We start from the raw sequence: 144,179 nt of genomic DNA, 5'->3' as shown, positions 1-144,179 counted from the left end.
AGAACATGTGATTATTTTCTCTATTTCTGCCTTAGTCCTTTCTTTCCTCCTTGTCTCCTACCCTCACCCTCCACCTTTTCTCCCAGCAATCTAGAACACCCCACACACATAAACAAAAAAAAAGTATATAATTCTTCCAAAGCTGCTCATAAAATGAAAATCAATATTCTTTGTATATCATCCTGTTTTGGTTCATTTTCTCAGGTATCTTTAATACTTGAAAATGTACCAGAATCTTTCTCACCCCAGTTTTTTCACAAACTATTCCTGAATCCTGAAATGTCCATAGATCTTTTCAACCTCTTCTTCCCCTCATCAAGTCACAACATCTATTTCTATATTTATTTGTTGGTATAGGTTTTATCTAAACAAAACACACACTCAGTTGAAGCTGAGGGATGGCTATATGACAGGTTGTTACACTATTCTTTCTATTTGAGGGCATATTTGAAACTTTTCATGGTAAACAGTTTTTAAAATTTCTGTCAGAATTATAGCAATATTGCCTATCCTAAGATAAGATATTCAAATTTTGCATTTAAAACATTTTTTCCACAATGAATTTTTGTTGTTGTTGTTGTTGTTGCTTTGGGGTCACACCCGGTGAAGCACAGGGGTTACTCCTGGCTCTGCACTCAGGAATTACTCCTGGCGGTGCTCGGGGGACCATATGGGATGCTGGGATTTGAACCCAGGTCGGCCACGTGCAAGGCAAATGCCCTACCCGCTGTGCTATCGTTCCAGCCCTGCCACAATGAATTTTTGCAATTAGTCACAAGTGATATTTTAAAGTTTCAAATATTAAATAAGTAAGAAAGTGACTCAAAATGAATATCAGGTAGCTTAAAACAAAGTGTGAAATTCAATTTCTCTGTCACTGTTTTTACCACTAAAGTAATTTATTTGAAATTTTTATTATCCATTAATTATTGACCTTTTATAAAGGACCCTACACTAGGGATATACAACTTCAATTATCGTTTTGTAATTTTGATTTAATAGTTTATTTTATTTATGTATTGTTCATTTTATTATGTTCATAGCCCATTTGCAAAGAATGCTCGTATGAGCAGTAGGGACCTAAGACATGGCCAAGGGGTGCTCATGAATGTCAGAGCTACACTTGGCATTTCTGAGGGTAGGGGGCCTACAGCACCAAGTATTAAACCCAGGGTCTTGCACATGCTAGACATGTGTTCCACCACGTAAACTACTTCCACTGTCCCTGAGTGAATTATTTAACCTGGTTTCTTTTTAGTAAGTACTACAATAAAGAAATTAAAAACAATTTTTGTTTCAGATGTAAAATTGTTTCCATGGTTTGAAAGACTTTTAAAAGGTAACTGTAAACAATATCAATTTTATTAATGATGCAACCACTCAAAAGTACATTCCATTTTATTCCTTCATCAGGTCACATATTATCATTGCCTTGCAAAGTTTGTGAATCTACACAGTATCCTCTGCTTCATCAGCTCTCTCAGGACTGGGGTCATAATTCCCATCTCTCTCACTAATGTATTTGTGCAGCAAACTGTAGTACTGGCCATCCTTATTAAAAGTGTAAAGTGATGAAATTTGCTTCCAGGCTTCAGGACTTGGGATTTGGACATGTTCAGACCTTGAACCCCCAAAGAAACGATTAACATTCTCCTTTGCCAATTTATTTGCATGCTCTGTAGTTTCCTTTGCAAGCATCTTCTGCTCCTCTTCCAAATATGTTTTCTGAAATGTTAGCTGCATAAAACTAACTGGAGATCTGCATCGGGAATAACATGTGCCAGCCAGAAGACAGAGGACAATCACTGCTATGAGCATCCAGCCTCCCACCTTAGGAAAACACAAAAAAGGTGGCAATTCAGTCACATTTTCTGTCAGGCATTTCCTAAATCCTCAGGTCAAATCTAAAGTACCCTCCTTACTATGAGTTAGCAATAGTTTGGAATCTGAATCCCTTCAAAGGAGGAGTGGCCCTGAGCTCTGGAGCTCTGGACAACTGCTGGCCAGACCCAGACCCATATTCTAAGTCCACTCGAAGATCCAGGAAGGAACCTCTATATTCTTCCCCAGAACTCAGACGTGGAGTTTTCACACATGCAAGTAAATCATTCATTTTCAAAGTCCTTTCTAAGCCCAATGGCTGTAGGGCTGGGACCTCAGAGCCTCACAGATTCACTGTTAAGGGCTTTCTTCTGGCTGCACACATCAGAGGGAGCATCTTTCCTCCTTTTCACTGGTTTGATTTCAACAGTGCCCTATAGTGTCCCTATAAAATAGGCAAGTGGCTATTTCAGTTTGTTTTCTGGGGCCAGGGTGATAGTACAGTGGGTAGAACACTTGCCTTGCAGGCTGCCGCCAGGGATTCCATCTCTGGCATCCCTGAGGAATGATTCCTGCGTGCAGTAAAACCCTGAACACAGCCTGGTGTGCCCCCACCCTGCCAACCCAAGAAAAGGAAAAGGCTCGAATTTTGCCTCCCTGCTGCCTCCTGAGCCAGCGCTGACCTGAGAGTGCGCCCGAAGTTCCTGCAGGAGGTCCAGCAGGCCTGGCTCTTTGTCCTGCAGGCAGGGCATCTTGGGCAACAGAGTCATGCAGTCGTCTTGGCGGCCGCTGCACAAAAATCTCACCATCGGGGCTGTGCCGCTGGCCCCGCACTGGTAGAAGGTTCCCCCGAGCAGCGCCACGGCCACCCAGGTTAAAGGCGCCACTAAGGCGGTTGCGGTGATCTCCAGGCACATCTTGCAACTTTGCTTTCCTGTCTTCCCCATCTCGGCGCTGGTCTTGGCATCCGTCTCGGCGCTGGTCGTGGCATCGGGCATGCAGCAGCCGGTCAGCCAGAGCCACGTGCGGATTCGCAGCAGAAAAGCCAGGATGAAGAGCAGCAGCGCTGGCACGAACAGGAAGACCAGCCCATATGGCAGGTTCCAGCTGGCGCTGCAGGGGCACTGGAACACCACAGAGGAGAAGATGCGCTCCCCGCCCGCGGTCAGCAGGCTCACCAGCCCGTAGCCCAGGGCGTTACGGTGCTTGAGCAGCAGGTCCAGCACCGTCTGGAACTTCTCCATGGGTTTCTCAAGCAAGGTCGCCATGGCCAGACCTCGAGATGCTTCTGTCCGTGGCCCCGCATGTTCTGGGGTTTGATTGCAGCTGAGGCCAGGGACTTCCCATTGTTTGATAAGCAGTAGACTTGGAAAAGGGAAGAGGGTTCCTGTGCTTTCCTGAGATGTCTTTCGCTTTCTTTTGTCGACCAAATCAGCTCTGGGTCACAGAGAGTCTAAGTGAACACATCCTCCTCCCAGCCTCCCACCCCCCCCCAACCCCGCTAGGGGAAAACAGGGTGGTGATTCTTCTTCCCTTTTCAGAAACTCTCACTGAAGACCATCTATCTTTTGTTTCCTTCAAGAATTATTTTTCTCTAAGACACATACTTTAAATTTTAGAGCTATATGGACTGAAATAGAATGAAAGAAAGTGGTTATATGACCATTTTTTATTTACTGTAATACTTAAATTGAAGCCATCTTAAAGGAACCTTAAAAGAAATGCTCATTCTGGAGTGGGGCGGCGCCAGCCCAAAACTCTGAGTGGTCCCGGCCGCCGGAAGTCACGGCCTCAACCCACCCTCGGCGCCATCTTGATGCCACAATCCACAGAGAAGCGGCAGGCATTCTGGTGAGCAACGCGACCCGGACAATGCTCCGGACCCGAATCGGGGCCAGCAACACTGGGGGGCCGGAGGGAGGTGGTGCCGTCAGCACACCTTCTCCAGATGGAACCCTGGCGACACTGAGCAGCAACTAACACGGCTCCAGGATTCGGGACTGGGACACATCCGAGCCGCGCGGCCGCTAACGCGGCCACGCGACCTTTTCTAAAACCTGAAAACATACAATCTTTGAATGGAAAACTAATTATCAAATGCCTCCTTATTAGGGTTATCTTGTTTGGGGATATAACTCCCACAACAATAGTGAGTTTTGTGTTGAAATATGGAACGTAATCAAGGTGAAGAGAAAATAAAGTGAGGTTCGTCAGTTATACAGTTGGGGTGGGGGGGCGGGGGGTATACCGGGGATTTGGGTGGTGGAATATGGGCACTGGTGAAGGGATGGTGTTTGAATACGGTATAACTGAGACATAAACCTGAGAACTCTGTAACTTTCCACATGGTGATAAAATTTTTAAAAAAATAAAAATTAAAAAAAAAGAAATGCTCATTATATAAATTCATGGTGAATATCATCCTCTTCCCTAAATATCACTTGCATTTATTTCCTGTTTTTTTTACACACTGCCATTGAACCTTAGTTCTTAATTTTCTCACTGGAGCAATGCTTTTTTCTTCTTGCTTTCTTCAAACCAGTTATCATTTTATTATGGTAAGTGTGATAATGTAATGTAGGTTTTAGGGTCTTATCCTTTTTTAGAGATATATTGAACAATTAAAATTTTTACTTAACTACCACAAAAGTACAAAGTTATTCATGATTGGGTTTCAGGCATACAATGTTTCAACACCATTCCCTTCACCATTTTCCATTTCTTCACCATAACCCCTGTCTGCTTTCAGGAGAGATGCTTTTCTCTTTATCTTTTTTAAAATAAGTTTTTGCACTATGATTTGTCTCTGTGTATTTGTTATTACACCATTATCTTTCTTTATATCCCCCACATGAGAGAAATAATTCTGGGCCAATTTCTCTCCCTCTAATGATTTAGTATCATACTCTCCAGGTCCCTCTATGTAGCAGCAAATTGCATACCTTTTTCTTTTCTTAATAGCCAAGTAATATTCCATTGTGCGTAGAAACCATAGTTTCTGTGTGCAGTATTCTATTCTCGGATACTTGGATTGTTTCCAGATTTGTGGACAGTGCTGCAAGGAACATTGTGGTGCAAATGTCTTTTCTCCATTTTGTTTTTGGGCTCTTGGGACGTATTTCAAGAAGTGGAGTTGCTGGGTTAAATGGAAGCTCAAGTCCTAGATTTTTTTTAGATATATCCATATTGTTTTCCAGCAAGGATAGATTAGTCAATATTCCCACTAGCAGTGAGTAAGAGAACCTTTCTCTCTATATCCACCACAGTCTCTCTGGCATGAGATCATATATCACTACTGTTTTTATTTATATTTCCCTGCTAATTAGTGATGTCAAGCATTTTTATGTGCATTTTGGCTATTTTTATTTCTTATTTGAGAAATTTTCTGTTCATCTCCTCTCCCCATTTTTGATGGGGTTGGATTTCCTTTCTTTTCACAGTGATAAACTTATATTCATGAAATATCTACCCTGTTTACTTTGACTATTTACTTAGTTTCTTATTGATATTGAATTGCAAATAAGCAATTTGCTTGAGAATTATTTCGCTTCCCTGGCGCTAGTAATGCTTTTGAAAGGGCACCTTTGTAAAAGTGGAAATAATACTAATTAGTGGTTACCAGTTACATTGCACTTTTGCAAGTGTGTTTCAGAAATGAAATGTTTCTTTTTTGAAACTTGTTACAAAGTTTCAAAACTTTGTAGTTTAATGGCAAGTTACAGAGAGCATCACGCCTGCATGGCAGAGACTGGCAAGTTACCCGTGGCATAGCATATTTGATACGCCAAAACAGCAGCAACAAGTCTCAAAATGGATATGGTGCCTGCTCGTGCAAATCGATGAGCAACAGAATGACAGTGACAGTGATAGTGACAGTAAAGTTCCACCAATGCCTTAAATATTTTTATATTAACCCCTTATTAAATGAGTTTTGAGTAAATAACTTCTCCAATTTCATGGGCTGTCTTTGTATTCTGAGTTTTCTACATATTTCATATTTCCTTATAGCTTACATTCAGATTTCTCAAAATAATAGACCGATAATAATAGAGCTATGCTGGGAATATCATGTCTCACTCAAGTGAGAGAAGGAATCCGGAGTTCTGACCTCCGTCGATGGTCAAAAATCAGGGATGCTGTCTCATTTGCCAAGGCATCAAAAATCAGATGGGCCGGTCATGTAATACGATTCAGAGACGACCGTTGGACTAGAGCTGTTACAGACTGAATTCCATGGGACATCAGAAGACCTCGTGGCCACCCTCCAACTAGATGGTCAGATTTCTTTGTCAAATCTCTGAATGAACGATTTGAGGCTCTTTCTGTTCCTGGAGCGAGCAGGTATCATTGGGCTACACTAGCTCTCGACAGGGACAAATGGAGATGTTACTGGCGCCCTCTCGAGCAAATGGAAGATTAACGGGACTACAAGTGATACAAGTGATATCTGCTTTCCAACTTGCAAAGAACTTACTGCCTTTATTTTCTTCTCCAGTTTTCAACATGTTTTGTAAATTAAAAAATTATTTTTGCTTTATCATGGTTGAGTGTGTAGTTTCAAACCAATTTTAACCAGAGTTTCCTCTTTCAGTTGTCTTTCACCACCAAAAAATAAGTACTTACCAAACACTATTTTCCAGAAAGCATAAGTGGTTGATCTCAATTTGAAGGAGAAATATGGAGAATCTGAAATAAAACTTTATCTATGGAGAAAATGAAATGTTGTTTTCAGAGAGAGAATTTCACCATTCATCTGAAGGGGAATAGGTCAGCTGCTAGCTTAGATAATTATGTTTATGAGAATAGCCATGTGTAGGATAACATAGCCTCAGGTAGTTTAGGTTTATTGGGTTATTCCCGTTACAGTGCTCCTATTCCTCTTTGTTTATTTGTAGCTTCTTTCTTAGTGTTCTGTTGACTTGTAATAATGTTTTTCTCTTCTCCTTGAGTCCTTTGCATAGTTTATTCAGAGCAAGTCCTTTTTGTATGGACACAGGAAGACTTAACAAATGTTATGCTTTTGTAACCTGGGAGTCATTTGACTCTACATGATATTTTCCTCCAGGTCATCTGTTCTCTTGACCTAAGCCTCAGCTGCCCTTACTTCCTAGCATCCCCAAAGAAGGGTCCCGACGAGGGATGAGACAGACCCAGGGCAAGCGGTGAGTTGTGTGCTACCCTGGCATCGAGATGGGCCTGGCCAAAGTGCCTAATGCTTAACTATAAGTTAAGAGCTTGATCATGGACAAATGTTGTCATGATCCAAACAGTGATAACTAGATTTGGACCTTGCTAGGGTGAGGAATGATTAATCTGGCCTGAGTGCTGTAGTCTGAGTCTGTGGCAAGATGTTGCCAGGAGAGCTGCCGTAGCAAAACATAGCATAGCATTTGCATAGCATAAGCTTTAGCTAAAGCAATTCTTGGGAAAAAGAAAATGGGAGGAATCACCTTCCCCAACCTCAGTCTCTACTACAAAGCTGTACTAATTAAAACAGCATGGTATGGGACCAATGGAACAGGGTGGAATATCCTGACAACACCCTCAAATATATGATCATCTAATCTTTGATAAGGGAGCAAGAAATGTGAAGTGGAGCAAGGAAAGCCTCTTCAACTAATGGTGCTGGCAAAACTGGACAGTTACATGCAAAAAAAATGGGCTCAGATCTCTACCTAACACCATGTACAAAAGTCAGGTCAAAGTGGATTAGAGACAGCAATAACCCTTCATGACATTGAAGCTAAAGGTATCTTCAAAGATGACACACCCCTATCCAAGCAAGTGAAAATTGAGATAAACAAATCGGACTATTGTAAACTAAGAAACTTATGCACCTCAAAAGAAGCTGTGATGAAAATACAAAGACAGTCTACAATGGGAAAGGATATTCAACCAATACCCATCTGATAAGGGTTTGATATCAAGGATATACAAGGCACCGGTTGAACTCTACAGAAGAAAACATCCAACCCATCAGAAAATGGGGGGATGAAATGAAGAGAAATTTTCTCAAAGAAGAAATTCGAATGGATAAAAGGCACATGAGAAAATGCTATACATCACTAATCATCAGGGAGGTGCAGATCAAAACAACAATGAGATATCATTTCACACCACAAAGACTGGCCCACATCCAAAACAACAAAAGCAATCGGTGTTGCTTCGGATATGGGGAGAAAGGGACTCTCCTTCACTGCTGGTGAGAATGCCGACTCATTCAGCCCTTTTGGAAAATAATATGGACGCTTCTAAAAAAATTAGAAATTGAGCTCCCATTTGACCCAGCAATACCACTCCTGGGAAAATATTCCGGAGAGGCAAAAAGGTATAGAGAAATGACACCTGCATTTGTATGTTCATAGCAGCACTGTTTACAATAGCCAAAATCTGAAAAAAAAACTGGAGTGCCCAAAAACAGATGACTGGTTAAAGAAACTTTGGTACATCTACACAATGGAATACACATCTACACAATAGAAGCTGTTAGAAAAGATGAAGTCATGAAATTTGCATATAAGTGGATCAACATGGAAAGTATCATGTTAAGTGAAATGAGTCAGAAAGAGAGAGATAGACATAGAAAGATTGCACTCATCTGTGGAATATAAACAGAATGGGAGATTAATACCCAAGAGTAGTAGAGATAAGGACCAGGAGGTCTGCTTTAGGGCTTGGAAACCGGCCTCACATGCTGGGGGCAAAAGCAACTCAGATATAGAAGGGAATACCAAATAGAGGATGTTGGGAGGACCCACTCAGGTTGAAAGATGTGTGCTGAAAGTAGACTATAGACTGAACACAATGGCCACTCAAAACCTCTATTGCAAACTACAACACCTAAGAGGAGTGTTGAGAATGCCCTGCCCTAGAAGCCTGTTGGGTGGTGGGGAATGGGATGGGGGTGGTGGGAGGGATATTGGGAACATTGGTGGAGGAGAATGGGCACTGGTGGAGGGATGGGTAAACGATCATTGTATGACTAAAATGCAAACACGAACGTTTGTAAGTTTATAACTACTGTATCTAATGGTGATTCTCTAATAAAAAAATTTTTTTTAATTTTGTCCAAAAATGCCTTTAATTTAATGACGAGTCCTTAATTAATGTATTTTAAGATGAAAATGAAAAATAGAAAACTAATTTGTTAAAATGGTAAAAAAAAACTATCTGGTTTTTATTTAATGTACTTTCTACCTTCAAACTGCTTTATACTCTTTAAAACATCTAAATACATTATTTATGATGTAAATTATGTTTTGATGTATACTCCATAAATCATCAACTTTCTTCACCATTAAAATAAGTTATCACACAATTTGACCAGGTTTCAGATGAGTTGATACAATTTAGTTGAGGGAGAGTTTATGATGTGATAACTAATCCTAACAACAGTTGATTTTCCATCATCTTTGATTATCTGAGGTGCCATTGTCAAGCTCTATTATAAATCTAAAGTTGTTGGTAGATAGTTCAATTGCACTGTAGCACTGTCGACCAGTTCCTCATAGATTTGCACCAGTAATGTCTCCACTGTGAGACTTGTTGTTACTTTTTTGGCATATCGAATATACCATGGGTAGCTTGCCAGGCTCTGCAGTGCAAGCAGGACACTCTGGGTAGTTTGCCAGGCTCTCTGAGAGGACAGGGAATCAAACCCTAGTCAGCCACTTGCAAGGCAAACATCCTACCCACTTTCCCATCGCTCTTGCCCAGATATTTCATTAAAAAAAATTAGGGGCTGGAGCGGTAGCACAGTGGGTAGGGCGCTTGCCTTGCATGCAGTCAACACAGGTTCGATTCCCAGCATCCCGTATCGTCCCCCAAGCACCACCAGGAGTAATTCCTGAGTGCATGAGCCAGGAATAACCCCTGTGCAATGCTGGGAGTGACCCAAAAAGCAAAATAAATAAATAAATAAAAATTAAAAATTAAAAATAAAATTATTTTTATCTTAAATCTTAAATTTTTACTTTAAGTAAGAAAAGTCAGATATACATTAAACTTTTTTTGTTTGTTTTTCAGGGGATACCAAGGTTAGAGCCAGTGATGCTTGAGAGTCAGCAAAGTAAAAGGGATCAAACTCAGGGCCTGTGCATGCTAAATCTGCACTCCAACTCTTTGATTACTCTATTCCTATTACACATATTTTGATAATTGTTATTCTTACATTATAATTGCACACTGGAAGTTGAATGCTGCGCCGGGGAGATAGCAGAGTGGTAAGTGGCACACACCTTCAGTACAGGGACCTGCATTTGATCTCCAAACCATGTGGCTTTGAAGGATCATCAAGGTTAGACTTGGTGACCACTGAGCGCCACCACTGTGATTCTGGTGGCCTCCAATTCCACTGACCAAAGCAACCCTGCATTGCTGTACCCAAATAATGAACCATACTGTGTGGTTGACAAAGTATTTCCAGAAGCACTGCAGAGAAGAGCTCTCCGCCTTCCAAAAGTATGGAGTGTATATGCAAGAGATCTTTAAAAAAATGTAAGAAATCACCTGATTTTTTGAGTGCTTGATGTTTTTCTTTCTCTCTTTTTTCTTTTTTTTTTTGCTTTTTGGGTCACACCCAGCGATGCTCAGGAATTACTCCTGGCGGTGCTTGGGGGACCATATGGGATACCGGGGATCGAACCCAGGTCGGCCGCATGCAAGGCAAATGCCCTACCCGCTGTGCTATCGCTCCGGCCCCCTCTCTTTTTTCTTTTTATCTCTCTCTTTTTTTCCCTCTATCTCCTTCTTCCTTCCTTCCTTCCTTCCTTCCTTTCTCTTTCTTTCTTTCTTTCTTTCTTTCTTTCTTTCTTTCTTTCTTTCTTTCTTTCTTTCTTTCTTTCTTTCTTTCTTTCTTTCTTTCTTTCTTTCTTTCTTTCTTTCTTTCTATTGAATCATTGCGAGATACATTTACAAAGCTTGCATGATTATGTTTCAGTCATACAATGATGGATTAGCCATCCCTCCACCAGTTGTACATTTCCCAGCACCAATGTCATCACTATCCTTCCCACCACCTCCACCTCATCCCACTCCCTGCCTCTATGGCTGACACATTCCTTTTTACACTTTCTCTACTTTGGGGCATTACACATGATTCTTAAGTCTAGAAATGATAACACATCTAACAAATATATCCCTTAGCTTCTACTTTATTATCTAAATTTATGAACCTAGCATGTTAAATTTTAAAGAAATATTTGTGATATTTAAAGTTTCTCTTTCATTTTTCTTTTTGTTGTTCTTTTGATTGTTGTTCTTGGGTCACACCTAGCAGTGCTAGGGGATACTCCTGGCTCTACACTCAGGAATCACTCCTGGTGGTGTCCGGGAAATCACATAGGATTCTAGGGGTTGAACCAGAGTCAGCTAGGAACAAAGGAAGCACCCTACACACTGTACTACTTCTCTGCCCCCCCTAAATTTTTTCTTTTTAATGAAATAAATACATCTAATTTTCTCACTTGCTTAAATTAAATAGATTCTAAAACTGAAGCCATTTTTATTTTTTTAAGTTTGACACATTTTGAATAAAACATCATGCTGAAAAATACAAGTCAGGAAGTCAGAACAACAGTAGAGCGGGTAGGCACTCCCCTTTACATGTAGTCAACAGAGATAAAATCCCCAGCATTTCAGATGGTCCCCTGAATACCACTAGGAGTGACTCCTAGTGCAGAGTCAAAAGTGACTCCTGAACATCTCTGAATGTGGCTCGAAAGAATAAAAAAAAAGAAATAAAAAAGAAAAATGCAAATCATGCTCCAGAAGGGAATAAACGTTCCAGTGTATTACAGTGAGAATACCTTAAAATAACACTGCTGGGGAAATCCTTTAAGATATGATGCTGAAGCAACATTATTCAGCAGGAATATAGTAAATGCAATGTAATTTGTCCAGAGAGTCTAAATAGCCTTTTATTCTATTTACTTCAAATTATTATTTTTAATTAAAATTATTGATTTACAATGCTGTCGTCCCATTGTTCATCCATTTGGTCACTTGAGCACCAGTAACGTCTTTATTGTGAGGCTTGTTGTTACTGTTTTTGGCATAACCAGTATGCCATGGGTAGCCTGCCAGGCTCTGCCGTGCAGGTAGGATACTCTCAGTAGCTTGCCTGCTCTCCAAAAGGGATGGAGGAATCGAACCTGGGTCGGCCGTGTGAAAGGCAAATGCCCTACCCGCTGTGCTGTCGCTCCAGCCCTATTTTATCTATTGTAAAGTAGATTTACAATAGATAGATTTACTATTAATAATAGCTTCTCATGTACATAATTTTAATATCGCACCCATCACCAAAATACTTAGTAGCCTGTGTTTCTTTCTCTTATTTTTCTTACACTTAGCTGTGTTTAGGGCGTACTCCTGGCCCTGTGCTCATGGATTACTCCTAGTGGGGGTTTGGGGAATCATATAGCATGTAAGAGATCGATCTAGGTTGGTTCCATGCCTACTATATTATCTTTCTTGACCAGTAGCTTGTTTTTATTTTCTTTTTAAAACTTAATTTAATTGTAATTTAGGTACTAATGTTAAAGCAAATGGCATTGATGTACAAAGTTATGGCCACCAACTCCTGCTTGGTAATCGATGTGCAATCCCAAACAGGGAATTGTTACTGTTTGATATTTTCTATTCTCTTCTTTTATCTCTTTCTACTCCACAAATGTGTACAATCATCTAGTATTTATTTGTCTCTCTGACATTTCACTTATGTTATATCTATCCCTTTTCATCCAACCTGCAGCAAAGCACATGCAGAAAAGTTCATCTGTTTTGACAGCTGCTTAGCTTTCCATTATGTACATGTACCACAACCTCTTGGTCCATTCATCGGTCATTACCATTTGGGTAGCATCCATAAACAGGCTATTGTACTAAGTGCTGCAGTACACATAGGTGTGCATACATCATTTTGAATTAATGTTTTTGTGTTTGGGGAGTAGATGCGAAGAAAGAGAATCTCTGGATACAGGCATTCTATTCTTACTTTTTAAAAAGTCTCCCTACCACTTTTCATTGAGGATTAATTAGATGACATTCTAGCAACAGCAAATGGGAATCTTTTTTCACCACAACCTTGCCAACACTGGTTTTTCTGTGTTTCAGATATGTGCCATTCTTACTAGTGTGAAGTGATACTTCATCATTGTTTCAATTTACATTTCCCTGAGAGTAGGTGGGGTTTTTTTGGGGTTTTTTTGGGGGGGGTCACATCTGGAGATGCACAGGGGTTACTCCTGGCTCTGCACTCAGGAATCACCCTGACGGTGCTCAGGGGACCATATGGGATTCTGGGAATCAAACCCGGATGGGCTGCAAATGCCTTACCTGCTATGCTATCGCTCCAGCCCCAGGGTGTTTTTTAATAAATTCAATTGGCTTGACTTTTCTGTCCCTCTTTAATAAGTAGAATCAAGTCACTCTCAAGCCTTAGATAAACTATTTCTTTTTTGATGAATCTTTCTCTGAATAATGCTATGCTGAATTTATTTTTATCATTCTCAGAACATTATGATTATACATATATTAAGTGTGCTTTTTTCTTATTCATTTGATGATTTTACCTGTTGCACCTACATACTGTTATTCCTTGAAAGTGGAGTTGAATTGTACAACTGAAACATAATTATGAAAGTTGGTAAGTACATAATTGTGTATATCTCATGGTATTTCATTTTAAAAAATGAAAAAAAAAGTGGAGTTGACACCAGAGAACTCATATGCACTTTTTTTTCTTTTCTTTGTTTTTTTTTTTGCAATTCTTATACCATAGCACAGCGGGTAGGGCATTTGCCTTGCATTCGGTCGACCTGGATTCAATTTTTCAGCCCCTTTCGGAGAGCCCGAAAAGCTACCGAGAGTATCTCGCCCAAGTGGCAGAGCCTGGCAAGCTACCCATGGAGTATTTGATATGCCAAAAACAGTAACAAGACTCACGATGGAGATGTTACTGGTACCTGCTCAAGCAAATTGAAGAAGAAATCGATGAACAACGGGATGGCAGTGACAATCACGGTTATATTCAAAAGGTAGTTCACAATAGTTCATTACAGTAATATTCAAACACCCACCCCACCAGCAAGCAACTTCCCAGCACAATAAAATGGAAATGTATGAAGGGTGTTGTATTTCTTGCTGGAGCAAATTAAGCCTGTATATAAGAGAATACAAACAAGTATGTTAAAACCAAACAAATGTGTGTACTTTAGTTACATCATTGGGCTAGAGTATAAGGTGTCCAGGAAATACTGCATCGCTCTTTTCTGGGTGTTTTATTTTATAGTCTCTAGATGTTGGCCGTTGATGACATTACACAGCACCGGGGGCAATTTCTGGGTGTGAATGCCAAGCTACTGGAAAACAGGGGATATGGTTGGCAGAGGACTGCCCAGTCCCGATCTGAACAGGCTTGGAGATCTCAGCCACGGGTCCCACATACCTGGGTTCCTCTGCCAGTTCCTTCATGCTGAGGCTTGTTGGAGCTTGTTCACACACCCTTTTTATTACATGAGGGATGGCTCCTCAGCAGACACCAAATTTTTTGCTGCTTTGTTCAAGGACACCCAAATACCAGAATTGTGAGGAATAAATGCCTGTTGTTCATTAGCCACCTAGTCAGTAGTAATTTGTGTCTAGTTTCAGAGCTCTTAATATAGATTCCCACACAAGCAGGTATTTATTGGAATAGTTCTCAAATGATTGAAGATGTTAAAATGTTAATGTTTAGTTAATGTAAATTAATAAATTAATGTTTGAAATATTTTTCCCAATTGTTTTATAAATTAGTTTATACTGTCTTCCCCTCTAATCAACGTTAAGTCATTTTTAACATGAAAAGTGATAACATTTGATTAAATTTTCAAGGAAGTATTATCTCTAAAGTTAAAAAGTTACACATCTGCAAAGAAAAGTGGTTTTGTTATCCCTGTAAGCACCTTATCTCAGATTGCCTCTCAGCCCTTCCAGCCCTGTCAGCAGGGGTCTGCCTCCACCAGGTTCTTCCTGCTGAGATTTTACATTAGGAGAAAAGAGGTCTGCCTATGTCTCTGAAAGCTCAATAAACTTTTGCAGCACTTTAAAAAAAAAGTTAATGTTGACCAGAAAGGTATTATTTTAATGGAAACTTGACAAGAGAACACTTGAAAAGTTACCCGCTATTTTGGGTTTGGGGGTTTAGTGAAGGGACCAACACCTGGCAGTGCTGGGTTTATTCAAGTCTCTATGCTTGGGGATTAAATTGAGATTTGTCCATATGTAAGGCAAATACCTTAACCTCCAAACTAACTCTCCATCACCACTCATTTACAGTTTTATAAGATGTCTGAGCCCTATGTGCAATTTCCAGCAGTACCAAAAAAAGTTCTAAGACCAAAATAAATAACCAAATGCGCAACAATAGAATTTCAATGAATCTCTGATAAAAATTCATTGAGCATTATTCTATTAATATAAAATTCAAAAACAAAAAAAACATTAATAAGTTAGGAATAGACCCCTAGGTGGTAAAATTATAGACATAAGTAAGGATATCATCAGTCCTCAGGTATAGGTGGACAAAATTGGTATTGTGAAGAGTTACACTGGGAGGGTGCTTTTGAAGTGTTGGAAATATGGTATTTCTCTTCGATCTACATTGCTACATAGGGCTTGGCTTAGGCTTGTAATTTTTTGATTATTCTTAAAACTGCACTTGAATATTTCTCTTATACTCCTAGGTTTAATACCTCACAAAATTTTAACTGTGAAATTACCTGGTATTGTTGGGGTATTTTCTTTTGTTTGGAAATTTGACTTTGTTTTGTTTTGTTTTGTTTTTGGGTTACACCAGAAAGTGCTTAAGACTTACTCTGGGCTCTGCACTCAGGGATCACTCCTAGTGAGTGGGGGACCATCGGGGGCACCATATGTCATGGATTTAACCTGGGTCAGCCACATGCAGGTAAATACCCTAACTGCTGAATTATGGGGAAACCCCTTGCTTGGAAGTTCTCAATGTTCTGTTGTGTTGGAAGAAAGAATTTGACATGGAACCTCTCTTTTAAAGAAACAGGTATGTTTCTTTAGATAAGTATATACTATTGTCCTTAGAATGCACAGTAATTCGCAGTCTTTACAATGCAATTCACAAGAGTGATCTTTTAATTAGATTTTTTTTATAGTGAGAATAATTTCAATGGAAGACTCAGCTTTCACACAGTAGATCTTGGATCAGAGAGATAGTACGGTGAGTAGGGCACTTGCCTTGAAAAGGCTGTCCTGGCTTCAATCCTGTGCAGATTGAATGTTCCCAGAACCCACCAGAAGTGATTCCTGAGTGCAGAGCCAGGAGTAATCTCCCAGCACCACCATATCCATATATCACCTCCAAACAAAACAAAACAAAACAAAAAAAATAGCCTGGTACTTGAAACAGGACAGGTGTTCAGTGGGAGTTTACTGTTGACTAAAGAGACATTAAGTGCTGCTGCTGAAGTTCATTCAAACAGGAAGGAACACCCCATCTTTCATTCAAGGAAGAATCATTTATTACTATATTCCCCCTATGAACCAAAAGCTATTTTGAAATGTAAAACTTTCAACATGCTTTTTCCATCAGATAAATTTTTTGTGATTTTTGGGTCACCCCCAGCAGTGTTCAGGGCTTACTCCTGACTCTATGCTCAGGGATCAATACTGGCAGTGCTTGGGGACCATGTGTGGGGCTGGGGATGAAACCCTGGTGAATTGCATACAAGTCAAATGCTCTACCCGCTAAACTATCTCTCTCCCACCAGACAATGTTTCCTCCAGAAAGTTTTCACCAGAGAACTTGTCTATCTAATTAGTCCTGGCTGGCAGTGCTTCAAGTAGAATTATCCTTTTAATCAATTTGACACAGTGTGGATTTGTACTGATCTATGTGTGTTTCCTAGGAAAAGTATTTGTGAGGACCACAAAAGAAAAAGCAAGCTCAGGATTTTAGAAAGTGAAAGTACACAGCACCATCTGGAAGGAAAATGGGTTTCCAATAGAAAAATCCATGGTGGTCTGTGCATGTGTTTGTGTGTGTGTTTGTGTGTGTGTGTGTGTGTGTTTTAGGGGATGAACTTCAGATAGGGAGTATGTGTGCCCTTGTGCAAAGCAAGTAACTTTACCTCTGTACTATCTCTCCACCTTGCCCCTCTTTATATTCTTTAGGTTGGTCATGTTTGGAAGTCATACCTGAAAATTTTCAGGTGTTACTCCTGGCTCTGACTCAGTATTCACTCCTGGCAGTGCTTGTGGATTATATAGGGTGCTGGGGATAGAATCTGTCTCACTGCTTGCAAGGCAAGTGCTTTACCCGCTGTACTATTTCTCTCAATCACTGTTCTTTATAGTCCCTCCATCACTGCTCTCTGCGTTAATTTATCTTGGAAAAAGGGGTTGTTCCCTTAGAGTGAACTGTTGGCCTGACTTCTCTAGGGGCTGCCAAAGGAGAACTGTGAAACCCAGGCAGAATGAGCTCCTGCTTTTGGTTGAGATGTGATTATGCATCTGGTCTTTTCCTAGACATCTGTGAAGAGTCTCTGTCTACGAGTCCCAGTGTGGAAGCTCTTAGCTCTTTCCCCTGCCAGCCTTTTGGTATTTATGAAAAGTCCCCTCTTCTCTCCCTTCATGTCATCCCAAGGATAACAAGATCAAGGAGTTCCTTGAGATGATGACAAGAAGGGAGTCCTACCCTGAGTTCTAACAATATCTTTTTTCTCTTCTTCTCCTACAATCCCTGCCGATATCTATCTATTCCACCTAGTGCATTCATAGATAACACAGTTCAGGTTCACAACCATCTAGTTCCATCAGATTTGATAATTTTGTACATGACATAGGGCAAGTTTCCTGATTAATTATGTTCTGTATAAATTGTTCTGTATTCCCATTACTCAAAATAATGGAGGCTTATCTCCAATGTGCTTTTTTCATTAAATAGCTTCAGCTGATGTATTATCTAATTTTTTTAATTAATCCTTTAGGGGATCATTAAGCTTTCATGATTGCAAAAAAATAATCAGGATGGAGTAAGCACTGTCATCACTGTCATCCCATTGTTCATCGATTTACTCGAGCGGGCACCAGTAAGGTCTCTATTACACTCAGTTCTGATATTTTAGCAACCTCTCTTTATTCATCTTTCCCAACAATGGAGGCTCTTTCAGGGTCAGAGGAATGAGACTATCGTTACTGTTTTGGGCATATTGAATATGCCACGGGTAGCTGCCAGTCTCTGCTGTGCAGGCAGGATACTCTTGGTAGTTTACCGGGCTCTCCGAGAGGTACGTATATATCTGTTACTGTATTTGGAATATGAATACGCCCGGGAAGCTTGCCAGGCACTCCCAGGCAGGCAATAGACTCTTGGTCGATGTCATATTCTCCAAGAGGGAAAACTGGTCTATTAGATGTCACGCGACCGCTTCTGGGATTTTTTTCATACAAGAGAACTTTTTTGAGCATTTCAAATTAATGAGGAACCCATGGGTGCCTATAATGAGTGCCCTGCTATTCCCGGACATGGTGACTAAAGAAAAGATGATATATAAGATCAGTGAGCATAGCCTGTGAGATGAGTTAGAGTGATCCTAGAGCATCCCCAGAGATGACTTGAGAACACCGATAGCTATTTCTAGCATCTTTGAACATGCTGACAAGGAAAAAAGTAAGAGTTAGAGAGTAAAAGGAAATTGTGCAATAGAGAAAGCCAATAAATTAGCCCATAAGACTTTGAGATGCTGCTGGGATTCCTATTTTATAACAGAAGGCAAGACTTAGGGAAGCCACAAGGAGAGGAGAAGCTCAGGTCCATACCTGCTCATCCCCGAACCTCAGGAAAACAAAGAAAATGAGAGTGAGTTCATGCTGGTGGGGCAGGGAGGGGGCTGCTCAGTGAGGCAAAAGTCCTACCAGTTCCACAATGCGGTCATCAAGCCACACCTATGTCCACTTGATCTGCTTCCACCTTATCTGCTAAGTCTAGGAATAAACCCTTGCTGCCTTTATGTCAGGGTGCCATGTAACTTAGGTCAAGGCAAGAAATAACGTTGGAGAATCCAGAATATGATGTGCAAATAGGCTACATCCAATAGATTCAGGTTCTTTGACATTCTGAAGGAAAGAAAATAGTTAGAAAACTAAATTATAATCCAAGTTTGCTATAATGCCAAAAGAATTACAATCAAATCACAAGCACCATAGGTTTCAGGGGTGTGTATACTTATATATTTAAATATAAGTAGTGAATCAGTTAAAAAAGAATCACAAAGGAAGAACGTACAAGAAGAAATTGAAAATGAAATTTAGCAAGTAAAAATGAAGACAAGCATGTTATTATTTTCAATATTGTTAATTGGGGAACAGAAACAAACTGATCATGCAACTTCTGCTATCACAAACATACACAGAAAAAAAGTATATAATTCTTCCAAAGCTGCTCATAAAATGAAAATCAATATTCTTTGTATAACAACCTTTTTTGGTTCATTTTCTCGGGCATCTTTAATGCTTGAAAATGTACCAGAATCTTTCTCACCCCAGTTTTTTCACAAACTATTCCTGAATCCTGAAATGTCCATAGATCTTTCCAACCTCTTCCTCCCCTCATCAAGTCACAACATCTATTTCTATATTTATTTGTTGGTATAGGTTTTATCTAAACAAAACACACACTCAGTTGAAGCTGAGGGATGGCTATATGACAGCCTGTTACACTATTCTTTCTATTTGAGGGCATATTTGAAACTTTTCATGGTAAACAGATTTTAAAAATTCTGTCAAAATTTTATCAATATTGCCTATCCTAAGATAAGATTTTCAAATTTTGCGTTTAAAATATTTTTCCACAATGAATTTTTGCATTTATCTTTAGTAACCAAATTAATCATAAGTGATATTTTAAAGTTTCAAATATGAAATATTCAAGAAAGTGACTCAAAATGAATACCAGAAAACTGAAAACAAAGTGTGAAATTCAATTTCCCTGTCACTGTTTTTTTCACTAAAGTGATTGATTTGAAATTGTTATTATCACCCATCAATTATGGACCATTTTTTTAAAGACCCTACACTAAGTATATAAAACTTCTATTTTTATTTTGTAACTTTGAGTGAATTGTTCATTTTACTTATGTATTGTTCATTTTATTTATTTTTTTATAAATTTATTTATTTTTAATTAGTGAATCACCGTGAGGGTACAGTTACAGATTTATACACTTTTGTGCTCATGCTTCCCTCATACAAAGTTCGGGAACCCATCCCTTCACCAGTGCCCATTCTCCACCACCAGTAAACCCAGCATCCCTCCCACCCTCCCGGATCCCATCTCCCCCCACCCCACCTTGCAACTGTGGCAGGGCATTTCCTTCTGTTCTCTCTCTCTAATTAGCTGTTGTGGTTTGCAATAAAGGTGTTGAGAGGCCTCTGTGCTCAGTCTCTGGCCCTCATTCAGCCCACAACACCCTTCCCCAGCATGGCCTTCGACTACATTATAGTTGGTGATTTCCTTCTCTGAGTTGCCCTTTCCCCAGAATGTGAGGCCAGCCTCCAAACCATGGAGTCAACCTCCTGGTACTTATTTCTACAATTGTTGGGTGTTAGTCTCCCACTCTGTTATTCTATATACCACAAATGAGTGCAATCTTTCTATGTCTGTCTCTCTCTTTCTGATTCATTTCACTCAGCATGAAACTTTCCATGCCGATCCACTTATATGTAAAATTAATGATCTCCTTTTTTCTAACAGCTGCATAGTATTCCATTGTATAGATGTACCAAAGTTTCCTCAACCAGTCATCCGTTCTAGGGCATTCGGGTTTTTTCCAGATTCTGGCTATTGTAAACAGTGCTGCGATGAACATATAAGTGCAGATATCGTTTCGACTATACTTTTTTGCCTCTCTGGGATATATTCCCAGTAGTGGTATTGCTGGGTCAAATGGGAGCTCAATATCTAATTTTTTGAGAATCGTCCATATTGTTTTCCAAAAGGGCTGAACCAGTCGGCATTCCCACCAGCAGTGAAGAAGGGTCCCTTTCTCCCCACATCCTCTCCAACAGCGGTTGCTTTTGTTCTTTTGGATGTGTGCTACTCTCTGTGGTGTGAAGTGGTATCTCGTGGTTGTTTTGATCTGCATCTCTCTGATGATTAGTGATGCAGAGCACTTTTTCATGTGCCTTTTGGCCATTCATATTTCTTCCTTGGTAAAGTTTCTGTTCATTTCTTCGCCCCATTTTTTGATGGGGTTGGATGTTTTCTTCTTGTAGAGTTCAACCAGTGTTTTATATACCATTGATATCAACCCCTTATCTGATGGGTATTGTGTAAATATCCTTTCCCATTCTGTGGATAGTCTTTGGATTCTGGTCACTGTATCTTTTGCAGTGCAGAAACTTTTTAGTTTAATGTAGTCCCATTTGTTGATCTCTGTTTTTACTAGATTGCTTAGTTCCGTGTCACCTTTGAAGATACCTTTATCTTCAATATCGTGGAGGATTTTGCCGACCTTGTCTTATATGTATCTTATGGTGTGTGGTCTCATGTTGAGGTCTTTAATCCATTTTGATCTGACTTTTGTGCATGGTGTCAGGTCGAGTTCTAAGCCCATTTTTTTGCATGTGGTTGTCCATTTGTTAAAGAGGCTTTCCTTGCTCCACTTCATATCTCTTGCTCCCTTATCAAAGATTAGATGATCATACATTTGGGGCTGTGTGTAGGGATATTCCACCCTGTTCCATTGGTCTGCGGCTCTGCCTTTGTTCCAGTACCATGCTGTTTTAATTGTTACTGCTTTGTAGTAAAGTTTGAGGTTGGGGAGGGTGATGCCTCCCATCGTCTTTTTCCCAAGAATTGTTTTAGCTATCCATGGATGTTTGTTGTTCCATATGAATTTTAGGATTGCTTGATCCGTTTCTTTGAAGAATGTCAGGGGTATCCTTATAGGGATCGCGTTGAATCTGCATAATGCTTTGGGGAGTATTGCCATTTTGACAACATTGATTCTCCCTATCCACGAGCAGGGTATATGTTTCCATTTCCTCATGTCCTCTTTGATTTCATGGAGTAGCGTTTTATAGTTTTCTTTGTAGAGGTCTTTAACTTCCTTGGTTAAGCTGATTCCGAGGTACTTGATTTTCTGGGGCACGATTGTGAATGGGATTGCTTTTTTCATGTCCCTTTCCTCTGCCTCATTGTTTGCATATAGGAAGGCCATGGATTTTTGGGTATTGATTTTGTAGCCTGCAACTTTACTGTATAAGTCTATTGTTTCTAAGAGTTGCTTAGTAGAGGCTTTAGGCTTCTCTAGATATAGTATCATACCGTCTGCAAATAGTGAGAGTTTGATTTCTTCCTTTCCTATCTGGATGCCCTTAATCTCTTTTTCTTGTCTAATAGCTATCACAAGTACTTCCAGTAATATATTGAAGAGGAGTGGTGAGAGTGGGCATCCTTGTCTTGTGCCTGATCTTAGAGGAAAGGCCCTTAGTTTTTCCCTGTTGGGGATAACGCTTGCCGTAGGCTTGTGGTAGATGGCTTCGACTATCTTGAGGAAAGTTCCTCCAAACCCCATTTTGGTGAGGGTTTTCATCATGAAAGGATGTTGGATCTTGTCAAATGCTTTCTCTGCATCTATTGATATGATCATATGGTTTTTGTCTTTACTTTTGTTGATATGATGGATTATGTTGATTGATTTCCAAATGTTAAACCATCCCCCAGGGCTCTGATTCATTCTGTAGCCATTTTGAGGTCTTTGGCCATTATTTGTTGTTGTCTATAAGCTTTCTGTAGCTCATCTTCTAGGTCGCTGATTCTGTCTTCGGCTGTAGTCTACTGTTAAGGGCATCTACTGAGATTTTTAATTCATCTGCCGATTCCTTTATTTGTGTGACTTCCGTTCGTAGGTTTGAAATTTCTGCTCTCATTCCTTCCTGCATTTTCTTGGTAGACCATTCCAGTGCTTCATTCATCTCCTCCCTTAACTGTCTGTTCCATGGTTGCTTGGAGTAGGTCGACTCTCCTCCAGATTTCCTCTCTGAATTGTTTATCTGAGAGGTCGTAGATGTGAGTAGCCCCTGATGATGTTTCTGGAATCTTTTCTTCTCCCTCTCTTCGTGGAGGGGATTTTCGCTGCTTCTTCATATTGTTACGAAAGTGTAGAGTTGGAACTTTGTAGTTATTTATTCCTGTTCCCTCTTGTGGGAAAGAGGGGCTCTGGTTGTGCTAAACTTCCCTTATTCACTGACAGCTTTTATAGTGTTAAACTAAGCTAATGGATATTTTGCATAAGGGGTTGAGATGGCTAAAGTGATTTTCAAAGAAATAGACAATACCTATTGTGCTTCATCTTGTTATGGATGTGTAGAATCTGAGCTTTGTAGTTCTTTATTCCTGTTCCCTCATGTTGTGGGAAGGAGGGGCTCTGGTTGTGCTAAGCTTCCCTTATTCATTGATAGGTTTTATAAAGTTAGACTAAGCTAATGGGTATTTTGCATAAGTGGTTGAGATGATTAAAGTGATTTTCAAAGAAATAGACAATACCTATTGTGCTAAGGTCAAAGATAATATCGGAGAGGCCACGCCCACTTTGAGACCACGCCCACTGAGATACAGGCCACGCCCCAAGTATCTTCCTGGCAGGGTCGCAGTTTCTCGCAGGGCCACGCAGTGCAGGGAAGCATTTCTCAGTCGTTACCTGGTCAAAACGAGTGAGATGGGGCAGCGCTGGGCTTGATTGGCAGCCGTGGCAAAGTTGTGGGGGAATTAAGAAGAGCCCAAGCTGGCAGAAAGTCGACTTGGGGTTGTATTGTTCATTTTATTATGTTTATTTGCAGAGGCACTTTTGCAAAAAACGCTTGGATGAGCAGTAGGGGCCTAAGTAAGGTACATGGCCAAGGGGTGCTCATGAATGTCAGGGCTCCACTTGGCATTTCTGAGGGTAGGGGGCCTACAGCACCAAGTATTAAATCTTCTACTACCCCTCAGTGAAATATTTAACCTGGTTTTATTTTAGTAAGTACTATGATAAAGAAATGAAAGCAGTTTTTGTTCAGATGTAAAATTGTTTCCATGGTTTGTAAGACTTTTACTTTTTTTTTTTTTTTGCTTTTTGAGTCACACCCAGCAATGCTAAGGGGTTACTCCTAGCTCTGCACTCAGGAATTACTCCTAGCAGTGCTTGGGGGCCATATGGGATGCCGGGGATCGAACCCGGGTCAGCCGCATGCAAGGCAAACACCCTACCCACTGTGCTATCGCTCCGGCCCCTGTAAGACTTTTAAAAGGCAACTGAAACAATATCAATTTTATTAATGATGCAACCACTCAAAAGTACATTCCAGCTCTCGGCCACGCCCTCCCTTTCCCCCACTTCCCGCTGCCGTCTGCGTCTCCCGAGTTTCTGAAGTCACTCCCTGCTCGCCCTGCGCACCCCGTCTCCCGAACCGGCTTGTAACTGCGCACGTCCATCAGGTACGAGGACCATCCCTCGGCCACGCCCTCCCATCCCCCCCATCAACAGGAAGACACTGGGGGCGTGGCCTGTGTCTTAGTGGGCGTGGTCTAAAAGTGGGCGTGGCCTCCTCTCAGAGCGGCCAACGCTAACGCGGCCGCAGTTATTCTTTGCTACCTCAGCTCAATCGGTACTGTGTATTCCTTTGAAAACTCAATTTTGCGATCTCAAACATTTACGCAAAATAGCCATTAGCTTTGGCTGACAGTATAAAAGCTATCAGTGAATAAGGGAAGTTTAGCACAATCGGAGTCCCTTCTTCCCACAAAAAGGAAGAGGAATAAATAACTACAAGGTTCCAACTCTACACTTCCGTGACAATATGAAGAAGCAGCGAAAATCCCCTCCACGAAGAGAGGGAGAAGAAAAGATACTAGAAACCTCAAAAGAGTCTCCCAACATCTACGACCTCTCAGATAAACAATTCAGAGAGGAAATCTGGAGGAGAGTCGACCTACTCCAAGCAAATATGGAACAGACATCCAATAAATTAAGGGAGGAGATGAATGAAGCGCTGGAACGGTCTACCAAGAAAATACAGGAAGAAATGAGAGCAGAAATGAGAGCAGAAATTTCAAACCTTCGAACGGAAGTCTCACAAATAAAGGAATCGGTAGATGAAATAAAAATCTCACTAGATGCCCTCAACAGCAGAATGACTACAGCCGAAGACAGAATCAGCGACCTGGAAGATGAGCTGCAGAAAGCTTACAGACAGCAACAAATAATGGCGAAAGACCTCAAAATGGCTATAGAGCGAATCAGAGCCCTGGGGGATGACTTCAAGAGGAACAACATAAGAATCATTGGAGTACCAGAACCACAGGGAAGTAACCCCAATGAAAAAAACATAGTCAAAGACATCATTACTAAGAAATTCCCAGAGCTGGAGAAGGCAGGCATCCAGATACAAGGAGTCCGAAGAGTGCCAGCAAAAAGAGACCCAAATAAAAAGACTCCAAGGCATATCATAGTCAGAATGGCAGATGCTGTAGATAGAGACACAATTCTACAAGTAGCAAGGTCAAAGAGGGAAATCACATACAAAGGAGCACCCCTCAGATTTACGGCCGATCTGTCAGAAGAAACCCTCCGAGCCCGAAGACAATGGTGGGACATAGTGAAAAAACTCAACGAAATGAATGCCTCACCAAGAATACTTTATCCAGCTAAACTCTCACTCAAACTCGAAGGAACCATACACTATTTCTCGGATAAACAACACCTCAGGAACTTCATAGACTCAAAACCAATCTTGAAAGAAGGTCTAAAGGGGCTACTCTAAGACAAGGAGGAGCCCCATAAGAACAACAAATCCCACAGAAAGATGACACAAAACCACATCACAATAATCTCTCTCAATGTCAATGGCCTAAATGCACCTATCAAGAGACACAGAGTGGCTAAATGGATCCGGAAATTAAACCCAACATTCTGTTGCCTGCAAGAAACACACCTGAACAAACAGAGTAAACATAGACTCAAAGTCAAAGGATGGAAAACAATCCTCCAAGCAAACAACCCCCTTAAAAAAGCTGGAGTGGCCATCCTGGTATCCGACAACATAGATTTCAGGATGAAAACGATCAAAAGGGACAGCGAAGGTCATTTTCTGTTTATCAAGGGATATGTACAACAGGAAGAAATCACACTCTTAAACGTATATGCTCCTAACAAACGACCGGCTAAATATTTAAAACGACTCCTAACAGACTTCAAAGAGGACATCACTAACAGCACAATTGTAGTCGGAGACTTCAATACGGCCTTATCGCCTCTAGATAGATCCACAAGAACAAAACTCAACAAGGAAACACTGACTCTGAATGAAGAAATTGAAGAGAGAGGCCTAATAGACCTATACAGGGCCTTAAACCCCAAAAAGAAAGAATACACATTCTTTTCCAGTGCACATGGAACATTTTCAAAAATAGACCATGTACTGGGCCCCAGAACATACCTCAATAGAATCGGAAAAATAGAAATTGTATCAACCATCTTTTCAGACCACGATGCGCTGAAGATAGAAGCTAACCACCCACAAATACGGAAAATCAAATCAAACACCTGGAGATTAAACAATTCCATGTTGAACAATGAGTGGGTCAAGAAGGAAATCAAGGAAGAAATCAAAAGATACTTAGAAACAAATGAGAATGAAGACACGAGCTACCAAAACCTATGGGACGCAGCTAAAGCCGTGTTAAGGGGAAAATTTATAGCTCTCCAAGCATTCCTCAGGAAGGAAGAAAGGACCCACATAGATAGCTTGACTTCATGACTCAAGACCCTAGAAAAGGACCAGAAAAAGGACCCCAAACCAGACCGAAGGAAAGAAATAATAAAAATTAGAGCAGAAATTAATGACATCGAAACCAAAAAAACAATCCGAAAGATCAATGAAACAAAGAGTTGGTTCTTTGAGAAAATAAATAAGATTGATAAACCGCTAGCAAGTCTCACAAAGAAAGAAAGAGAGAAAACTCTAATAAATCGAATCAGAAATGAAAAGGGGGACATCATAACAGAAACCAGTGAGATTCAAAAGATCATTAGAGACTACTTTGAAGGTCTTTACGCCACAAAAAAGGAGAACCTAAAAGAAATGGATGGATTCCTTGATTCCTACAATCTCCCAACACTGAAGAAAGAAGACCTGGAATACCTGAATAGACCCATCAATGTTAAGGAAATTGAAACTGTAATCAAAAACCTCCCCCAAAACAAAAGCCCAGGCCCAGATGGTTTCACTGGCGAATTCTTCCAAACATTTAAAGAAGACCTATTGCCTGTTTTCCTCAAACTTTTCCAGGAAATTGAAAAAACAGGAACTCTCCCAAACAGTTTCTATGAAGCACATATCTCCCTAATACCAAAAGCAAACAAAGACACCACTAAGAAAGAAAATTACAGACCAATTTCCCTGATGAACACCGATGCAAAGATCCTCAACAAAATACTAGCAAATAGGATCCAACAACTCATCAAAAAGATCATACATCACGACCAAGTGGGATTCATCCCATGGATGCAAGGATGGTTTAACATTCGGAAATCAATCAACATAATCCAGCATATCAACAAAAGCAAAGATAAAAACCATATGATCATATCAATAGATGCAGAGAAAGCATTTGACAAGATCCAACATCCTTTCATGATGAAAACCCTCGCCAAAATGGGGTTTGGAGGAACTTTCCTCAAGATAGTCGAAGCCATCTATCACAAGCCTACGGCAAGCATTATCCTCAACGGGGAAAAACTAAGGGCCTTTCCTCTGAGATCAGGCACAAGACAAGGATGCCCACTCTCACCACTCCTCTTCAATATAGTACTGGAAGTACTTGCGATAGCTATTAGACAAGAAAAAGAGATTAAGGGCATCCAGATAGGAAGGGAAGAAATCAAACTCTCACTATTTGCAGACGACATGATACTATATCTAGAGAAGCCTAAAACCTCTACTAAGAAACTCTTAGAAACAATAGACTTATACAGTAAAGTTGCAGGCTACAAAATCAATACCCAAAAATCCATGGCCTTCCTATATGCAAACAATGAGGCAGAGGAAAGGGACATGAAAAAAGCAATCCCATTCACAATCGTGCCCCAGAAAATCAAGTACCTCGGAATCAGCTTAACCAAGGAAGTAAAAGACCTTTACAAAGAAAACTACATAACGCTACTCCATGAAATCAAAGAGGACATGAGGAAATGGAAACATATACCCTGCTCGTGGATAGGGAGAATCAATGTTGTCAAAATGGCAATACTCCCTAAAGCATTATACAGATTCAATGCGATCCCTATAAATATACCCATGACACTCTTCAAAGAAATGGATCAAGCAATCCTAAAATTCATATGGAATAACAAACGTCCAAGGATAGCTAAAACAATTCTTGGGGAAAAGATGATGGGAGGCATCACCATCCCCAACCTCAAACTTTACTACAAAGCAGTAACAATTAAAACAGCATGGTACTGGAACAAAGGCAGAGCCGTAGACCAATGGAACAGGGTGGAATATCCCTACACACAACCCCAAATGTATGACCATCTAATCTTTGATAAGGGAGCAAGAGATGTGAAGTGGAGCAAGGAAAGCCTCTTTAACAAATGGTGCTGGCACAACTGGACAACCACATGCAAAAAAATGGGTTTAGACCTTGACCTGACACCATGCACAAAAGTCAGATCAAAATGGATTAAAGACCTCAACATTAGACCACAAACCATAAGGTACATTGAAGACAAGGTCGGCGAAACCCTCCACGATATTGAAGATAAAGGTATCTTCAAAGGTGACACGGAACTAAGCAATCTAGTAAAAACAGAGATCAACAAATGGGACTACATTAAACTAAAAAGCTTCTGCACCGCAAGAGATACAGTGACCAGAATCCAAAGACTATCCACAGAATGGGAAAGGATATTTACACAATACCCATCAGATAAGGGGTTGATATCAATGGTATATAAAGCACTGGTTGAACTCTACAAGAAGAAAACATCCAACCCCATCAAAAAATGGGGCGAAGAAATGAACAGAAACTTTACCAAGGAAGAAATACGAATGGCCAAAAGGCACATGAAAAAGTGCTCTGCATCACTAATCATCAGAGAGATGCAGATCAAAACAACCATGAGATACCACCTCACACCACAGAGAGTAGCACACATCCAAAAGAACAAAAGCAACCGCTGTTGGAGAGGATGTGGGGAGAAAGGGACCCTTCTTCACTGCTGGTGGGAATACCGACTGGTTCAGCCCTTCTGGAAAACAATTTGGACGACTCTTAAAAAATTAGATATTGAATTCCCATTTGACCCAGCAATACCACTGCTGGGAATATATCCCAGAGAGGCAAAAAAGTACAATCGAAACAACATCTGCACATGTATGTTCATCGCAGCACTGTTTACAATAGCCAGAATCTGGAAAAAACCCGAATGCCCCAGAACGGATGACTGGTTGAGGAAACTTTGGTACATCTATACAATGGAATACTATGCAGCTGTTAGAAAAAAGGAGGTCAAGAATTTTGTAGTGAAGTGGATGGGCATGAAAAGTTTCATGCTGAGTGAAATGAGTCAGAAAGAGAGAGGAAAGAGAGAGACAGACATAGAAAGATTGCACTCATCTATGGTATATAGAATAACAGAGTGGGAGACTAACACCCAAGAACTGTAGAAATAAGTACCAGGAGGTTGACTCCATGGCTTCGAGGCTGGCCTCACGTTCCGGGGAAAGGTCAACTCAGAGAAGCGATCACCAACTACATTGTAGTCGAAGGCCATGTGGGGGAAGGGAGTTGCGGGCTGAATGAGGGCTAGAGACTGAGCACAGCGGCCACTCAACACCTTTATTGCAAACCACAACAGCTAATTAGAGAGAGAGAACAGAAGAGAATGCCTTGCCACAGTGGCAGGGTGGGGTGGGGGGGAGATGGGATTGGGGAGGGTGGGAGGGACACTGGGTTTACGGGTGGTGGAGAATGGGCACTGGTGAAGGGATGGGTTCCCGAACTTTGTATGAGGGAAGTATAAGCACAAAAGTGTATAAATCTGTAACTGTACCCTCACGGTGATTCTCTAATTAAAAATAAATAAATTTAAAAATTAAAAAAAAGTACATTCCATTTTATTACTTCATCAGGTCACATATTATCATTGCCTTGCAAAGTTTGTGAATCTACACAGTATCCTCTGCTTCATCAGCTCTCTCAGGCCTGGGGTCATAATTCCCATCTCTCTCACTAATGTATTTGTGCAGCAAACTGTAGTACTGGCCATCCTTATTAAAAGTGTAAAGTGATGAAATTTGCTTCCAGGCTTCAGGACTTGGGATTTGGACATGTTCAGACCTTGAACCCCCAAAGAAACGATTAACATTCTCCTTTGCCAATTTATTTGCATGCTCTGTAGTTTCCTTTGCAAGCATCTTCTGCTCCTCTTCCAAATATGTTTCCTTAAATGTTAGCTGCATAAAACTAACTGGAGATCTGCATCGGGAATAACATGTGCCAGCCAGAAGACAGAGGACAATCACTGCTATGAGCATCCAGCCTCCCACCTTAGGAAAACACAAAAAAATGGCAATTCAGTCACATTTTCTGTCAGGCATTTCCTAAATCCTCAGGTCAAATCTAAAGTACCCCCCTTACTATGAGTTAGCAATAGTTTGGAATCTGAATCCCTTCAAAGGAGGAGTGGCCCTGAGCTCTGGAGCTCTGGACAACTGCTGGCCAGACCCAGACCCATATTCTAAGTCCACTCGAAGATCCAGGAAGGAACCTCTATATTCTTCCCCAGAACACAGACGTGGAGTTTTCACACATGCAAGTAAATCATTCATTTTCAAAGTCCTTTCTAAGCCCAATGGCTGTAGGGCTGGGACCTCAGAGCCTCACAGATTCACTGTTAAGGGCTTTCTTCTGGCTGCACACATCAGAGGGAGCATCTTTCCTCCTTTTCACTGGTTTGATTTCAACAGTGCCCTATAGTGTCCCTATAAAATAGGCAAGTGGCTATTTCAGTTTGTTTTCTGGGGCCAGGGTGATCGTACAGTGGGTAGAACACTTGCCTTGCAGGCTGCCGCCAGGGATTCCATCTCTGGCATCCCTGAGGAATGATTCCTGCGTGCAGTAAAACCCTGAACACAGCCTGGTGTGCCCCCACCCTGCCAACCCAAGAAAAGGAAAAGGCTCGAATTTTGCCTCCCTGCTGCCTCCTGAGCCAGCGCTGACCTGAGAGTGCGCCCGGAGTTCCTGCAGGAGGTCCAGCAGGCCTGGCTCTTTGTCCTGCAGGCAGGGCATCTTGGGCAACAGAGTCATGCAGTCGTCTTGGCGGCCGCTACACAAATATCGCACAATCGGGGCTGTGCCGCTGGCCCCGCACTGGTAGAAGGTTCCCCCGAGCAGCGCCACGGCCACCCAGGTTAAAGGCGCCACTAAGGCAGTTGCGGTGATCTCCAGGCACACCTTGCAACTTTGCTTTCCTGTCTTCCCCATCTCGGCGCTGGTCTTGGCATCCGTCTCGGTGCTGGTCTTGGCATCCGTCTCGGCACTGGTCGTGGCATCCGTCTCAGCGCAGGTCGTGGCATCGGGCATGCAGCAGCCGGTCAGCCAGAGCCACGTGTGGGTTCGCAGCACAAAAGCCAGGATGAAGAGCAGCAGCGCTGGCACGAACAGGAAGACCAGCCCATATGGCAGGTTCCAGCTGGCGCTGCAGGGGCACTGGAACACCACAGCGGAGAAGATGCGCTCCCCGCCCGCGGTCAGCAGGCTCATCAGCCCGTAGCCCAGGGCGTTACGGTGCTTGAGCAGCAGGTCCAGCACCGTCTGGAACTTCTCCATGGGTTTCTCAAGCAAGGTCGCCATGGCCAGACCCCCAGATGCTTCTGTCTGTGGTCCCGCACGTTCTGGGGTTTGATTGCAGCTGTGGCCAGGGACTACCCACTCTTTGATAAGCAGTAGACTTGGAAAAGGGAAGAGGGTTCCTGTGCCTTCCTGAGATGTCTTTAGCTTTCTTTTGTCAACCAAATCAGCTCTGGGTCACAGAGAGTCTAAGTGAACACATCCTCCTCCCAGACCCCTGCCCCCCGAACCTCACTAGGGAAACAGACCGTGCTGATCTTTCTTTCCTGTTTCCGAAACTCTCACAGAGGATGACCTTGTTGACTGTTACCTCTGCATCTACCAAACTGACAGCCAGGAAAGTTTTACTTCAGTTCCTGACCAGACTGACATCCAATGGGAAGAATACTTCGTGCCTATCATTTGGCAGGGGGCGAGGGAGGAAGGAAGCCAGCTGGTTCTCCACTGCAACCACTCCTACTTCCCAAGCCAATTATCAGTAAAACCAGACACGTGCCAAAATAGCTGCACATTTATGGGAAATGTTATTTAAGAAAAATTTCTAGTTTCGCTTTCCTAAGTTATAATACTGCTGAACAGAACCACCAATCTAATTAGAACTTTTTTTTGCCTGATACTCTAAATAACAGTCAACTGAAAATATTGCATTATTTTAGCCTTCCCCTCTCCTGCCTCAGTTATGTCATAACACTGTCAGTACCTGGAGGAATGTAAAACTTTTCCCACCCACCACAAACTTGGGGAGCAAGCAGTGAGGAGTTCGAGTGTTTTGGTTTTGTGGTGACAGGAATCAAACCCAGGGCTTCAATTGTTCTCTATCACTGAGTTGAATCTCTGCTGACAACCCCCACTGAAATTTTATTTTAAATTTAGTTTGGGGGGTGCCACAAGTGCAGATACTCAGGAATTACTCCTAGAGGTGCTCAGGGCACCATATGAGAACTGACAGGGATTGAATGTCGATCAGCCACCTTCGAGGCAAACAGCCTACTCGCTATAGTATCGCGCTGCCCCCACCCCCAAGTTTTAAACCCCAGCTACATCTAACTAACATGTTTTTCTCCATCTTCAGTTTTATCAAGGGACCATGCTCTGCTAGCTACTACTGTAACTATTTCTGTGGAGTTACGTTTTACCCTGTGGCTCAAGACATTTGAAGATTGAAATGGGTTTTGAAGTCAGGTGCATTGTATCTGGGTATATGTCTGCATGCAGAATCTACTGCCCCAGATTAGATAGAGCCAGGCTGTCTTCACCAGGGGAATCTGGGAGTACAGGGGGTGGGTTGAGTTTCCCTCGCCACCCCAAGCAGACCCCTGGCAGCCAAAAACTTTAAGAACACAGCCACAGCCATGGCTTTGAACTCGGACTAGCCACACCCATGAAGAAACCGACAGAGGAACCCAGGTATGCAGTACCGTGGCTGAGATCTCCAAGCCTGCTTGGATTGGGACTGGGCCTCCTCACCCAGATACCCAGTTTTCCAGTAACTTGGCAGTCACGCCCACAAACTGCCCCTAGCGCCATGTAATCTCATCAACGGCCAAGATCCAGAGACTATAAAACAAAGCTCCCGAAAGAGAACAATGTAGAGTCTCGCATAGCAGAGTCTGGCAAGCTACCCATAGCATATTTCATATGCCAAAAACAGTAACAACAATGGTCCTCATTCTCTTGACCCTGGACACAACAGGGACAAATTGAGACAACAGGGACACTTTTGCCCACTGGAGCAAATCGAGGAGCAACTGGACAACAGTGATACAGTGATACAGCATGCCTGCATGTGTGTTCAGCAAATTGGTTTCTCGAAGACTCAACCTCCTTATTTGTAATAAAATAAAAACTAATTGTTCACTTTTCAAGACTGCTGAGATAAGAAAATTGAGTAACATATATAACTTACACAGTGCAATTGTGAGGGCAAAATGGATGCTGTGACAGGCTGCATCTAACATTAAGTCTCAACGAGGCTTCAGTTTGTTTCCCCAGAGTAGGATTTGCAGTTTCTGGTAAACTTCCAGTTGAGTAATTTATTGAGATAAGGAATTGGGGAGTTGGGTCTGGCCAGTCATGAGGGTGTCACTGTACCTTCCTTAGAAACTGTTACTAACCATTGCCTAATTGCTGACCACCATTATAATAAGGCTGATCTAAAAATAGACCAGTATATAACTTGCCTCTTAAGTCTGAACCCTACATAAAATGCTTGTGATTTGGAGTCGGGGTCCTTATCAAGGCTCCACTGCGTTGGAGACTTGGACCCTAGCTTGAGCGAGCGCTGGTTCAGGCTAGTAATAAATTTCCTTTGTATTTGCATTATCTTGTATGGACTGGGTCTCTCCGCAATTTGGGATCTGAAACTCAGGCATAACACAGGTTATTAGATAAGGGATTACCTCTTACTTGCAAGTATGAGAACAGACAACAACAACCAGAAAACTATTCTGTTTTCTTTTTTCTCCCTGTGCCTGCTGCCAGCCGAAGAAGAGTGTGGCCTTCTCTCTGCCACTCTGGCATGTGCTCCTTCACTGATCTTTGTATACTCCGAAAAGGGGGAGTCATCTGGCAAAAATGTCACTTTGCCTGCAGTGTTCAAGGCTCCCATTCAACCAGATATCCTTAACGTTGTTCACACCAACCTGCGCAAGAATAACAGGCAGCGCTATGCCATCAATGAGGTCGCAGGTCACCAAACCAGTGCAGAGTCTTGGGGAACTGGCAGAGCTGTGGCTCGGAATCCCAGAGTTCGAGGTGGTGGTACTGATCATTCTGGCCAGGGTGCTTTTGAAAACATGTGCATGGGGGGGGGGGGGCCGCATGTTTGCACCGACCAAAACTTGGCACCATTGTTATCGCAGAGTGAACACAACTCAGAAGCAATACACCATCTGCTCTGCCCTAGCTGCTTCTGCCTTACCAGCGCTGGTCATGTCCAAAGGTCATCGCATTGAGAAAGTACCCGAACTTCCTTTGGTGGTTGAAGATAAGGTTGAAGGCTACCAAAAGACCAAGGAGGCAGTTCTGCTGCTCAAGAAACTTAAGGCCTGGAATGTCATCAGAAAGGTTTATGCCTCTCAGCAGATGAAAGCTGGCAAAGACAAGATGAGAAACCATCATCATATCCAGTGCAGGGGACCCTGTATCATCTATAATGAGGACAACAGCATCATTAAAACTTTCAGAAACATTCCCAGAATTATTTTGCTTAATGTAAGCAAGCTGAACATACTGAAACTTGCTCCTGGTGGACACATAGGTTGTTTCTGCATCTGGACGTAAAGTGTTTTCTGCAAATTAGATGAACGTGGTGGAAACTTGCCTCCTTCAAGAGTAACTACAACCTTCCCATGCATAAGATGCTTAATACTGACCTTAGGAGAATCTTGAAAAGCCCAGAGATCCAAAGAGCCCTGTGAGCACCACGCAAAAAATTCATCGCAGAGTCCTGAAGAAGAATCCTCTGAAAAACCTGTGAATCATGCTGACACTGAATCTATGTGCTAAGACAATGAGCCAAAATACCATTCTTCACCTGGCCAGGAATCACAAAATCCAGATGGATAAGGTGGCAGTTGCACTAGAAGCCAAATCAGATGAGAAGGAGGTTGGCAGCAAGAAGCCTGTGGTAGGGAAGAAAGAGAAGCCTGCTGGTGTGAAAAAACCAAAGAAGGCACCTGTGGGAGAAAACGCTGAAGCTACCAAGAAACCAGCTGAAAAGAAGCCTGCAGAAAAGAAAGCCGCCACAGAAGAAAAGAAGAATCCCCCTGCATAAACGCCCGTGTACTATAAAAGTCAATCATTTGGACAGCTAAACTTTGAATAAAGACCTGATCAAAGAGGCAATGAAAAATAAGATGTTGGCTATGTTGTCAATCTTGGTTAGAATATTAGTATAAGTCTTTCATTTGTTTCAATTTAGTCTTGTGAAATGATTCTTTTTCATTTTTTATGTTGGGTCCCTTGTAGTTGAATGGGAAAAGCAAGTGCCATAAATCCAGATTACAAAACTCATTTGTAAATAGTGTAATGTCCTAAAAACTAATAAACAGCTTCTAAACTCAAAAAGAAAAGAAAACTATACTGATCGTAATTTGAGAGTTCAAATTGCTATTAGATGAAATAATCACTTGTATCACTTGTAGTCCCATTGATCTTCAATTTGCTCGAGCAGGCGTCAGTAGCATCTCCATTTGTCCCTGTCTCAAGCTAGTGCAGCTCAATGATACCTACTCGCTCCAGGAACATGAGGAGCCTCAAATCGTTCATTCAGAGATTTGACAAAGAAGTCTGACCATCTAGTTGGTGGGCGGCCATGAGGTGTTTTGATGTCCCGTGGAATCCAGTCGGCAACAGCTCTAGGCCAACGGTCGTCTCTGAATCGCATTACATGACCAGACCATCTGATTTTTGATGCCCTGGCAAATGAGACAGCATCCCTGATTTTTGACCATCGACGGAGGTCAGAATTCCGGATTCCTTCTCTCACTTGAGTGAGACATGATATTCCCAGCATAGCTCTTTCGATTCCTCTTTGGGATACCCTAATAGCATTCTCATCCTGTTTGCCTGTTTGCATAGGGCCCAGGTCTCTGAGGCATATGTTAGTGCAGAAAAAACGGTGGAATCGAAAATATTTGCCTGGAGTCAGAGGTTCTTCGTTCTCTTAACCACCTCTTTGACATTCTTGAATGCATTCCACGCTGCTCTCTTCCTCCTGTGTAGTTCTGGCACCAAGTCGTTCCTCATGCTGATTTCTCGACCCAGGTACCCATAGCTGCTGCATTCGGAGGTGTTCATTCCATTGAGAGCAAATGGAGCTTCAGGGACCAGCTTGTTTTTCATGAACATGGTCTTGTTGAGATTCGGCTGCAATCCGACCTCTCCACACTCGTGGTCAAACTCGGACAGCATATGTGCCGCTTGGCTAATGTTTGGTGTTATGAGAACGATGTCATCAGCGAAGCGGAGGTAGTGTAATTGCCGACCGTCTATCTTCACTCCCATTCCTACCCATTCCAGTCGTCACCTGATGTTCTCGAGGGCAGCACTAAAGAGTTTCAGTGAAATGGTATCACCCTGCCACACCCCTCTCTTTACATCAATGATCACTTCTTTGTAGAATGGTGAGATCCTGGTGGTGAATCCACAATGCAGCTTGGGGAGGATTTTAATATACTGAGTTTGAATGCCCTGTTTGGCCAGGGCTTCGATGACTGCCTCAGTCTCAACAGAATCAAAGGCTTTCTTTATGTCGATGAACATTAGACAGAGTGGCATCTTGAACTCTCGTCAACTTTCAATGAGTTTGATCACTGTGTGGATATGGTCTATTGTGCTGAATCCCCTTCAGAACCCAGCTTACTTGCATGGTTGTCCTTCATCTAGTGTTCTCCCTATTCTATTCAGGATGACATGAGTGAACAACTTGTAGACGACAGACAGCAGGCAGATTGGACGATAGTTGCCGATGTGGTGGATGTCTCCCTTCTTGTACAACAGAACACTTCTACTGGTTTTCCACTGGGATAGAACCTTGCATTCAGACAGGTAGCATGTGAAGAGTTGGGCCAGTGTATTGATGAGTACTGGCGGCAGATTCTTCAGGTGTTCGGGTCTGACCTTGTCCGGACCAGGTGCTGTTCACATCTTTATCAGTGAAATAGCGTGTCGGATTTCAGAAGGGAGAACATTGGGACACATGGCCTCAAATGGAACGATCAGGGTGAGAAACTGTCTGAATTCATCATGTCGACCAACACCACCCATGGTAACTCACAGTTCCAGAAGGCTGAATCTAAACACTGGACATAGGAGTCTCCCAGTGGACAGTTCCACAATGAAATTGACCACATCATATTCAATCAAAGGTTTTGCCTGACCGATGTCGCTGTTGTCCCAAAATTCCAAACAGGATTGGGCCACCGTCTCCTTCGTGCGAAATTCTACTTCACAGAGTGGGGAGAAAAGTCTGCTAAATTTAAGTCTAGGAAGACAACTCCCAGAATGACCACCAACTGGGAGCTCTTTGGCACTATTGCAGCAATGTGGGAAGATGCCATCCTTGACAACATCGACGAGGAATACGATCGACTGGTTCAGCACCTCCATGTCTGTGCGAAGAATGCCGAGAGTGAGAAAGCCACAAACAGACGCCTGTCTTCGGAAACTCTCGAGCTCATTTGTCAATGTGGTTTGGCGGGAGCCTCAGGCAACCACAAGCTAATGTCCGAGCTCACAAAGCTGTGCAGAGATGCGATAAAGGAAGACCTCAATGAGAGAAGAGCAGTAGTGTTGGCTAGTGCAGCAGAATCCAGGAAAAGTATTCACAACGCTCGCCTGTCCTTTGACAACTACAAGACCAAGATGACTGCCCTCCGACGTCCTGATGGATCTATCACATCCTCCAGAAAGGCAATGGAGAAAATTATTTATGACTTCTACTCAGATCTCTTTGACAGCCATGTCCACCTGCCCACATACCAAATTCCGCAGGATGGATATGTCGTTCCCAACGTTCTCCCTTCTCCTTTCTGAAATCCAACAGATGAAATAATAAACTGAACTATTATCTATCAACTTATTTGCCTTTTGCTGTCTGTCTAACTACCAGGAAATGTGTCCGGGGATGGATTCAGGGTGGGCAGGTCATAGTGAACAGAGAACAAATGATGTCCATCCACAGGTATAACTTAACTGAGGAGAATAAGCAATCCAAAGAACTGAGATAATTTTTAGAGAAGTGGCAAGAGATGTGTTATTGTTGGCAGTATATTATTATTATTGTTATTATTCAACTAGCCTTCTTCACTACATCTCAACCTCGCCAATCCTCACAAACACCATACCCTGTGTGTGTGGGTGGGGGTGGGGTAAGGATACTACCATTCTGGGTCTGGAGAAATGGTACAGATATTAAGGCTCTTGCCTTGCATGCTCCAGTTCAATCCCCAGCTTACCATGATGGTCCCCTGAATACTGCCAGGAGTTAACCCTGAGCACAGGGCCAGGAGTTAAGCCTTGAGTTTCACCAGGTGTTGCTGAAAACAAAACAAAAGAAAGAAAACCCCTGCCATTTTATAGCATTTTGATGAATAACTACTCTCTTGTATGAATGTCAGATGCCATCTCCAGATCAAAATCCTTGTTATGCAGGATAGTTGGGACTCTCTGCCCTGAGATTAGACCAGATACTATCAAGATGCCTGTAAATTTGCATATGTCAAATAAATCAATCCTACTCATTCATCTCTGCTCTCTTACATCTCAAAAAAAATAACGTTTTTCCTTGTCCCTCACATGATTCTCATTCTCTTATTGCTCGGCTCTTCTTCCCCACTTTCTAGCCCATCTACTCCTTTAAGATACAGCATCTCAGGGCTGGAGCAATAGCACAGCGGGTAGGGGGTTTGTCTTGCATGTGGCCGACCCGGGTTTGATATGGTCCCCTGAGCACCACCAGAAGTAATTGCTGAGTACATGAGCCAGGATTAACCCCTGTGCATCACCAGGTGTGACGGAAAAAAAAAGAGAAAAAAAAAGATATAGTATCTCACTCTATATGCCTTCTTTCCTAGACAGGTCATACCTGGCAGTGCTCAGGGCTTACTCCTGGCTTTGAGCTTAGGCATTATTTTTGGTGATCTGTTGGGAACCATATGGAGTACCAGAGATCAAACCCCAGATTGGCAGAGTACAAGACTAGCACCCTATATGCTATACTATCTTTCCAGCCCCTCTATATGCAACATTTTAAAATTTCTGCTACATCTACTCCTTCATGTATATGGCTTTATTCATATCTCGCTAATTGAAACTTAACTAAATGTATCTTCCTCTTGGGTAAGGTTTCTTTATTTCCCGTATTTCTCAACACAAATAATCCTTAAATTCTCCCATTACAATGTCTGAACCCAGGATTTTCCACCATTACGTAATAGTGTACCTTCTGCTAAAACTCATGCTTTTCAGCACCATCTTCACCCCATTGCATCTGCATCTGTTTTTATTATCTTCATTGAAGAATTTACATCTGGTGACAAACTTCATCTGTCCTTAATCTCTATTATTTAATTCAAGATTAGTTTGAATATTTTTAGTGGGTCTGGAGAGATAATGCGGAGGAGATAATATTTATCTTGCAGTCGACCAACCCAAAATCAACTCTCAAAAACACATACAATCCCCTTAGTAACCCCAGAAGTGATCCCTGAGCGCAGAGCCAGGAGAAAGCCCTGAGCACTGCCAGATGTGATCCAAAAACCAAAAACATTTAGTTTTTAGTTACAGTTTTACTTTCATCTTATTAGCACCCTCCTCCCAACTAGAGGCAATTGCCCATTTATAAAACACTTGTTCATTCGATCTTTATTTGAATGTTTGATAAGCACCTAGAATATGCTAAGACCTGGTAGAGTGTCTGGTATTATTGGATACAGGAACAAGACAAACAGATTCCCTGCTATCATTGAGCTTATTTATAGCAGAGAGAATACAGTTATATATGAATGAGGAGGGTAGACCTCTAGAGATTATGCAGGTAATTAAAATGGAATCATTGCTAGAGAAAGACAAGGGTTCTAGCGGACTACAGAACATGATATCTTATCATTTGTAAGAAAACTAGTGGCACATTATGAAGGCAAAGATAAGGTGGAAAGTCAGTTTTAGGAGCTTGATTGCATTTTAATTTGCTATCCTAATCCTAAAACTCACCACAGACAGCTGCATCCTGACCTATTTTTCTATCATTTGTTGTCTCTGACTGCCACAGCTGTGTTTGCTGTCTCTATATTCTTCCAATCATGGGTTTCCTGAATATGATGGTGCTTCTGTGCTCGCTACTAGTTTTCATGCCCGTGAAAGTCAAGTTTTAGTCTAGTACCATAAATTTTCCCTTGATATGTGCAATTGAGTTTAGCACTCTGCCATCAATTTCCACCACCTCTGGAGCAATGGATGATTCTAGTTCTGCTCAGCCTTTCATACCCTGTTCTGAGAAGACATCCCTCAGCTTAGCTCTTAGTGCAAAAATAGTAATGTAATAATTATGTGGAAAGTAATCAAAATTCTGTCTGAAATTATTTTCTCTAAATAACATTTGAAAGAGTCTTGCACTTTTAAAAGTCTATAATTTAACATTAACAAGTATATACATATATATATATATCACCATTAAATGAGATTCTCATGTTAAGCACATTGGGTTATAAGATTGGTTTGATTCTAGTACTTTGTTTCTCAGCTCTTCATTTCCAGAGTGAGACATGAATTTATGAAGTCACAAACACATTTCAGAAAAAAAAAGAAAATCTTAAAAGGAAACATTTTCACATTATGATTCTGTGAAGAGGTGCAAGTTTCTTGCAGTCCTCTTCAAATAAACTAGTTACCAACTATCGTTCTTAATTGCTTTCTAAAAACTGAAAAAAATGGTGTCTCTGCATAAAACAATACTGGTAGGATCTAATAAAATGTCACTCCTAGCCCAGAGACCCTCCTACAGGAGTAAAATCAAAGTAACATCAATATATCTTTAAAGTTTGCAAGAACCAACTCTCTGTGACAAAATTAAAAACTCAGAAAGTTAGAGTCTAGTCTTGGAAACATCTTCTGAATGCTAAAATATGCTAATTAATATTTATGTTAATTAATGTATTTTAAAATATGGAGCATGCTATTAACTTTAGATTTTTGAAAGTTTATAAAACTTCTTTCTAGGCAAAAATATGCCAGATCATTTGTTAAATGGAAATTCTATAGCACTTAAGTTTCAAGTAATTTTTTTCCAAATTCTTTTTTTTCTTTTATTAGCATAAATTTTTTAAACCTGTAAAAAAAATTTTAAGTAGTCACTAATTCACAATTTAAAAAAATTTTATATTAAGAAAGATCATCTTAGCTCTGAGAACCCTTAGATGTAGCCAGTCTTTGTCACCACTGTTGCATCATTTTTGGCCATCTGGTGGTATAAAATTATTAATGATTCTAGTTTTTACTACCCTAAATTTCCTGAAATTTATGCCTATTAGAGAAATAAATTATGCCATTCTATATAATGAAATTATTTTACAGGTGATTTTAACGTGTAATAGAACTTTATTGCCACTGGCCACTTGCACACTTTTATCATCAGTCCATCTCCTCTGAAATCAAATATGGTTTGCTAGTTTATGAACAATGATCAATGATTTGAAGTTCTAAAGAGAATTATGAGGAAAAAATGAAAATAGAGGGAATAATAAAGAAAATTAAGTTATTTAATATGGACATTTACGTGTACTAAGATTTCAAATTATGCATTGCAAAATTTCAAAATTTTTTGCTAATTCAAAGAAAACTTAGATTTTCATGAAAAATCTTTTCTAAAAGATATGCCACGTCAAGTATCTACATATTTTAACACTCACAATCAAGGAAAGGTCAAGTTATGGGAAAACTACTTTTATATATATGGTGCATATATGCAATGGATTATATAATGGATTCATATGATTGAGATAGAGCTATACATTCTTGTGTGGATGAAAAGTCAGAAATGCTCACTTATTCATTGCAAAAGGTAAGCAAAAAATACTGAATTTCATACAATGAATTTGTGTAAAAAACAGATAGAAATAAGTTATATATTCATGTGAGTATATAATGTACATATGCGTGTATATGTATATCTAGATACTCATAGTTTACTGCAAAATTTAAAAATATTACCAAGTGTTTGCCTCTGAAAAAGGTAGTTGGAAATGAATCTAAATATAGTGAGCCATTGCATGTCTTTGTTTAGTATTTCATTTTAAAAAAAATGCTTACTTTTATAATTTACAAATACAGCACAGCGGTTGGGCTTTTGCCTTTCACGCGGCTGACCTGTGGTTCTGTTCCTCCACCCCTCTCGGAGAGCCCGGCAAGCTACGGAGAGTATGGAGCCCGCACGGCAGAGCCTGGCAAGCTACCCGTGGCGTACTTAATATGCCAAAAACAGTAACAATAAGTCTCTCAATGAGAAGTGTTACTGGTGCCCGCTCGAACAAATCGATGAGCAATGGGATGATCAAGGAAAATAATGCAAAGGGCTGGGACTCTTCTTTTCATACAAGAGATTTGGTTTGATCCTCAATATCACATGATCCTCTAGGCACAGCTGGAGTGACTCCCAAGTGTTGAGCCAAGAGTACATCTTGAACAGTGTGGGATGACCACCTTCCCACCCCATCCTCCAAAAAAAAAAAATTAATATAATCTAATGAAGAAGCTCTAAGGAGAAAGTTTGAGGAGAAGCTCACAATTTTCTTTTTTTCTATTTTCTTGTTCACAGGGCTTATATAAAGATCTACTCCTAAAACTGAAATGCTAATAACTCACCTCTATTCAAAAAGTAATAAATCCTAGTGAAAACCGTGTTTGAAGAATACAGAATATAAGACCTGAGTAAGAACTGTAAGGTGGAAAAAACAGTAAAATAAGAGTAAAAGACCCAATGGAAAAGTGGACTCAGGTGCATTCATTAAAACCTAAAGGAAAACAATATTGAAAATTTTATCTACTCCTTTCAGAGGTGTTCCAGCTGTGTTCTGCAGAATCTTTCACTTGTTACTTGTTATTGGCAAGTAACAGGCATAGGGAAGACTGATGGAAGAGAAGGAGGTGGGTGGGCAACTGCTAAACGGAAACGCTAAAGAAGGGTGGCAAAGGAATCATTTTACAAGAGCATAGAAAAAGCAACCACTGCCTTTAAATGTTGATTCTGAGAAGTTTTTATTTAATGGGTTAATGGTTACTGTTCTTTGTAAAAAAAAAAAAAAATATATATATATATATGAGAGGAAGAATGGGATGATGATGTATTCACGAGCTCTCAGGGTGGCTCTCTCTCTCTCTCTTTCTCTCTCTCTCTCTCTCTCTCTCTCTCTCTCTCTCTCTCTCTCTCTCTCTCTCACCGCTCGCGTTCAGTGCTCTCAAGCCACTGTGTATGAACCAGATCGGGATGGCTGTTGGCAGTGGGCAGGCAAAGGAAGAATGAGGACCAAGCTGGTTTTTGAGGACCAAGCTGGTTTTTGATTAGTTGTTTATTCAATCTCTCTCGTCTCTCCCATCTCACACACTCTTCCTTCCTAGCCCCTCATTCCTAGATCCCAGAGCCTCAGATTCTGACTCTGACTCTCTCTGACTTTCTGGATTCTGACTCTTCTTCCCATTCTCTGCTTCTTCTTGCCTGGTTCCTGACTGATTCCCTAGATTCTGATTCTGACTGCTTCTCGCTCTGATGACTCCCTGCCTCTCTTTTTCTGCCTCTTCTGGCTGGCTCTCCTTCTCTCCCTACCTCCTCCTTTGTGCTCTGTTTCTGTGTGTGCCACTGTGCTCTCTTCTGTCTGTCTCTCTATTTCTGACTCTGTCTCTATAGTCTCTCCTCTGGTCTCTTCCGATCTCCCTTTCTGGAGCCCTTCTGCTTCTCTCTCTGGAGTCCCCTCTGATTTAATGGTCTTAGTTTATATAGCAATCACATAGGGTGGTGATACAAAGGTGGGCTGAACATTAACAAATCAACAAAAAGGGGTAAGACCACTCCTCCAGGAGATTAACTCAAGGACAAAATCTCATCTAAGGAGATTACTCAAATTACTAGGAGATCGTTTAAGGGCGGGATCCCATCCAAGGCGTGATGCTTTCTCTTTTCCTCAGCTAGTAATCCACTTAAATATATTTGTGATTATAAGCCAGTCAGTGATGTTTTATTATAGCCATCCAAACAGACTAAGATAGTCAACCTTTATTAGTGTTACTTAAGCTAGCCTCTGGGATATTCTACCTATCCTGTGTCACTACCTCAAGTTTCACTTTTTTTATATACAGATTAGCATAGTGCCCAGTCATTACAGATATTGAGTAAATATTTGTGGGAATAATAATAAAATCAATAAATTTTATTAAAATCATAAATGTATGAATGGGAAACAGATTTATATTTTCTTTTCTTTTACTACAAAGCCATCACCATACCCATTTTATTTAACTCTAAAGTAAGTTTTTTCTGCAAAGGTCATTCCTATCTGTATGGCCAAGCTCAGAACAACAAAAAAGGCATTTTGTCTTACCAACCTTGTGACAAATAGAACATAAATATCCCCAGGGAGGGGCAGAGTAACACCAGGGAGAAGACAGGGCCATACACTGACTTCAGTTGCAGTTGAATGTCCACCTAGACACCCACTCCCCCTACTGTCATCAGTCATCAAGTCACAGCAGGAGATGATGGAGTTACAGGTCTTAACTGAGCAGGGAGTCTCCCACAACTTCCTCTTGCCAACCTTTCTTCTCTTTGCAGTTTGTTTATTCAATGGAGATGTCTGGAATGCAGTTCTTACTCACACACACACACACACACACACACACACACACACACACACACACACACACACACACACACACCCCTATCTTCCTCACACCCACACATAACCGAATTACTTACAGGAATAATTTCTCTTTTTTTCTTTAGCTACACATTACAACCAAAAGAAGACATTTTAAATATTTTATTATTACATTTCCTGATCATTTAAGTTTTCAAATACTTTTTTTAAGCAATAAAGCAAGCCTGATAGTTTTTGTTGACATCTAGATTCAGAGCTTAGCTATTCATGACTCCACTTTGGAATGTTACCTGACCTCCTCCAGAGTATCTGGCACCTGTATTACTTACTTCAGTAAGTTTGACTGCTAATGACACCTTTCAGGCTCGCCTTTTAACCTCTTGAGCACTCATGGAACTCTCCTTCCCCAGTTCCTTCTCCAAATCAATACTGGCAATCATTACAGCTCAGCTCTTTACATATGTGCATCCTAGAGTAATCTTCTTTTACTACCCCCACTTGCTCTATACTTTGGGCAAGTTAATTGGCTCAGTTCTCTCATATGTTAAGTGAAAACTATTTTATCTACCTCATTCAGTTATTGTGAATAAACATTGAGTTGACACATGTAAACTCCTTAGAATAGTGCTTAGCATATAGGAAATGCTTAAAAGTTTGTAAGTTATGGTTATTATCTTTGCTGGTTTTGACAATCAACTTTAAATTAACACTTATGAGTCTTCACCTCTGGCTCCTCCCTCCATTAAATTCTACAACAGACCTGTCTGATTCCCTAGCAGACATTCGAACTTGTATAAACAGCAATCATTCCAAGCCTAAAACAGAAATCATTTTCCCCTAGAACTTATTTTACCTCCAGGAATTTGTTGGCATTAGAGATATCAGCTTTTCGAGCTGGAAAACTCAGGGTCACCTGTGGATGTTACTCAATTTCCTGTGTAATTTGTTGCTATTTCAGGGATGTCCGTCAGAGTAAACCTCTGCTCTACCTTTTAGAGTTAACTTCCTGAACAAATAATCTGAACATTATTATTTTATAATCATTATAAGGGTGTGATAGTAGTACTGTTCATACCTAGCAAGAACAATTTTTTGGGTTTTTTTTTGTTAAAATTAATAGCAGCATTTACAAACCATGAAACAGCCAGAGAATAATGTACAAAAGTATAACTATATGATTTAATGCAAATATAAAAGTGCATAGATAACAAAAGTAAATCTTAAAGGTATATTAAGGAAATAAAATTAAATGCAAAGAATATGCTCATTGTTTTTTAATGTATAAAATTCAAAATAAATAATACTAAACTTTAATTTCTGAGAATGTGTACTATCAATAAAACTTTATAAAAACAGCTTAATCACAAACATAATGGTTATTATTTATGGTGCTTAAGTGGAATTGTGATGGGTGTAGAAAGGAGAGGTAGGGTGTTAACTATACTTTATTCCTATACCAAGATGAAGATTATATCCCATGCTTGTTTTAGTAGCAATCTAATTATGTGTTATATCTCTCAACTTATACAACAAGAAAAAAATCCAATCATGTTTTTGTTTCCTGTTGAAACCTCTCACAGTCCATAATTATTAGGATCATATATCCTTTTACTGCCTGTGTTGTGTAGAATCTCTTCCCAGTATTGCTTCTGTCACCTCTATCTCATTCAATCACTTATACCCCAATTTCCAACAGCACTGACCCCTAACATACCATGTATTTTCTTCTGTTCTATGTCTCTCACTTACTCTTACTGATGTCTTGAATAAAATTTCTGTGTTTTTTACTTGGCAAATGACTTACCTCTTTCAATATTCACTCTGATATTAATTCTTCATATAAACCCTATTCAAAATCTCCAAGCAGAAATGGTGGATCTGTCTCTTTTCTCCCATATTATTAAAAAAAATTTTTAAAAGCCCACTAATACATATTTTATTATGCCTATTGCAACATCCTTCCCAGATGTGTGTCTCCCCTACTAAGAGTTCCCAGAGGAACAGGACATCTTATTCATCATTTATCTGTCATTAGTCATTCCTGTGTCTACCTCTCACACTGAAATAGCCCTCATCATCTTGCATATGAATTTTATCTTCCTACAAAGTTATTCATCATATGAAATATAATTCTTGGGGAATATGTCAAATGCTGCAAGAACTCAGCACAGTATTTAGAACTGATTTTGTAAAACTTCCCCAGTATTTAAGATTTTCTAGTAGTGACATCTCAGATATGTGCTAGAGGGCGCTAATTCACCAGCATAACAAGCTATTATGTTTTTTGGGGTGTCAATCCACCAAAGAAGGAACATAGCATTTAGAAAGCAAAATATCTATTATCTTTAATCCAATAATTTAAGTCTAGAATTTACTTGAAATTATTTTGGGAAGAACAATTCAACAGATAAACAAGTCATCTTAAACTTGTTTTTTGACCCAGTTTGTTTATTCTCCACCCTAGAATTGATCCAATTAGCAGTGGAAACGTCAAAGTAGGCAATGTTGATTTTGGTGATTTTTTTCATCTTTCATAAAGTGAAGAAATTCCAAACAAGGTGTTTTCTCACCTATAATATAATATGGTGGTACTATATCATGTTTAGATTCCTTTCAATGACGTTCTATAGTATACAAAGGTAGAGAAAAGAAGGAAGGAAGGAAGGAAGGAAGGAAGGAAGGAAGGAAGGAAGGAAGGAAGTTGTTATAAAAGTAAGAAGAGACAAAATTCAACTACACAAGAAGAGACAAAATTTAACCAAAAATAACACAAGCATTTAAAAATATTTTAAAATAACAGAAAATATCAAAATTTTACTTTTTCATTAATATAATGATGTGGTGAAAAATGTAATGTGAATAACAAATCATTTGTTCTCTGAAAATGGTACTAATTGTGAAAGATTTTCTTGTTGCATCTATATCTACAAATCTGTTAATATTTATTCCACCCAGATATTTACCTTCTTTAGATGAGGATAATAAAGTATATGTATTTTACACAAACTATTAGCTGTCCAATTAAAAGTGTTATAGGTTTTATAAAGATTTATTTCCACTAAGAAACTCCAAAGTTTTTGTCTAAGGGAAAAATCAGGGGGGAGATTTTGCTAAATAAGAGATGGATGGTAAGAGATTTGCAATTTGTTTATGAAACTCTTAAACTTTAAAAGAATAAAAAATGACTCACACCCTGGTGCAAGATGACTTTAGAAACAATAAGCAAACATCTTATTTTGCACATTATATTGTTCCCTCTGTAGGCTATGCTGCAGTATCCCAAACTATGACAACAAGTTGCTATACTTATTTCTGAAAATGAGGCTATTCTGAAGACTTTGGCAAAAAAAGGTTTTTTCTTTTGCTTGCTCCTTTTAGTTTCCCAGATTAAAGGTTCAAAAGAAATCTGAATTTGGGCCAGAGAGATAGAACTTAACTGCTTGCTTTGCAGGTGGCCAACACTAGTTGAATCCCTGGCACTACCCTGAGCACAGAGCCAAGACTATTCCCAGAACACTGCTGGTATAGTCCAACCTCCCTCAATTATATGATGTATTATAATTTTTATGCAATTGATCTTACAACCTAATTAATAGTTCAAGTAATTATGGGGCCAAAAAGATAGGACAGAAGTTAAGGCACTTGCCAAGCATGTGACTGATTTCGGCCCAATCCCTTTGCCCCGCATTTGCTCCCCTGATCACTGCCAGAAGTGAGCGATCCCTAGGCAAGGAGTAAGAACTGAGCACTGCCAATTTTTTAGATACTGCAAATAATTCATCATCATCATCATCATCATCATCGTCCCATTGATCGTCAAATTTCTTGAGTGGTCTCAGTAACATCTCCATTTGTCCTAGCCCTGAGATTTTAGAAGCTTCTCCTTACTCATCCTTCCCAACGATGCCACATTGGAGGCTCTTTCAGGGTCAGGGGAATGGGACCCAGCATTGTTACTGGTTTTGGCATATGAATACGCCATGGGGAGTTTGCAAGGCTCTCCCATGTGGGCAGGAAAGTCTCGGTAGCCTGCTGGTTCTCCCAGAGGGAGAAGTAGGCTATAAGATGTTCCAGGAGCTTGCTTGTAAGTCTCTGGATGTTGGCCGTTGGTGAGATTCCAGGGCACTGGGGGCAGTCCCTGGGTGTGACCGCCTAGCTACTGGAAAATGGGAAATCTGGGCAGAAGAGGCCCAGTCTCTATCCGAGCAGGCTTGGAGGTCTCAGCCCTGGTCCCACACACCTGGGTTCCTCTGCCAGTTCCTTCATTCTTGAGGCCCCTCCAAATATGTGGAGAGTCTCTTGCCCGTGTGCCTGGCTGTCTTCCCTGGGGCCTTTCAGAGGGGATGGGCTCCAGCTTCCCTCCCCACCTCACGAGCTTCACGCATGAAGGTACCAGTAGAGGAGCCCATGTGTGTGGAACCCGGGGCCAAGACCTCCAGACCTGCTCAGATCAGGACTGGACCTCTCCCGCCCAGATTTCCCATTTTCCAGTAGCTAGGCGGTCACACCCAGGCACTGCCCCCAGTGCCCTGGAATCCCATCAATGGCCAACATCCAGAGACTTAAAAGCAAGGTCCCAGAAGAGAGCAATGCAGAGAGTCTCTGGCCGGCAAGCCTGGCTGTCTTCCTCGGGGCCCCTTGGAGGGGATGGGCTTCAGCTTCCCTCCCCACCCTGAGCAGAGCTCCCACAGCCAAAGACTGTGGGAGACTTAGCCACAGCTATGCAAATAATTATGACTTTTTTATTACTAAAAAACTTTAAAAAATCAAATACAAGTCTTTATTTTAAAGTTTATACAGTAGCCACTAGTAATTGCTATGTGTCTCTGGTCACTTTTCTTAAGCTTCCAGATTTCAAAGAGAAGGCTGTAAGTAGTATCTTTATCATTGATTTTGCATGCAGATATATGAAGCATTCCTGAACTCAGTAAGTCACAGTAAGATGGCTATTATTATTACTGCTCTCCAATATGGTCTAATATAATAATGATGCAAACATGGATTGGGCAATGTTTCATGGATAGCACATTTAAAAAAACAAAACCTAGTATGTGGCTTTTAATGTATTTTTTAGGAGGGGGGCACACCTGGTAGTGCACAGGGCTTACTCCTGGCTCTGTGCTCAGGTATCCCTCCTGGCCAGCTCTGGAATCATATGGGGTGCTGGGGATCCAACCCAGGTTGGCCACACATAAGCAAGTACTCCATCCAATGTACTATCATGCCAGACCCAAGATCCCGTCTTCTATGACAAAAGTTATTTTACAGAGTTATCACATACTGTTTTCTACTTCTTCCTCTGGCACCAAAATTATCAGGTATTTTTCATTTAAAAAATGACCTCTGCAGTAATAAGTTCACATTATTTCCTCATCCTCCATAAGGCTCTTAAAACATCAATAGACAACATCAAAAGTCTATTTAAAAGTCAAGAAAACACAGCCACTTAAATGAGTTATTCTCATGTCAGGAAGCTCTTTGTTAGCTGAGGTATTCAGATCTGATTCTCCATACATGCAGGTGTGGCTGAGAAGTCAGCTGAATAACCAACCCTCCCACCACTTTAGCAGCCCACACTCCCTTCACCCACACCACATTGTCTTATGTTGTCTAGGAAGTTAGCTGCGCTGATGTGGTTTTGATTTCTGGATTGCACAATCTCATGAGCTCAAGAGATTCTCATGGCAATTGCTGAAACTTAGCAACCATCTGTTGATTACTAGTAGCTTACAACATCCCACACAAATAGTGTTATTTAAATTGTGCTTTGGCATCTAGACTCTTTATCCCACTTGTGACCACCACATGTATAATTGCCATAGAGCAGGTGCATATGTGTTGTTAACATCTGTTTTTTTCATGTAACCTGTTGAGATAAAATTCAAGACCACCACATTGCCCAGGACTAACACTATTGAAACAGATCCAGGTTCTAGTTGAAGCTTCTCTCGGGGCCTTCTCTTGGGCAACATTCTCAGCAGTGTGGGAGGTTAATAATATTTCTCATTATTAGAGTATTTTCTTCTGGGACTATAGTCTTCTCTGCTCCACCCACTCATTTGGTCAATTTATCAATTGTTTAATATTAAGTGTCAAACACTGTATAAGAATCAGGCATCTATAATGGACATGAGACACAATTCCTTCCCTGAAGGAGTATTATCTGGTGTAGAGGACAGAGCACTGATTTTTATCGTCTTTTCTTGTCTCCTAAATATATATGAGCTACACAAGGGCAGTATTCAGTAATGGGGATGAGTTAAAGATTGTAATTTATATTTCCTCTTTAATAAAGCATTTAGTGAGGGGCTGGAGAGATAGTATAGGGTGCAATGGGGGCAAGGTGCTTGCCTTACAAGCAACAACCCTGGGTTTAATTCTTGGCACCACATATGGTCCCTTGGACATCTCTAGGAGTGACCCCTGATCACAGAGTATGGAGTAAGTCCTGAGCACTGTTGGGTGTGGCCTAAAAACAAACAAAAAAGTTTAGTGAATTCCTCTTTCAAAATAATCACATTTCCCTTTCATAATTCCTTTTTGTAGGGCTGAAGATATAGTAGAGGGGTTAAGGCACATGCCGTGTCTGTGTTACTCCCCAGTTTAATCTCCAGCACTGCATATGGTCTCTTGAGCACAAGCAGGAGTAATCTTTGAGCAAAGAATCAGGAGTAGCTCTGAGCACTGTCAGGTGTAGCCCCAAACAAACAACCATAAAACATACTTTGTATAGAGAGTTTCAAAAATATACTGCACCTCCCCCAAATCTCAGAACTTTAATTAATGGAATGAAACCATCCTTCTGTCAGTGAAACAAATTCCGTAGGAAAAAAAGAGAAGGAGCTAAGGAAACCAAGATATCTACATAGAACGGTGATATGTGAAATTTCTTTCACTTTAGTGCATCTCTTATCCTAAACAAAATTGAAAGTGACAAAAACCAAAATGTTTAAAAGTAGAAGGTAGGGAAAACTAATAAGATATTTTCTTCACAGGAAGAATTACTTCCAAAGTCTTGTTATTACTATTTCTTTGCAAGAAAAGTAAGATGTCTTAACCACAAGAAACTTTTTGTTTAGAAAATAATTTCCAAATATATACTAAAGTCACTTCTTATTAGTTAATTTGGAAAGCGCAGGGCTAACTGAACTGGTTTTTAGAATATATTACATTAAGAATTCTATCTTAAACAGTTTCTAAAGTTCATCCAAATGGTTTCCTTTGGGACTAACCATTAAGAGGTTAGTGATTATATGATCATGAATATGATCAGAAATTATATGATCATGATAAAGACTTAGAAGTAACTCATTTTTTTCCTTGTCTCACAAAAGAAGCAGCACTTCCATGTGATCCATTTCAAAAAGTTTGTAACTACCTAAATCAACTAAAATGCTTATTTAAAAAAGGCACTACTTTCTAAAAATGATACTGGAAAAGAGAACTGCAATTACCTATTTTACTGTCAACCTTTCCATTTACCCTTTAAGAAAACACAGACAACTATTTTCTGTCAGAAATCACTATTTTTTCATCACCTTTATATCCTACATTCTAGCCATACTACTCTAGGTAAAGTGTTTGAACTGGGCAGGTTAAAAATAGAAATGACAGGAAAATGACTGGGATAGTGTCTTAAGTTTATTAACGACCACTAAGGGCAACTAGAACAAAGCCATAGGAGAAAACTAGACTCTGCTATCAAAAAATATGAATCAGAGATATATAATTCAAAAGAGACTTCCCATTCATTGTGGGGGGCAGAAGGAAAGGTAATGTGTGCACGCCACATGTGACAGTGCTCAGTGCTTCCAAACTTTCTTTTGGTCAGATATTTTTGCTTGGATCTTAAATAGTCCTTCCCTAGAGTAAGTCAGGACATTGATTATCTCCTAGGCTATGGAAATAGCCTTCTAATTCAATTCCCCATTGGGACCATCCTCTATGATGCAGCTTAAGTTTTCTTCCTATAAAGAAAATCTCATTATTTTCTTTTGAAAAGAATCCCTCAGTGGTTCCCCATTGCTTGCAGTGATTTCCACCTGCAGAAAAACTCTCACTTTGCACATATTTGTGAAGATTGTGGATCAATCACCTCAAGATTTTTCCAAACCTCACACACACACAAGGAAATCTGTGATACCAAGTCTCTTTCTGGCCACACTTTCCACTCAGTGAAAACATTGACATGGGCATTTGTTGTATCTCTGATTATGCTGAGGCAAGAAAATGTTGATGAGTGCTTACAGCTGAACGAAGTCCAAAATCCTTAGCATGTAATACAAAGTTACACACAATATTCTCCTTGCTCCTTTCTAGTCTCACCTTTAACTACTCCCTTTATATGCTCTGTCAGTCACCATGAGTCCAGCCAAATTTTTGAACGACATTTTCATTTTTTACAATTCAGTTTTTATTATTCTACCCGCACAGCGGGTAGGACGTTTGCCTTGCACGGGGCTGACCCGGGTTCGATTTCTCCATCCCTCTCTGAAAGCCCAGCAAGCTACCGAGAGTATCCCGCCCGTATGGCAGAGCCTGACAAGCTTCCCATGGCGTATTCCATATACCAAAAAACAGTAACAAGTCTCACAATGGAGACATTACTGGTGCCTGCTGGAGCAAATCGATGAACAATTAGACGACAGTGCTACAGATTATGTTTCTCTTTATACAACTAGTGCTTTTGCACTTAGTCTTTAATAAGATGCTATTAAATATTTTCTTTCAGAAACTACTCCAGGACTCTTAATACAACTTCCCTTAACAGGAAACATGAAAATTCTTTGACATTCCCTCCCACCCCCAAATTGTTTCTCCTACAATCTGTCTTATCTCAGTTAAGTAGTCATTCTTCGAAATGACTTCCCTTATCAAAGCCCAACTATTTGCTACAACCCATGAGGGCATGTATGATCTGATCTTGCTTTCTACTCTCCCAGTGCTCCAGCCACACTGGCTGGTTATTCCCCAAATATATCAAATACACATTGATCTCAGGTCTCTCCTGGATGGTGTTCTATGCTTGGAATACTCTTAGAGGTTCCTATGGTTCGCTCCCTCATCTCTTTCAAGTTGCAACTAAAATGTCATTATATCTGAAATAACTTTTTATAGAATACAAAGGAACAGCTTTATAGAGTAATAGCTCAACACCACTTCACATTCTTTCCTATTTTATTCTTCCTGGTGCTTATCAACTCCTGATCTTTTTTTTGTTTGGTTGTTTTTTGGTTTTTTTTACCCTCCCAGATTCCTATCAGAATACAATCTATATGAGAGCCAGTTTTAATTAATTTGCTATTCATTAAATCTCTACTTAGTATCTGCCATATAGTAGGTGCTCAGTAAATAAATTGTCATAATTTTAGTTGTTAACTACCTGGAAAAATGGTGTGATATCAGGTTTAACACATTAAACTCATATTCATCTATCCATGATAACTTGTTTCTTCCTGAAATTGTATTAAGTTGATAGTAAATTGTTTTACATATTTAAAAAAATGAAAAACAGAATAGGAGTTGGAACATCAGTAAAGTCTAACCTGATCCTCATTTAAAACTACACCCTCCAATCTCAGTGTTATTTGTATTTCCCCAGCCTCTGTTTAATTTGGATTATGAAATCTTATTTTCAATCATGTAATTAATTTTACATAATTCTCTTATTTTAGCTCTTCTAGATTGCTCTAAAGTACACTAATTTGTCAGAACCATCTCCAGATGTCAAGTACTGTAAGGTAGAATTTTTATTTTACTCCCTAATGAAATATTCCATTCTAGAAATGTGCTTAAATTAGTTGTTACTAAAAAAATATTTGTATGTAGATTGAAAAATATAAGACATGTTTAGAAACAGAGAAGATATAAGCAACTAAACATGGAAACTAAAGATAGAAGATTATTAAACAGGCAGCTGAAATTCAAACCAGTGTGAATGAGATTGCAGTTGAGGGGAAAAAAAAGCAATTTCTCTCTGCAGAAATCTAAGATATCTCTAGAGTCAGCAATGGATACCTTTGAATGTGGCCAAGCATAAAATGGAGTCATGGCAGGTAGAAAACAATAACTTGTAGCAGATGAGACATCAACTTCCTGAAGAGACAAAACCCAGGGATTATACTTTAAAAGGTACTTAATCAGAGGGTGAAATCTACTTATCAGACTTCTTTTTCCATTTGGCTTTGAAAACAAAAGCAGTTAAGCCAACTAAGCAATCTCCTTCTTCAGCATTCTATCACCATACCATGTTGGGGGAAAAATTACAAATTCATGTTTAAAATTGCTCAGTACAGGAAAAAACACTCAGTAAAAGACTTCTCAACACCACTACAAGAAATAAATATCATGAGCCATGCCTATATAATTCCAAACAACTGTTATTTCCAACTAAGAACTGTTTCCTTAACTGACCAATCAAGTGAATAAGAGAACAGAGTTTTTCTCTTTCAGAAGTGAAAGAAGGCAAAGACATACTTCTATGCATCTTCTTTCAGGAATGTTGAGAATGATGCTTTACCAAAACGAGATTTTAATGAAGTAAGAGAAAGAATGAAATTCAGAAAACAAGATACTTGTCTGAAATGGAGCTACAGAAAATCCTCAGAATGATGATGAAAGGAAATGTGAGGACAACCAACAAGCAGGGCCGGGTAAGTGGCTCAGAAGCAGAGTTTTTGTTCCCTAGAACTGCAAAAAAAAAAACAAAAAAAAAACCAGAAAGATAGAAAAAATCAGATCATAATGATCTGGCCACTGTAGTGACTGAGACTCCAGACTAATGAGCTTTTACCTGAAGTAATCATGGAACAAGATGCAGGAAAGAGGAAGGAGGACTAGCACCAAGAACAAAAACTGCCGGAACACACAGATGGTACTGAATACATAATGAAGAATCACACTTAATTGGAAAATATGAGGATAAAATGAAATTGCTTGACAACTAATCAAGTGAAAACAATACTAATTATTAACTCTGGAGAAATCAAAATTTAATATTAAATGAAATAAAATAGTACCCTATATGTATAACTTTTAAGTCATTTACCTATTATATTACATACAAATTGAATATGACATTAGCTAAAATTATAATGGCTCTGTTTGAAGGTTGGGAATAAATAAGACAATATGAATAGGAGAGCTAAAATAGAAAAGAATGCTAGAGAGATAATACAAGGATCAGGATTCATTCTAACTCTGGTTCGATCTTCAATACCATATTCTCAGACCCTCATGTCAAATGACTGCCCAGTAAGCCAAGATTCACTGGGAGTAGCCCTGGGATCCCTTATTTCTGCTTGGGAAGTCTACCCACAAAAAAGAGAAGAGAAGCTCTTCTTTATATGTAGGAAGCTTTTAGCCTTATAAACAAGAACATGTATGCAATAGCTAACTTGGTCACAAATTTATTATTTCTGGAAGCATGATTCAAGAGCAAGATATTTTGGATATTATAATATTGCAATTAACAAAGGAGTACATATAGCTTTTCCAGATTTTGTTTTTATTTCCTTTGGGTATATAACCTGGAGTAGAATTGTTGGGTTATATAAATTTATTTTTCATTTTTTGAGGTACCTCTGCATCATTTTCCATAGTGGCTGGACCAATTTACACACCTGTTGTCTTTTGTCTTATCAATGATATGTTTACTACCCAAATGGCCTCAAAGAATAAACATTTTATTTAAAATGCGGAATATATAGAATGGACTATTCACACAGGATAAAGAGGATACCCTGACATTTTTAACAACATGAGTGGGCCCTAAGTATTGTATAATGTCACTTATAAGTGGAATATTAAAAATGTCAAATCTGTTTTTTGAAAAAGAATGAAGCATGGTACAATGGCAGTTATCAAGACTGAGTTTGGGGGAATCAAGATTGATGTGATTGAAGGGTATAAACCTTCAACCAAAGTAAATAAACCATAGAACAGTATAATATTGCATTAAAATTACATAATAGGATAAATATTGATATAAAAGAAATCACACTGCATATAAACATCAAAATAACATGTTTCACATCTTAAATTTACATTTTTTGTGTCACATTTATCCTATTTTTCAAATGACAAGGGAGTTGGCTAGTTTTTAAAAATATCTTCCTGTACTATTTCAGTTTTATAGTTATGCTTGTAACATGAAAATCCAACCTCCAAAAAAGAAGGGAAGTCAGGATGAGGCAACTTTAATTTTTTTTTCTTCACATGGTTACTATGTCTCCTTTGCTTGAACCTTAAAAACATATGACCCAAAACTAAAATTTTAGGGGCTGGAGTGATAGCACATCGGGTAGGGAGTTTGCCTTGCACACAGCCGACCCGGGTTCGATTCCCAGCATCCCATATGGTCCCCTGAGCACCGCCAGGAGTAATTCCTGAGTGTAGAGCCAGGAATAACCCCTGTGCATCTCCAGGTGTGACCCAAAAAGCAAAAAAAAAAAAAACACCCTAAAATTTTTGTCCATGTAAAGGAATGCATAATTTGTCTGAGTCATTTCCTGAAAGCTTGTCAGCACTGCATTGACATTCCACACAAGGAGCTGAAAAATCTGCGAAACATTGCTGAGGAAATGCCATCTTTGCTGATAAGCTAGACAAGACATACAAACCAACCTTGGCTCAGCCTGAACAGAAAGAGGAGTGAATCTGGCAAATGACTTTGCCAGCAGATTAAGTGAGCACAGGAACAAGAACAAGGCAGGGAGTTGGGAGATGGATTACTGTCCATGTGTAGATTTTAGAGGTTTCATCAGATCACCTCATCCCTTTTATAGCACAAAACTTCAAGTTTTAAATTCACACACATTTATGACCTTTGTTTCCTGAACTAATCTGCGACCACATTGTCAGTTTTCCAAGTACAAATCTGGCTCTTAGCTATAACTTATTCCTTAATTTTCAAAAGCTGAAAGATAAATTACATAGCCGTCCTGCCCATCAAAGTATCTCTTGCATTATACTTCAATGGGGAAACGGGCATTTACTTTTTAATATATACATAAAATATTTCACAACTTGCTTTCTCTAAACACTTGCAGCAACTTTTGATTCATTTATAGATAGAATATGATTAACGATATTTTAATTTTTGAGGTATCAGCATCATTTTCTATAGAGGTTGGACCAATTTACACACCTGTTGTCTTTTGTCTTCCCAATGATAGACATTTTTACTACCCAAAAGGCATCAAAAAATAAATATTAAAAAATTTTTAAATGTCATGTTTTTCTCTTAAGCCTTTGGGGGTTGTTGGAGAGACAGCACTAGGAAGTAAGACATTTACTTTGCATGCAGCTGACCCCTGTTTGATCCCCAGTACCACATATGGTTCCCAAGAACCACCAAGGCTCAAAGTCAGGAGTAGCCCCTATGTAGCACTAGGTGTGGTCCAAACACCCTCCTCCCCACCAGATTGGAGAGTCACTCTTAAGGATGTATTCAGTGACAGAACATGTATCTTGCACCTGAGTTCAATCGCAGGTCCTGCAAAAATAGATAAAAAAAAAACAACAACCAACATTTGGGTGCCTAATATTTAATTAAAACTATTTTCTAATAAACTTGTTATTTCACACCTCTTAAAAAATTAAGGTTTTTTTGTGAAAGTATTAATTCAGTATTTTAGGCAACATTAAATATTAAAATAGTCCCAGTTGAGTTCTGCTACTTGACTTCACTGAAAATTGCTCTGATCTCAAAAGAATGTTCTCTCATCAGATCATCCATCAGCATAGCTATTTATAAACTATTGAACACAATCTAGAAATATGCCCCTTTCACTGCAGACAAGGCCTGTTTGCTATTTCCCAAATTTTCTTTAAGACTAGGAATACAAACCCTGCCAGTTCCCAGATAATAGATTGTGTATAATCCAATGAATTTGAAACACTTCTTTCATAGAGAGCTGCACTGAAACAGATATCACAATTAATTACTCAGTTTCTTAGGAGACTGAACATTACTTGGTTTACTTGAAGATACAAAGAGTCCCTTAGTTTTATCATGCATGTACTAGCACTGATATAAAACATATCTCATTAGGCAGGATTGATTTGTTTCCTCATGCTTTTCACATAGTCCCTTAGTCACTCTTATGGTATTTTTTCCCCTGTGAAATAAAAAAGAAATTTATTAGAAGAAAAATAAGCCATTTAATTAATTTTGTTTTAAAGATACATGATTACCTTTTTAAAAATTTTCCTTTAATTTGGACTAATATTTTAGAATGAACCATGCAACAGAGACTAATAAAACATCTTGCCCTAACTTAATGAAAACAGAAGAAAAACTGGATTTTGGCAATTGTTTGTACTTTTTGTTTCTAGTACAAAGTGTGTCAAAGGTTTCGGACATGGGATCAGGTTTACTTGGAAGCCTCAGAGACCAATTTTCCTTTTTCGTAGAAATTTCCCTTTGATCATTTGAGACAATTTAACCTTTGAATGAGTAAAGAGCAGGAGAGAGGAATGTAGAATGAGGCTAAGTAAACGGAGAATCTGTCACATAAAGCAAGTTTAAATCCCAGTAACAGCATCCATGCAGGACAAACGGAAGCATTATTCTTTCAAAAACATTATTCTTTTAAACAGTGTGTAATGACATCCTCCCTAGAGACTTTTTCCAAGAAAGAAAAAAAATCCTTCTTCAAAAGTCATTTTCTAGATTCCAAGCATTGAAGTACAGTTAAAATTCTGTGTTGTATTTGTGAGAAGGTTTAAAATGAGAACAGCAAAAGGTGCTCATAAAAGCTTCTCCCATGCTTGTTTCAGTTACATATGGGTACTTCCAAGAAGAGATTTCCATTTCTATTTTTATAAATCATAAATATACTTAACTGAAATTTGAGCCAATCATATTTTATGTTTTTAAGGGAGAAATGACTCAAATATACCAAGTCTAAGATAGTTTATTTTTAATTTTTTTTAATATACCATGTTTTAAATGGTGAAGAATAAACCATAGAGTATCTTTCCAATTCTCTGTGCTGCTGCTACCTCTTGACAACTTAAGTATAAAACTTCAATGTCTTAAAGCTTAGTGTTACTTAGCAGAAGTTGGCTTCTGTTTTAAAAGTTTAAAATATTCTTCAATAGTAAAAAAGGGAGCAGAGAAATAATTTTTCCCAATTTTAAACACTGTTAAGTTTAATATATGTCCAAATAAACATTTTATTTAAAGATCTCAAAACTGCTGCATGCATACTGAATGTAATGGGACAATAAAATAAAAACACTGTAGAAAAATCATAATTATATTTATTTAGCAAATAAACTTGAAGAAATTTTGCTATCAAAAAACATAAGAATCATAACCAAAATTTAGCTTCCTCACCTTCTTTAGTATTGAAATCTATGTTTAGAATAAAAAAATACTTGATTTTGAATTTTAGTTGTATCCACAACTTGTTTTCCATGTAAGTAAAAAGTGGAGAATTAAATTAACTATTAATCCCTTATTTACTAGACCAACAATGTATGAAAAATTGTAATGGATGCATGGTCTTATTTTGGAAACCAAATATTATTCATAGATGTGATTTCTAGTGGAAATAAATTTTAAATTTTTAATGAACTTCTACCACCACCATAAATAGTATCCAGATAGTAATGCCATGTACAATCATAATATTCACTTGATTAAAGAACTACTCTCTTAAGGAGTTACCACCACCATGCCCGGGCAGAGCAACATTACTTTCCCATAACTAGACCATTGAAAGAAAATCTGTATTTCTCAGATTTTGAGCTCTGGCATTTTCTATCATTTGGTATCTCTAATTTGGTGAAAACATTAAGATATTTTTAATAAAATTCATCCTAAAATTCTTGTGTATCTTTTAAAGTAAAATATTCTTCAAGCTAGACTTTGTTTCTTCTAAAGTAGAATTTATGGATGCCCAATTTAGCCAACATAAAATAGAAACACTATATAAGAAACACTATAAGACAATGGAGCTGCTCTTATCCCTTTGATAAATTCTTTGCACGTTTCAATTTTGATTTCTCCACGTCCTTGCTTTCTCATGTGAAAGTACCTTCACCTTAACTTACAAAAAAAAGGAACCTGGCCCGTGCCCGCCCGCGGCAGCGGGACAGCTCGGAGCACCCCCTCCCCGCCGGGCAGGTCCCAGTCATTCGCCCACCGCGCCTGATCCCGCCCTCCCGTGTCCGACAGGTATATTGGCTCTTCCCCTTGGAGACCCTGTGCCACCTGGAAAAGCGCCCCCCGCGTCCCGTGCCCGCCCGCGGCAGCGGGACAGCTCGGAGCACCCCCTCCCCGCCGGGCAGGTCCCAGTCATTCGCCCACCGCGCCTGATCCCGCCCTCCCGTGTCCGACAGGTATATTGGCTCTTCCCCTTGGAGACCCTGTGCCACCTGGAAAAGCGCCCCCCGCGTCCCGTGCCCGCCCGCGGCAGCGGGACAGCTCGGAGCACCCCCTCCCCGCCGGGCAGGTCCCAGTCATTCGCCCACCGCGCCTGATCCCGCCCTCCCGTGTCCGACAGGTATATTGGCTCTTCCCCTTGGAGACCCTGTGCCACCTGGAAAAGCGCCCCCCGCGTCCCGTGCCCGCCCGCGGCAGCGGGACAGCTCGGAGCACCCCCTCCCCGCCGGGCAGGTCCCAGTCATTCGCCCACCGCGCCTGATCCCGCCCTCCCGTGTCCGACAGGTATATTGGCTCTTCCCCTTGGAGACCCTGTGCCACCTGGAAAAGCGCCCCCCGCGTCCCGTGCCCGCCCGCGGCAGCGGGACAGCTCGGAGCACCCCCTCCCCGCCGGGCAGGTCCCAGTCATTCGCCCACCGCGCCTGATCCCGCCCTCCCGTGTCCGACAGGTATATTGGCTCTTCCCCTTGGAGACCCTGTGCCACCTGGAAAAGCGCCCCCCGCGTCCCGTGCCCGCCCGCGGCAGCGGGACAGCTCGGAGCACCCCCTCCCCGCCGGGCAGGTCCCAGTCATTCGCCCACCGCGCCTGATCCCGCCCTCCCGTGTCCGACAGGTATATTGGCTCTTCCCCTTGGAGACCCTGTGCCACCTGGAAAAGCGCCCCCCGCGTCCCGTGCCCGCCCGCGGCAGCGGGACAGCTCGGAGCACCCCCTCCCCGCCGGGCAGGTCCCAGTCATTCGCCCACCGCGCCTGATCCCGCCCTCCCGTGTCCGACAGGTATATTGGCTCTTCCCCTTGGAGACCCTGTGCCACCTGGAAAAGCGCCCCCCGCGTCCCGTGCCCGCCCGCGGCAGCGGGACAGCTCGGAGCACCCCCTCCCCGCCGGGCAGGTCCCAGTCATTCGCCCACCGCGCCTGATCCCGCCCTCCCGTGTCCGAACAGGTTAGGGGCGTGTCCTGTCATTGGGGGGCGTGGCCTTAAAAGTGGGCGTGGCCTGTTTCCGGAGCGGCGGCCGCTAACGCGGCCGCAGATATTTTTCCTACCATTCTACACATTGTCCTTTGGCTACAATTGATTGAACCCATTTCTCCGAAGAACTCCCTCATTATCTTAGTTACTATATGTTGATACTCAACTAACCTAGCCTATCCTAACTTCACAAAAACTGTCAATGAACACATCAACTTGCACAGAAAAGTACTTTGTCAAAAGAGCATAACCAAAAATTTTTAGTCGAGGTTCCTCCCAAGTTAACGAGAGCTCCAGATAGTAAAGCCCATAACAACATGAAGAAACTGAGAAAATCCCCACCACTAGGAGAGAGCCAAGAAAATATCTCACTAACCTCAGCAGCGACCTCCCAGAAATACACCCTCCTCTCAGATAGAGAATTCAGAGAGGAAATTGTCAGGATGATTCATGAACTCAACACAACTATGGAACGAACATCCAATAAATTAAGGGAGGATATGGATGCCGCGTTGGAACGCTCCACCAAGATAATCCAGGAAGAAATGAGAGCAGAAATTTCAAAGCTACGAACAGAAGTCACACAACTAAAAGAATCAGTAGATGAAATGAAAAACTCCGTAGGAGCCCTCAATAGTAGAATGACTACAGCCGAAGACAGAATCAGTGAGCTTGAAGATGAGCTGCACAAAGCATATAGACAACAGCAAATAATGGCAAAAGACCTCAAAATGGCTCTAGAGCGAGTTAGAGTCCTAGGGGACGACCTCAGGAGAAACAACATAAGAATCATGGGAGTGCCGGAACCACACGGAACCAATCCCAATGAAAAAAACACCATTAAAGACATCATTGCTAAAAAATTCCCAGAGCTAGAGAATGTGGACATCCAGATACAAGGAGTCCGAAGGGTGCCAGCTAAAAGGGACCCAAATAGAAAATCCCCAAGGCATATCATAGTCACAATGATGGATGCCGTGGATAGAGACACAATACTGCAAGCAGCAAGATCAAAGAAGGAGATCATATACAAAGGTGCACCCCTTAGATTCACAGCAGACCTATCAGAAGAAACCCTCCAAGCCCGAAGACAATGGTGGGATATAGTGAAAAAACTTCATGAAATGAATGCCTCACCAAGAATACTCTACCCGGCTAAACTCTCAGTTAAACTTGAAGGAACCATACATTATTTCATGGACAAGCAACAGCTCAGGAACTTCATAGACTCAAGACCAAATTTAAAAGAAGGACTCAAAGGGCTACTATAAGACAAGGAAAAAGACCTATAAGAACAACAAACCCTACAGAAAAATGGCACAAATTCCAATGACAATAATCTCTCTTAATGTTAACGGGCTAAATGCACCAATCAAGAGGCATAGAGTGGCAAAATGGATTCGGAAACTAAACCCAACCTTCTGCTGCCTACAAGAAACACATCTGAATAGCCGGAACAAACACAGACTAAAAATCAAAGGATGGAAAACAATCCTGCAAGCAAACAGCCCCCTCAAAAAAAAAGCAGGGGTGGCCATACTAGTATCCGATAGCATTGATTTCAGGGTGAAAAAGATCAGAAGGGACAGCAAAGGTCATTTTATATTCATCAAGGGATATGTGCAACAGGAAGAAATCACACTCCTAAATGTATACGCACCTAATGAACGACCAGCGAAATACTTAAAAGAACTCCTAACAGAATTTAAGGAGGACATAACTAGCACCACGATAGTAGTTGGAGATTTCAACACTGCCTTATCACCTCTGGATAGATCGACAAGAACAACACTCAGCAAGGAAACGATGGCCCTGATGGAAGAAATGGAGGAGACAGGGCTAATAGACCTATACAGGGCTATATACCCCCAAAAGAAAGAATACACATTCTTTTCCAGTGCACATGGAACATTTTCCAAAATAGACCATGTTCTGGGCCACAAGTTATTCCTTAATAGAATTGGAAAGATAGAAATTGTATCAACTATCTTTTCAGACCATGATGCACTGAAGATGGAAGTTAATCATGCACAGACTCGGAGAACCAAATCAAACACTTGGAAATTAAACAACTCACTATTGAACAATGAGTGGGTCACGGAGGAAATCAAGAAAGAAATTAAGAGATACCTCGAAACAAACGAGAATGAAGACACAAGCTACCAGAACCTATGGGACGCAGCTAAAGCTGTGTTAAGGGGAAAATTTATAGCTCTGCAAGCCTTCCTCAGAAAGGAAGAAAGGGCCTATATAGATAGTTTGACTTCGCAGCTCAAGATCTTAGAAGAGGACCAGCAAAAGGAACCCAAACCAGATCGAAGGAAAGAAATAATAAAACTTAGAGCAGAAATTAACGATATGGAAACCCGAAAAACAATCCATAAGATCAATGAAACAAAGAGCTGGTTCTTCGAGAAAATAAACAAGATTGATAAACCGCTAGCAAGACTCACAAAGAAAGAAAGAGAGAAAACCCTAATAAACCGAATCAGAAATGAAAAGGGGGACATCACAACAGAAACCAAGGAGATTCAAAGGATCATCAGAGACTACTTTGAAAGTCTGTATGCCACAAAACAAGAGAACCTAAAAGAAATGGATGAATTCCTTGACTCCTACAACCTCCCAAGACTGAGCCAAGAAGACGTGAAATACCTGAATAGGCCCATAAATATCAAGGAAATCGAAACGGTAATCAAAAGTCTCCCCAAAAACAAAAGCCCAGGTCCAGACGGATTCACTGGCGAATTCTTCCAAACATTCAAAGAAGACTTGTTGCCAGTTCTCCTTAAGCTTTTCCAGGAAATCGAAAAGACAGGAACCCTTCCAAACAGTTTCTATGAGGCACATATCTCCCTAATACCAAAAGCAAACAAAGACACCACTAACAAAGAAAACTATAGACCAATATCCTTGATGAATACCGATGCGAAGATTCTCAACAAAATACTAGCAAATAGAATCCAACAACTCATCAAAAAGATCATACACCATGACCAAGTGGGATTCATCCCAGGGATGCAAGGTTGGTTTAACATTCGGAAATCAATCAACATAATCCATCACATCAACAAAAGTAAAGATAAAAACCATATGATCATATCCATAGATGCAGAAAAAGCATTTGACAAGATCCAACACCCATTCATGATAAAAACTCTCACCAAAATGGGTTTTGGAGGAACTTTTCTCAAGATAGTCAAAGCCATCTACCATGAACCTATGGCGAGCATTATCATCAATGGAGAAAAACTAAGGGCTTTTCCTCTGAGATCGGGGACAAGACAAGGATGTCCACTCTCACCACTTCTCTTTAATATAGTACTGGAAGTATTAGCAATAGCCATCAGGCAAGAAAAAGATATTAAGGGGATTCAGATTGGAAAGGAAGAAATCAAGCTCTCACTATTCGCAGACGATATGATACTATACCTAGAGAAACCTAAAAGCTCTAGTAAGAAACTCTTAGAAACAATTGACCTATACAGTAAAGTCGCAGGCTATAAAATCAATACCCAAAAATCCATGGCCTTCCTATATGCAAACAATGAGACAGAGGAAAGGGACATGAAAAAAGCAATCCCATTCACAATTGTGCCCAAGAAAATCAAATACCTTGGAATCAGCTTAACTAAAGAAGTAAAGGACCTCTACAAAGAAAACTATAAAACGCTACTTCATGAAATAAAAGAGGACATGAGGAAATGGAAAAATATCCCCTGCTCATGGATAGGGAGAATCAACATTGTCAAAATGGCAATACTCCCCAAAGCATTATACAGATTTAACGCGATCCCTATGGGGATACCCATGGCATTCTTCAAAGAAGCGGAGCAAGCAATCCTGAAATTTATATGGAACAATAAACGCCCACGGATAGCTAAAACAATTCTTGGGAAAAAGATGATGGGAGGCATCACCCTTCCCAACCTTAAACTCTACTACAAAGCGGTAACAATTAAAACAGCATGGTACTGGAACAAAAGCAGAACTGCAGACCAATGGAACAGGGTGGAATATCCCCACACACAACCTCAAAGGTATGATCATCTAATCTTTGATAAAGGTGCAAGAGATATGAAGTGGAGCAAGGAAAGTCTCTTTAACAAATGGTGCTGGCACAACTGGACAACCACATGCAAAAAAATGGGCTTAGAACTCGATCTGTCACCATGCACAAAAGTCAGATCAAAATGGATTAAAGACCTCAACATCAGACCACAAACCATAAGGTACATTGAAGACAAGGTAGGCAAAACCCTCCAGGATATTGAAGATAAAGGTATCTTCAAAGATGACACGGAACTAAGCAATCTAGTAAAAACAGAGATCAACAAATGGGACTACATTAAACTAAAAAGCTTCTGCACAGCAAAAGAAACAGCGACCAGAATACAAAGACTATCTACAGAATGGGAAAGGATATTTACACAATACACATCAGATAAGGGGTTGATATCAAGGGTATATAAAGCACTGGTTGAACTCTACAAGAAGAAAACATCCAACCCCATCGAAAAATGGGGCGAAGAAATGAACAGAAACTTTACCAAGGAAGAGATACGAATGGCCAAAAGACACATGAAAAAGTGCTCTACATCACTAATCATCAGAGAGATGCAGATCAAAACAACTTTGAGATACCACCTCACACCACAGAGGCTAGCACACATCCAAAAGAACAAAAGCAACCGCTGTTGGAGAGGATGTGGGGAGAAAGGGACCCTTCTACACTGCTGGTGGGAATGCCGGCTAGTTCAGCCCTTTTGGAAAACAGTATGGACAATTCTCAAAAAACTTGAGGTTGAGCTCCCATTTGACCCAGCAATACCGCTGCTGGGAATATATCCCAGAAAAGCCAAAAAGTATAGTCGAAGTGACATCTGCACTTATATGTTCATCGCAGCACTGTTTACAATAGCCAGAATCTGGAAAAAACCCGAGTGCCCTAGAACAGATGATTGGTTGAAGAAACTCTGGTACATATATACAATGGAATACTATGCAGCTGTTAGAAAAAATGAGGTCATGACGTTTGCATATAAGTGGTTCTACATGGAAAGTATCATGCTAAGTGAAATGAGTCAGAAAGAGAGAGACAGACATAGAAAGATTGCACTCATCTGTGGAATATAGAATAATAGACTATAAGACGAACACCCAAGAATAGTAGAAATAAGTACCAGGAGGTTGTCACCATGGCTTGGAGGCTGTTCTCTCATCCTGGGCAACTCAGAGAAGGGAACAGCAAGTAAAATGTGGTTGTTGGTCATGTGGGGGAAAGATGATGCGGGCCAAATATAGACTAGAGACTGAACGCAATGGCCACTCAACACCTTTATTGCAAACCACAACACCTAATCAGAGAGAAAGAACAAAAGGGAATACCCTGCCATAGTGGCAGTGTGGGGTGGGGGGAGACGGGACTGGGAAGGGGGGGTGGGATGTTGGGTTTACTGGTGGTGGAGAATGGGCACTGGTGAAGGGATGGGTTATCAAACTTTGTAAGGGAGAAACATGAGCACAAAAATGTATAAATCTGTAACTGTACCCTCACGTTGACTCACTAATTAAAAATAAACTATAATAAAAAAAAAAAAATAAAAAAAAAAAAAAAAAAAAAAAAAAAAAAAAAACAAAAAAGGAACCTGAAGAAAACCCCAACAACAAACAAGGGCAATGGAATTTGGTTTTCTTTGCAAAGACTCTTGTAACCACAACATGTTCAAGCAATTTACAGCTTCAGTGCTAACACTGTGATTGGGAACATGAAGAGTACAGCCACAACAGAATACAGCTATCAATGAGAAGGACGGCATAAAGACATCTTTGGCCATGTAAGCTCTGGGCCCTTTGGAAATAAGTCAGCTGCATTGCCAACATGACAAAGAAAATGGCTATATTCAGAATTAGGAACAGCCTGGTATACGAAGCAGATAGCGACGGAGCTTTGCTGCGAGTTGTCCCCATCCTCCCCTGTCCAAAGTGGCCCTTCATCAAGCCATTTTTGTGTTTCTCATAGGTTACGTCAGCAAAATCTAGAAGGTCTTTCATTTCTTCATCTTCGTCTATAGGCTGTTCCTTCTGTGCCAAAATCTGAGCTTTCTGTCGAATTTTTTTTTCATTGTCTTCAATCTGTGCAAAAATATCAGGGACAGCATCCACAAATTTATAGCGTTTCCCTACCCTCCGGTTTTTCTTCGACTTGATTTGCTGCTGCTGCTGCTGCTGTGATATAGCAAAAATCCTATCAATGGCCTCCTCAGTTTGCCTCTTATCTGAAAACCTCAGCAGGCGTTCAGCAGTCTTCCTAAAACTAGCTGTGTTCCGGACTCGGGACAGGATCTGTTTCTCCAGCAGCTGGAACACTGGCTTAAAATGCTGCAGATTCTGTTCCACAATAGCAGTATAGTCCTTCACCTCCGGGACAAGGGTGCTCTTAATGGCTGAGCTCTGGTCAAAGAGAATTTTCTGACGGTCTGCAATGACCTGTGCAAAAGCAGACTGTCCTGTGGTGTCACCTGTCCAAATGTAAGTGGCATAGGCATGCTCACTAGTAGCTATGAACACATCCAGCTGTTGAGAGTCTCCGTGAATGCTGAAGCTCTGAACATCTAAAGATGGTCCTATGAAGAGGTAAGCTGCTCTGGTGAGGGGACTTCGGAGGTGCGTGGTAACATTCACATAGTTCGTTCCATTGTAGGGATAGCCCCGAGGGTAGGTCACTGAAGCAAAGTTCCCTTTCTCACTGTAGCCTGTATCATCCATCCAGTACATCTTATAGAGACCATCTCGCTGTCTGATGAATGCCCCATGAACCCCATCTACTACTGTTTCCTCAAAAGGCACATCCACATTATGAAAGAAGCTTGCCACGGATTCCAAGGGGGTGTCCTCACCCAGGTGAATTTGGTCCACAAGGAGAAGCAGCTGTGGATGCAGGAGGATCAGATTCCTCTGGACATGTTTTAGCTTGAGCTGAGGGTTATAAGCTCCCACCCCTTCTCCTCGAATGAAAACCACTCCATTTTTCTCCACTGCTGCAACTACCCTCCCCTGACAGCTAGCCGCCAGGTCATGCTTGTATTTTGACCATTTTGATGAGCAATCTTCTGTGACCTGACCCTCCCAAGGAGAGAAGCAGCTCTTTGACACAGCTGGGGAAAACATCAAGACGTTGTTGAAGAATGTGTATTTTGGCCCATAGAGGGCCTCAGTAATGAAAGGCACACCGTTGGGAGCAAAAGTAAATGAGTTTTGATCCGGATGTTCGTGTCCGGCATTAAAATTTCTCCATCCTTTGATCCAATCTTTGTATTTGTTTCTGTGGACAATGTCATATATTGCACGCCCCCCGAGTTTTCCTGACTTAAAGGAAAGGAAAGATCTATTGATTTCTGCAGGCAGAGCACTTCCATAAGTCACAACACCCCAGTCTTCAAAATAATGCAATGTAGGGGTGCCAAAATCTGGAGGAGGAACAGATTTCAAGCTGGCATCATACCTGAAAGAATTAATTATTAAAGATTAAATGGTATCTAATAAAAGTGAAAATAATACACAAAGCAATAATGCCATCTACCCAAAGGGCCCAAAACTTTATTCAGAAAAGACCTTGTATGCCCGTGTTCAGTGCAGCACTATTCACAACAGCCAAACTACAGAAACAACCCAAGTGTCCAAGAACAGAAGAGTGAATGAATAAACTGTGCATTGGGGTAAAAGATAGTACAGAGGGTAAGAATACTGCCTTGCAAAAAGCTGACCATTATTTGATCCCCAGCACAGAGCAAGAAATAACCCCTGAGAACTCCCCAATGGGTCTGGCCCCAAAACAAACAAAAAAGAAAAGTTGTAATATTTATATGTATGTATAATACATATATATTATGTGTTGGTGTACAACATCCCATCATCTCAGTCCTAGCTAGGCTTGGATGTAAATATTGTTTTTCTGTTGTTGTTACTTTAACAGACTATACTAACGGCTATGTAACTGACTTTGATACTGTTTCCATGGACTAAGTTAATTTGCATATTCTGTGGCTGACTATCATTGGTTAAAATATCAACCTAGTTAATAAAAGGGGGCTGAACTGGCTGCTCTCCAGCAGGCCACAACACAAAAAACTCCGGAGACAGTTATGTGATCCTCCCAAAAAATGTATATTTCTTTCGTGTGCATATCTTAAATGCCTCAGACTGTCTAGCTAAACCTTACTGCAACATTGTTGCAACAATTACGTATTATACATATATATAAAACAGCTTGTTATAAAAAAAAAGAGTCATGCAATAGATAGATCTTAGGAGTATCACGCTGAAGGAAGTCAGGGGGAGAGGGACAAAATGATGTCTTTCAAGTGTGTAATATAAAGAAATATAGTAATATATATAAATATAGTAAGGTATAAAGGTACAAAGGGCTAAGGCAAAGGCAACAGAGCCTGAGAACTGGTCCATAGAACTGAGGTCACCATGGTAAGGGATACAGAGGGTGGAGGGAGACAATCTAATGGAGGAAGAGGATTCTTTTAATGGTTGAGGTTTAAGTTTAGAGCCGGGAGACAGCTCAAAGGGCTAGAGTGTATGCTTTGCATATGGGAGCGTCAGATCTGCTCACTGGCATGGTACAATCCCTCAAGTACCACTGGGTGTGTTTCTTCCCCAGAAAAAGGTAATACTTACATTTTATGTTTTTTGGTATAATTAAAAGTAAAGGCAGAAACTTAAACAAAAGAAAATAAAAAACAGTGATGCCACATGGCAATGGGGCTACAGAGACTCAAAAATAGTAGCTAGCTAGCTAGCACAGTGATACTGTTGACTATATAAGGGAACACTTCTAATCACAATCTTTGATCAAATTTATTGCAAATATCATATCTAAGAATATAAATGGAAGAAATCAGGACACATGGAGTCAGAAAGAGAGAGAGAGAGAGAGAGAGAGAGAGAGAGAGAGTACAGGAGGCAAGACAAGATCTTGGTTTAATCCCCAGCACCACAATTGGTCCTCTGAATATAGACAAGTTTCACTCCTGAGGATAGTGCTAGAGAATTACTTACCCAGGTCTACAGACATAACATGGTCCAAGATAACGTTCTTTTTGTTTTGTTTTGTTTTGTGTGGGTTGTTGTTTTTTTTTTTTGGTTTGCTTTTTGCATCACACCTGGCGATGCACAGGGATTTACTCCTGGCTCTGCACTCAGGAATTACTCCTGGCGGTGCTTCTGGGACAATATGGGATGCTAGGGATCAAGCCCTGATCAGCCACGTGCAAAGCAATTGCCCTGTCCACTGTACTACGGCTCCAGCCCCAAGATAACGTTCTTAACATGTTCACATAGGTACCTGTTCAAGGAAAGAAAGTAAGACCCCTATTTTTAACTCTTAGCTATGTTTTTTCAAAAGTGAATCAATGACTCATGGGATCTTCTTGGAGTTTGAATTTGGTGACCTCATCTGTTGTTCTAGACTCTCAATTTCAGGAAATTAAAACTTGGGCTAGTATAATGTTGGTTTAATTGCTGTGATTTAACAAGCCCAAATACAAAATCAAATGACTATCTTTTTCTCAGGTTTTAGTCAGCTTATTTATACATATACTCCTATAAAGGAAGAGTTTCAAAAATCAAGTTAGACTTGGTGTTAACTGGCTCCTATTGTAAATTTAATAGAACTCTCATGGTTATTTTTTAGGGGCAAATATAAACTATTAAATAATTACTTTTAATTCCTAGAAACCAGGAATGGCTATATATTAATATACTTAGCTCATTTATGAAAACAGTTTTTAAAGTTGCTATATAAACTACAAACAGTTGCCACTTGACTAATTTTTCTTAATTGTTTAAAAATTAATAATACAGAGAAACAATTAAAACTGAAAAGAAAAGCTTATTTTGGTGTTGAATGCAAATTTCAATAGCTTGAAAAGACATCAAAGATTGATGATTAACTAGTTCCCTATAATTTTTATTTCCATTTATTGAATGCCAACAATATATTTGGCAGTCCTTTTAAAAGGAAAGCCTGGCTTTTGCTTCTTGGCTTAAAAGATTAGGAGGGGGGTGGAAATCACAATTTTTTTTAAATTATCAAAGTTAAACTATCCAAAACTGTTAGACACTTTTAAGTAATTTTGAAATTTTAGTAATAGCCTTGCTATAAGATTATAATGCTCCATTTACTAAAACAAAACAAAATGTTTTACCTTTACTACTTTTTGCTGTGATTATCAAAATAATCCAGCCAAATTTTGTGGTTTTCTCTTTATGAATTTAAAAAGTGATGTGAATAACTTTTTATTCATACCTATGAATAGGTAAGATATATAGTAAAACATATAGGTAAGACAATAGTCTAAGACATCTCTAATACAAGAAAACCAAAACTGAAAAACAGTTAATTAGATCTTTGATAGAAATGTTTCTAAGAGTTTCAAATGCTCTGACAGGCCATTGAAGAGAAGCTGCCAAGTACTTAAGTGGCATGGAGAAAAGATTAAAAAGTGTTTTAGATTCGTTTCTTTTTGAGTGCCAAAAACCAACCAGTGTTTTCTGGGCACAAGTTCTCTTTAGTTCCGGCCCCATGTGTCGTACCAGAGAAACTCCGTGTGAAGAGTACACCAGCGCTGCCCTTTCGATGGGGTCCCTGGGCCTTCCAGCACACGGCTCCTTCTGATTTGGTCAGCCAGCCAGTTGCCACTGCCATTACGCATAACAAATTTATCCAGGAACACTAATTGGCTTTCTGGACCATAAAACCAGTTATAATTTGAGTCTGCAATAGCCACTGTTCTTTGAAATCCTGGGGAAAGAGGTTTGACAAAATTAAGATCAAGAGAAATATGCAGAGTCCCATAAAAGTCTGAACAATTATTTTCAAGCTTGGTTGCAAATTAGAATCAATTGTGTATTTTTTATAACAAAGAACAAACAAGGGGCCAGAAAGCTGTATCAAGAATTGAGTCACATGCCTTGCATATACCAGACTGAGGTTGATCTCCAGCACCACAGGACCTTCAAGCACCATAGTGTAGGAAGACCCTAGTGATGCTGGGCATAGCCCTAGATGCCCCTGGGCACCACTGAAGTGGTCCAGTGGGCCCAAGATTGTATCCTAGGGCCTTAGCACAGAACTGCTAGGTCCAAGGTTTGACCTAGTATCTCCAGGAATGGTTCAAACCTGCCCCAGCCCCGAGAATGGCTTGGTAGACTTCTTTTACATGCCCCCCCCAATAAATAACAAAACTGCAATATCCACACTTCACCTCAAAGAAACTAATCAAAATTCCTCTGAAAGTGTTCCATAAATCTTGTATGTAAGTTTGTATTTTTCTGTGGCACAGCACAGCGGTAGAGCATTCGCCTTTCACATGGCTGACCTGTGTTCGATTCCTTCTTCCCTCTCGGAGAGTCCGGCAAGCTATCGAGAGTACCATGCCTGCCCGGCAGAGCCTGGCAAGCTACCATGGCGTATTCAATATGTCAAAGACAGTAACAATAAGTCTCACAATGAGAGACGTTACTGGTGCCCTTTCGAACAAATCGATGAGCAATGGGATGACAGTGACAGTGATATATATATATATGTATATGTATATATATATATATATCCAACCCTCTTCACTACCTAATATCCATGCTGGATTGCTGTATATAACTATTTAGAAAGCTACCTGGGCTATCCTCTTATGCTTGGTGAGTTCCTATACCTGGGGATGTCCCAGCAAAGCATCCTACTCTCATAGACCAAGATAATACAGGAGACTTAAATTAGTCATCCAATAAAGGATATGCATCTTCTTGCATCATCCAATGAAGATGCAAGATTTAGGGAAGAAACTGAATTCCTATAGGAAGAAAACTGTTTCCATAGGAAATTCTGCCAATATCTACTGCTGAAAGTAAAAGAACAAAGGGGAAATTCAAATATCATCATCAAACGGGTGAGGGGGAATAAAAACAACCAGGCAAGACTAAAGACAACCCAGGCATTCTTTGAAAAGAAGAATGGAGAAAGTGTGGCTTGGACAAGATAAGCATTATTAGACTGGTAAAAAGAGACAAGAGAAACATTGTTGAGAAAAGAATCACTTCTGAATTGTGTGCCCATATTTATATAATTTACAGCTAATGGTTTAGCTTTTCTACCAGTTAATTTAATAAATGTTCTCCCACAAAAATCTTATTATAAATGTGATTTTAGAATCTTCTTCGAGTCTGTGTGTTCCTTGACAAGAGACAATATTTTACTTTTCCTTGCATCTCCTCCCCAGTACACCACCGGGTCAGAAATGTTTGATAAAGTTTTATATAATTAATTACACAGAAAAATTAAGCTTCCTCCTATAGGTATTCTGTGTTCTCCAGTTTAGCCAAGTAGCCACAGACACAACTCATGGCAGGCCAAGCCCTGAGGCTGCTGGCGGACAGGTCAAATTACAAAGCCTGAACCTTCCTGAGGGTCCTTGCATTCTTTTTTGCTGAAATGAGCTACAAAACAGCCTCCTTCAGCATGTCTCCGAACTAAACAACCTGTGGTTCTGAATGTACTGGACACTGGTAAAGGACTGGTGTTGAATCATCGTATATCGGAAATCCAATCATGAGTATCTCTGTAATTTCACCTTGACTTTTTATTTAAAATAAATTTTTAAAAATTTAACAACAACAAAAATAAATAAACCATAAACTAAATCGTAAACCATAAACTAAATCTTGCCTTTCTGTCCTGCAGTATTTATTGTGTAAATAATCAGCAACGGAAATTCGTTGTAATTATGTGTCTATAATCAGGACAAGCAGACTGCGTACTGTAGCCTTTAGCCTAGGTCTAGAATCATCATCAAAAAATTTCATGGGTTGGAAGATGCGAACTAAAAGTAGACTATAGACCGAACATGAAGGCCACTCAATACCTCTATTGCAAACTACAACACCCAAAAGGAGAGAGAACAAAAGGGAATGCCCTGCTGCAGAGGCAGGGTGGGGTGGTGGAGGATGGGGTGGGGGTGGTGGGAGGGATACTGGGATCATTGGTGGAGGTGAATGGGCACTTGTGGAGGGATGGGTAAAGAGCACTGTATGAGTGAAATGCAAACAAAAGTTCATAAGTTTGTAACTGTACGTCACAGTGATTCTCTAATAAAAATTTTTTTTAAAAATTTCATTTCATGGGGAGGGTTGGGAAGGGGAATCTATTCTGATAAAGGCCTGCCTAAGTTTTATTGCAACCATTTCATCCTTTCAGGAAAAAGCTGTCATAGGACCTCCATGAAATGAATAAATCTTTAGGTCCTATCTATCATTAAAAAAACAAAAGTGAGTGGGGGGGTGGTGTCCAAATCAGTGCAAGGGCCCCTTCTGGGGATCCTCAGCCAAGCAGGGGAGATGTCCCACACAAGGCTCGAGGAATCAGTACTGCTTGGTTTACCCAGACCATTTTGGTGGTATTCTAGGGCCTTCAAGGCTGTACCCAGGGACCTTGTGTAGCTGCGCCATGAACATTTTGGGCCACAACTGGTGGTGCTCAGGGGTTCCACCTGACTCTGTGTTCAGGAATTATTCTTGGCGGTGCTCAGGGGACCATATGGGATGCCAGAGATCAAACTCAAGTCAGCCTCGTGCAAAGCAACTACCCTACCCACTGTTCTATGACTCTGGCCCCCAAATTACAAGTTTATAGCAATTTGTTTCTTGGTTATTTTTTATACTATTTACTGAAATAAAATAAAGAAGACACTAAATTTCCCACTTGCATAGCTGTCATCTTTCAGTTTGAATCATGTCTGTATAGTTTAGATGATTAAAAACTAAACAGCAGATGAGGATTTATCAGTGTCCACACAAAGGAAAATTAGCATATGATCATAGATGTTCATATTCTAATTCATAAAATGGTCTTATTTGCATATATAAGTTCTACATATACAAAAATAAAAGTTCAGGAATTAAGGTCAACCCAGGTTTCAAACTCTAGCACCGTAGATGGATCCCTGAACACAGGGTCTGAAGAAAGTCCTGAGCACTGCTGGGTATAGCCTGAACACTCCCTCCTCACCAAGGGGAAAAAAAAAGTAGGGAAGAGTTACAAATTATACTGCTTTCCTGCTCTGTTCCAGGCTTTCCAAGAAATCCAAATCACAAATCTCCTCATTAACAAAATATTAACAAAATATTCTGGCCACATAAAACTCCTGGGTCCTTGAGCTGGAGAGATAGCACAGTGGGTAAGGCGTTTGCCTTGCACGCGGCCCACCCGGGTTCAAATCCCAGCATCCCATATGGTCCCCTGAGCACAGCCAGGGGTAATTCCTGAGTGCAGAGCCAGGAGTAACCCCTGTGCATCGCCAGGTGTGACCCAAAAAGCAAAAAAAAAAAAAAAACTCCTGGGTTCTTTAATTTAAAAACAAAAAGTCCCTTTAATCTTAAAAGGACTCAAACCATGCATTTTTTTCCTAGACTTGCCCATTTTCATAATCAAAAACATTACAATAGTTGATATTTTTCCACTTTAGATTCTTGACATACCTGGCAAGATGGTTCTGTACATAAATGCGAAATGTTGCTTAAGCCACGGATGGCCAAAGTGGTTGATGTCAAAGTGCCTCTGAACAAGAAACATGTACTGGAATAGGGATCTAGTGGTATAGCTGCCATATGCAACGCCTTCATAGAGGGAGCCATCTGTCACCTCTCGGAGTAAGACCAGAGACTTCTCCATGATGGTCAGAACTTGCTTGGTCCATAAGTAGGCTTCTTGAAGATATCCTAAAAGATGAATACAGTAAGTCAAGGATATAACAAAGCATAAACAAAACATAGCCAAACAAAACTCTGCGAGTTGACTGGATAGTTTATTACAGATTGTGTTTTGTAAAACTCTCTTGTCAACATTACAAATAATGTCTTACTAATCCAGGTTTGTGATGGAACCTTGATATAATTTAGTTCACTTATTAAATAAAGATATGCCTTTCAATATATATCCTTTTCTAATTCCTTATAAATTTAAACTGTACCACATCTCAGATTATACAACTCAGATCAAACTGCAAACAACCTTTATAGCAAGAAAACATATGTGTTGAGATTTCTGTTAGATTTTTCCTAAAACATCGTTACTGAAAATATCTTTGGAGTGTGTAACTTCACAAAACCTTTATCACTTGTATAGGATTTCCAATAACTGCAGATATAATAAATACTAAACAGAAAGTATTCAATTTACTCAGTTATTGGAGAACAACTTTTCATTGTCTCTGTGGGCTTAAAGATTCTACAGAATATGAAAAAGCAGCACAGCCCTAGGGAGTGAGCCTTGGAGTGGTACCTTAGTGGCAAAAATCAACACAGCATCTAGACTCTAAAAAACCAACCAAACAAACAAACAAACAAAACCTACATTATGTTATTATTCAGAGCACTTTTTCTTTATTTTTTTCTTTGTTTTTGGCCACACCCAACAGTGCTCAGGCTTACTCCTGGCTCTGCACTCAGAGATTACTCCTGATGGGGTTTGGGGACCTTATATGGAGGCAAGGATGGAACCCAAGTTGGTTGAATGCAAAGCAAGAGCTTTATTAGCTGTATTATGTCTCTTTGACTCTCAAATACCTTTGGAAATACTATGATTTACAATATTGTTTGGTATACTATTCATGCGTACAATACTCTAGCATCACACCCATCACCTAGGTGCCCAGTCTTTCCGTCAATATCTCAGAGTCAAGCATTTTCCAACCTATCACATGTTTAAATCTTCCCACCTAAAAATGAAAGTTAACACTTTTAAATAAAATCTTTTGACTCAGAAATACTAGCTTTCTGTGATTTCTATAAAACTAGTATGTAGGGAGCTAGAAAGATAGTACAATGGTTAGGGCAGCTTGCCTTGCACATGGATGACCCTGATTTGATCCCTGGCATCCCAAAGGGTCCCCTGAATACTACCAGGAGTAACCCCTGAACATTGCTGTTCCAAAATCAAACAAACAAAACCATTAATATCTACAAAAACAAAACAAAAACATTTCTATATAACATTTATAATTCACACAGCACTAAACATAATAACCTTATCTAGTCTTTCTACTTTATAATCATACATTATTATCAATTAGAGAGAAGGGTTGACTTGTTAAGGACCATTGACATATTAATAACAACGAACAAGACTTTGATCTGCATTTAGGTATTTAGATTCAAGGTTTTGCTTTGTCTACTTTTACTTAAAACACACAACCCCTGCAGATAAAATTAAGCTTCTTACCTCCTAGTGGGGTGACCTTGTCTACCATGTGTCTGTGTGATCATCAATGCTGAACACTCTACAATGGCCCACAAGGTGTGTGACAACAGGCAGTGCAGACCCAGAGGCTGGCATGCCAGGTTAAGTAAGTTCTCACTACTGTCTCATGGGGGCAGCAGTGTTCATGGGCTGGGCTGGGCAAAGGTGACTAAACCCTGACTCCTTCAAACTTAAATTCAAACTTCATGCATTTATATGATATGCAGCCATTACTTCACAATTACCTTTTATTTCACCCTTTGATACTACTATAACTTGCACACCACTACATAAACCTTTTATATCTGTTTTCAATTCAATTCATTCATGTTATCTTGTGGGTCAGATAGAACGAGAAGACCAGAGAATAAATTAAAATTCTCCTACTTCTGAAGTTTTTATGAGTCCATTGGAACCTCAGGCACACACTAAGCTACATCACTCAGTATTTACAAAACTGGCTTGGAGAATGTGAAACTACTGAATATTACTGAGGCAGTTCCTAGTGTTAAAGTGAGTGTTCAGGAGGCTGGATTGTAAGACTGATTATTAACTGAGATAAGCAAAACCAGAGATGTTACCCTTTCTCCTGTCCACTCTTATGAATTTGTGTACTATACTGTACCGGTGGGGGTTCCAGAAGGGAGTACCCCAGAGTGATGCATAAATTTAGTAAGAAATTTGATGCATGTGAAAAATCATGCCAGAGGAGAACAACAAAACTTAATCCTATTGAAAGCATCATTTTAGGTGTCTGTGCATTATCTGAAACAATTTCATCTGCAACAGAATGAATAAATAAATTACATTCCTGCCAGTAAAGAAATAAACATTTATTTAAAAGAAATAAAACTATATTAGACTAAAACTCAAAGCCCCGAACTAAGATCCAGTTCACTCTAGGGTTCTTGCCATCATTTCATGATAACCCTTGGGTTTTCTGAATAATTTCATGGATTTTCACACAGTTTACATTTTAGTTTTAAAATTTTTTGGTTTTGTAAGAGTAGAGCATAAAGGGAAATAAAATGAAAATTCTCCATCTTAATGAAGTGATCCTTTACTGCAAAAATTCTGCTCTAAGAGAGGCAACAAAATATCGTGGCAAAAGACTGAACTTTGGATATGGATGAAGTGGGCCAACATCCCACCTCGTTCAAAATGTACATGTGAGAAATAAAATACAGACAAAGCTTAGCAGTTCTTGTCTGCTCAATTAATATTTCTTTTCCTCTTAGATTGCATTTATAGTAATGGTTGATGAAGTAAGGAAAAAGTTAATCTCACTTAAGATTTTTAATGCTGGATAATCTGTAAAATTCTGTTCTAGTTCACACAAATAATTTTGGGCAACACAATATAAAATTATTTTTAGATTTATCAGTTCCATGTATACATTTAACATTCTAAAAATCCACTGTGATTTTAGGACTCCTTTTCTTAAATGCAACTTTATTCAGATACTGTATGTTGCCACGCAATCTTTGATTTTCCCTTTTATCCCCTTTACTGTATGCCCACTTTTGCCTCTATAAAATCACTGCTTGCCCTGAAGAAACTTGTCAGTTGACCACCAGTCATTGGCCCACATCTTTTGGTTCCCAGTCAATAGCTCACATTTGTGTCTATGAACTATCAGTCTTAGACTGGGTTCAAATGGCCCGTAGCTCTCTGATAACCCATCACCGTGGGATGGTGAAAATATAAAAACAAAAAACAGTAGTCTAATGATGCACATCTGTCTGTGAACCACATTTTTTTCTCCAAATAATAAGACATTTTTTGGGCTTTCAAAAACTATTTTTTTAAGGTTGGTTCTCTTCACTGTCAAATGCTTTGGAAAAGTGACTATTTACCACTGACCTATTCTGTAATGAATGGTTTGTGAGAAATCAAAACTCATAATTAAATAACCTTCAGGCTAATGCAACTGGAGGAATGAGACGTCTCTCAATTCTCTAAGAGATGCCCTAGATATTGTTTCATCTCATGGACTTAATTAGGACCCAAGTATAAACATGTTCTAAGGCCAGTAATAAAAATTCCTTGCTCACCACATGGCAAATACAACTGATACTAGCTTGGGTATTCCCTTGATTTTATTCACACATACCTTGATTCATTAGAATTAGGCTTCCTGTGAGCAAAGCCATGCAGTTGGTGGGCTGATGATTGTGCAGGTACTGGAATCCCCATCCTCTCCTGTATGAAGTTTCATACATATATCCTGAGGCATTGGCAATCACTTCAAGAAACTTTTCTTGTTGTGTCTTGCTCAGGTAGTTGTACAAGAAGTCATAGGCAGTGGCAAAACCAACCAAGGAGTGAGCAAGTGGGACTTCATCCCAAGGAGCATCTTTCACCAACCTACAAAGGAAAATAAGCCACGCAAATAAGTACAAGAAGGCTTACAGCTTTCATCACATTTTTAAAGTGTCTATTTCCCAAAACAAAAGGACACACTGAAGATATAATTCAAGAGTTTTAATGACACAGAATCAACTTACCTCCATATTAAACATGCTACAAAATTTGTCTAATGTGAAAATTACAGACTTAATGCTTTGCTCTCTCCAGCTTCTGACAACATCAAGATGCTGAGAATTTTTTTTCACTGTTCACCTTGTATTCAAGATGAGAGGTAGTAGAATATATTTGAAGAAATAAAAAACACATAACAGGTAGAAGCATGAAAAAATCGTTGTCACATTCTTAAAATTGCCTTGCTAAAAATAAAAACAGGGAGTTGAAGAGATCACAGAGGTTAAGGCACTGGCCTCACATATGGCTAACCCTCTTTTGATCCTTGGAACCACTTACGGTCTCCTGAACACTGCCAAGAGTGATGATCCCTGAGCAAAGCCAGGAGTAATCCCTGAGCACATACTCAGAATGACCCCCTCCAAAGGAAAAAAAAGTCAAGCATGACCATTTTATCTTATTTCTATAAACTGATCAAGGTGAACACAGAGCTAAAAGGTGATGGTCTCTCAATCTGGACCCCCGATTGAGAGTGAAAAATAGAGATAAAATCATGATAAATAGAGTAGCTAAAAACTGGACATAAGTGAATGAAATGAGCAGATTTTAACTCACATGTATCAACCTTATTCTTATGCAATGAACAGCACCACCTTTAAAGTTCACTGACAAACTTTCACAGAAATTTAAATGAGGATCTGTCGGATATTAAATTGCTGTCTTTTAACAATCAAAAGATATTTGACTTGCTACACTGTTTGCAAGGGTTTTAATGTGTGGCCTCTATTAGACAGCATGCTAAAAATTATATTTTACAGTCACACTAATGAAATTATCCAGAAAACCCTCCCCATCTGTTCAGGATATATTTGAGTAAATTCTAAGAGGGGAAATAAATGGTGAGTGTGCTGTATCTGTTGGAGGTGGAAGACAGCTCTCAACTAGAGATTAAATTAAAGCTTAATAAATTAATTTCCAGTTTATGGATGATAGATGACAGCAAAGAAATAATCTATTCAATACCATCCTGACTAGTGGCTAATTTATTAAAATAGCTAACTAAATAACTGTATCACTGTATGACAGTCATCCCATTACTCATCAATTTGCTCGAGCGGGCACCAGTAACATCTCCATTGTGAGACTTGTTGTTACTGTTTTTGGCATATCAAATATGTCACGGTAGCTTGCCAGGCTCTGCCGTGCGGGTGAGATACTGCTGGTAACTTGCCGGGCCCTCCAAGAGGGACAGAGTAAACGAATCCGGGTTGACCGCGTGCAAGGCAAACGCCCTACCCACTGTGCTATTGCTCCAGCCCAGCTATTAGCTATTAAACTGATAGCTAACTAAATGGAATTAAAAAATCAAAAAATTTTGGGGGGCGGGAGTGATAGCACAGAGGATAGGGCATTCACCTTGCATGCAGCCGACCCGAGTTCGATTCCCACAATCCCATATGGTCCCCCAAACACCGCCAGGAGTATTTCCTGAGTGCATGAGCCAAGAGTAACCCCTGTGCATTGCTGGTTGTGACCCAGAAAGCAAAAAAAAAATTTTTTTTTTTGGTTTGGTGAACACACGTGGCTGTGCTCAGGGCTTACTCCTGGCTCTTAGATCAGGAACCACACGGGGTACCAGGGTACCAGGGATCAAACTTAGGTCAGCACATACAAGGCAAGCTCCTTCCTCACTGTACTATCTTTTTGGTGGTCCCCTAGATAGGGTTCTTTTAAAGAATAATGCACATATTCATTTGTAAATTTTATTTCAGCTTAAAAATATATATGTATAAACATCTACCAATCTTTTGAAAGTGCATGAAAAGTCATTTCTTTGAATAAATATATCTCTATAGATTGAAGTTTCATTGCTCCTTCCTCCAGAGTGTATACATAATACTTTACTATAATTTCCAGTCAGTTTTCTTTATTATGTAGAAAGAAATTAAAGATACTTTAATTTGAGAGAATGTGGACTCCTTTCATACCTTTGAGTGCTTCCCTTAACTTTTATAAATTTCACCTACATTAAATTATAAAAGCAATATTTTTACAGAAGTTATTCCAAAGTATTTAAGGTGGCTTTAGAACATTAGTTCTTTTTCTTTTGAACTCATACTTATTCTATTTACATAATACTATTACATTTATGTAATTATAGGTATTAATAATTGGCATCAACCAGTTTGAGAACAAAGGCAACTAATATTTGCTTAAGCGCCTAATTTTCTGGTGGAACAGAAATGAACAGTCTACTTCTAAGGATACCTACCAGCCGTAGGCTGGCATTCAGTATTCTATGAACGGAGATTAATATCACTGACAAGTCAAAGGAAGTTAGGAGAATATGTATAATTCCTACTGTTTCACATTTATAAGCTACACTTTTTACCCACAGAAAGTTGTTTTTAAAGCATATCTGTGCACGTCTGGGATCTCTGAGACACTTTTAGGAAAACCAACAAGCAAAAGGTGGAGGGATGGGCACTCGATCATTGTATGACTGAGATGTAAGCATGAAAACCTGTAAGTGTAACTTTGTCTCACGGTGATTCACTAATAAAATAAAATAATAGATCAAGATATTATTATATAATATTTGCACTGATGTAAAAAAAAAAACCGGGGCTGGAGTGATAGCACAGCGGGCAAGGCATTTGCCTTGCACGTGGTCAACCCGGATTCGATTCCCAGGATCCTGTATGGTCCCCTGAACACTGCCAGGAGTAATTCCTGAGTGCAGAGCCAGGAGTAACCCTTGTGCATCGCCAGGTGTGACCCAAAAAGCAAACAAAAACAAAAAAACACCACAGATTCGAATCCCAGCATCCCATATGGTCCCCTGAGCACCTCCAGTAGTAATTCCTGAGTGAAGAGTCAGGAGTAACCCCTGTGCATCGCCAGGTGTGACCCAAAAAGCAAAAAAAAAAAAAAACACCACAGGGTTAAGAATACTGGTATCAGGCCTGGGGAAATGGTTCAAAGGCTGGCAGTACACTGGCAGTACCTGTGCAAGGCCCTGAGTTCATGCCCAGCATCACATATCCCCCTTCCTAGCACCACTGGGTTTCAGCAGTATCACATGGCTGGGACCTAGCATTTAACTCTCAGTCCCACCTCCAGATAAAATATCAATGAGACCACCCCCTCCCCAGTACTTCTGGAGAGCAAAGGCCCCAATCCCAAATGCTAGCCCCTTAGCAGGAATCCAAGTAGAGGCACCAAACATCTCTAATAATTCTATTGCTTTTACTGATGCTAAACTTTAAAATTGTTTCATACTCTTAAAAAGAAAACACAATGGGAACAAAGAAAATTAACTGTCCTGAGACAAAGAACTTGGGCCTTGAATTGAGAGCTATTTGCAGTTTTATTTACTTTTATTTCAGTACTCAAGTGAAAATTTTCTTGAACATTAACAAAAGAACTTTCCTATTCAAGAAAGATTGAAAGCCTGTGCTGCCAATGACAAAATGTGAACATTCAAGAGAAAATAAGGGTGTTTTTTTTTAAGTGTATTTAAGTAAGACTCTACTGAGTTATTTCCCAAAGTGGTAGCACCACCCCACTAAAAGGCACTAGAGCCCGCTCGGGCTGCAGCAGTAGCCTTGGGGCCAATCAGAAGGCACTTTCAGCGTGTTCACTTAAATGTGGTAGATTTCCAGGTAGGTGCTGAATGATTGTTTCTGTGAAAAGGGGGAGGAGGGCCATATTGATAAGTCTGGGAACCTCTACTTCTGTTTATTAACTCTACCCCCAGATCAACGGAACTCAAATTTTTGTCCCTCTCTCACATTGAGGTAACATGTAGTTTCACAAACCTGTGAAATGCTTATCTTAGTAAACCCATGAAATAGAAGATTCATGTTTAAAACTCAGGCAGAAAATATCTCACATGATAAAAGTACATTTTATAAAAAAAATTTATTTGCAAATTTATAAAAAACACTTATTTTTGTTTTATTTTGAGGTCACACCCAGCTGTGCTCAGGGATCACTCCTGGCAGGGACTGGGCCATCTGGGACAGAACCCTGGTCGGCCTCATGCCAGGCAAGCATCCTACCTATGACTATTGTTTACTACCTAGCACTATTACTTACTAGCTAGTACTATTGCTCTGGCCCTATAAAAGCACAAATTTAAAAGAAAGTGAAACAGACTTTAAAATGTGTGTTTAACTGAAATGTGGAACACAGAGATGAACCCTGAGAAAAATCGCCAAGTGTAAACTTCACGAGATAGTGAAGCACCAACCTCCCATTTGCCAGCTCCACTGCAGCTGTGTATACAGCACATCAACACTCCTCTGCCGACAATGTGTACGTGTCGCATCACCAAAATATGCAGCTCTATTTTAAGCACCATTTTTTTGAATGCTTAGTCTATTCATTCTAAAGTACTGAAGGCAGTAACTAATCTAATAGAAAGTCATTTGGGTTTCAACCAAATGCCTTTGCATGTTTAGAAATAACTTCTAATAGCTGTAGCTGTAATTACCCATGCTTTTAAAAACATGACTAATGGCAACTATGATTAATCTTTTTCCGCCCTTGGGTAAATAAAAAGTGAAAATTTACCACAAATGTTAGATGTCAATAATATGTTTAATTTTATAAGTAATCTCTGTAAAATTTAGCAAAAAAATGGATTTCTAACCGAAGGTGGCCTCACCTGTGAAGCCTTGGAAGTGCTTTGCAGAACAGAGTAACCCTGCAATGTAGCGCTAATGCAGTAGTCTCTGCATGGGTGGCCACTAACTAAAGGTGGTATTATCAACTAAATCAAGTTTTGCTTGGTGTTCATATTCCAGGTGTTTGATCAGGTGGTTAAGGGGCAGCATTAGCATCGTCAAACAGAATTCACTATTTGTACTTGGGAGGAAAGAAAGAGGTTGTATTTCATATTAATTAATTACATAGTATGTGCCAAGTCCTCTAATTACTTCATTTAATTTTCAAATGTCTTATTATGTTTTACATCCCCATTTTATAGATTGTAAAGATAATATTTGTACTGGAAACTTATTTGTGCAAGATCACAAAGTTAAATTAAATGGTGAAGCCAATGATGGAAACCAGAATTATCTCAATTTAGAATTGTTTTAACTTCTTCATGGCAAAGGAAAGTAATGTGTTTGCAAAGAAAATCATCAGGTTTGAAAGAACAATTTAGCCATAAGAAAGTACAAGATTTAACAGAGCCACAAGAATTCAGAGTACACTGGTGCTAAAATATAACACAGGTTTCCAAGCCCTGACAGTTATGGCACCAAAACAGAAATTAGGCATGAGTTGTGGGTGTGTGGTGCACATGTGGACAGACATTATAATATCTACTATAGCTTTATGTTATTGTGAATGTTTAGGGTCTACACAAGAGACAAGAGATACCAATCTTATTCAATCACTAACACAAGCCCTCTTCGCTAGGTTAAATTTAGAGAAATATGCAATTCCAGGTGGAATTGGTCTAGGAGCTGGTGGGACTGAACCCACAAATCCAGAACCTTCTGTCCCTTAAGCTAGTGAAGAGCCAAAGTAAACATAAGTAGGAAAGGAGCTTTCTCTTCTCAAAATATACTTTGTTCCCTACTTGTGAATAACTGCTATAAAGGTAAGAATATGAGAAAATAAAAATTGATTATATATCAAGACACCTCCAAGGAAAGTAAATTCTCAATCCTGAAATGTAAAGAACCATTTCCACCCCAGCCTATTTTCACATTCATTAAATCACTGATTTTTTTTTCCTTTTGGGTCACACCCAGCAGCACACAGGGGTTACTCCTGGCTCTGCACTCAGGTATTACTCCTGGCAGTGCTGGGGGACCATATGGGATGCTGGGAATCGAACCCGGGTCGGCCACGTGCAAAGCAAATGCCCTACCCGCTGTGCTATCGCTCCAGCCCCTAAATCACTGATTTAATATAGCAGAATATACCACATACTTTCATTTCAAAGCTGTGAATATATACCAAGTACTGCATTCTAAAATACAAAAATTGGCAGAGATGTTTCTGGACCCCATGCCAGGCTGAATCATTCAGGGCACCCTGGAAGAGGATTGATGAGCCCACCACTCACCCAAACAGAGCCTAGGTAACCCAAAACCTTCAAAGTACAGAATTGCTACCATGCTCATATCCGGACTCCACTGCTTGGGATAAGCCTTATCCAGAAACTGATCTGTTGAAAAACTCAGGTGTGCAGGTTTTGTGAATGAAATCTTCAGGCTCACGGAGTCGGAAATGGGATACCTTCCCTCATCTCCCTGTTCTTCTGGGGATCACTAAGCTCATTAATCGGCCATGATCCAGAGACTAATAAATAAATCTCAAAAAAGATCAACAAGTTACAGAGGTGCTTCCAGACTCTGAACCAGGCTCTGTCGTCTGGGGGACCCAAAGTTACTATCCAGTTAAAATTTTAACTCCAGTTGTATCACCCCATTCAAAATTTTTGAATTCCTGGAGCACACAGCCATGAATGCAACATCTCCAACTCTACACCAATGCTAAACCAGGAGTAGCACACCACATTGGATGGGATGTAAAGTAGAAGACAACCAATCTCGATTAAGAAAATATAAACACACAAGGCTTAATGTTAGTTATCTTTTCTACAAGGGATTAATAGCTCCATGGTGAGATACAACAATGTTTATATACTTTCTTCTAAGGAATTTTTTTTTATCATTTTTCAGTGACCCATGTTCAATTCCTCCACCCCTCTTGGAGAGCCCGGCAAGCTACTGAGAGTATCACGCACACACGGCAGAGCCTGGCAAGCTACCTGTGGCATATTCAATATGCCAAAAACAGTAACAATAAGTTTCACAATGGAGACATCACTGGTGCCCGCTCGAATAAATCGATGAGCAACGGGATGACAGTGACAGTGACAGTGATTTTTCAGTGAATTATAACAAGCAATGTATAATAAGTTATTCAGGGCCTGCTATGGTGGATGGTTTAAGGGATAGCTGGGAAAATTGGAAATAATGATGGTGGGAAGGTGCAATTGTGGTGGGATTGGTGTTGGAATACTGAATGTAATAAATCATGAACAATTTTGTCAAAATAAAAAATAATTAAATAAAATACAAAAAAATTAATCATTTTGGCCCCAACCAATAGAGCAGTAAGGATTCATTATGCAAGAGTTAAAACTAAAAAGAAAATTATTTTCTGCTTATAAAGTATTACTGATGGTTTGTAGGCAATCTCTAGAAGACAATAGGACAATGACCCCAAATCTTGGACAGATAACTTCTTATCTATTATGGTAGTCAAGATACTAGTTAAGCTCAAGAACAGAATAAACACATGCTCCTCACAAACACTTTCTCTGGATTTTTTCCACCTGGATTAGGGTGTGTACCAAAAAAGAAGACAGCAAGAGCCCCCTGGCAGATGGAACAAAGAAAAGAATGGCAAGAGCACAGCTATGCAGATAGAGATAACAAGTGATAAGGCTCTAGCCACTTCTTCAGGAAGACAAATAGTTAAGAATATGGTCTCACTTAGAAGTTTCACTTGAGTGAATTGAGACAAGAGTCGTGTCTGGTAACTAGTGATAAATGTATACAAAACTAAGCAAATAAAACAAGAAAACTATTATGAATCCTAAAGGGAACAAAAGCTGTACACAAATTGAAGAGCAATGAGAGCAATATGTCATCATCTTTTGTCATGTTAAAATAACCATTTCATGGGGGTGTGGTGCCACCAGCAGGTCATGTGGCACCCTAAAGCTGCCACTCAGTTTTTAAAAAGCTACTCCAGCCTACCTTCCCCATAAAAATAGTGAACACCCTGAACAAACACAATAACCACTTAGGACCTGTACTGCTAACCATCATTCACAAAAGGAGAGTGAGAGAGAGTGAGAGAGAGAGAGAGAGAGAGAGAGAGAGAGAGAGAGAGAGAGAGAGAGAGAGAGAGAGGAGTGGGTGCCTGCTATAGAGGCAGGCTGGTGCAGGGGGTGTTGAGGGATGGTAGGAGGTAGAAAGGAGACTAGGGACATTGGTGGCGGGAGATGTACACCGGTAGAGGGATGGGTGTTGGATCATTGTGGGACTAAAACCCAATCATGAACAGCTTTGCAACTTTGTAATGGTCTATATCATGGATATTCAATAATTTTTTTAAAAAAATAAGCATTTAATGATCAACTAATTAAAAGCCACAAGATAGCTCTATTTTAAGACTGAACAATAGGAGTGTGTATGTTGCTAGGGGGTGATATGTATGAGAAACAGATATTGATATATTTAGGAGCCCAAAATGCCAAAGATTGTCTCCAAGGTCTAAAACAACATGAAGTTAGAAGAACTGCCTTGTGATGAATACAAGCATCTTTCGACTGCCCAAATATGTGGTTACTCTCATTTATTCTGAAGACTAATCTTCTAGGGGCCCAAGGTCAACTCAGGGAGGAAAAGTTCCTGCTTTGCCAATATGAGACTACAAGATTGATCCCTGATGACAACAACATCACAGAAGAAGGTCCCTGCAGATCTGTTGTCTAGAACTCTGAACATCGCAATAGTGCACAATCTCTGGTATCCAGTCAGGGTGAGAGAATGTAGCTAAAGAGGGCAAACCCCAAAGTCTGGGGAGGTGGCTCAGACATTAGGGCATAGGCTTTCCTTTTCTGTGTATTTTTCCTTTGAGTATAACCTTGTATAACCTTTGCATATATTCCTTGGCATAACCAAGCCCCAAGTTCAACCTCTGGAGTTGTGTGAGCCCCAAGCACCATCAGCATCTCCACACTACTGGGCCTTACCACTGAACTGTCCAGCCTGGTTGGAAAAAGTATTTCTGGAAGTGACCTTCAGGTTCCCTGAATGTGCTTGAGAGGACACCCTCAAACAAACCAGCAAACGAGTGGAAACCCTAGTGAGCACACACATGCAAGCACTAAAACAAAAATGTTTCACCACCGGTGAGCCCTAAGGCCAGCAACCAAATGTATAATGTAGGGTCAGCATCTCAGCCAAGTGCTTCTTTGCCAGTCATGGCAACGGCAACCAAAAGAAAGGGAAAGGGAAAATAAAATCCAAAATAAGTAAAGACATACACTATGACAGCCCACTGTCAAGTTTTAAGTGTGTTAAACAATTTCAAATGGCAAAAATAGTACTCAAGTTACTAAATCTTGCCACCTTCCTGAGAGGAAAATATGAAAACTAAAATAAGACAATTCTTAAGGTGCTAGAGTCCAGAAAACAAGAATTTACTTTATGGTCTCTTCATTTAGGTTAATCTTTGCTCAAGATTCCCACTTTTTAATGCTTTATAAAAAATTGTTCTCTTTCTACAATATGTGCTTTAAAGGTTTTATAATATGTGCTTTAAGGAAGTTAAGGGGGCGTGGGGGAGAAAAAAGAAATAACAGTTTTGGTGAAGTTGTCTTTTTATTTTATTTACTTGGAGGGAAGTGTAGGCTTCTCTGGCAGTGCACAGGGCCTTAAGGGTCACTGTCACAATACTCACCTACCTGGCCAATGGTCCATGCTAGGACACAAGAAATAAGCTGTTTGACAGGAACCACTGGGAATACAGAATTGGTGCTTAAGGACTGGAGGGCTATTCCTGGCAAAGCTCAGAAAGCCATGCAGTACTAGGGTTTGAAACAGGGTAAGGCACACCCTTTACTAATAGGTCCCTATACTCTCCTTCTTGCCCTTGAATGATACCTCTTTAAAGCGGTGAATATTGGTGATGGGGAATGTGCACTGGTGGAGGGATGGGTGTTTGATCATTGCTTTCTAATATATTTTAGGATCATGTATTTCAAAACACAAGAATTATTAAATAGGGGCTCAGCGCAGGGACATATGCCTGGCAAGTACCAGAGTTTGATTATGGTACCACGTGGCCCCAGAGTACAGCCTGATGCGACCCTGCTGTATTCTGGTGCACCTCAAGCACCGCCATAATGGCCCTGATGGGTTCTGTTACTGCTGGTCATAAGCGGCACCATGTTACCAGGCCCTAACATTGAATTGTCCAGCTCAGTGTTGTGAAAGCTTTCCCAAGAGCAGATCCTGGGTCTCCTGACCTCTTCTTGGGACTCCTGCCTATTCAAAAATACAATTTATGCAACAAAAAGGGTACATTAAGTCTCTCACTACAGACTGTCAGGAGGAGATTTTGAAAAGAATGCTCGTGTCTATCAGATTGTTCAGAAAACTTTTCACATGATATGCTACATGTTATTAACAGATGTGGAATGAATACAATGCATTATGACCAGCATTTTTTAAAGTGGACCTTAATGAAATGGGATAGGAAGAAAAACAGTGCAAAACATAACATAAATGCAAAGACTGACTCATATGATTTTACTTATACATTTAAATATGAGGAATTAAAGTTATGTGAGTACTAAAAGCGGGTTACAAATTCTATTTCTAATTATGGCCAATCAAAAAAAAAGTCTGAAAATCACCGTCTTAAAGGGAAAACATGATACCAAACAAGTGGCCCAACAGATCTGTACTATGGGTAGAGAGGAACTGGGTCCAGGACCTGTTTCAGAGTGTGGTGCAGGGTTGAGACCCAGACCACCCAGAGAATTCTTGAACAGAGACTCTAGATGAGCACCAAGGGAAAAATCACACTGCGAGCTCATCAAGAACCCCAAACCCAAAGAAGTCCAAGCAGAGGGCAGAGGGGCTGTATGATGGAGGTAGAGGTGAAGCAGCTTGGGCCCAAGCAGTCAAGGCAAGAATAAGAAATAATACATCAACTGAAACACAAGCATGAATGGTTGTAAGTCTGTAACTGTACCTCATGGTGATTCACTAATAAAAAATTTTTTAAAAAAGAAATAACATCACAACAGAAGGATATCATGCTTAGCATAATTAGGCAGGAGGAAAAAGACAAGTTGACTGGATGATCTCACTCATCTGTGGTGCATATTGAAAGAGAATAAGGGACTAGATGATATCAATTGATAATCAACTCTTGGTACTGAAATAAATACCGAGATCTCCAGATTTGGGTTAGGGGGAGTAGTTAGATGGGGCGGGGGTTCTTGATGGTGCAGAGATGAGGTAACTGTGCACACCAAGATCATAAATGTCAAGACCATTGTAAACACATGACCTTAAATATAATAATTTTTAAACTATCTTTATTTGGCTTTGAAGCCATTAGATTCAATAGAGATAAGAAACATTGACAGAAACAGCATGTTGCACCAAAATTATTTTATTTTATGTCTGATGACACAGTTCCCAGAAGTATTTCTTTAAAAGTAACTGGGTTCATCAGAAAATGGGGTGATGAAATGAACAGAAACTTTCTCAAGAAAGAAATCCGAATGGCTAAAAGACACATGAAAAAATGCTCCTCACCACTAATCATCAGGGAGATGCAGATCAAAACAACAATGAGATACCATCTCACACCACAGAGACTGGCACACATCCAAAACAACAAAAGCAACTGGTGTTGGCAAGGATGTGGGGAGAAAGGGACTCTCCTTCACTGCTGGTGGGAATGCCCACTGGTTCAGCCCTTTTGGAAAACAGTATGGACACTTCTCAAAAAATTAGAAATTGAGCTCCCATTTGACCCAGAAATACCACTTCTGGGAATATATCCCAGAGATGCAAAAAAGTATAGTAAAAGTGACATCTGCACCTATATGTTCATTGCAGCACTGTTCACAATAGCCAGAATCTGGAAAAAATACCCGAGTGCCTGAGAACAGATGACTGGCTAAAGAAACTTTGGTATATCTACACAATGGAATACTATGCAGCTGTTAGAAAAGATGAGTCATGAAATTTGCATATAGGTGGATCAACATGGAAACTATTATGTTAAGTGAAATGAGTCAGAAAGAGAGGGACAGACATAGAAAGATTACACTCATTTGTAGAATATAAAGTAACAGAATGGGAGACTAACACCCAAGAATAGTAGAGATAAGTATCAAGAGGATACTTGGAAACTGACCTCACATGCTAGGTGAAGAAACAGCTCTGATAGAGAAGGAATCACCAAGCAAATGGTGCTAGGCGGGCCCACTAGGGATGGGAGATACAGGCTGAAAATAAACTATAGACCGAACAAGATGCTTACTTAATACCTCTGTAGCAAATCACAACACCCAAAAAGAGAGAGTGAGCAAATGGGAATGCCACAGAGGCAGGGTGGGGTGAAGGGGGCAGGGTGAGGGTGGTGGGAGGGATGCTGGGACCGTTGGTAGTGGAAAATGGGCACTGGTGGAGGGATGGGCACTCGATCATTGTATGACTGAAACGTAAGCATGAAAACCTGTAAGTCTGTAACTCTGTCTCATGGTGATTCACTAATAAAATAAAATAAAATAAAAATAAATAAATTTTTAAAAAAGTAACTGGGTAGCTGGGTGGATAAAATCTATTTAAGATTTTCTTAGGGAATCATAAAAATATGGAGGATGTGCTACAGCATGTTATCACAAAATAGAATAAGTAAACCAAAGTTAAATTATGAACCATAATTTGGGAGCTACCATCAGAATATATGGGCATTAAACAGTTTCCCAGGCTTTTGCTCTTAACTTACCTGTCATATGAAAGTGAAAGTCAAACCTACACCAAAGATCATATGTGAGCATATTTTCTCCATTTTCTCTAACCAAGGGAAGGCCATAGTAGAAAATCAAAGAGCTAAGAATTCAAACTGAATTCAATAATGCTATAAAATCTTTTCCGTATCAGTAACTCTCCAATGACTATAAAAAAGTACAGTTCACAAAATATTTTTAATATGACGGTTAAAGGCTTCAGGCAGGGAGATACTGAAGTTGATACAATTATTTTTTCAATTTGTTTGTAACTTTTACTTTCTCCATATTTTTTCTTATGATAGTGAGTTCACTGTAAATGAACTAAAAACTAAACATAAATGAATTAAAAATTGCTCACTGAATTGTTAGAAGTCCAAATCACTGTCTGTAGGCTTCATCAAGAATTTCTTTTTCATTTTTTAACTTAGGAAGAAACGACTATTTCACTCAAGCTGAAGCTTTTCTACTAGAAAACAGCCTGCATGACGTTTCATTTGGCTTCCACTCCTGAGTGACTTAGGGACACCCATGTGGCTGTCATGCTTTATAAACACCTTGTCTTTTCAGTCTTCTGTCTGTTGCTCACTTATCTATTGTGGCAGACCCATTGTAATTCTGTTCTTCTTTGAACTTTCTACATTTCTCTATCACCAACAAAAACCATGTCTGTTGTACTTGAAAACATATTTTGTTCTGAATGAAAATATTTTTTTCTGTTGATAGTTTTTTATGTTACCATGTACTACCAGTAAACAGAAAGTAGCTTAATGTAAAGCCTGACAGGTATGAATGCCACATCTCTTGGATTCAGGCAGTTCAAACTCTGCATACCCTTAACCTTTTTTGTTGTTATTTTGGGTCCACACCTAGTGGTGTTCAGGGCTTACTTCTGGCTCTTTGTTCAGGGATAACTACTGGCAGTGCTCAGGGCACCATATACTGTGCAGGTAAACTCGGGTTACTCAGGAAAAAGGCAAGTGTCCCATCCACTGTTACATCTCTTCCGCCCTCAAGCCAAACTTTTTATCAGCATTCCCTACAATCTTACTGAAAGACCATACCATCGTCTCAACATCCCACCAAGAGATTTTTTGATTGTTTTGTCCTTAAATACAACTGTCCAGTCTAATTCATGCTAATGCTTAAAACTTTATGGAATTCGTCACTGGTTCCCTATTGCTAGAGTCCCTATTTCAGGTTCTCATATGAATAAACAGAAAAGGCCTAATTAGTTTTCCTGGTTTCATTTCTGGAACCTACTCTCCACATGTGGTCAGAGATTCTTCCTAAAACAAAATCTGTCACACAGAGAAGCTTACAGTCATTTTATGACTCCTGTTAAGAAATAGCCATCACCTGTGCCTGTGTCAAAGTGATCCAAATAGCTGGAGCAAGGATCGGCATCCAGCTGCCGGCATCAAAACACCCATCGCCGGAGCCTCAGGGAGTTGCACCTTGAGTGTGTGGTGGAAGCCGGGTTCTTCCACAGATAAAATGTAAGAAAGATAAAGGAACAAAGAGGAAATAATACATTTTTTAAAAAGAATTCAAGAACACTAAAAACAGGAAGAGGTGAAGGGATGGGTGCTGGCACATTCTATAACTGAAATTTGAACAGTTTGAAACTGTATATCTCATGGTGATTTAATTAAAAAAATTTTAATAAAATTAACTAAATTTTTTTTTTATGAAAAACTGAGACCTTGAATTCATTAAGACCAGCAATAATACAATAGCAGCCCAAGTGGTTTGTAGTCACGCACCTTGATAACATGAAAGCAAGGACCCCCACATGATTGCTTTCTTCTGTGGCTTCAAATACAATTATTTTCACTCATCACCCATTCAACGCAGGTTTAAAATTAACTAAATTTTTAAAAGGATAAAAACTACCTTTGTGCCAATGATGAGTACTTGGTGAACAAGAAACACAAGGACAGAGGTAATAGATATCAGAGTGTTTCTGTGGGGACAGTGGGACTCATCTGAGAATATCTCAAGGTGGCAGGTAATATTCTATATCTTGAATTGTGTTGTTACCAGGCATTGTTTTAAAATATGAGTCACAAGTTTGTTCTCTGGTGTTTTGCTTTTATTTTACAGTGAAAAGACTAAAATGCACAAACAACTGATCCTGCCACTGCCCTGTTGAAACCCTCAGTGGCCTCCCAGCGCTGGGAGGGAGATTTCCAAGCTGTCACATGGTGGCTATGAGGCCTGAATCATCTGTTTCTTTCATCAAATTCAGTTCATCAAGAGTACTCTGCTTACAGTCCATGTTTCAACACATAATTCACTATTGTTGCTAGGGTTTCCCCCCAAAAAAGAGAAGACAGTCCCACTGTCAAGGAAGCATTTGATGGCTCTCCATTGCTGAGAATGTAGAGATAGATAAAGCGTAAACAAAGTGATACTTATCACTTACAAGGGCGGGGACTGGGGGGGCGGGAGGGGGCGGGAGGTATAATGGGGTGGTTGGTGATGGAATATGGGCACGGGTGAAGGGAAGGGTGTTTGAGTACTGTATAACTGACATAATCCTGAGAACTTTGTAACCCTCCACATGGTGATTCAATAAAATTTAAATTAAAAAAAAAAAGAGTACTCTGCTTTATTACATCATGGACTTTGAACAAGTTACTTCTGCTCAAAACAGTCAAAACATATTCCACAATTATTTGATTGCTACCTTCAGATCCCAATAAAAAGAAACCTTCCCCAGTGCTCTGGACAACCCACCGCCACCATCCCCATCCCATTCCATACTGTACTTTCCAAACACTGGCATTCATAATTTGCATTAGTATTGTCTGCCAGTTTATATATTCTATTGGTAATCAACTTTAAGCAAGGCTGTATAATGTGTCCCAAATTTTTTATCCCTAGTAATTAGCACAATGTCTAGAGCAGAAAAAGTACCCATTAAGCGTAGAGCCAATGACTTTGCACATACACTTATAAATAAAAAATAACTTTTTACTATCAGCAATTCAAAGCAGGGGTGGGGAATCTTTTTTCTGCCAGGGGCCACTTGGATATTTGTCACATCATCCACAGGTTCCCACAATACAGGCAGAGGAAGAAGCACATGATCTGTGGACCACACAATACAGGCAGAGGAGGAAGCAGGCCACACACATGATTTTGCAGGTCACATATGGGCCACGGGGCCCACATTCCCCATGCCTGAATAAGAAGAACAAGTTAATGATCACACAATAGCTAACATCTTATGCCAAGTACTGTTTCATTAACTAATTTAATCCTCTAAACACTATGAGATTAAATATAATAGCACCAAGTTACAGATGAGGAAAATGAGTAATGAAGAAGCCAAGTAACATGCTCCAGGTCACACGGCTGAATAAATGGGATCAGAACACCCATGATTCAGTTGCATAATCCTCACTTTTAATCTCAATAAAGTATCATCCCCCACCACCTCATCTCATTACCATTCATTTCAAAGACTGAAGCAGGTGGTTTTAAAGTGAGTAAAAACAAAATGCTATTGAAGTTACTGATATGACACACCCGTGAATCTACACACAATTTTAGATGATGGATGGAAAATTCAAGGGATTAGAGAGGAGAGAATACCAGGTGCAGAAGAAGCGCTTCAAAGAGCAAGTAATATGAGACTCTCCGCTAACTATACACTGAGACGTCAAATCCTGACAAACTTCCTACCAGCTTCCAAGTGGGTCAAAGGTACAATAATACCTCTGTGATTACAAGCTGGTTTCCAGAGTAAAATGAGACCAGATGAAGAGTATGCACAAGAAACCAAATCAGATTTGAAGTTGTACATAGATCAGGGGCTGGAACGATAGTGCAGCATGGTAGAGCATTTGCCTTGCATGCGGCTGACTTGGGTTCTATTCTCAGAATCCCATATGGTCCCCTGAGCACTGCCAGGAGTAATTCCTGAGTGCAAAGCCAGGAGTAACCCCTGTGCAACCCCAGGTGTGACCCAAAAAGCAAAATAAATAAATAAAGTTGTACATAGATCAGAACTCTTATTGTTGGTAAGATTTTCGATAAAAATACTATCATTTGATATTATGGAACTTTTAAGCAGGTATGAACTTGGTGGCGCAGGAATGAGGGGAAAAAAAAGTGCTTTGAACTTGAAACAGTGGGACGCTTGGGCAGTCTCGGGCCGGGGCCAATACCGGCTCTCGCTCTGCCGAGATTCGACCCAGGTGGCCATGCTTTTGCACGGCCTCTTTGCTACTGAACGACCAAGATCCAGAAGGCAGCTACACTACTTCTGGTCCCAGCAAGTGCTTGCAGTCATGCCTCCAGACTGTGAACTAAGCCTTTGCCCCATGCTGCCCCAGGAAGGGAAATTATGCAATTTCCAACATAAATCTCCCTGGGCTTAATTACTAAAATACAGAAATCTTAAACCTCCTCATTCCTCCATAAACCGACTTCATACCTCTTCATTCTCATCAATGGAAAACTAATTATCAAATGCTTCCTTGTCAGTAGGGCCGAATTTTTTGGGGGGTAAACTCCAACAACAATAGTGAGTTGTGTGTTGAAACTCCAACAACAATAGTGAGTTTTGTGTTGAAATATGGAATGTAATCAAGGTAAAGAGAAAATGAAGTGAAATTTATCAGTTATGCAGGCGGGGGGGTGGGGGTAGGAGGTATACTGGGGTTTTTTGGTGGTGGAATATGGGCACTGGTGAAAGGACGGGTGTTTGAGCATTGTATAACTGAAACATAAGCCTGAGAACTTTGTAACTTTCCACATGGTGATTCAATAAATAAATTTAAAAAAATACTATAATTCAATCAGTCATTCAAAGAGATTTATATCTTTGTAGTCATTATACTGTATTTGGCTCTCAGGACACAAAGGTTAAATGTGATGATAGTGCTACCATCTATAAGCTTATGCTCTAGTGAGAGAGGTAAACCAATCAAACCCAACTATAGTCCAGGCACGACAGCCTGTCAGAGTTTTGCATAAGTTCCTGAACACGGAGGAATCACAATAAAGAGACAGAGGGTAAAAACTGGAGGTTTGTACAAAAATGTTTCTTCTACGCAACTTGAAAATATATTTACAGTCAGAAAATGAGGTGAGTCATTTGCTTATTACTGCAAACCCGTAAGTCACAAGAAATGATAATTATGAGAATTGAGAGGAATGAGGCATTAGAGAAGATATACCGGAGCAAGAAAAAGTAAAGCTAGAGATATTGAAATCTGAACAAGTTTGAGAGAAAGGAAGAAGATATGGGAGAGTTACATTTGGGACCTTTGCAGACAGGAAGAACAAATCAGGGGCGGTCTGCAAATGATTAGCAACCAGGCTCAGAGCAAAATTAAACTGCAAGTACAAGTGTCAGTGAACCCCAGTGTGACTATGAACCCAATGTCATCAATAAAAAATTTAAGACACCAAAATCACAAAATTCTAGAGGAAAAAAAAGGTTTATAAAAAAAGGGTACAAGATCCATGGTGTTCTTACACCAGCACTGATCTTTTCTTTTTCTTGTTTTTTTACCATCTAAAGATATATTTTACTGTAAACCTCACTCATGCTCCACAATGGCACAATCAACAAAGGCAGAATGTTTTTATAGAGCAGTAGGAGTGAAGAACTGAAAAAAAGGAAAAGGAGAAAGACAAGGAGAGGCCATGAAAATGGCAGCAGCAGTACAAAAACTATAGATTATAGAAAATGGAAGATGGCAAGCTGATAAGTAATAGAGCCAGAACCACAAGGCCTCAATTATTATAGTAAAAACATATATACACCAAGATTTTATAGGCCCCTCTAATGAGGACAGGTTTAGATGGCTGAAATCTGTCTGTTTACACAGTTGATGTATCTAGAAAGAAAGTAAAGATAAAGTGGATAGAAGAAAGTCTCTTATACACACAATGCAAAAAGTAAAATATCTGTTCTCTCCCATAAATTGTGTTTTTTGTTTCCTCTCTCTTATCTGGGTACATTGGGTAGCCATTCACCCAAGATAAACCAGGTACCATTCTGTATACATGCTTATCAGTCACCATTCAAATTTTAGTAGGCCTCACAATCACGCAGAGGACTGACCTGCTAAATGAGCATCATCTTCTGAGCTAGACTAGAGTGAGTTTGAGAAGGCTCAGGAATCTGTTTTCCCATTTGTGTGATTCTGACGAATCATACTTCATGGTGCACTCCATTCTGAGCTTGCCACTACCTCAGTTTGGGATGCATAATTTCTGCATGCTGCAAAGAAGTTGCCTGTGCTTTCTTTAAAATAAAAATTTCCTGGGGTTGGAGTGATAGTACAGCAGGTATGGCGTTTGCCTTGCATGGGGTCGACCCGAGTTTGATTCCCAGCATCCCATATGGTCCCCCGAGCACCACCAGAGGTAATTCCTGAGTGCAGAGCTAGGAGTAACCCCTGAGTATCGCCGATGTGACGACCCCCCCCAAAAAAAAATTTCTTTCACCTCTATTATCTCTCTTTGTAGAAGCCCACATTTTCCTTAGAAATGTCCCTCCTTCAATCTATCTTACTTTTTAAAAGAAATCATCTTTTAAGAAGCAGTGCTCCTTATCCAATCAATCTGGTATAGATTCTCAGTCGTCCCTTAATTATACTTTTTCTCAGCCTTACTATCTTAGTTGTGGTCTTTATTTCCTTCCTCGGTTAATATTATACACTTCTACCAAGTTCCTCTGCTCTCAAATCCCTTCCCCCAAGCTACTCACACACCAAAGTTTCTAAACCTTAGGTGTACACGGAATATGCAATGATCTGTCCTTTCTCTCCTCCTTTAGTTCTAATCCAGCACACTTACACGGGAAAAGAAAAGGAAAGATGGAAGACTGTCATAAACATGGCTAAAAATGTCCCTTAATGGATATGGCAGAAAGAGAAGAAGGAAAAAGTTCCCCTGGAGATATATGAAACTCCATGGGTATGCTCATTCCACAATTACTCTGTAGTAGTTGTGAGAGCTATAAACCATTACGAAGAACTCAAAGCCAGCAAGACTAAACATCTTTAGTAAAGTTAGAACTGAAATATTATTTACCAAATAAAGTCAGCGTTAAGTAAAAAATCATTATGAGGCAAAATTGAAAAGCGTGCAGATATACATGCAACACTTGCCAACTAACATTTTACCACAAGAAATGCACAAAATTTAAACATTATGCTTGGCAAGTTTGTAATGCTAAAAAGTAGACTACACGGAACTGAACTTGATAGTGTTGCCTTTGACTGTGTGGGGCAAGGGGCACTTATCTAGAATCCCATGAAAAGAAAAACAAGCTAGGGGCTGGAAAGATAGTACAGATAAGGGAGTATCTCTTTTGCACATAGCACACCTGTATTCGATCCCAAGCATCCTAGATAGTCCCCCCCAAACACTGCCAAATACGATTCCTGAGTGCAGAGCCAGTAAGTCCTGAACACCACTGCATGTGGCCCCCAAACCAAAAACAAAACAAAACAAAAAGAGCAACAAAGCATTTATGTGGACTTAAGCATAGCACTCACGCTTTTATAGTGCTGCTTTAAAAGCCCAAGCAGCACTTAAAAAGACAAGGGGGTACTACTACCAGGGTGGGAGAGAGCCACTCGTCAAAGCCTCCCGAGCTTCATAAGGAGTTGGAGGTATCAAAACTGAACCTCACAGCCAGACAACAAATCTCATAAAGAAACTTAGCTTTAGATTTCTCTTCAACTGGGTATGATTCTAACTGTTGTAAAATATCTTAAGTTTGGCATTAGAAAAAAGCATTATTAAAGCCACTTTCTCCTCAGTTGAACTATCTGAGAGACAATTAGTCATCCGTTCCAGCCTTCCATTTCCAAATATCGAAAAAGCGTCAAAGGGAATAATTACTTATTTACCTATTTTTTAAATTATGCTTCATTGTAGAAGCATATAGAGCTCAGCTGTTCGTCACTGAAAATCAACACGTTTATATAGTATGTTAAGTTCACCTATGAAAGCCCAGCTCTAGGCTCCAACATCTATTTGTGTCCCCTAAGCTACAGAATAAGAGGGAGAAAGAAAAAGAGAGGCAGAAAGCAAGAGAGGGAGAAGGCTAGGAAGAAAAAAAAAACATCGAAAAAGTCAGGGAGCTGGGGGGCTGGTTTTCTGGAGAGCTGTATTCGAACCCTCTTCTGGATTTGTTTCCTTGAATTCAATGGATTCCAGGTGCACTCCGAGCTAAGCCTGCCAGTTGTCAACACTGTTAGGTCATGAGAGGAAAACCTAATCTTTTTACTCACAAGGCTGGGGCTCCACATGTCAGGACCCGGCTATACCCATCCCCTCCGACTCCCAGCCTGAATGTGCAATTTAGAAAAGCATAAAGCCTGTGAAACAGCTGTTGGGAGCTGCGTTCGGAGCCCAGCAGGCCAGGCTGAGAAAGACAGGCTGGCTCCTCCCTTTGGAATGTGCAGCCAGGAAATGGATTGGTTTGCTTCAATCTGCCAGAGGCTGTTCTTTTCTCTCTCTTTACTATTTCATTTTCTTTCTCTGATACACACTCAGATGTCACCCTCTGAAACGCTGTAATCCACAGGCAAAGATTTAATAGGTGGTCTGTTGTGAATAAAAATACAATTACTTCTCTGTCTGAGAGTTCAGCTTTCTTTGTTTCCTTCATGAGTTCTGATTTCCTGTAGCTGACTGGCTCCAATGCAAGGGTGAAGTAATTTCTTTCCTCTGTGATTTATTTTCTGGCGATAATAAAAAAATATTGTAAAAGGGGAGAGAACGATTCACAACAATCACATAAGCATGATTCTCAAAAACATAACAGAGTGGAAAACTGCATGTCAAGAAATGAGAATAGGGCTACACTATTTCTGTGAAATAAAGTTTTTCAGCCAGACTTTCAGCAGGCACATAGTACAAAGAGTTTTACGTGCACTATCTCATTTTATCCTTGGAACAATCTTGCCTGGGAAGAATCGCCCACACTTTGTAGATGCAGAAAAGGAGATTTACAGAGAGTAAGGAACTTGCCTCATGAAATGACACAGTCTAGATGAAAGCTCAGCTTTGCCTCCAAAGACCACTATGCTCCCCACGGTTATCAATGTTTAGACAAGAGCACCCCCAAAATATGCTGCACAGAAACGTGCAAGGGATGTGCGTTTAGAGCTTGAACAACAAAGCCCTTGGTTATAATCCAACCTTAAATCTCTGTTAAATGCATTCTTCTCTCTTAACAAGGTAAATATGATCCGTTTAACCAATAGCTTTGTGAAGTCACTCAGGATCTTCAGTGTTTTCTAATAATCATTTGAAAGACCTTTTAACTGCAGTTTTTTTTTAAAGCTATAGAAATCGTTGGAAGAATGATTAAGACTGTATATCACGCTACCACAACTCATGATCATTACATAACTGAGATACCAATGCAGAGGGAAGGGGCTGAGCGATAGACATTTCATTCTTCTTCATAAGAGATAAGAGGTTCCCCAAACCTCTTATGTTATTTGACATACTGCCCCATTTTCAGAAGAAAAAAAGAAAGAAACACTCAGCAAACCCCTGGTGATCTACTTTTGTTAGGTACACAAGAGAAACACTCCCAACTTCCCAACTGCACCTACGGCTTTTACCACCTCCCCAGATCTTTCCCCACACTCTCCCAGAGATATTACATTCCACTTTAGGAATCACCACCCAATGTAAGTGCTGCTGACAGATAAAGCAAGGTTGAAAAAGCAGGTAGCCTTGGGGCAAAACTCTACGGCCACCCCCTCCACCTCCATCTCAGTTTGAGTGAACTTTACTTTGCAGATCCTCCACCCAGAGATGCTGCTGTTATCCATTCAACAAAAATCTGCAAGGCACTGTGCTAGGTATGCAGGGATACATGTCTGAGTAAAACGGCTAGTTTTGCGCTCACACTAGTCTGGAGCGGAAAAAAGAAATAGCATGAAGCCATTCATCACATACACACTGAGGCTGTTATGAGAGCTCATCATGAAACTCCCAGGAGAAATGGCTTGCTAATTCTTGCGCTGAGTAGCAGTTCTACAAAACAACTATTCTATTTTTAATTCCATGGACACTGCATACTTCAAAACAGAACTGAGCCCACTTTCTTGTTGCTGAAAATAAATCAGGGAACATGTCGGCTGGCTCATGACATCTAAGAGTCCTTTCAGCAATCACCTCATTAGTTAAGACTCTAGCTGGTGTCCCCAACTGCTTTCTTGTGGCTTTGCTTTCTCAGTAACTTCTGATTTGAATCTTGTATTTTATGTTTCCTAATCTTTTTGTGAGAAAAGTTTGATAAAAATAAAGATCAGGATATAAAATACACTCAAATTACAAAAATATTAAGGAAATATATGCTGATTATAAAATCTCACAAAGTTGACATTGTAGAAATCTCTAATAACTGCTTTTATTATTTTACTACATTAAAGTTTGAAGTTCTTTTTATGGTTGTTGTTGTTGTTGTTGTCGGTTTTTGTTTCTATGCCAGGGATCAAAACCAGGGCCACGCACATGCAAAGCATGTGCTCTACCTGTTGAGAATCTGGCCCAAGTTTAAGTTCTTAAGAAAAAAAATGATAGATGATTTTCAGTTACTTGGAGTCTAACTGTGTTCCTTTATATTTGTTAGTTATGAAAAGACTACAGAAACATTTATAAATGGAATATCCCTCAAGTAGCAACTGAAATATATACAGAAACTACACGAGGAATAGAAGTTTACCAAAATGACTTCAAATATCTTCAAAATGTCTTTTTAAGTTTACCAAAATGACTTCAAAAATCTTACTTCAAATATAAGATGCATATTCTCTTGCTAACAGATCTAGATTTATGATATTAACCCATTAAGAGTTCTTCGAGTAATTATATATTAAGTGAGCATCAAGTTTTCATAAAACACGGTGCCAATTGCAACCCAAATCCTAATTCTCATTTGGAAGACAAGCTCTCTAGGGAGCAAGACTTAATTTAACAAAGCACAAAGACATAAATACACAGAAACTAATTTGCCATTTTATATGTAAATATGATAATATCTGGGTCAGGATGTGGTTCCAGGTCAAAGAAAGGTCTTCAAGTACAGGACCACAGTTTGAATTCCAGTAATATATGCTCCCCAAAAACTACCAGGTTATCATCTCCACAACTGCTGCGATAATAACAAAATCATCTCTCATCAAGTTTTATTTTGAAAACTAATTTAAGACAAGTTTAAATTACTGTTATTTTAATTGTTATAAGGAATGTTTTAGAATTAGCAAAAGACAGAAGAACAAAGGCTTCTGAGAGAGGATGTTGGCATCTCTGCAAAAACATACACAGCACCTGGGGCTGGAGTGATAACACAGCAGGTAGGGTGTTTGCCTTGCACACGTTGCACAGGTTGGATTCCCAGCATCCCATATGGTCCCCTGAGCACTTCCAGGGGTAATTCCTGAGTGCAGAGCCAGGAGTGACCCCTGTGCATCGCTGGATGTGACCCAAAAAGCAAAAAAAAAAAAACCCAAAAAACCATAGACAGCACATAGATGAGTGTCAACTTTCTCACATAAAGGAAGACAGAAGCTTTCCCAAGGTTTGGGATTATAAGGCAGCTTGTATTACCAGGCAGCTTGTATGTTAGGAGATGAGGAGATGAAGAGATAACAGGGACAGTGGTAGAGGGTACTGGTGGTGGGGTACGGTAACTTTACACATCAGTGACATAAACTTTATTAGTTTTTATTGATAGTTATTGCAGACATGTTATATAAACCATAGTGAAAATTAAAAGTTCTAAATAAAGAAGTGTCGAGTGTTATTTTTCTTACCACCAACATTATCATCAACCTATTGGATTCCCTTTCTGCTCTGTAGCTCCTTTAATATGATGATACATGACAATACTAATAGAATTAGATGTTTGCCTTTTAACTTTTCTTGCAGCAAGATTCTCAATAAGTAAACCCAGAAATATTACCTTTTACTCCTTATTTACAAATACAAATTATAAATGAAATGATCCAGGTAGGAGAGAGAGCACCACGGGCAGGGCACTTGCCTCGCACGCAGCCAACCCAGGTTGGATCCCCTGTATCCCATATGGTCCCCAGAGGAACATCGGGAGTGATTCCTGAGTTTAGAACTAGGAGTTATCTCTAAGCATTGCCAGGTATGACCCCTTAACAGAAAAAAAAATTATTCACATTAATAAATCAGGGAGCATGTATAACCCAGATCTCCTACTTTTTAAAAGTTTTATTAGAACAAAACCAAAGGAAATTTTTGTGTCTTAGACAAATATGCTAGTTCTGAAAGTCATCTGAACAAACATGCAAAAATCTAAAATAAATCCCAAACAAATTTTCTATACTAAATTATAAGCAAACAGAGTCTAAGCACTAGACTTAATAAAAAAGACAACCCACTGTAACAATTAGTATATAGTTATTATTCTTATTTAGTGACGTATTGAAGGCTTATAATGTGACAGGAACTGTGCTTATGTACTGATTACTTCAGTTAATCCTCCTAATAACCCTATCAGGTAAATAGTACTGCCAATTTACATCAGTAGGGGACTAAGGGTCAGACAAATTATGCAAATTAGTCTTAAATAACCACAGCTGAAGACTGAGGAGATTAAATCCAAAGAGTGTAAATCCAAGACAGTTGGAACTACAAGAGTTTTCTGCTGCCCAGAACACAGCATGACACAAACCTTAAGGTCATGAATTGACTCAGTTCTGAGCATAAGATATATGCTGAGTTTGGATTTCATACACCCAACAATTTTCAAATACCCCATACCCAAGGACAAATTTATAAAACATAAATTATCATAAATTATTGTGTTATTGCTTCATCTTTGAATATCTAGCACTCAGCATGATATAAGATCAATGTTTAATAAATGCTAAGTGAATGAACACAATTTTGTTATATGTTTTCATAGAAGTACTCTTCAAGGAAAATGGCAAATGTGTTCAGTCTCAAGAAGCCATTGTAGTGAGCTATTTTCCTCTGCTCCGAAGTATTAATTATTGCTTCATTTTATAAATAAAAGCTAGTATTTTTTTCTGCATATAGGACTGGAGCAATAGCACAGCAGGTAGGGCGTTTGCCTTGCATGTGACTAACCCAGGTGCGATTCCTCCATCCCTCTCGGAGAGCCCAGCAAGCTACCAAGAGTATCTCGCCCACATGGCAGAGCCTGACAAGCTACCTGTGCCGTATTTGATATGCCAGAAACAGTAACAACAAGTCTCACAATGGAGACGTTATTGGTGCCCATTCGAGTAAATCAATGTACAAGGGGACAACAGTGCTATACAGTGCTATAGGTGAACTATATCCACCAGAGACAATAACAACCAAAACATACTTATTTGCATAGAGTGTGCATGTGATTTTGCTTATTTAAATGTAGTTGAATAATAAGATGTTAATAGTGATTCAAATTGTCAAAAAGTGATAATGTTAACTTAGAGAGTTCATAGCCTTAAAACTAGTTTTGGAAGAAGCATTAAAAGTGTTTCTCTGAAGGACAGGCAGGAATTTCTCAACACATGAAATTGAGTTTGACACTAAGAGTAAATGGTTGCCCTCTACTAGTAAAGTGATGTTTGCTCCTAGCTTGCTGAGAGATTTTCCACATTTTCAATAATGGATTAACATCTTTTTTACATTGTTAAAATCACTTAGCAATGACTTTTATTGATTTTTCTCATAATTCTATTTGCCATGTCTTTAAGTTTTGATGGAGCGCGTAATATGACATAGATCTGTTATATGGCTACCAAGATGGCAGGCTGGCAGGTGGAGGGAAACTGGAGATATTTGTGGATGGAGGAGAGCACGGGTGCGGGGACTAGTATTGGAATATTCTAGGCCTAAAACAACTCTTTTATGAACAACTTCGTAAGTCATGGTGTCTTAATAAAAAATTTTTTAAGTAAAATAAAAAAGCCAAAACCAAAATAGAAAAGAAAGTGATAATACTCAACCACAAATCTGAATTAAAACTTATGAGTTTAAGTCTTGGGTATGGTAGCTTTTAACAAGCTATAATTTTAATAAAGCAATTAAAAGAATAACCTAGTAGCAGAACTTGCCAAAACAAAATGCTTTTAAACTAGCTCAATTTTTAAGGATCATTTCTGGAACAAGAAACCAGATATGAGGGTAAATTCTAAATTTATGACTTCCAGTTTCTAGAAGTTCAAGAGAAAGAAGTCAACTGCTCAGCTCTATTAAGTCACAGATTGACTTTTGGATTACTGGATATTTGTCTAGAATAACCGATTTTTAATCAATATTGCCATGAGTAATGTACTAATCTAATGAAGTCCAACACATCTTTAATATGAGATGTTTTGACTCATGAGCTTTTATAAACGAGTTATTATTTTTGTTTTTTTTATATTATTATTTTCTTCTTTTAGCATTGCAGTCTATTACTTTTTAGTAAGCACTCATCTCAGTTCATCTAAGTTGGTATTTGTAATTTTGAATGTTCTACAAAATAAAATTACCCTAGTCTGAAGCAATTCTTCTAATGCTTCTATATCTGTGTTTAAAAACATCCATTGAAAAAGAGTACTTGACTGTGAGGTATTTTTTAAGAGGTAAACTTAATGGCTTTTTATTGTCTCTGATATATTTTCATCAGTATCTTTATCTGTTAAATTTCACTTATTTCAAACAAAAAGGACTTTAAAAGAAAAGGCACCCATATTGGTGGGAATGTAAATTGGTGCAGTCTCTATGGGAAAAGGTATGCTAACTCTTTTAAAAACATTAAAAATACCATGTAATCTTGATCTTCTACTTATAGGCATTTTTCTGATGTATATGAAACCACTTCTTGTTCTTGTTCTCGTTCTTGAGAACATCATGCGACAACGGAATGGGAAGAAATGGGAGTGAAGATAGACAGTCAGCAACTACATCACCTCCGCTTTGCTGATGACATCATTTTAATAACACCAAATATCAGCCAAGCGGCACAAATGCTGGCCAACTTCGACCATGAGTGTGGAAAAGTCGGACTGCAGCTGAATCTCACCAAGACAATGTTCATGAGAAATGGACTAGTTCCTGACGTTCCATTTGCCCTCAATGGAATGAACACCTCTGAATTCAGCAGTTATGTGTACCTAGGTGGAAAACTCAACATGATAAACGACCTGGCACCTGAATTGCGCAGGAGGAAGAGAGCAGTGTGGAACGCCTTCAAGAGCATTGAAGAAGTGGTTAAGAGGACGAAGAACCTCCAGTTCCGGGCACATCTTTTTTTCTTTTCCCTGTACTAACATACACCTCAGAGACTTGGACCCTACAAAAAGGATGAGAATGTTATTCGGATCTCCCAAAGAGAATTCAAAAGAGCTATGCTTGGAATATCACATTTCACTCAAGTGAGAGAAGGAATCTGGAGTTCCGACCACTGTCGATGATCAAGAATCAGAGACACTGTCTCATTTGCCAAGGCGTAGAAAATCAGATGGGCTGCACATGTAATGCGATTTGGAAATGACCACTGGACTAGAGCTGCTACTGACTGGATTCCACAGGATCTCAAAGAACGCCTAGCTGCCCACTTACGAGATGGTCAGACTTCTTCATTAAAACCCTGAATGAAAGGTTTGAGGCTCTTCATATTCCTGGAGCGAGCAGACACTAGCAGGCAACAGGGATGAATGGAAACATTACTGGCACCTGCTCGAGCAAATCAATGAACAACAGGATGACAAGTGATACAAGTGATATGAAACTACTTATTTGAAATGATATTAGCACCTATGTTAGTGGCTGTGCTGTCCACTACAGCCAAAACATGTTATCAACCTAAATTCCTAATTTAAAAGAGTTTCTCTAAAAGACAGGACAATCTTCTCAACATGTGGCACTGAGTATGACACTAATTAACAGTGTAAATGGTTGACCTCTTCTAGATTAAGAAATATGGCCAGGAAGACTGTTCAAGTGACACAACCCATATTTAGATACTTAGCTTGCTCTAGGCTCAAAATTCTATTCCTGGCACCACTTGGCCCAGGAAGGGACCAGGTAGAGCCCTGGTGGGGACTGGGAATCAGTAGGAGTGTCCTGCTCCTCCCAGTCTGACACAGTCCAGTCTAGTCGTATCAAAAACAAATGCAGAAATTTCGAAAGAATTCAATTTTTAAGACATGTTTGGTAGAACTTTAAGCTTACTACTGTCTTTAAGCTTACTACTGTTTTTATTTGGTTTTTTTTGGGGGGGTCACACCCAGCGATGCTCAGGGGTTACTCCTGGCTTTGCACTCAGGAATTGCTCCTGGCAGTGCTTGGGGGACCATATGCGATGCCGGGGATCGAACCCGGGTCGGCCGCGTGCAAGGCAAATGCCCTACCCGCTGTGCTATCACTCCGGCCCCATTACTACTGTCTTTAGCTTTAAGCTTAATACTGTCAGAATTTAGAACGTTTGCACACAACTATTCTATTTTTTAATCTTTGCTTTTTTTGATTTCTGTTTTTTGGGCCACACATGGTAGTATTTGGATATATACGTATATATATGTATAAATATTTAGGCCACACACGGTGATATTCAGGCCTTACTCCTAGTGATGCTCGGAGAACCGTATTTGGTAGATAGAATAGTACTGGGAGACAGAGATAGAGATAGAGAAAGAGACAGACAGACAGACAGACAAAGTGCCTGCCACAGAGCAGGCTGGGAACAGGGTGGATCGAGGGAAACTGGGTTCATTGGTGGTGGAAAATGTATACCTATGGAGAGATGGGTGTTGGAACAATGTATGATTGAAACCCAACCAAGATCAGCTTTATAACTGTATCTCATGGTGAATCAATAATAAAAATAAAAGAATAGTAACTGTGGTCAGCCACATGTAAGACAAACACCCTCCTACCCTACCCAGTATAATCTTTCTAGCCCTAAAGCATTCTGTAAATAAAAATACCCACAAGGGCCAGGAAAACCGCTCAAATGGACCAACTACACAACCACACAACCCCTTAAGCATCTCTGAGAGCAATCCCCTCCCCAGCAACACTCTGGGAGCAGCCCATAAGCACTGCCAGGTGTGGCCCCCCAAATAAATTAATTGAATTAAAATCCCATAGAATCCCAATTTAATCAATTCTCCCTTAAGCATTCTGGAAGCAGATGAAAGCATTCACTTTATTCAATTTATTTATTTGTTGAGTTTGGGAACCATACCCAGCAATGTTTACTCCTAGCTGTGCTGACACACCATTTTAAACAGATAAAATAATTTTAAGTTAACCAAAAACCAGGGCTTTGTTTCTCAAATCTGAAACTTCTGAAAGTAAATTATTATATCATTAAAATTCCCACACAATTACACTACATTGGTTTTACTACAGGTTTGAGCAATGTGCTGGCTATTGGATAAAATCTTGTTTATAAATTGCCGGTTAATCTCATCACATTTACTTTTAGTTCCTTATTACCGTAAGATGCAAATCAATCTTAATTAGAGGAAATCTCTTATTTGGCAAAAGGTTTTAATCACAGTGGGGGAGGAGAGGAGGCAATCAGTACCTCAAGCCAGATGATGGGACCATGCCTTTTAAACAAAGGGGAAGAATTCTTAACAAGATGATACAATTTACTCAATTCAGCAAATTAGTTTTCTTTGGTTCTGGGTTGTAATCTAAATATTTTCTTTCTAACTTTAAATATGGAAGTTACTAGGTCTTCTGAAACTACGTTCCATTCATAAACCACCAGCAGTACAAACAGTAAATCACTTTCCCTTCCCTCATGAGCAAGCAAGCACACACACACACACACACACACACACACACACACACACACACACAAGTCTGGCATCTGAGATTAATTGTTGTCTTTAAACTGCAGAATTAATACAGTAAGAAGAAAAAGATAAAAATCTACCAACTAGGCTGCGCTGCCATCCTCTCCATGTAGTCTTTAGCCATGTCCCGGGCTTCAATGTTCTCAGGATACAGCACACAGTACATTGCCAAGGCACCCAAGTTGTTGCCATAAATTTCGTTCCATCGGGCGCTGTAGTCCTTGGGATCCCAGGGAGGGAGGTACTCCAAGGGGCTGGTCAGCATGGCATGCACAGCTTCTGTGAGTCTGGCGGCTATGTGCTTGTGTGAGCTGGTGGCCCTGAGCTGCAACTCAGACACCTCTGCCCTGGAGAAGAACAGCATTGGGTGGCTGTCATAGTTGGCATTGGTGAAAGGAATCATGACTTCTGGGTTCTCGTCAGTGATATAAGCGGACACAAAGCAAAACAAATATATGAAAAACACACTGGGAGCCCCCCGTGTGTGAGTCCTCATTGTGGCATAAGATCTCCAAATCTCCAAGGCAGCCAAACCATCTTTGAAAGATCCTACAGGAGGGAAAAAAAAAAGGAAAATGTGTCAACCAAAGGAAATTGGCGTACTAATAGGAAACATGGTCAGTGTCAACTTCAGCGGCATGAAAGAAAACTAAGCATTGAGAAACAAAGCTTATTTAGATTTTTTAAAAAATACAACAAAAATGAGTGAGTAATAAACATACTGAAACCTTGTAATTTAAATAATAAGTTAAACACAACACACCAAACAGATATTCATTGTGGAGAGAAGTTTGAACTTGGGGAAACAATATCATTAAAATAGGTTCAGGGGCTGGGGCAATAGTACAGCGGGTAGAGTGTTTGCCTTGCATGCGGCTGACCCGGGTTCAATTCCCAGCATCCCATATGGTCTCCCGAGCACCACCAGGAGTAATTCCTGAGTGCATGAGCCAGGAGTAACCCCTGTGCATGGCCGGGTGTTTCCCAAAAAGCAAAAAAAAAAAAAAAAAAAGAAAAAAATAGGTTCAAATAAAGAACACAAACTCTATTTGGCATTCTTCTAACATTTTTTCCACACAACCAAATATAGATGTTATAGTATCTTTTAGACATTAACCACAATAACCAAAGGCTGGTGGTTACATATTGTTTGGGAATCTAAATGGACATTAGAAAAAAATAGAAAATGCTGTCTTTCCTAATACTTCCTTCCTTCACTCTTCTCCACACTTTCTAACATTCTACATTCTGAGCCAGGGATTAAGATCAATATGCCTATCAGAATGTGACCAGACATAATATTATGAATAAGGCAAATTATGCTCTTTATGCCAGTACAAGGTGGGGACAGACAAGATAAAAGTAGGGGAAACTTTTGCCAAGTCTGTGCCTTGGCTGGGCTGACATCAGCAAGTCTGCACTGAAAGATCAGACGCAGGGCCGCTGGAAGTAGAAGCCGACATGCCTTCATTCAGAAAATAAAATCCCAGAATCAAAAGACTGAAATAACATGTGTGCACTTTCCCTTTACTATCTAAAAACTTCATTTTACACGTGGGATTTCGGTGTCATTAGGTAAGTCAGAAATTTAAAGGCAGCTTACATGTTTTCTTAAGGACTTAACTTTCTTAAAAATCCTTTTTTTAAGCTACAAGTTAAAAGAATGTCTTTCAAATGTAGGAACATTAAACACACACACACACACACACACACACACACACACATACACACACACACACAAAGAAAACCTCAGCCTAGTCTACGTCCAACATCTGGGATAAAGCAGGCATAAAATCCCCCAGAGGAAAGTCGGGGAATTCTTAAAATTCTTCAGGGGGGAAAGGTTATAGAAAGCAGACCAGCAAAAAAGACACTTTTATGTAAATAATGAACAGTAGTTTTCAATTATTAAGGAGAGAAACCAAAGAAGAAAAATTAGTCTCCCAAGCTGAACACAAACTATTTTTACAAGGAAAAACTGCCTCATAACATTCAAAAGAAAGAAAACTAGGAATTTAATGCACCTAGGTGATTAATTCACATTCTCAACTTACAGTCTCAAAAAAATAATAAGTAAAGCAAAAGGCACTACTTGAGGATGCTACCATAAAGTCTAGTATTTCTCATATATCTGAATATACTTTAGACTATCTATACAAAACTCAAAGGTTTTGCAACACCTTTATTTGATGTACCATGAAAGTGGAACAGGTAATGAATTGAATAAATGAACATAGCCATGTTAAATACATAAAATAGAAATAACTCTTGGACTCTATCCGTATTATGTCTAGCACCCAAAACTTCAAGGCGGTTGGCTGGATCCTGCAAGGTCAGAGACTTCGCCAAAAGAAATAATCTTCCATAGTTATGTCTGTGCTGGGGTGTGGTGTCAGGCAACCCAGAAATATGGCTGGGTCTGAAGTAATGTTCAGTTCCTCCCCATTCACAGTCATGATCAGGTTTATTTCATATGCTTTTTAGAGCACCATTTTTTCAACTGTATATAATTAAATCTCTAAAAGTCTCATTTTAGATGCAGTAATCAATACCATTAGCATTATGTGTGTGAGTAGGTGAGGAGAGCAGTGGCAGAGGTTGATGTTAGGATGTCAGGTACCCACGATAATACAAGAAAGTTTTTCCATTAAGTGATCCCATTGAATTTAAGATCCCTAAACCCCCTGGTTTTGAATAAGTAGTTAAAATTCTAGATGTGTAGTGGATAGCTTTGATTGTAGGGGGACCTGGAAAGAATCTAAGTGGAAACTAGATTTCTCTCTCAGATTCTGTATACATTCCCCAAAGGTGACTAGAGCAGATTTGTTTTATGTTTTTCTCCTCCAAGCAATTGTGCCTCCACCCAAAGAAAGAGTCACTGGAAAGCTAGGACTGAGCCCAAAGAGTCCCTCCCAATGTCAGTTTCCAGGCACTTCTGCCATATTGCTTCCAGTTACATAGGATGTGCCAGAGTATATATTTTTTAATTTCTTTATTTTATCTTATTTTTATAAAGTTATTCACAATATTTAATTACATTTAATATTTGAACACCAATCCCACCAGCATTACAGCTTCCCACCACCATATTTCCATCATGAACCCCAAACCCTGCCACCAAAGCAGAACTGATATCTAAACAAGAGGAATTAATCTCAGTTTACAGGACCTCAACACCATATTATGTGAGGATGATTCCATTTCAATGTGCTGATATTGAAAGTCTTCTCCTTACTGCTTTAAATTTAAATGAGGGTGGCTGTGATTTTCCAAAGAAAAGCACAGGCATGTTCAGGACTCATACATTCAGTGGCTGAGAAACGTTCCCCTCGCCAGCCCACAGTGATGAACGGATGGATAGATGAAGGACCGGGGAAACGAAGAAACAGGACCTGGGCCTCAGGCTGGTTGGTAGCTAGTTTATTTCTCTTTCCTCCCCAGCATAGTCCCATCTCTCCCAACAGCACAACTGTATCACTGTCATTCCATTGTTCATCGATTTGCTAAGGAGGATGCCAGTAACATCTCCATTCATCCCTGTTGTGTGCTAGTGTAGCCTTATGGTGTATTGGGGGCTCCTTCAGGGTCAGAGGAATGAGGACCGTCATATGTTACTGTTTTTGACATATCGAGTACACCACAGGTAGCTTGCCAGGCTCTGCCGTGTGGGCAGGATACTCTCCATAGCTTGCTGGGCTCTCCGAGAGAGACAAAGGAAATACTGTGTCACTCTCTTCCAGAGGAAATACTGGGTTGCTCTCTCCCTGGAGCTTTGTTTTATAGTCTCTTGATCTTGGCCGTTGATGAGATTGCATGGCATCGGGGGGACAGTTTGTGGGTGTGACTGCCAAGCTACTGGAAAATGGGGGATCTGGGTGGAGGAGGAAATGTCCTGAACCGAGCAGGCTTGGAGATCTCAGCCACGGGTCCCACATACCTGAGTTCCTCTACCGGTTTCTTCATGCATGAGGCTCATCCAAGCATGTGAAGAGTGGCCTTGAGCATGATTGTGGCTGGGTTCTGAAGGTTTTTGGCTGCCAGGGTTCTGCTTAGGTCAGGGAGAGAAATTCAACCTGCCCTCCTCTGAGGAACCCCAGTGAAGACAGCCTGGCAAGGGGGCAGGAGGTTCTGCAGCACAACTGTAGTCATTGTTTTGGTCAAAGTCCCAGTCATCATCATAGTTTCATCATCCTAGTACCTGTCTTTCTAGTCATCATTTTTCTAGTCCTCTCTTTCCCCTTACAGCATAGTTATATGGAAATCATGAAGAGTAGGGTACACATAGGTGGGGTTGAGCATTGTCATAACAACAAAGAGAGGTAAAGCCACTCCTCAGGGGAAGTTCTAGAAGATTAACTTAAGGACGAAATCTCATCTGAGGGTTCAGCACTCCTGATTACTAGGAGATCTGCTCAAGGGCGAGATTCCATCCAGGGGGTATTGCTTTTTCCTTTCCTCAGCTAGTAATCTATTTAAACAATCATGTGAATTTACTTCTTATAATATTTCTAGTCATTTTGTAAAAGTTGGCTCTTCCTGGGCACATCTTGATATATATTCCAGACCACAGTCCTCAGGTCAGGTTAGTCTTTCCTAACCCCAGCAGATCTTTATTCAGTTTCTTCTTTTGCAATCATGACAGAGTTTGCTCCATGACCGTGCTCTTAACTTATATTCCTTATGGTACTTAGCTTGTCCCCTTTTGATGCCAGGGTAGCTTACAGTTTGCCCTGGGTCCATCCTGTCCCTTTGTTGGGACCATCCTTTTGGAAGTAAGGAAGTACAGAAGTAAGGGCAACTGAGGCATAAGTCAAGTAAATATGATGGATGTTCAGGAGTAAATATTATTTGGAGTCAATTAGCTCCCATCTTACAAAGCATAGCATAAACTGTCTTCCTATGTCTATAAAAAAAGGACATTGCTAAACCATGCAAATGACATAAAAGAGAAAAGCAAAATAGGATTATTAGTGCTTGATGGAATAGTGTGTGCCTCAGGGGCACTGTTGTGGGAGTAACTCAATAAAGTTAAGCTCCCTGTGGGAGGAACAAGGACAACCCAATGTTATCCAATAGGTGACAGGATGGCAAGACTGTTTTATTAAACACTGAAAACTAATTCTTTTTGAAAGTCCATATGGACCACTACAGAGTTCATCGGAACTCTGTACTATAATCATTTATGAAAATTTACAGAGGAGAAAAGCACTGCCTGAGGTACGTGTTGTATGTTTTCTTCCTTATCAGTCAGTGTGTCCCACGTCCACTATTCTCCCAGCTTAAGGTCTTTGTGGACCAAGGAGTTCATTTCTTCTGTGTATCGCTTATAAGCTATACCACATTGGACTATTTCAGTTCTTTATGTACGGTGTTTCACAGAAATAGGGAACCATAACTTCCTCTTAACCCCAGAACCCTGTGCTAGGCAAATAAATGGCAATCCATAGATGTGGTGCAACTGAATTAACGTGTTGCACTTACAAGTGATTTGAGTAAATATACTTAAAATGAGGAAGGAGTAACCTTATTCCCCTTTAATTTAAATCCAATCTTATAAATTTCCAGTAAAATTTTCTGCTAAGAAACTAATAGAGGAGATCACTCATGGGGTCTATAATCTCCAAATGCCTGGTAACTATTTGAAGTTCTTTTGAAAGAGAGGGATGGAGGAAAGGAAAAAAGAGAGGGAAGAAAGAAAGAAGATGGGAAGAATGGAATTAAGTTTAACTGATGTCTAATTAAAAACTTGCTTTAAACTAATAACCAAAGGGAAACTCCCAACTGCTATATTAAAACTGTCTAGAAGATTCTACAAGAAATTCCCTATTCCCAATCTTTGTATTTTTAACTTTAACCTTCTACCTCCAGAATTCTAGCTAAAACTAGATGAAAGAAGTATTTCTCAAGACAACTTAAAGTGGACCACAGAGGGACAGATTTTCTGTTAATTTTATGCCCATGTGTCAATGTATATAAGGAAAAAGTCTTTAAAAATATAAATAGCTATAGCAAAAATTATTGAAATTGGTATTGGAATTACTAAAGTGTGAGAAATGCTGAAATGCTAGTGAAACAAAGCCAATTAAATACTAATGGGTTTACCAGAACTGTCAACTCTGACTCTCTCACTCCCCCTACCATAAAACATTCACACATCTCTTGAACAAATAGGTCTGTGCTTTCAAATGTCGGTAGACCATCATTCCCTAGACTATTATGTTGCTGCCACAGCAAAACATTGTCAGCTCCTTTTTACATTTTACCCAAAGCACTTGGTCCAGCTGAAAAGCATCATGCTTTCAACTTGGCAAAATTGGAGGCTCTCCTCAGCAGCCTCTCTACAAAATTTACCCTCAATTAATTCCCAGGCTGTTCCTTAATGATCCAGAGAGTCCAATTTCCCCTGAAAGTCTCTCTCTGTTTTTCCTTCCCATATTTGTCCTTAGTCTTCAATGAAGGAAGAACCAAAATTTGTAAATTTCCATCTAACCAATGAATACAATACAATCATTTAAGAAGCAACCTTTCCTAGGTAATTTTTATAAAAAAGGGAAGAAAACTAAAACAATAAACCTGTTATAAAAAATAAATTCAGATAGCAAGTTAATCATCTCTTCCTATGTGATACATACATACATATATACATAATAATGTAGTCATCAAATTTTGCATAACATTTAGCGAAGTCAAGTGGCATGAAGCATTTTAAGAGGCTGAAATTCTAACTGTCTTAAATAGATTCTTGCAAAGCAACAATATGCCTAGATTGTTTCGTTTTGATTCTGGTTCCAATAATCCATTTCAACAACAGCAATTGCTGACACAGGAGAGAAATTTTGTGTGAAATGCTTTGCACATATTTTATCTTTTATTTTACAATAAAAATATGGGCAAACAATATCAAGAGTTACTGAAAAACTAGACTAGTACATCCAGCTTCAAAAAATGGTACGTGTTTCCAAATGCCATGGTAACATTTATAAATGAAACACATGGTAGTACAAAAGTTCCTTCAATTTCTCTGACCTCGTAAAATTTAAAAGCTAGAAATCAACCTACTGAAAAAAACACAAAATGTGTAAAGATGCAAGAGAAAAAACACCCTATTGAAAGTAAAACAAATTCTAGTTAAGATGGATTGAAAAATCCTTTTATGTGGGCCAAGTCTAAGGCACACAGTATCATGATTAATAGCATGAATGTTGAACTGGGAAGAAATGAATAGAAATCCCAGTCCTACTGTCTGCTACTTTTGCTGTCTACCACTGATTTCTGCTTTCAAAGCTTCAACTTTCTCATTCATGAAATGGTCCCAATTTCAAGGGACAATTAAATATCTGATGCACTTAACACAGATCCTAACCAAAAGCAAAAGGTCAAAGTGTATTTGTCATTTTTAATAATATTGAACATGCTTTAGACATGGAAAGATTTATTTACCTATCTATAAATATTTTATTTGAATGAAACTATTTATATGCAAAAGAGTGGGAATCAGAGATGTTAAGTGGCTATGGCAAGATAATGTCACTTCTTAGAGACTTAGCTGAAATCCAATACAATGTTCCTAAACTCTTTGACTCATCATTCAAGGTAAGCTTCTCACTGAGAGCAGGGAAAACACCTGACCCTTAAAAGTTTCAAATACTTTTGGGGGGATTTGCTCCCAAATAATAATTATTAAATAAACTATTTGCTGATTTTGATGACTTCTTAAGGACAGTAATTCTTACTGTACAAAAAGTCACTGCTTCTTGTGTTCTTTTGGAAAAAGGACAGTGACACAACAGAAGTGAGACAATCTTTGTTGGAAAGTAATAAGTTGGTATTGTGGAATGGGTACAGGAATAGTCAGGGAACTTCCACTGCTGTTGCCAGTGGTGATGACTTAACCTCCGTTCCAGTATCTGGTCTTGCTTAATCAATGTCATCAGTATCTCTGTTGATCATGATGGGAGGTGCTACTTGGTGTTACACTAAACCCCTCCACCCAAATAGAAAAATAAAATTAGGGTGCCAGCATACTTATTTGCAATAAAGCAACCTATTAAGCAGATGAAAACTAATTTCCAGATTCTTCAGAAAACTACACAGGATGTAAAATGATTAGATAAGTATCTGGTAAACAGGAATCATAAGAAAAGCAGTGAGAAAAATCCTGGACTTGGATCAATTCGATCAATTAAGATCACTGCACTTGAAAGGAGGCCATACTTTTGCATCGGTAAAGGGTGCACTTGGTATATCATCAAAATCATTTTTTATTGAGATACAGTTGCATTTTTCTTTCTTTCTTTCTTTCTTTTTTTTTTTCTTTTTGTGTCACACCCGGCAATGCACAGGGGTTACTCCTGGCTCTGCACTCAGGAATTACCCATGGCGGTGCTGAGGGGACCGTAGGGAATGCTGGGATTTGAACCTGGGTTGGGCACATGCAAGGCAAATGCCCTACCTGCTGTGCTATTGCTCCAGCCCCAATACAGTGGAATTTTAGAATGAAGTGCAAAATATAAATCCACTCTGATCCTGCCACTATCACCACCAAGCTAGCTCAGCCCAACAGTTAGTCCTCCAGTTTGACCAATTCGATAGATGGGACAAATAGTTAATTAAATAATCAAGATAGTTAAATAACTCCCAAATTAGCACCCATTATCACAAAAGGACTAAAACCGCCAGGTTGACCAGCAACTGCATGTTTCCTTCTCTGATCCATTTTAGGATTTAAAGATGAGAAATCTATTTTGAAGTATTTGAGAAACACTTGCATGGTCTCTCACATATCGGCTGTTTCCACATATACTGATTAATGGAATGGCATGTAACTTAACCTCTCCTCACTTTACTTTTAAATTTTATTGAAAGTATAATTTTCTGAAAAAGAATTAAGTAGATATAAAATAAAGCCTTAAAAGCCTTATACATCTCTGGTAAATATTATAGGAAGTAAATCACACTGTTAAATTTGTCAAATCCTAAGAAAACATATGGCTTCAGTACTATACAACCATTTCCTAAACTTATCCTCCCTGACTTGTAAGTCTATTGACTCAGTTAAAAATGAAAATTATAAAAGCGGAGATTCCTTCATCAAAAATAGAAATTTCTTTTATTGAGGCTTATTTTTTCTTAATTAAGAGTGAAATGAAAAAGAAATCTTTCCCCCCAAATCATTTTCAAACATAAACCCGCAATATGAAGTTATAGCTCACAAGAATTTATACACTACTACTGAGAAAGTAATTACAACTCTGAGCCCACACAGAAAAACCACACTGTATAATAATACTGCTCACCACCTTCCCACTAGCACTAGAGAAACTTTAGGTTAGATTTGTAAGTGTAGTTCTGTGCAAACAACATTTATATATGGTCCTCAGAAAAGTTTTTATGAAGATACCACTTTCTCATAATATAATATGAACCATATTTTCTTTCCTGTACCAACAGGAACAACTATAACTTCTTCATATGAGAAGAGTAATACTCTAAAGTATACTTAAAATGACCATAGGGATTTCCTAATTTCTAGTCTAAAGACTTTGCTTCCCACTGAACAGACACTATAAAATAAGTAGTTTAGTGGCTAATAAGCCAAATGCCTAATTTAATATTAGAATTTTGCCTGGAAATACAAAACTAAAAATGTTAAGATCCATGGTTTGAAAGAGAAGCAGTAAAAAAAAAAAAAAAAAAAAGAAAGAGAAGCAGTGTTTGAATACACAAAGGAAGTAAAATCTGTTTCATTTTCAAGGCAGCAAAGAAAAAGCAGAAGTGGAAGGGCCTATCTACAAAGCTACTGATGACTCTATGAGAGTGTTTTATTTTTCTTAAGAAAAGTTTCTTTAATTCTAAATATTAAAAAAAATCTAAATAGTGAAGTAACCAAAGATTTTCTGGAAGCATCAGAAAGACTAGCCATGCCTTTCTCAGTGGTGGCTATAACCATTAAAATGCTCATTCACATTATCAGTCAGTTAAAAGTAAAACATGAAAGAGGAGATCAACAAAGATAGGGAACTCAATAGCTACATACCACCTCCTACAGCTTTCAACAACAGTTAAAGTAAGCCAGTAAATGCTCGAGAAAACTAAAGGTTTTCTCCCACCACAGATTTACTAAAGGCAGAGCGGTGAGAGTGTAGAGGGCCTGCCCAGAGGTTAGCGTGACTTTTCTTCACCACCGCAGGACTTTGAACAAGAAAACTAACCAATTTCCCTCATGTAAAATGAAGATAAAAAGTAGTAGTTGTCTCATAGAGCTGGTGGGAGATTAAAGAAGATAACACCTATAAAGCATGTACCACTTTATGATAATAAGCTTTCCCTCCAAATGCCAGTTATCATTCACCATGGAACACGATTAGTGGTTGAGGGCACAACTGGAGCCAGACTTCTTCCTGGGTTTGAATTCCACTGTCACCACATCCTTAGCTCTCTCCCCAACCCCTCTATAAAAACAGTTAAAATACAAATACCTTTCTCAGAGGGTTTTGGTGAAGTCTAAATGACCTAATATACTTGAAGCATTAAAAGGATACCTCAAACTTATAAAGCATTTAATAAATACTCACAGACATCCTCCTCCTCTCCACCAGAACGCCAAGGTCAGTCTAACAGAAAGGAAGTGTGCCATGACACCAGGAGGAAGCACTCACAGAACTATCATTCACAGAAAGTTATTTTTAAAAGACGCACAATGCATTGTGTGTTCATAACCTTGCACACTCTTCAGAAGCCTAAAAATATCAAACATTTTGACAGATATAAAGTATTTGCTGCCAAGAGGTTTCTCCTTCCTGCACAACTGCATGTTATTAACTTTCTGGTTACAAATTCTAGCAACTAAACATATCTGAGGAGAAAATAAATATCCAAATCTAATGGTATTATTTCACCAACCAAAGTTTACATAGAAAGATAGAGCTTACCGATGCACCATAAAAATTTCACAGAATCAGGAAGACTTCTGAAACAGAGAAACATGAGTCCTTATGAAGTTTAAAAGATAAAACCTTTATAAACTTAAATTTTTAAAACTCATACTTGATTGAAATATTATATAATTCCTACACAAAGGCAATATACAATAACTTTAGATTTGTAATGCAACACCTTAAATCATGGATAAAATTGTTTATCCTTATTTCTGTAATAAAATTGCCCCTTTGGATTTCTTTTCTTATGAACTGTAATGGTCAGATTTGTGTATAACCCCAGGATTTAGGCTAAATGCATTTCTGGGTGTATCTTTTCCATGAGATTAGCCTCTGACCCAACAAATTGAGTAAAGTAGATTGTCTCCCTGAAGTGGGTAGAGTCAATCCATCTGCCAAGGGTTTAAATGAACAAAAAAGTCAGAGAATGGGAAATCCTTCCTTCCTCCCTCCCTCCCTCCCTCCCTCCCTCCCCTCCCTCCCTCCCAACCTCCCTCCCTCCCTCCCTCCCTCCCTCCCTCCCTCCCTTCCTTCCTTCCTTCCTTCCTTCCTTCCTTCCTTCCTTCCTTCCTTCCTTCCTTCCTTCCTTCCTTCCTTCCTTCCTCTCACTCATCTTTCTTCTTCCGTTTCCCTCCTTCCCTTTTTCCCTCCTTCCTTCCTTTCCTTCTTTCTCCCCTCCCCTCTCCTCTCCTTTTCTCTTTTCTCTCCTCCTCTACCCTGCTTCTTTAGAGAACTCCTAAGAATACCACACAAAGTGGCCCAGGCTGAGGACTCATTCAAAATCCCATTACAAAACTTGGTGGCCTTTCCTAGGCTTCACTCTCCCTAACCCACCACCACCTATGATACTGCACAGCATTTTCTCTCCAGTGCTTTAAGGACACAAGTTCCAGGGATACCATGTTCTCTTGTTTCTCCTAGAAAAAAAATTTAAGTATTTCTTTCTCCTTAAAAATATTAAGTACTTCTTTCCTGGAAAAGAGCTTTGCTAGAGCTGTTCAATTTATGCTCATTTCCTTTCAGAAGACATTTGTTTTAAACCGTGAAGAGGGTTAGACGGGTGGTGGGAAATGTACACTGGTGAAGGGATAGGTGTTGGAACATTATATAACTGAAATCCAATCATGAACAACCTAATAACTGTGTATCTCACTGTGATTCAATTTTTTAAATAATTTTTTAAAAAGAGGGTTAGATTTAGGAAGGGTTAAATATCTTACATAGTTGCTCAGTCAATGATAAGATCCTAGATCTTATTGAGGAAAGTTTTCCATTATGCCTAACTTCTCTCTCCCCCAAGGAGCAGCTCTAGAGCCTCACTTCTGGGACTTCACCCAAGTTTATGGCCACACATTAACACATGGAGGATCTTGATCTGCTGTGTGCACCCATCCTCTTCTGTATAACTAGCTACTCAAGATACTAATTTTGAATCCAAAACCCAGTTACTCATCCATTCAAATCTCTCTTATCTTCTTCACGATACATTATTTATTTATTTATTTATTTATTTATTTATTTATTTTATTGCTTTTTGGGTCACACCCAGTGATGCTCAGAGGTTACTCCTGGCTCTGCACTCAGGAATTACTCCTGGCGGTGCTTGGGGGACCATACAGGATGCCGGGGATCGAACCCAGTTTGGCCGTGTGCAAGGAAAGCAACCTATCTGCTGTACTATCTTTCCGGCCCCATTCACAACATATTCTAATCTGATTTTTGTCACTGTTTCCTATTCCCTCTTCTTTTCTCTCCATATCCAATTCTCTTGACAAAGATATGTATTTTTCCCCAAGCCAGACTTTATTACCCCACGTAATAAAATATTTACCTACATAAATATCTGTCCAGGATTTCATACAAATTTCCAGTGTATGAAATCCCTCATTCAACCTCATTCCTGATTCCAATCAATACCACAGTAGATTACACATTCCTCTATGCTTCTAGGCAGAGAGGAACGAAAACTTCTGTAGGGTGAGTCATGATATCAATTACTGATTTGGGGATAAAATTTCACAAAACATATATGTGAAATCTTTTGTAACTTACTCTGATTAACACATTTATAAATTTAGATAAGCTACATCTTCCCAGGATCATAGTCAGTAAGTTTAACCTTCAATAATAATGGCTCTAAGAAGCAAGAATGCCACATATAAGACCCTAGCAAAGTATATAAGAAAGGTAAAGAAAGGTTTAACTTAGTAGACCCATAGCTCAACCTCTACGCATTTCTAAAAATGTTCTTCAAGAGTAGCCCTTGTCTAGTGCAGGACAGATAAAACTCTAAGATTTTACAATGCTCGGCCTGATATGAGTTCTTGGAAATCGGAAACTTTGGGTCATGAGCTACTGGTTTGATCAGATAACTTACACTAACAAGGTGACTATCATGAGTTCCCTTTTTTTCCTCTTCAGACATGCAAGAGTCTCAAGAGGAAAAAATGCTGAAGTCAGTCATGCAAAGGTCTAAATGCAACTGAACTCCAGTGAAAGTCTGGAAAGATCCGGGAGAGAGCTCAAAGGACTGGGTGCATGCCATATATTTGGGAGCTTCAGGTCAAGCCACAGTCTCATCTCCAGTACTGCACGGTCCTTCCAGGACTGCTGGGAAACAACCTCCTCCTCCACAGTGCTGGGAAGAGCTTCTGAGCACCACCTGCTCTAGTTCCAGCACAAAAGAAACGGCCCTGGAAGGTAGGGCTTGGGTGAGTGCCTTCCTCTCTCTAGCAACACTTTGTGTGTGTTATCAGAGTCAGAGTACTGCCGGGCATGTGGCTCCATGAAAGATCACACGCAGAAGACTGTGCTGGTTACTTCTCAATTCTGCCCCCACGAATGCTTCCCATTTCCTCAATTTAATCTGTCTTTTGTCAGTAGTAAACCATAAATTGTAATTGTAGCAGTTTTTTTTTTAAACAAGTCCTTCAGTGAATCACTGAGCTCTTTGGTGGTCTGGGAGGTCAACCTTCATTTTCAAACATTCAATCATCTAAATTCCTGTTCTATTTATGAGTTCATTTTAAAAAAGTATATTTTCCACCAAATGGTTGTCTTTTCTTCATTTCTACTATTCAGAGATTCCCAAATTTATTTAGACTACTGTTTGTTTTTCAGAAAAAAAAAATTACTCAGCATGCCACCCTTCCCAGGTGTCTACTTTCGTTAAGTGAACAAAGAGGATGAGCCCTACCCTCAACTGTACCCCAGCATTTCACTGACTCTCAATTCCCGCTCTCCAGGAGTAAACATTACCCGCTTTGGAAACACTGACTTAGAACCAGAAAAATGATACAAGGATGGGTTCAAGGAGGTCCACACTGAAGCAAAGGATACACCAGAATGGAAAGGACTTAGCGACTTCTTAAGGGCTTTTATATTGCTAAAAATGGAAAACATAAGTGTCAGGCAAAGGCTTGAGAGAATTTTACAGCAGTTATTTACTGGCACTAAATTCTATAAATTCACTGTATTACCGTCATCCGTTGTTTGTCATTTACTCGAGCGGGTACCAGTAACCTCTCTATTCCTCCCAGCCTTGAGATTTTAGCAGCCTCTCCTCATTCGTCTTAAATTCTATAAATTATTCGATTTAATGACAATTTTATTTATCATATGAGTATACATGGAATAATGCTTTTATCACTCACTACATATGAAGTGATTTTTCATTCTTTACATATATTAAAACATTTTTCCATATTTTTAATCTTTAAATTCTCACCAATAATACAATTTACTCTTTCTGCTGTCTTTCAAATTCTCAAGCATTTTCAAATGTACTTTTTCTTCCATCTTCATTTTTGCCTAACAGATCATAGTTTTTCTGACATCAAAAATCCCTAAGTACTTTCCAAATGTCTTCTTATGAGTCATGATCAAAATCAAGAATACCACAGATTTGGTTTGTAAAACAATGACATGCTGATGTAATTAACCCAGAGCTGTAGACAGTGCCTTTTCAAACTTCTCCGATCTCAGTCAACTAATTCTGCAGCAATTCAGACTCAAACTTGCCCTCCTTTCACTCATCTCTCCATCTCCATATCCAAACCTTCAGCAAATTCTGCTGGTCTCATCCTCAAGCACACACAGAATCTCATCACTTTCACCGATAAGCCTAAATTACCCTATCTTTGCCTATTCCCTGCAGTAGCCTCCAAATAGTTTCTCTGCCTGCGCTTTTGCATTTCCTGATACCATTTTCAACATAGGGGCCAAAGTCGTCCTGCCCACCAGAATTCTCATTATGTCACTACTCAGAAGGCCTCAGTGTGTATTCTGGAAACAATCTTGGAGAAAAGCCTTGGCTAGACTGTCAGAAATTACAAATGCTGTGTAAAACTAAAGAGAGTGATTTTTGAATAGCCATATAAGCCACACAAGGTGGGCAGGGGAACACACTCCTGATAGACACTCTGATTTAAATTGAAAACATGGCTAGATATGTTAGTGTCTGTATGTGTGTTCAAGGTCGTGAAGTATAATTTAGCAAAGTCTCACCACAGTGACTCAACTATCTGTACTTCACTCTGTCTTTAGCAACATATTCTAGAATATGAGCTCCATTTTCTGCCTGTGCTGATCTAAGCCTGTACTCATATCTAACTTACCCGTCTCTGTTCATAGCCACATTCCACTAGCTATTATTTTTGGGCAAACCTAGTGAGATTCTTCTATATCCATGTAAAAGAAAACTCCATTTGTACTAATCTCGTTTTTTTTTTTTCATTTTTGGGGTCACACCAGGCAATGCTCAGGAATTACTCCTGGCTCATGTACTCAGGAATTACTCCTGGCGGTGCTCGGGGGACCATATGGGATGCTGGGAATCGAACTGGGTTGGCCACGTGCAAGGCAAACACCCTACCTGCTGTGCTATCACTCCAACCCCTTAATCTTATTTTTAAAACTTTCTTCTCATATCTTGTCCTAAAAGGATGTGGAAACGGGAAGACTGTCAAGTAAGATAAATTAAATTAAACAGAAAGGGAAACCAGATGTAACAAAATTTTTCCAATTTAAGATTTCCTGTTGCAACTTTGGTTCTTTGTAACTATCTATGGTATACTCTCCCACAGACACTGAATCTCATTCTCCCCAGCCCTCAGGGAAGATGGAGCCAGCACTGGGTACCATCTTAATTCCTTTAGTGATTTTCTAGGAATGACTCCTTTCATCGCTTGAAAATCACCATTTGTCTATGTACTCTTGCTATTCTTTGCAGGAATTTCTGTTGAATTGGGATTCTTTAACTGCACAATGATTTAGAAACCTTACTCATATTTGTCCATTTACTTCAATCTTTACTATAAACCCGGGAGACATCAACTTCTGTCTGACATCACAGCTGCACATGCACCCGCCATCTCTCTTTTCCCCCAACTGACTTCTCAGTAAAATCTTTCCTGTGGAGCTTTAAATCTGGGTTTTTGTTTATTTGACTGCGGGGGGAGTTTTCTGTACCCAAAAGTATTCCATTTTTCCTTTAACATCTATATTTTCACTTTCCAACTCGACAGACTATTCTGCACAGCAAAATGAACATTCTCATCCAAAATTTCCACAATTTGGCAGTGCTTTCTGCCCCTACCTCTCAAGCCCCACAACTCCTCCAAGGACCCAATCCCCACCCCCACTCCAGCCAATGTATCCCCTGACAACACTCCTCCCCCCCCCCCCCCGCCACGTATCTCTTCCTTCCTTTAGTCCTACTGCAGTCATTTGTCTCTGCTCAGCACTTCACTGTTCTCATAAAGTTTCACACATAGTTTACCCTTCTCCAGCCAGATTTTATAGCTCCCTAAGTCTGGAAACATGTCATATTTATTTTGTACGCCTCCCTCTTTGCCCCCACCCAGAAGTCCTCAAGGACACAGAAGTACCTGGCAAATACTCACTAAATGACTAAATCCTTTCAGTATTTCTATAGCTAAAGTATAGCGTTCTTTCATCTGACTCTCTGGGTTCAAAAGTACATTGGAAAAAGTTGTATGTCAAAGCATTCATTCCCAAGTAACACAGATTTATCTTTTCTAAAACTTGCAATCATTGAACCAAATTTCAGTGGCTTTACCGAGAAAAAAAGAAGCACACAAAGAAGGAACTGTTATATAACCACCCTAACACTGCTAAGAAAATTCAACTTTTTTAGGCAGAGGGTTTATCATTTTATGGCAATGTAGCACTATAAATACTACCACACATTTCTCTCCCAAGAAAAAAAAGATGCTGGAAATGATTCAACTTAAACTTAAAACTTGTAAGGTGAAATTTAACAAGAGGTGAAATTGAATTTTTTAAAAGTTCCCACAGCAAATATTCAAATCCCATTTGTAAATTTGTATTTTATATGAAATGATTTCATGTAATCACAGTACGTTTAAACATCTGCTTCTAAGTGAAAGACCTTAGAACCCCAAAGTAACACGTAGCAAATGGCATGAATCTATTGAATAGCACTTGTCTGCATAACAAGAAGATTCTTAAAATTTCACACCAGTATTTAAGAAAGGATCAATTAAACTACTGCTAGCAATACAACAGACTGGTTGCTGGTCTGTTCTCTGCTTCTGCGTTCTTCTTAGAATCTGAAGCTCTTGTGTAAGACTTACAAAAGATGAAGAAGAAGAAAAAGATATGAAGCACCCACTAGAAAGGTAAGAAAAATTCAACTAAGACAACTTTGCAGTTATCTTTCAGGGCTTCCAATAATTTGTTTTCTTTGAGAAAAGCAAGTGTGAAAGGCATTTCAAAATTGCATTAAGACTTTAGCACTGTAGCACTGTAGTCCCATTGTTCATCAAGTTGCTTGAACGGGCACCAGTAACATCTCCATTGTGAGACTTGTTGTTACTGTTTTTGGCATATCAAATATGCCATGGGTAGCTTGCCAGGCTCTGCCGTGGGGCGGAATACTCTCGGTAGCTTGTCGGGCTCTCCAAGAGGGATGGAAGAATCGAACCTGGGTCGGCCTCGTGCAAGGCAAACACCCTACCCGCTGTGCTATCACTCCAGTGCATTATAACTTTAGGTTGTAAAAATACTGTAAGTCCAGTTGCCCAACACACTGACTTTGTTGGGCTCCACTTGATAACGTCCCCCAAATCCCCTGCTTCATTATTGTCCCTTTCCCACACTTTGGTGCCATCAAAATAAACAGTCTATTAAGACAACTCTATCTTAAGCAATTTCTAACTTTAATATTGTAAAAAGGCAGAACCAAGGGCCTGAAATCACATAATCAATTCTCCTGGAGATTCTATTTTCCAAACAAAAATGAAATAAAATCCATACCCCAGTCACATAAGTATCATTATTAATCATAAATTTGATTAAAGTAAGTGTGGTAGAGAAGTTTCCAGCTCTTTGACACAAACAAGCTCTGTAACTTGACCACATAAATGATGAATGCTTGTTAAATTCATATGTTCTCTGCTATTAAAAGATGGAACAACTAAATGTAAAAAATAATACTGAATGTCTAAAGGGAACATACTGTCTTGTGTCAAGAATTTAAAAGTTTTTTCAGAATTAATAAGAAATCTAAATAAATGTAACCTGTTTTGTAACAGAACATATAGAAGATACGATAATGTTTGTCTAAAGAAGGGTTAATATTTGATTAATATTTAATCTGTTTGTAAATATTTTGTTCCAATAAATAAAAGTGCTAAGTACAAACTATAAAAGCAATTTATAATTTAAAAATGTCTATTTTTCCTGCATTTGTATCACTAAATAAATTTTAATTTCTAAGATTTTCAAATTCAGATGAACAGAAGTCACAAAATTATAAGTTTAGAAGACAAATTTTAACATCACGTCAAAACATCTTCACTTAAACCTTTCTAAACAACAACAAAACTCAAAGGCCTCCTTCAGAAAGGCTAGAAACATTCAGAACGCCCCAGTACTTAGCATTAATCCTTCTTGATGCTTGCTATAAGTCTATTTCCTTTTCTTTTACTTCAGGGAAGATGGAAAACAGCTGTTCCACATTCCCCTTCAGGCTGCTTTTTTCCTTCCACAGGCCCAGTGGCCCCATGGGAGAAGAGTAAACACTGCAGGTGACTCCAAAATCCAGCTGGCTCATGCCTGATTATCCACAGGGCTGGTGACTAGGTCTATTCGTGGCCCCTAGAACGATATCATTAAATTGCAATAGCTTCTAGAAAAGTTATTTACCAGATCTTGTGGAATTCTAGACATTTATCACCTACAGTCTGCCCTCAGATATATTGAAACAACAAAATATGTAGTTTCAAGAAGAAAAGCTTACAGTTAGATGTGTAAAATTGGGGCTGCAGAAATAGTATTGAGATTAAGGTGCTTGTCTTTCTTATGGCCAACCCTGTTTGATGCCTGGCACTGCCAGGAATCTCCAATTCCTGAAATCCCATGGGTCCCCTGAGCACCATCAGGACTCATCCCTGAGCACTGCCCAAAAAAGAACAAGAAAGAGAAAGTGCAAAGTTTCCAAAAAGTGGAAAGAGAAAAATGTTGTACTGAAGCCAGGCCATCTAGGTCTTCATTACTGCCAGGCTACTTAAACCTTTTTCTACAGGCAACTCCTTTTCATCAAAAAAATGAACACAGTGAGAGATGCCAGAAACACCTCAAATTCATTACGCAGTTAGTTAATTTTTAATTAATTTTTAATCATTGCTTGTTGAGAAACCTTTTACCATTGCCAAGGTTTTGGAGACCCTCCACACTCAGTTATGGAACTGAGGAACACACAGTTTAAATAGCTAGGTTCTTTACCCCACCTGTCAGATGTTACAAGCATCTTGGCATGAAACATTTTAAAACTCAAAACTATCCCTGAATTCTGAAGGTTCAACTTAGGATTTTTTTCACTTTAAGTTGAAGGCTAAGCTATACTGTTCAGTAAATTAGTACTATTAAATGCATTTTCAATACTCTAAATTTACATGAGATTTTACCAGGGCACAACCCCATAGAAAATCAAGGTAATTTTTGCCTACAATTCTAGACTTTATTACAACTGGTGTAACTTTCTTGATTTTAACTTCAGAAGTATCCTTTCAATATTCCAATCTAAACAAAAGTGTCAATTTGTAATCTTATTTTTTTAAACGAGTAATCACTACTAGATTCACAATATTGTCTATAGATTATTACATTTTACACTAATTTATATAACCAAATTAATGTTGCAACCTTCTACTTTAGGAATTGCTAACAACTATCCTCATTTTTTTTCTTGCAATAGCTATTAAACTCCAACAGTAAAGCCAGTATATTGCCTGCATACCTAACCAATAAAAATATTATAGATCCACAAGCCTGGTGAGCCCATTTCCTTTACAAATTCCTTTTAAGAGTTATGGAATGCGGATTCAACTTTATTGTGGTATAATATCTGCATGCATTAAATACCTATTGCTTAGTATGTAAATATGTTACATGAGAAAAATACAAAAGTGCTGATCTAATCAACAAATACAAATTTGCAACTCAAAAGCATCTGTGTTTGCAATGAATATTTCAAGTGGAAAGACTTACATGACAGGGTTTTTTTAATGGCCAAATTCAGAAGAGATTTTACTTAAAAGAATAGTAAAAAAAGGAGTGGGAGAGTCGGAGTTGGGGGTAAAGTACAGGAAGTTCCCATAGTATGGCAGGGTTTCCAAAGCAGGTTTCCCTATGACAACTTTATAACTAAATGTGGGCCTAATCAAATGATGGCTGGAGGAACCAGTTGGGATGGGAGATGCATGCCGAAATTAGATAATGGACCAAACATGATGACCTCTCAGTGTCTGTGTTGCAAGCTATAATGCCCCAAAGTAGAGAGAGAGTATGGGGAATATTGTCTGCCTTAAAGGCAGGGGGAGGGTGTGAAAGGGGGGGTATACCCAGGATATTGGTGGTGGGGAATGTGCACTGGTGGAGGGATGGGTGTTTGATCATTGTGTGACTGTAACCCAAACATAAAAGCTTGTAACTATCTCACGGTGATTCAATAAAATTTAAAAAATTAAAAAAGTTAAATTTAAAAAAATGTGGGCCTAATCAAGTTCTATTAAAAGAGCATGTATGCTAATTTAAATAAACATAATTTTATTATGATTATCCTGTTATTTTTCATGCTAATTGGGAGAAGGGAGAGACTAATAACTCAATCAATAATACCTCTCAAAATGTGGCAAGCAAACAAATTGAGTAGCGAACGGTCTAGAACAAAGTAGATAGTCAACACATTTATGTCATTGAGAATTCATTCCTAATCTGCAGTATTTGTTTTGTTGTTGTTGTTTGTTTCTGGGCCACACCTGGCATTGCTCAGGGGCAACTCCTGACTACTCCCAGGAATCACTCCTGGAGAGTTAGGAGGACAGTGTGGGAGGGATGCTGGGGATGGAACCCGGGTCAGCGTGGTGCAAGCCAAGCACCCTACTGCTGTGCTGTCTTTCTGGCCCCAATATTCAGGTTTCTAACGACAAAATTACACTTAACTAATTGCTAGAATCAGTCCAAATATGAAATACCAAAGCAAGTGCTGTTTATTATTTTGCTTATAGTTTCTATATATTACCGGAGAGGCAAATAATGACAACACTTACCATGATAGTATTAATGGAAATACCCGAGGATATTCCAAGGATATTTCCAAGATGAAAATGAAGGAATGCACATTAAAACCCATAATATTATCCTGAATAGAGGACTGAATAAACTATTGCATTCAAGAAATAAGCAGATGGTCTCAAAAGTCTTTCCTTCTCATTCCAAGTTAAAATCAATCCTTTTGCCTTCCTAACACTCTGCCTCCTGCAGGTTTATACTCTTCTGGGCATCAGAAAGAAAATCCAAAATCCACATTCTCAACAGGCCGGAGCTTGCCTACCTTGGTAGAAGTAAGGAGCACGGTAAGCTTAAAGGCATCCAAAGACCTTAAAGGCAGCTAACGAGAACTGAGCAAGGAGCCTGGGACTCTGCAGGAATCATAAGAGTCTCACACTGGAATCCTCAGAAGGCATGAGAAGAGACAGAAAAGAGGATGAAGGAGAAGCTGTGGGAAAGAGCCCCTAAGTGGCCAGTTTACAGAAGCATAGGAAGCTCATGGCACTCGAGGGGGCTGACAGTTTATTAGCAGTAGTATTGAGTAGCAGTGGGGGTTAACAAAGCATAGACTGCATTATAATATGAATTTGGAGTCATAAAGAAAAAAATGGACTTAATGCACAATTTACATTAATCTCATCTTAAAGTAGACTCAGAGTTACTTGAGTGACAGGAAAATCTTTTCAAGATACTTTTATTTTAACACTCTTTAAAAATAAGACACCTGTTCTAAAGTCTCCATTTTCATGGGGAGGAAACAATATTGTTATTCTCTGAAAAACAATTTTAAGCACCGAATAATTTAAAATGCGAGTATTTGTGTAGCTATATAATCTATCAGAAATTTATTCTTCAATTCTAAATGTGCATGTCTTCGTAAACAAGAGTTTATTAATTCTAAAAAGTCCCCCTTTATTCTAGTTGATTCTTTACTACAACAAACACATCTCCACCAACAGCTAACCAAACCACTCCTTAATACATAATTAAAAGGGGGGCTGGAGGGATAGTAGAGCGAATAGGGTGTTTGCCTTGCACACAGGCACACAGCCAACCCGGGTTTGATTCCCAGAATCCCATATGGTTCGCCTGCCCCCCCACCCCTCGCCACCAAGCACCACCAAGAGTAATTCCTGAGTGCAAAGCCAGGAGTAACTCCTGTGCATTGCCGGGTGTGACCCCCCAAAAATTACTGGGCATACATAATTAAGAGTTGTAGGATACTAAAGTTAAACACATCAAAACTTGGGGTTACATTTATTTGTTAACCTCTACAGAGTTTTCAAGCTATTAAGGAATAATATTTTTCACTAAAATATTATCGACTTATGGAAAACTTAAAATTTTAAGTATAATTTCTGATTATATTGAGCATTAGAGGGTCAGAGAGACAGTAGAGGAGGAAAGGCATCATGTGGCTGACCCAGCTTCAGTACCAAATGTGATTCAGTAGATATGGTATGCTAAGCATCACCAGGAGTGATCCCTGAGCACAGAGATACAGAAGTAAACTCGGAGCACTGTTGGCTGTGGTCCCCAACCACGAAAAGTGCGAGCAAAATTAAGCATTAAAGTTGGCAAGACTTTTTGAAATTCCTCAAAATATTATTCAAAAAGTTCTGCAAAAACATTCCTTGATAATATTATTCCTTCAGGAATATTATCCTGAAATTTTTTAGTATCGCCATGTCCTAATGAAAGTATGGTTAGTGTCTCTGGAATCTGAAATTTTAATCTTCTATACCCCATTCTGTCATTAATTCATTATATAAATTTCATGAGAAAATAATTTCTCTTTCCAATATTCTGAAATTATATATACACTTGCCCAATTCCCATCTTGAATACTGATTCTAAGTTTTGATAAATTTATTATACCATTCTAATATCTGTTGGTAATTTGGTGACCCTAAAGAGTTTTATTAAACATATTATATGGGAAGTTAATATAATTCCAAAGTGAGAAACTCTACAGTATTTACTGTAGTAATAAGAACTGTCCTGTCCTGGGGCTGGAGCAATAGCACAGCAGGGAGGGCATTTGCCTTGCACGCGGCCAACCTGGATTCAATTCCCAGCATCCCATATGGTCCCCTGAGCATCGCCAGGAGTAATTCCTGAGTGCAAAGCCAGGAGTAACCCCTGAGCATCACCGGGTGTGACCCAAAAAAGAAAAAAAAAACTGTCCTGTCTTCTGCATAGACACATTGTTTTGGAAGCATTCTTGATATGAAACCACTGGCTTTATCCACCACACTCTCAGAATAGGAAAGATCCATCCTGCCTACACTGTAAAAGTAGTAATGGTACCCCCTATAATAATGAATACACCTTCTACAGAATTTGTATCTCCTCTAAGGCCCAGTACAAAGATATTCCAGGATAAGTATTTTTCTATCTCTTTGCTTCCATTTTTTGTTTTGGTTTCAGGGCTAGACCTAGCTATACTCAAGGGCTTACTCCTGGCCCTGTGCTTAAACTCACTCCTAGTGGTGCCTGGGTGGGCAGCATGCAAGGCAAGTGCTGTACGCCTGTACTCTCTCTCTCTGGCCCCAAGTATTTCTCTTTAAAAAAATCTTTAATGTTAATTTTTGTTTACTCTACTTCTGAAACTACTCTTACTTCCTTTTATTTTTTAAAAAATAATAATTTTGAAAGAGCCTATTTCATTTTTCTTCCTTTTTAAATTTTTTTTTGGCTTTTTGGGTCACTCAGCGATATTCAAGGGTTACTCCTGGCTCTGCACTCAGGAATTAGTCCTGGTACTGCTCAGGGTACCATATGGGATGATGAGGATTGAACCTGGGTTGGTCACATGCAAGACAGACACCCTATCCACTGTACTATGGCTCCAGCCTCCTCTTGCTTCCTTCTGCAGTATCACTTACTCACTGCATCCTTCATTCATAATTGAAAATTTCTTGATTATCCTAGAGAAAATGGGAATGTCCCTTTCTGCAATTTACAGTAATAAATGGACTGCATAATTTACTACTTAATTATATGTATTTTCTTAGATATGTGTCATATTTTCATTCTTACTGCCAAAATACAGACCCTTACATAATTATGGGAAGAAAAATTATTTTTTTGATTGGGAGGGTTAAAAAAGGTCAAGAATGCATATGCTTTTTCACTCAAATATGGACAAATAATATCTTAAATATGCTACAACTACAAAATGCTTCTCTTTTACTAGTTTCTTTGTCCCATTTGAAAACAGACTAGTATAGGGGCTGGAGCAATAGCACAGCGGGTAGGGCGTTTGCCTTGCATGCGGTCGCCCCGGGTTCGATTCCCAGCATCCCATATGGTCCCCTGAGCACTGCCAGGAGTAATCCTGAGTGCAGAGCCAGGAGTAACCCCTGTGCATCGCCAGGTGTGATCCAAAAAGAAAAAAAAAAAACAACCTTGATAACAGACTAATATAGTAAAACAAAATTCTAAATTTTATCTTCCTCTATTTCTCTCAAATGATTTGTTCAATTTATAATGTTAGAATCATATCATTTTTCTCATACCACATGGGGATTCTAGGCAGGCAGATATAAACACCAAAACATTCTATCACAAATTAAATTGTCAAATGTGTAAGTATTCTGTTTAATTTCTGAGTGCACTTTTCATCTATGATCTCAAAACACTTGAAAACACTTGATGAATGCATTTTTATATAATAAAGCACTATGATAAGCTGGGCCACAGCTCTGAAGAACTTTACCTCATGAAGGAAGGTCCTCTGGTCTTCTCAAGATAGCACTTTGAGATACTAGACTGGATAGTCACAAATCTCATGAAAAATCTCTATTAACTAATTTGGGAACTGATTTTATAAATACTAAACTGAGACACACATCTCAGCTGACTTCCTGCCACAACCAAGCTCCTAACCTCTGAGGGAGGAACTTTAAACAATTTCCACCCTGAAGGACCACAGAAGTTATGTGACAACAGACGTTATGTGTTTGATGGCAAATCTCCCACTTTGTCCAAGTTAATTCATTTGCGTATTTATTTTGGGAATTCCCTTTCATTTGCTGGCTATGCTATCAATGTCTATCAAACTGAAGGTTAAAATGCACATCACAGGTCCACTGGTTTTATTTAATGAACTAAAATGTGATGAAATATATATTGGCATCAAATACCAAACAATGAAAAGTCATACTTCCTGAGTTCAGGCTTCCAGCTGTTGCTTCTGTATGTTTTCCCATTCCACGTTAGCAGTTCCACAGTGCAAGTTACTAGCATAACCAGCACAACCTTGTACTTTATACTGAACCCACACTGAGGAGTCACTAAATAATGTAGGTATCAAATTCAGTCTATTCTTTTGTCCATTTTACTTGGCCACATTTTACTCACATTTACTCATTTACCATCACACATTTAACATTTACACATTTACCACATTTAATCACTTCGTAAAAGGATTTTTGCTTGGGTTTTGGTGGTATATTGTTGATGATGATGATGATGATGATGATGATGATAATGATGATGATGATGATTGATGATGGGCTGAGCCACATCCAACAGGGCTCAGGAATTATTCCTGGCTCTGTGCTCAGGGATCGCTCCTGGCAGGACTGCAGGGACCATAGGTGGTGCCCAGGACGAAAAGCTGGCCATCAGCATGCAAGGCAAGTGGCCAACCAGCTATACTATTTCCGTAGCCCCTTTTGTTTGGTTTTGTATCATTTTTTTCTGTGGGAGGAGCTACCATCGGTGAAGATGCTATCATTGTAGGATAAGGCATGTGATGTCAGATTCCGGAAATCAAACCCAAGGCCTCTTGCATGCCAGGCATGCACTCTTGTCCTGTGAGCTATCTCCAGAGCTTCAAAACAGATCTGAATCTACACAAAGTCCTTTAAAGGGTAGCTCATGAGAGACAAATACCGAGATAATCTTGTATTTTATTTCATCGTGGGCATTACAAATATTGTTGCCCTCCACCCCTTTTGGTAGTATTGTCTGGATATTCAACCCAATATTGCAAGTCAATATTTATTTTTCTCATCAGTAGAGAACTCACCCCAAAACGGAAGAAAGGTAGTTCTTGAAAGTTCTTAAAACTCTATAACGTGAAAACTAAAAGATTTTTAAAAATCATTTTGAAACTCCGTCCAAGAGAAAACGCCCGTTCTTAAATGGAATGCAACAAAAACTAAATCATGATTTTTGAAACCAAGACAATAACGGAATAAACTTTTCCCAGGGATCACTCCCGCTCCCAGCTATGAAATGTGGTCTGCGGGAAGTTTCCCAGCTAGGAAAAGGGGTCTTTCTGGCTTAAGGAATTCCAGGTAAATGTGGTTCACCTCCGGGTTTTGGACGATGGATTTCGTTTCAGTCATGAATGTCACCCGGCCTAAAAAGCAGAGGCTGCTGCCCTGTAGACGCGCTGAAAACGACAAAGGTTCTTGGGTCTCACACTTCTCCCAGATTCCAGGCGGGACAGATCCCGCGCCCGGGCGGCGTTGCTCACCGAGCTCCCCAGCCGATATGCGCGCCCCGCACCCCCAAATTCCTCCAGCCGAAGTGGCCACGAGGGAGGTCTGCCCACACTTTCCCCCCAGTGCCGTCGGCGTGGGGGGCGGGGGGAGTCTAGGAACGCGCTGCCCCAGCTTCCGTGGCCACCACAAACAGCTCCGACTCGCGGGGAGCACGAGGGCGCGGATCTGTGACCCCCAGCCGGGTCCCGAGACGCCGGAGCCCCGCGGGCCATGCGGGAAACCTCCAGGGGGGGTCCACCAGACCCGACGCCCCGACAGCGATCTCAGGGTCCTGGCGTGGCGCCGCGCGATCGAGGGGTGGGAAGGACCTTCGGGGCGGCCCCGAGGCCGCTCCGTCGCGGGGGGCTTGTGGTTGGGGGAGATCCACGCTCCGGCTTCACGCCCCGCGCGCCCGCCGGAGCCGGAGGCCGGCGCGGGACGTGGCTCGCCGCCACCCGCCCGCCACGGGGGCAAGAAAGTTGCGCCGCGCCGGGCCCCGAGCCGGGTCCCCCCGCAGCGCCCGCCGCGCGCCCCTCCGCTTACCGCTCTCCGCCGAAGCTGGGTGCTCTCGGGCGTCGCCTCCCCAGCAGCGCAGCTCAGGATCCAGAGCCCCTTCCCCGGCCTCCTGGCCCCCCGCTTCCACCCCAGGGCGCCCGGGCACCTGGCGCCCCCGGACTCGAGCCCTCAGCGCGCCCGCCGCGCCATGGGTGCCGGTGGGCGCCGCGCCCCGGGATGCGCCGCTGCAGCCTCGGCCGGCGCGACGGGCAGCCCCGGCAGGGCGCGGGCGGGTGCGATGTGGGAGAAAAGGGAGGCGGGCGCGACGCGGCGGCGCTGAGGCTCCGCTGGAGGGAGGAGGAAAACCGCAACGTCACCAGAGCAGGCGAAGATGAGGAGGGGGAAAGCGGGACGCCCCGGCCCCCGGCCGGACCCCGACCCGGGTCCCGCCCCGCCGACTCCCTCTGCGTCCCCCGAGTGCGGCGCCGAGCTGCGTCGGGCCTTCCCGTCTCTGGGGCCCAGACTCCAGGCACCCCTTGTCCTGCCGGGCCTCTTTGGCTCCAACTTGGTCTCTGGTTTCTCGTGGCCCAAAAGCGTTGGGTTCCACCCGGTAATTGCCTCCCCCCACCCCGAAAGATACTTTGGGAGGCCCAGGGGGAGGAGCTGATGCTGGGGTGTAGCCCAAGGAGAGAGGGAAAGTTGAGAACCTTATTACTGGGGCTGTTGCCCATTCCTCCCTCTCCCAAATCCTTACTCCTCCTTTTCTCCTCCCGTTTCTTCTCTGGGGAAGGGAGAAAGTCATCCACTTAGCAGCATTTCCCTCCCTTGGCTCTATTAAAGAAATACATTCAATTCCCAGCAGTGATAGGGCAAACGCATTGGATCTTCATCATTAAGGGGAAAGAAAGGCTAACAGACTTTTGATGTATGCAGTCACAAGTCACATGAACTTAACCCCCCTGGCCTAGGTGGATGAGATCAGGGACCCCCACATCCACCTGAGATTTTAACTTTAATAAAAAGTTAAACCGTAAGGGCCACAGCGTGCCTTGGAAAAGTCTCTGCAAGCAGCCAGCCACAGGCACTGCACAAGGGGTCCTACCTGGTCCCAGGAGAGGTGGGTGGATGGCCATCACCTCAGGATTAACTTCAGCTCCTTCAATGATAGCTTGTAGTTAACCTCCCCCAGCAAAAGAATGTGCAGAAGGAACAGATGCTTAGTCTTTCCTTGGAATGGAGACAGTTTTACCTGGGAGCAGTGCTTTCCTCCGTGCTTAAAGTGCTTTGAGTTCTGAACTGTATGCGTGAAACTCTATCATTAACAGTATCAAACAATAACAAAGCATGGGCCTCAATTAAAATGGGAAAAGGAAATAAAGTGCTTTAAGTTTTGAAGGAACACCTTTATCGTTTCCACTCTCCTCGGGGAATTTCTAGATCTAAAAGGAACATCCATCAGAAATTAAGGGGGAAAAGTGTATAAGTGTATTATTTTCCAGAAATTTATTTGGAAAGAAAATTCTTACAAACAGGTCAAAGCGTGGTTTTCTTCAATTTTTTTAATGTTCCTAAGTAAGATTTTCTTTTTTAAAAAATTTAATGTTCACAGATCCATAAGCTTCCAAATGTTGTAGCAGTGACCTGTGGAAGAGAAAAGGGTTCTGGAATTTAAAACCGGCTTTAATCTCATTAAAAACAATATTTTACAGTTTATTACTGAGAGACTTGGAACTAACTTTGGAGCCTTTGTTTCCTTTTTCTATATCATCCAGATATTATTCCTCCACTGAACAATTATAGAGGGTATAATTTAAAAAAAGAATAAATATTCCAGAATATTTCATGTGAGACTGTGCTAATAAGTTTATATTTACTCATTCAGTTATTAGGTTAAATTGTGAATGTGCCTGATACTATGATGTAACTGGTAGGCATGAATTTACTGTTGGTTTTTTTTTATTATTTTAATTATTTTATTTTATTTTATTATTGAATCATCGTGAGATACAATTACAAAACTTTCATATTTGAGTTTCAGTCATACAATGATTGAGCACCCATCCCTCCACCAGTGCATATTTTCCACCACCAGTATCCCTCCTCCTATCCCTACCTTCCCCCTGCCTCTATGGCAGACAATTTCCCCCATACTCTCTCTGCTTTGGGCATTATGGTTTGCAATATAGATACTGAGAGGCTATCGTGTTTGGTCCTTTATCTACTTTCAGCACATCCCGAACAACCCTCCAACCATCATTGACTTAGTGATCCCTTCTCTATTCCAGCTGCCTTCTCCCCCAGCTCATGAGGCAGGCTTCCCACTATGGAGTAATATTCCTGGCCCTCGTGCCTGGGTGTTAGTCTCATATTATGTTATTTTACATGCTACAAATGAGTGCAGTCATTCTATACCTGTCTCTCTTTCTGACTTATTTCAGCTCTTGGTTTTTAAATTCAGAAGAGATCCCAGAAATTTATTTATTTGTTTATTTATTTATTTATATTGATTTATTTAGCCGTCCAGGAAATAGTTGTCTTGTTCAGTGGTTCTCCAGTCTGAAACAGCAGCAGAACCTGAAACATCAGGAGAAGAGCTTTGATGAAATAATTTTTAAACGGGTATCATGTCAGATCAACAGACCACAGTCTCTGAGATTAGAACCTAAGTATCCAGCATGCTGAACCCTCTTCTCAGTATGTCAAGTGTGCAGCTGGCACTGAGAATTCTTCAGAGGATACACTGTCATTTGCTCCCCTTCAATCCCCAGTTTTGTCTATAATTACCTGATATTTCCATCTCAAAAACATGCACTACTTGCAAAGAATCACCATAGAGTAGGCCTCAGAGATCTGGAATTTTGCCTTGTTGCATCAGATCTTGATTCTACAGATAAGTACTTCAATTTGCCTTTCAACCCACCAACTCCATAAAATTTCCTCATCCTTTCTTGAATGCTACTAGTATGAAAAACTTCACCATCATCATTCTTCTCAGTCTTATCCTAAGCAGTGAATTTGCTTTATCCATGTAACAGAGAGTAAAATGATGTTTAATAGCTTTGTTCTAAATACTGTATTTCCCTATATAGATCCTAAGAATTATTATGCAGAAATAGTCCTACTGACTACTGTATTGCAGTCTACTAAAATTCTAAAGTATTTTCCTCTTTTTTCATGTGGAAAAATCAACCTTCCCATTCTACACTCATTATCAACCTATAATTAATGTGAAATTCTACTGCATTCTATTGTACATGTTAAGTTAATCCTCTTATTTATGCTTACTGATATGGTTGATGTTATTGATATTGAGCAATTTCACCTCCCAATTTTCTTCCTATCTTCTGCAACTTGTGTGTGTGTACCATGTCAGTCATTCAAAATCTCATTCTTACGCACCTTTCCACTGCCATCTGACATTGAGTCAGCATGCTGTTAGTGAAGAGTCTCATCATTCAAGGTCCCACATATCACTTAGTCATATTTTCTTCCCTTGTTTTATAGCAACAGTTACATTTCAAGGGTACTTCATACCTTTATAGAAATTAGAGAAAGGTATACTCACTACCCAGCCTACGGGTGTAGCAACATTGTCACACACAAATAAGAAAATGTATGCTTTGTGGATTTTTGTTAACTTTTGAAATTCTCTTTCTTTTTTTAGGTTCTCTAAGGTTACTTTAGTTATTTTTTTTAAGTTTTTAAATTTTATTAAATCACTGTGAGATAGTTACAAGCTTTCATGTTTGGGTTACAATCTCAAAATGATCAAACACCCATCCCTCCACCAGTGCACATTCCCCACCACCAATATCCTGGTTATACTCCCCCTTCCCCACCCTCCCCCTGCCTCTGTGGCAGACAATATTCCCCATACTCTCTCTACTTTGGGGCATTATAGCTTGCAACACAGACACTGAGAAGCCATCATGTTTGGTCATTATCTAGTTTCAGCATGCATCTCCCATCCCAACTGGTTCCTCCAGCCATCATTTTCTTAGTGAACCCTTCTCTATTCCATCTGCCTTCTCCCCTCCACTTATAAGCAGTCTTCCAGCTATGGGGCAATCCCTCTGGCCTTGGGTGTCAGCCTCATGTAATGTTATTTTATACTCCACAAATGAATGCAGTCCTTCTATCTGTCCCTCTCTTTCTGACTTATTTCACTTAGCATAATAATCTCCATATCTATCCATTTATAAGCAAATTTCACGACTTCATCTTTTCTAACAGCTGCATAGTATTCCATTGTGTAGATGTACCAAAGTTCCTTTAACCAGTTATCTGTTTTAGGGCACTCGGGTTGTTTCCATATTTTGGCTATTGTGAACAGTGCTGCAATGAATATATATGTACAGATGTCATTTCAACTGTGCTTTTTTGCATCCTCGGGATATATTCCCAGAAGTGGTATTGTGGGGTCATATGGAAGCTCAATTTCTAGTTTTTGAAGGACTGTCCATATTGTTTTCCAGAAAGGCTTGACCAGTCGGCATTTCCACCAACAGTGCAGGAGCGTCCCTTTTTCCCCACATCCACGTCAGCACTGGTTGCTTTTGTTCTTTTGAATATGTACCAGTCTCTGTGGTGTGAGATGATATCTCATTGTTGTTTTGATTTGCATCTCCCTGATGACTAGCAATGTGGAGCATTTTTTCATGTGGCCTTTTGGCCATTTGTGTTTCTTTTTTGAGGAAACTTCTGTTCATTTCTTCTCCCCATTTTTTGATGTAGTTGAAGATTTTTTCTTATACAATTCTACTAGTGTCTTGTATATCCTGGATATTAATCCCTTACCAGGTGAGTATTGGGTAAATATTCTTTCCCATTCTGTGGGCTCTTTCTGTATTTTGGTCACTATTTCTTTTGAAGTGCAGAAGCTTCTTAGTTTGATAAGTTACTTTAGTTCTTAAAAGTTACTTTAGTGGTGATTTATTCATATTTCTCAGTATCTATATTTGTCTTGGTTATTCATTTGTCTTCGTTTCAGGAATCAAACTGCTTTATTC

General features: G+C 39.9%; 3 protein-coding genes and 1 pseudogene across 8 annotated transcripts; 1 reads left to right on the top strand and 3 right to left on the bottom strand.

Annotated features, from left to right (window-relative positions):
- Positions 1 to 1,449: 1,449 nt before the first annotated feature.
- Positions 1,450 to 3,089, bottom strand: LOC129404368 (calcium homeostasis modulator protein 6-like). The gene is made up of 2 exons (XM_055136733.1): positions 2,505 to 3,089; positions 1,450 to 1,830 (listed from the first exon to the last, which is right to left on the bottom strand). The coding sequence occupies exons 1-2, from the start codon at positions 3,087 to 3,089 to the stop codon at positions 1,450 to 1,452; spliced, it is 966 nt and encodes a 321-aa protein (XP_054992708.1).
- Positions 3,090 to 30,045: 26,956 nt separating this feature from the next.
- CALHM6 (calcium homeostasis modulator family member 6) lies at positions 30,046 to 31,732 on the bottom strand. Its single transcript, XM_055136731.1, has 3 exons — positions 31,442 to 31,732; positions 31,100 to 31,354; positions 30,046 to 30,426 (listed from the first exon to the last, which is right to left on the bottom strand). Exons 1-3 carry the CDS (start codon positions 31,730 to 31,732, stop codon positions 30,046 to 30,048), a joined length of 927 nt encoding a protein of 308 aa, XP_054992706.1.
- Positions 31,733 to 34,143: 2,411 nt separating this feature from the next.
- LOC101559016 (60S ribosomal protein L4-like) lies at positions 34,144 to 35,504 on the top strand (annotated as a pseudogene).
- Positions 35,505 to 68,099: 32,595 nt separating this feature from the next.
- On the bottom strand, positions 68,100 to 139,537 carry DSE (dermatan sulfate epimerase). 6 transcript variants are annotated; one of them, XM_055135635.1, is made up of 7 exons: positions 139,219 to 139,295; positions 122,576 to 122,613; positions 111,725 to 112,193; positions 80,869 to 81,122; positions 76,997 to 77,236; positions 73,064 to 73,271; positions 68,100 to 69,962 (listed from the first exon to the last, which is right to left on the bottom strand). In XM_055135635.1, exons 3-7 carry the CDS (start codon positions 112,138 to 112,140, stop codon positions 68,207 to 68,209), a joined length of 2,874 nt encoding a protein of 957 aa, XP_054991610.1. In that variant the 5' UTR covers positions 112,141 to 112,193; positions 122,576 to 122,613; positions 139,219 to 139,295; the 3' UTR covers positions 68,100 to 68,206. The 6 variants fall into 6 exon arrangements, with proteins under 6 accessions (XP_054991610.1, XP_004621816.2, XP_054991612.1 ...); XM_004621759.2 differs by lacking the exon at positions 122,576 to 122,613 and having other exon boundaries at positions 139,219 to 139,537; XM_055135637.1 differs by lacking the exons at positions 111,725 to 112,193; positions 122,576 to 122,613 and having other exon boundaries at positions 139,219 to 139,309.
- Positions 139,538 to 144,179: the final 4,642 nt, after the last annotated feature.

The sequence above is a fragment of the Sorex araneus genome, chromosome 4 (genome assembly GCF_027595985.1).
Source record: "Sorex araneus isolate mSorAra2 chromosome 4, mSorAra2.pri, whole genome shotgun sequence".
NCBI classification, from domain to species: Eukaryota; Metazoa; Chordata; class Mammalia; order Eulipotyphla; family Soricidae; genus Sorex; species Sorex araneus.
The sequence above is the reverse complement of the archived record's forward strand: the minus strand, read 5'-3'. Positions and strand labels throughout refer to the sequence as shown.

Excerpts from the sequence above, each read along its gene's own strand:
- LOC129404368 (XM_055136733.1), bottom strand. The coding sequence starts at position 3,089 with ATGGCGACCTTGCTTGAGAAACCCATGGAGAAGTTCCAGACGGTGCTG. Across the intron at positions 1,831-2,504 it reads AACTTCGGGCGCACTCTCAG|GTGGGAGGCTGGATGCTCAT; the intron begins GTCAGCGCTGGC and ends TGTTTTCCTAAG.
- CALHM6 (XM_055136731.1), bottom strand. The coding sequence starts at position 31,732 with ATGGCGACCTTGCTTGAGAAACCCATGGAGAAGTTCCAGACGGTGCTG. Across the intron at positions 31,355-31,441 it reads TGCCCGATGCCACGACCTGC|ACAGGAAAGCAAAGTTGCAA; the intron begins GCTGAGACGGAT and ends GAGATGGGGAAG. Across the intron at positions 30,427-31,099 it reads AACTCCGGGCGCACTCTCAG|GTGGGAGGCTGGATGCTCAT; the intron begins GTCAGCGCTGGC and ends TGTTTTCCTAAG.
- DSE (XM_004621759.2), bottom strand. The coding sequence starts at position 112,140 with ATGAGGACTCACACACGGGGGGCTCCCAGTGTGTTTTTCATATATTTG. Across the intron at positions 73,272-76,996 it reads GTACAGAACCATCTTGCCAG|GATTTCAAAGAACAGTGGCT; the intron begins GTATGTCAAGAA and ends CTCTTTCCCCAG. Across the intron at positions 69,963-73,063 it reads CTTCACACGGAGTTTCTCTG|GTATGATGCCAGCTTGAAAT; the intron begins GTACGACACATG and ends TAATTCTTTCAG.